This window comes from Anolis carolinensis, chromosome 1 (assembly GCF_035594765.1).
Source record: "Anolis carolinensis isolate JA03-04 chromosome 1, rAnoCar3.1.pri, whole genome shotgun sequence".
Lineage (NCBI taxonomy): Eukaryota > Metazoa > Chordata > Lepidosauria > Squamata > Dactyloidae > Anolis > Anolis carolinensis.
The window spans coordinates 350668988-350813166 of NC_085841.1; the positions used below are offsets into that span (position 1 = coordinate 350668988).

General features: G+C 41.2%; 2 protein-coding genes and 1 long non-coding RNA gene across 7 annotated transcripts; 1 reads left to right on the plus strand and 2 right to left on the minus strand.

The window, feature by feature from the left end:
• Nucleotides 1-13281: 13281 nt before the first annotated feature.
• On the minus strand, nt 13282-32186 carry ckb (creatine kinase B). 2 transcript variants are annotated; one of them, XM_003224054.4, is made up of 8 exons: nt 32029-32186; nt 29742-29957; nt 25467-25621; nt 23140-23272; nt 21953-22124; nt 17812-17935; nt 16141-16330; nt 13282-13692 (listed from the first exon to the last, which is right to left on the minus strand). In XM_003224054.4, the coding sequence occupies exons 1-8, from the start codon at nt 32174-32176 to the stop codon at nt 13514-13516; spliced, it is 1317 nt and encodes a 438-aa protein (XP_003224102.4). In that variant the 5' UTR covers nt 32177-32186; the 3' UTR covers nt 13282-13513. The 2 variants fall into 2 exon arrangements, with proteins under 2 accessions (XP_003224102.4, XP_008113938.2); XM_008115731.2 differs by lacking the exon at nt 29742-29957 and adding an exon at nt 28519-28706 and having other exon boundaries at nt 32029-32168.
• An 834-nt stretch (nt 32187-33020) lies between these two features.
• On the plus strand, nt 33021-113319 carry trmt61a (tRNA methyltransferase 61A). 4 transcript variants are annotated; one of them, XM_062968540.1, is made up of 4 exons: nt 33021-33334; nt 59004-59368; nt 78565-78831; nt 112520-113319. In XM_062968540.1, exons 2-4 carry the CDS (start codon nt 59038-59040, stop codon nt 112843-112845), a joined length of 924 nt encoding a protein of 307 aa, XP_062824610.1. In that variant the 5' UTR covers nt 33021-33334; nt 59004-59037; the 3' UTR covers nt 112846-113319. The 4 variants fall into 4 exon arrangements, with proteins under 4 accessions (XP_062824610.1, XP_008113936.1, XP_008113935.1 ...); XM_008115729.3 differs by lacking the exon at nt 33021-33334 and adding an exon at nt 34214-34452; XM_008115728.2 differs by lacking the exon at nt 33021-33334 and adding an exon at nt 41808-41895.
• Nucleotides 113320-132827: 19508 nt separating this feature from the next.
• LOC134295576 (uncharacterized) lies at nt 132828-136902 on the minus strand. The gene is made up of 2 exons (XR_010002205.1): nt 136378-136902; nt 132828-135310 (listed from the first exon to the last, which is right to left on the minus strand). It is a non-coding gene; the product is annotated as an uncharacterized LOC134295576 (long non-coding RNA).
• Nucleotides 136903-144179: the final 7277 nt, after the last annotated feature.

The following is a 144179-nucleotide window of genomic DNA, read 5'->3' on the forward strand; positions in this document are numbered from 1 at the left end:
AGGCAACAAATTGTAAAGGGCTATCTTATACTGTTGTCAGCATTGCCAGTAGAAAAAGAGCATAACTTCTTAAAGCAGCATAAAGTAACAGTTATCTCTACCCACAATCAGTAAAAGGAAGAACCATCTAATACTGTTTCCATTGTTGCCCAAGTCATGCAAATAAGCTTACACATAAACGCTAAAGAAATATAGGGCAAGATGTTTAGGGAGTTAGTCTTGGTGTGAATCACTATGGTTTTATTGAGAGTCTCAGTCATAAAAGGTTGAGGAGCCGCCTTGGATACTGAGCAACAAAGATAGAAGTGGTTCAAGTATTGGACTATGGACCCATCTGTAATCCAGTTTCTGAATCCAGTTTATCTGCTTTGAACTGGATTGTACGACAGTGTAGACCAGGCATGGGCAAACTTCGGCCCTCCAGGTGCTTTGGACTTCAACTCCTATAATTCCTTACAGGCTGTTGGGAATTGTGGGAGTTGAAGTCCAAAGCACCTGGAGGACCGAAGTTTGTCCATGCCTGGTATGGACTCAAACAATCCCGTTCAAAGCACATAATCTGGATTCAGAAACTGTATTATATGGCAGTGTAGATCCAGCCTATGACTTTGGAATCCAGGGTTCAAATTCCTGCTTAGCCATGAAACCCATTGGGTGACCTTGGACAAGTCACACTCTCTTAACCTCAGCGGAAGACCATGGCAAACGTACTGAAAACAATTCTTACAAAGAATAGTCCTGTAATAGGTTCACCATAGGTAGGAAACAACTTGAAGGCACACAGCAACAATATTGATTTTGTGTTGTTGGAGGCTTTCATGGCCGGAATCACTGGGTTGCTGTGAGTTCTCCGGGCTGTATGGCCATGGTCCAGAAGCATTCTCTCCTGATGTTTCACCCACATCTATGGCAGGCATCCTCAGAGAGTGTGAGGTCTGTTGTCAATTTTTTCCCAGTCCTGGGTATTCAGCTTTTGGCTGGTGTTCATATGGAGGTAAAACAGTTCCTTGTCTGTGTTTCCAAGTTCTTTACAGATGGTGTGAATTCTTTTTTGTAACAGGCAGCGTTCCAGTCGGTCGTGAATATGGTGAGCTTGTAGTGTTTTGAAAGTCCATTTGGCTGTGATAAATTGTAGGATAGTATCTGTTTTCCTGCAGCATAGACGGAAGGTTAGGGAGCACATTAGATGTGCTTTCCTAAACCATAGTTTTTCCAATCTCCATATGTCTTAGAACAATTTCTCCCCACAGAGATGTTCAATGTGCTGTCAAAGGCTTTCATGGCTGGAATCATAACCTCTGAGGATGCTTGCCGTAGATGTGGGCGAAACGTCAGGTGAGAATGCTTCTGGAACATGGCCATACAGCCCGGAAAACTCACAGCAACCCAATATTGATTTTAATGTAGGCATTATTAACTTTAAACGTCAACAAATACATTTTCGCCTCAGTGAGCACAAGACAAGAAGGAACATGTTGAGAACTAGCAAGCTGAGAATTATAAGCCGGGATCACAAGGTAGAGACAGCTCAATTATCCTCCCTTTCTTACTCAATCTCTTTCTTTGGCACAAAAAGAAAGAACAACTTTCTCTTGTGCTAAGCATCCCATATCTCTGACGCAAGAGACAGTAAAGATTTAAGCATGCTTTGAAAGTTACATAAACTGGGCAAAAATAGTATTTTTCCTTCCAGACTGGAATGCATCTTATCTTATTCTAGGCAATAATTTATTTCATGAAATAAACACTCTTCTAATACACATGTTATTCAGTGTAGAATTTTTGTTTCAGGCAGTCAACAAACATTATTTATCACTGGGGAAAAACCAACAACATAATTCCCATTTTATGTGTGCATACTCACTAACATTTTACACAAACCCAGGACATATGTTTGCAACATTAAAATGTGGTGAAGATGACAAAGGTTATTAATGAGGAAGGCCACACAAACTAGAAGAACTGCAACAATTTGTTTTTGCCTGAACTCTTTGGGAAGGGAAGGATTGTGCCCTCACTTTTCATTCTTGTTGAATTAATTGAGTGCAAGCTACTTTTGCACTTAGTTTGCAGCAGTTGAAGTTGAAGATAAGGATGAAGGTGGGAAGTGGAAAGAGAAGAGATATTTTTTTAATTTTAAAAAGCTGAAAAAATGTGGGAGAACAGTGGATTAACTAGGACTGTTCCTGCCAAACTGGGACAGTCACAGTATGTGAGTGTGTGCATATGCCACTGTGTAAACATCTAATTCTGACTAGAAGGCCTCAAGATCCTAAAATAAAGAGTAGACCAGTGTGTGCGAAACCTGACCAATACAGGTTGAAATCATACAGCAATACATTGCTCTCTGGTTTTTTTGTTTGTTTGCTTGTTTGTTTTTTGGTGTCAGGAGCGACTTGAGAAATTGCAAGCCACTTCTGGTGTGAGAGAATTGGCCGTCTGCAAGGACGTTGCCCAGGGGACACCCAGATGTTTTGATGTTTTACCATCTTTGTGGGAGGTTTCTCTCATGTCCCCTCATGGAGCTGGAGCTGATAGAGGGAGCTCATCCGCACTCTCCCCAAGTTGGATTCGAACTGGCAACCTTCAGGTCAGCAACCCAACCTTCAAGTCAGCAGTCCTTGCCAGCACAAGGGTTTAACCCACTGCACCACCGGGGGCTCCGTATTGCTATCTGGTGTCTCTCTGTGTGTCTATGTACTTTCAAGTTGCCTGTAGACTTGTGGCAACTGCATAAATTTCATAGGGTATTCTCCCTGCATACACATATATATGCTATTTTAGTTTTCCTTTTATTTTTTATTTAATAGTTATATTTGCCTCCTTTTTCAAAGCTGGAAATGTTTCTAAAAAAGTATTAAGGAACAGTGGTAGTGCAAGTAGGCAGTGTTATTAGGGTATGAGGAAGCATGATTGCAGGAAGCATGAACTGATGAATCAACACAATTTCACAATTGACAAGAAGTGAAATATCAAAAGTACAGCTCAATTTCACAATTGAAGAATGTGCAATCTCAAAGATACTCAACCCCATGTATATCCACTATCAATGATAGTGCGGCTGTAGTGGTGGGGTTTGTGCAATAAAGTTATGTCTCTTTCTTGGCAGTTGTGAGATAGAAAGGTCAGGAAGGGCGTGGTTAAAAAAAAGGAAAGGTAAGGAGGTTACAAAGTAAGAGAGAGAGAGTCTGAGAAAGATTGGCTCCATCCAGTTTTGACCATGGCAACCACTGATTTGGATTTCAACAATTGCCAACACATAGTGCCTGACAGTCTCCAAATGAGAAAATGTGCCTCTCAACCAAAAAACAAAAGGTTTTTCACCCATGGAATACACAATGTGGAAGATTTTCTAATATGGTAAGAATGTGCAGTAAGAATTATTCAGTTGTAGCTATCACCATGTTCTTTTCTGTCGTGTGCTTAATTCTTTCATTGTTATTTATTGCTTCCTTCTGATCTTCAGCTTAGTCTCCTCTTAGAAGGCATATGTAGTCAACCCTCCATATCCATGGATGCTTTACCCACAGATTGAACAATGCAGTGCTTGAAAATATCTCACCTCATCCAAAGCAAAGCTTGTTTTTACCATTATATATAAGGGACACTATTTTACTACATCATTGTATATAATGAGGTTTGAGCATCCACAGATTTTGGTATATACGAGAAGTCCTGGAACTAAACCTCAGCGGATACTAAGCACCTGATGTATATTGACACATATGCAAAGAGATATACAAACCTGTCTAAATCAATTTGGAGTCCATAGCTGCTTCCTCATAAGGCAAATTCATGCCTCTCATGGAATATATACCATTTCAATATACGTACCCCCTTTTGTGAAAGTAATGAAGGGCTGAGACATATTTGGCATTCCATCTACCGAAGCATAAGGATTTCTTTCTTAACAAGCAAGTTAAGTCTCATTTCTTGGTGATGTGCTCTGAGCAATTGCAATATCTACCACATGCTTCCCAAACACTGCATGGAATATATTCTTGTTTTAAAGGCATCCAGGAGTTGAGATTCAAGACAAACAAGTAATCTGGCAATGAAAACGTTCCTGATGAAAATAATAGGTAAGGCACCGTGTAACGGAGCTCTTCCCCATGGAGAGATTTTAAAAACTCCCTGTACCTCAGAAATGAACACATTACAGATGGGAGAATTTGAAAACATTCCTCTGATATCTCTTCCTCTCAGTGTTCAGTGTATTTTAGGAGATTTTTCTGCCTGAAGCAAAAAAAAGAAAAGAAAAGATGTCACCATGCCTCCCATTCTATCTTTAAAAAGCTGACTGGTAGTTGAATCTTTATTGGATAGCATCTTCTCCTGTACTGGGAGGCCAGAGGCTAACTGAAGCATTTGGTCCCATCATTTTTAGGACCAGTGGTCGAAATACAATGTGCAAAAGGAAATGAACATCCAAGCCTTGTGGCAAAGAATATCATAAATCACTGTTGAGCTGCCAGTGGAAATTATCATGTCTGTCCAAAGGTTGTGAGTGTTATCTGTCTTCACAAAAGACTGCTAGGCGCTATAGGCTATAGTTCAGAGGAAGAAACTGGAAAAGTCAGCTGAGTATTTCTCGCCTGAGAAAACCCATCAAAACCTATGGTGTTGCTTGCTCACTATGGCAATGCAACGAATTCCATATAATTTTGAGGAATACTCAGAGGTGGTTGTGCCAGTCCCTTCCTCTGAAATGTAGGATTGTTCTGTGCCTACAAGTCATTTCCAACTTAAGCAGACTTTAACGCAAACCTATAACTGGGTTTTCCTGGCAGGATTTGATCAGAGTGGGTTTCGTTTGCTTTCATCCGAGGCTGAGTGAGTTTGACATAGCTAAAGTTATCCAGTGGTTTCCATGTCCAAACGGATTCAAACCCTGATCTCCAGAGTTGCAGTCCAATGCTCAAATTGGCTCATTCAAATGCTAATTTAATGTGTTGGCTATGGAGAGAGATTCTTCTTATTCATGGCACATGAGAAGTTTCCATAAGCATATCTAGAATTTGGAACATTATTTTTTCACATACATTTGTTCCCATGAGTCACAGCACTGTGCAAAGATTAAATCCTTATCATCACGTGACAGCTAAATAATGGGCATGATGTAATAATGTGCATCTTAGAGTCAGGGTCTGGGAGACCAAGGTTCAGATCTTTGCTCAGCTGTGGAAGCCCAATGGGTTCTTTGCCAAGTCACACAAAAAAGCAATTGCAAACTTCCTCTGAATAAATCTTGCCAATGAAACCCTAGGCTAGGATTAACTTAAGTCAACATTGACATGACAGAATGCAACAACAACACTTTGTAGTAGAGACTAGAAAGAAGATTCAGGCTTAGCTGGTGTGATGTAGTGTTGCCAGTGTTGGACTCGACTCAGGGAGACTAGGGTTCGAATTCCCACTCCACCATGGAAACCCGAAGAGAGGGACCTTAGGCAACTCCCACTCCCACATCCTCAGTGGAAGACAATTACAGACTCCCTCTATACAAATCTTGCCAAGCAAATCCTAAGATAGGGTCACCATAAATCATAGCTAACTTGAAGGCCCCTAACAACAACATTGCTTGTTACCATGTGAGTAATTAACTTTCTCCATTACAGCATGTTGCTTTTTTACTTTTTATACTACTTTTAAAAATGTAGGCTTGACAAAAGAATGACAGAAAGTGTGGGAAAAAGTCAACTCGAAATTACAGTCCTCTGTAAAACAGTTAGAAAAAAACAAGTGGAAGATGTTATACACAAATTATAAATTCAAGATGGCATTGTTTTGATTCATTGCATTATTATTACTGAAATGTAACTTCATTGCAGCGTTGTTACTCATGACCAAGATAAATAAAAGCACAAACCTGAGTGCCCTCTCCTTCAGCAATTGTCCAGCTGTTAGGATTGCTCTTCTGTGGGTACCCTATGACCTGACCCACATGACCCACCATCTTCATGGATGGTGTCTAGGAGTTATTCAGTTGGCCCTTCACATTTGCGAATTTAACTTCTGTAGATTTTATTTTTCATGGATTTGATTAATATGGTCTCTTTAGAAATCTCTAAGTCCTCTAGAGACCTCTGTTTTGATTAAATTCTGATGGAAGTTGACTAAAGAGTCTGGCAGAAGCTGAACATGGAGTCACAGTGGAGGATCTAGACATTCCTAGAACAATGTTCTCTCAGGTAAAAAAAAGTCTACTATTTTTGAATTCACATTTTTCCAGTCTTGTGGAGACCCTGCACTCAACCCCAGCAAAGGACTGATTATGATGAGTTGTGACTGATGACTTCTATATGATTGGGCTATTAAATCTGCTCTGTCTGAATATTAAAAGATGTGCTGAATCCTAACCACAAAATACCTGGAATGCATTGATTCCCAATTACCATGGAAGTCCTAAGCACTGGTTTTAGTCATTCATGAAGGGCCCACAGCCAAAGACTAAGCATTGAATTCTCTATTTTTAAGGAGAGTGAATTACAAATGCTATAAGTGGGAGTTACTCTATCCCTTTGAAGATTGGTCCTCCCAAACCCAGTATTCCTGGTTTTTTTTTATACCTCCAGTGTCCTCTAACCATTGGCCATGGGGTTGAAGGTGGAAGAAATTGCACCTGTGACTGAATTCCTCCAGGCTCACTGCAAAGGTGCTTTGGTTTTCTGCTTGGCTCTAAACTAGATTGCTGATGCCACATGAGGGATAGGATTCTTTCTTGAGGGTCTTTCAGTAGGATCTTGTGGCCATTCCCCCAGAGTGATTTTTATGACAAAAGGTGCACTAGGAGGGCTGCAGAAGCAAGGCCAAGAACCTCTATGCACCATGCAACAATACACTGAGTTGAGCATTTTTCTCAATAAGCATTTAATACTAAACACTTGACAGCTAGGACACAATACTCCTTTGGATTAAATGTGAAGGCTTGCTTCATGACTCATATTTTCTTCTCAGAACAATGCACAGGCATCCACCCACTGCCAGCTGGGATGCAGCCTAGTTCCTGGGACTCCATCCTTTTGCAAAGACTGTGAGATAGGACTCCAGCATGGAGTTATGCTTTCGAAGCATGGTGTGTTCCCTTGTGACTATCGGCACGTTCTGCACCAGGGAATCTCACAGCCCGACTTTCCCTTACGCCTGTCAATCTGTGAACTCGCCATGCTCAGAAGGAAAATACTACTGAATGTCAGTCACGCTGGCGAATAATGATGTACAAAGGGGAACTAGGACATGTTTTCCCCTCTTCCTCAACCCACCTTTTAGGCTCCCCAAGTTCCTCCAACATCAGCATGCATTGGCTGCTCAAGAGTAGGGAGGGGTCAATGGCATAGCAACCAGCTGTGTTCCTATAGTGACAGGCATCCTCCAGGATCTCCTTATGGTCCTCTGTGTTGGAAGTGAAGAAGCATCAACACCTGTATTTAGAGCAACTAGGGGCACAGGGAATCTTGTGGCACATGTCAGCTGTTTTCTGTTTCTTAGATCTATGTAACTCAAGTTATTTTGCTTCCTTCCTGCATGTACCCTTTGTTTGAGAAGAAAACATAATGAGGCTTCTCTGTCAAGATGCCTTACAGACTGACATAGAGTCAGCATTAGGGGCACTTCTAGAAAAATTAGGTAACTTTCTTTTGTCTGACTACTTATTTTTCCTAGATGCACAGTATTCCCTTGAATAATAAATGTAAGTGTTTACCTTTTAAAATCTTATCAGAGAGAGCATCCTGTGTATTTTCTCTCCTGATTCCTACCTTAAGGTCATATATAGCACTGGCTAAGCCACATTTTATTCTGCTTTAGATACCAAATATTTCTACAGGTTATGGGCCCAGCACATTTCTGTTGTGCTCTACTGTGCTCTGCCAAATATTCTTACTCTCCAGAGGTTGCAGAGGATGATATCATTACTGTATGTCCAGATACAGGACCATAGATAAGTACTTCATCCCACTCTCCACTGGTCAGTATATTGCTACGTTCAGATGGAAGACTTCATCAGGTAAAAGGTGGGGTTTGAGAGCGAGAGTTTGCTTATTGCAAGAGGTCAATAAAAATTCTGACCTCTGCAATGAACCAAAAAGTGAGTTATAGAGATGCAAGGAAGACTCATACCTTTGCAAATCATAACATGAAGCCAATTACAGGATCTCAAGAGTTGCAAGGAACCACAAGATCCTGTTATTCCAGCTCATGCAATGCAGAAAGATACAATTAAAGCACTCATGAAAGATGCCCACCCAACCTCTGTTTAAAGAGACCTCCCAAGATGGAATCTCTTCTCTTGTAATTTGAATCCATTGGTCTGGGTTCAGATCTCTGGAGCAAAAAAAAAGCAAGCTTGCCTCATTTTCCACATGTCATCTCTTCAGATATTTAAAGGTAGCTATCATGTCATCCCTTCTTGGTCTTCCCTTCTCCAAACTTAACATACTCAACTTCTTACATTGTTCCTCATAAGACCTTTCCAGACCTTTGATGAAGTCATTCTTTGTGGCGAGGGTGAAGCATGATTACTGTTGTTGTTGAAAGTATAGGTATGACATGGAATAGGACAAAAGCAAGGCAGGTCATCCCACATATTGGGGTGAATAACTTGTGACCATTCAAATGTTTCTGGACAACACCTCTCAAAGGAACTATCCAGCACAGCTAAATAGTTTATATGGGAGCTGAAGTTCAACAACCGCTAGTGAGCAAAATGTTGCCCATTCCTGTTTTTAAATTTTGATAGGCCTGGGAAAGTAGCAAGATACACTTCTGGGATGCTATATTGGGGTACTTCTACATTCATTCTGCTTGGGGAATTATTGTATGGAAATAGAGCTCTCACAGCTTTCCTTATGCAGCATTTGAACAGCACACTGTATACACACTGTATACAGATTTGAAGCAGGAGTGGGCAGAAGGTAGATTAGGCTCTTCTGGTAGAGCTCTAGAGCAGGGGTCCTCAAACTTTTAAAGCCGAGGGCCGGTCCACAATCCTTCAGACTGTTGAGGGGCCAAATTATCATTTGGAGAAAAAAACCGAACAAATTCCTGTGCACACTGCACATATCTTATTTGTAGTGCAAAACAACAACAATAACAATGAAAGAACAATACAATATTTAAAAAATGAAAATAATTTTACCCAACATAAACCTATCAGGATTTCAATAGGAAATGTGAGCCTGCTTCTGGCCAATGAGATAGTCAGGTTAATTAGGATTGTTGTTGTTGTTGTTGTTGTGTGTCTTCAAGTCGTTTCAGATTTTGGGCGAGCCTAAGTCCAAAATTATTTATTTATTCATTTATTACATTTATTTATTACATTTATATCCCACCCTTCTCACCCCAAAGGGAACTCAGAGCAGCTATATGTACATACAATATATTATATTATTAGCATAGCACAATATTAGCATTATATATTACTATATTGAACTATACCACTATACTATTATATAATATGTAATATATAACATACTAGCTGTGCCTGGCCACGCGTTGCTGTGGCAAAGTATGGTGGTATGAGAAATAAAGTATTGAGGAATTGGTGGTAGTTAAGGTAAAGGGTCCCCTGGGCTGAGTGGGTTGCTAGGAGACCAAGTGAGCGGAGCTTACCCTTCTAACTAGCTGCAATTGGATTAAAACAATTATTCCTCTCCCTCTAATTAGGACTTTTTCTTTTCTTTTTGTTGTATCAACCTAGAGGCATGGATGAGGGGTTGTGCTGTCAATTTTCGAGGTTGTGGGGTGTTTACTTTTGTTGTTTTGTCCGCTGCCGTGATGCCATCACTCTTTTATATATATAATAACATATAATTAATATTATTATATGGTATTATTATTATTAGTAATATATTGTATAACATAATATTATTATCAATATTATATGTATATACAATATATTATATTATTTAAAATGATATAAAATGTTATATTATAAAACTGAGGGCGGGGGCCAGGTCAATGACCTTGGAGGGCCGCATCCGGCCCCCGGGCCTTAGTTTGGGGACCCCTGCTCTAGAGGATTTGCAGATCAGCAAGGGTTCCTGGCTCCTAACTTTCTAACAATAGCAACAACTGAAAAGCTGTTGTGCCAGTTAAGTCATCTTCTTATGTGTGTCTGTGGAGGACAAAGTTTATAGTTCCTTTACGTTGGGGGATCAGTGGGCCGCACCTGATTAGAGACCTGTGTGTTTAATTGCCTGTAGGAAAAAAATCCATCTACTTGCTATGCATTTGATGCAGCATCTGTTTCATCCTCGTCCTGACTCATGTCTTCTAAACTCACCAGGTGCAGATAAAATGCTTGTGTATATAAGGTTAATATGGTGATTTCAAGGCTGTGGCGCTGGCTGTTGAGCAGCTGCAATAAATCATTCTGACCATGAGGTCATGAGTTCGAGGCCAGCCCGTGGTGGGGTGAGCACCCGTCAATTAAAAATTAAAAATAGCCCCTGCTCGTTGCTGACCTAGCAACCCGAAAGATAGTTGCATCTATCAAGTAGGAAATAAGGTACCACTTATAAAGTGGGGAGGCAAGTTTAACTAATTTATGACCTGGAATGAGGAAGTGCCATCAGAGTGGATGATGAAGCAGCTGCTCCCCCCTGTGGCCAGAATCAAACATCCCCTCAGGAGAAGGTTAAATTGCCTCTGCGTCTGTCTGTTTGATGTGTTTATGGGCATTGAATGTTTGCCCTATGTGTGTATAATGTGATCCGCCCTGAGTCCCCTTCGGGGTAAGAAGGGTGGAATATAAATACTGTAAATAAATAAACAAATAAATAAATAAATAAATAAATAAATAAATGTCCTTTCTTCCAAAAGATTGTCAAGGACATTTCTGAAATGAAGGATGACTGGATAGAGTCAATACCTTCCATGCAATATTTGCTTCTATGATGATAGCCCATGGTGACTGATGAAGAGGCAGAAGACCTGAGAAAAGGTGAGTTTTGCTCAGCCTCTAGATCAGGCTTGCACAATGTGTGGCCCTCCAGGTGTTTGAAACTCTTAACTCCCAGAAGCCCCACCCAGCTTGTCCAGTGGTTGGGAATTCTGGGAGCTGAAGTCCAAACCACCTGGAGGCCACACGTTGTGTAGGCCTGCTCTAGAGCAAGGAAGGAGCCAAGAAACCTCTCCTAGATGTTGTGGCACTGCAACCCCCAGTGTCCCTAGCCAGCAGTGGCAATGGTGAAGAATGCTAGGAGCTGCACTCTGGCAATATTTGGAGGGCTAGAAGAGGAGGAAAATAGATGGCAAAGGTGTGATAGCAGATGAAATATTGCTGTAGCTGTTGTAATAGCCAAGGAAAGGCAGCAAAACCTGTCCCCATTGGGCAATAAAGCTGCCTTGTTGCCTTCCAAGCTGTCCAGGAGTTGTCAGGGCAGCTTCATCTCTTGATGGGGCTAGCATTTGCAGTCCCTCTCCCATGCCATTACACTTAGTTCAAACACATGGTTTATGTTTGAGGAAATCGCCAACAGGATCCACAGCATTATGGCTTTTTCATTCCTCTGTTATTTAAAGATTTAATTCCTTACCACAAAAGCTGTAGGAGGAAGGGGTATGAGGATGCTGCCTCAGCCAAATAAGAGTTCTGCCACTTACATGAAATGTTCCTTCAGTTCCCAGATTTCTAGCATTGCATCCCTTAGCTGAGCATTTAGAAATACAGTTTAGGCACACAATTTGCCTAGGGAATGTGAACACAGCTAATAGAAGCATTCTTGGCATGAATGGTTTTTTTATGTCTCTCTCTGCAATGACAAAAATGTAAGGACTGGAGGAAAATTCCATGGGGATTAGAATTCATCATATATGAGGGGCAATATCCTGATTTTGTACCTCCCCCCCCCCCCCATAGCTACACCTCTGCCTCTGTTCAGTTTAAGGAGGCAACCAATATACCACACATACTGGATTTCTAAATAAGGAAGTACATATAACCAGTTCACCTGGGGCAGAGTAGAAGGCAGTGTGGTGACAAAGTTACAGCTCATTATCAAAGACTTGGGTGGTTTTGCAAGTTCTGTTTAGTTGGTAAGGATTTTGTTTTAATTGAAAAACTCATCTGCTTACTAAGGAAGAGATGTTTTTGCTTTGCCTGAGTGTAAGTGATTTGCTTTACAGTACCTGAGCTTATGCGCTTAGTAAGTACCTTGCAGCAGTTGTGTTTATTTACAGCACACTAAGTACCAGCTTCAGTAGCAGAAGGGAGTAAACATGCATTGATTCCTTTTAACCACCTTTGGGCTGGATCAGGCTGCTCTGGTTTTGTGAAAACCAAAATACTATTTCAGAAAGGGCTGAGATGAACAATTGAGATTGAATGTAATAAAGACTGACAATTAGCCTCCTTCCAAAATAGTTTAGCATTACATTCATGTTAAGATGATTGGAGAAGAGATCCATGTTCCATTGGGTGGGTGATTACTCTCTCCATGTAAACTACTTTACATACAGGACTGCTCTGAGTGAACCCTATATGTCACCATGAATTCCCTTAGTTGTAATAAAGAATTGTGGCTTTGTATCTCTTAACTGCTTGAACTTTGTGATAACCTCATTGGCTTTATGCTCCTAAATGCATAGTTGTGTTTGACCTGCATTGGCCCCAGATTAAGAGTTTGTATTCCACACAGCCCAGCTATGTCACAGAGATGTGGCTATGTCATTTCCTGGCCCAACACCGCAAACCTATTTTACCAGGCAGTAGCTATGCAAGAAATAGGTATCTGTTCAGCTGGTGACCAGGGCAGGGAACATTTGTGGACTCAGCCTTTGTGAATTTGATTATTCACTGATTTTATTAGTATGTTCTCTGTAGGGATAACTTCTGTGGATTTCATTAATATTTTATTTTGTGATCCTATGTCAACTTCCACCAGAAGTTGACTACAGGGTTGCCCTGGAGATCCCCGAGACTCATAAAAAGGACACTTCTCTGGTAAACTCTAGATCAGTGGTTCTCAACCTCTGGGTCCCCAGATGTTTTGGCCTTCAACTCCCAGAAATCCTAACAGCTGGTAAACTGTCTGGGATTTCTGGGAGTTGTAGGACAAAACACCTGGGGACTCACCAGTTGAGAACCACTGCTCTAGATCCTCCAACACAATCCTATGGTTAGCTTCCAATACTCTGGAGGATCTAGAACTTCCTAGATGAGTGTTCTCTCAGGTCATGGTTTTTCTCCTTCTGCAGAAGTCCTGCACTCCTAAATTTCACACTAGTAGAGGGTCTACTGTACATTTTTTAAAAAATGAAAAACAACAATCAAGGCATGTATCAGGCCAAACAATGGTTTTATTTCAGTTTCTCTGTGACATTTTAGCCATCAAAAAAATAAACTCTAACACATATGGATGGAAGACTTTCTACAAGTGTTACTAAGTGGGAATTTCTCTGTTGACTCCACGTTTTGATTGGAGCAGCTCATGGGTTTTTTTCCTCATTTGTTGTATTATTCATCCAATAAGTTAGGAAGAAGCATGGGGGTGCTGGGATGTTAAAGTGCTTTTCATTTCTGAGCGGGCATGAGATCGTCAATGGACTGCCCCTTCTCAAGGCTTTTCTCCATTTCGATCAGCAGTTTCACCCCGTCGACCACCATCTGTACCAGCTCCACCTCGGAGAATCCAAGACGGTCGGCGTTGGAGACATCAAACACTCCTCCCACAGCAGCTGTGTCCACACCACCTAAAAACCCACAAAGAAATTGAAGACGGGAATCAAGCTGAGAGGCAGAGGCTTCCACCAACACATTCATTGCTATGTTGTTTATTTATATCCTTCTTTTCCCCCAGTTAAAGATTTAAGGAGGTTAACTAAAAACTAAAAATACACAAAAGTTACAAAGATCATTAAACTATCAAAAAAAATTAAACTTGTTAAAAACATAAACCAACAGATGGACAACAGCAAATAGAACATGCAAGGCCCCTTCTCTTTAAGCAATCAGTCTAATTCCTGAGTGTTTTCCCTTAAAGCAGTGGTTCTCAACCTGTGGGTCCCTAGGTATTTTGGCGTACAACTCCCGGAGATCTCAGCCAGTTGACCAGCTGTTAGGATTTCTGGGAGTTGAAGGCCAAAACACCTGGGGACCCACAGGTTGAAAACCACTGCCTTACAGGGTAATACCATCTCAAGCTACCCATCTGGACAATTTCAGATTTTGGAGAATTTTGAAATTCCAAATGCAATTTTTTTTAATTAATAATGAAAACAAAATGTCTACTTAATTGAAATCTGGAGCCCAGTGGATCAAAACGTCCTCTCTAAGGACAAACACCTAGGAAAAAAACCTAAATCCAACTGCTACTCCTAATAAACTAGAGCCATTTGAATAAATGAGATTTAAGTGAGTCTTGATTTAAGATTAGGAAGAGTCAATTAATTTACTCCAGCTGGAACTAGAAATTGGATTTCAGTTAAGACAAAGCAGACTCTTGTGAAGCTTTCTGTATAGGGGAGCATTTGTGCATGCAGAGTCGGGGGATAGTTGAGAATTATCCATCTAGCCTGAGATTCTTAAATATAAGCAAGATATGCAGATGTAAACAAGTAAAATCCCAGGAGCATCCATCTACATAGGAAGCTTCTCGGTATGCCCTTTGTCAGTCACAGTTCTAGCCCTCCTTCCTCCAGACCTTACAGGAGTAGGAAACTATAAGGTGTCTATTGGCAGAGCAGCAACAAAATAGCCTTGCCACTGTGACAACTGCTTACATGTCCTCTTAAATCCTCTCTGGGGGCTTGCCTCTTTCCAATTAGATTCCTACGAAAAACTAGCAGATAGAGGCTGGAAAACCAGCATGGTGCAGTGGTTAGAGCATTTGAATGAGCATGAAACTCATTCAATGACTTTAAGTCACTGTCAGCCTGTATTGATACTGCATAGCTTCGAGCAGAAAGAGCCATGTTCATCACCTTGAACTCAGGTGGCCAAATGTTTTGGGATGGCCCTACAGTGAAAAGCCAAATGTTAACTGTGGTGGTAAACCTGCCTGGGCTATTTTAGGTCAGACTTAAGTTTAAAATATATCTCAGTTATTAAAGCCCGCAACAAAGGTTCTTTTTACACTATTCCCAACTTTTCCTCCATAGCCTCGTATCTCAGTGGTTCTCAACCTTTGAGTCCTCCAGGTGTTTTGGCCTACAACTCCCAGAAATCCAAGCTGTTGGGATTTCTGGGAGTTGAAGGCCAAAACATCTGGGAACCCACAGGTTGAGAACCACTGCTCCATCTAGTTCGAAAGTTTCCTAGCAGCATTGGTACTGGAAGGATAATAAAGGAGGGTTGGAGAAACATGGATTTTCAGTGTGGGGCTGTAGATGCTTGTTTGAAGTAAAAGGAGTAATAAAGCTTGAGCCCCCCCCCCTCCCAAATAGGATTCAACTTTAGCCATTCCTACTGTAACTGTGTGGATCTGCCTGCAACAGGCAAATAGTTTCTCACTGAAAATGTGTGACCACCAAAACAGAGAGAAATGTGGAAAGCAGATAAACCTGCCTCACTATCAGCGTAATTTTAAGCATAAACCTAAATAAGTTTAGCCACCAAAATGAAAACTGTAAGAAATGTGGTGGATGATGGAATAAAGTCATCCCTGGATGAATTTTGCGAGAAGTTTTTAAGTCCCTAGAAGGATCAAAATATTTTTGTTTAGTTATGCAAGACTATCTGTCCTGGTTGTTTCATTTCACAAGGGCATATTGTTTGTTTTTAATAAAAAATTTGCTGAAACATGCTCTACTCCTCTTTTATGTGTGGTCTAGAAACCCATCCTTATTCTTTCCATGTTATTCCTGCCTGTAGTATCAAATTTTATGTTAAAGTAGTAATGCCAGGGACCACATCTACTTCATTGACTGAGGCATACACATAGTTCAGTTTCAAGCTTTAAAAGGACTTTAGCCTTTTTAAAAAAAAGAACATCTTTTGGCACAAGCTTTCTGGTTTTTATTTGTTTTCATGCTAGGAACTATAAATGCCTGCAGACAGTAATGTTTTGTTGTAATGCCTTGTTTGTTTGGCATTGCTTCTGTGGTAGTTTTACTGGTCTTACTGTGTCCTGGCTAAAGAACAGACAGTCCATTTCAAGACAAGGAAGGAGTAAAATAAAGCCCCAAGTTTCATTTTCTTACCTGTGCCACGTTTCTGCAGCCTCAGCCTCTTGAGGATTTCACCAAATTTCTCATGCTTGCCAAGGTTGGGCAGCTTAATATGGACACCTGCACGGAGACCTGTGCCCAAGTTGGATGGGCAGGTCAAGATGTAGCCAAGGTGGGGATTCCACATAAATTCATAGTTTTTGGATTTGAAGAGTGTTTCAATCTAGAAGGAAAAAAACCAAATAACTATGAGGGAGTCTATTTGTAACAAAAGGCAAAACAACCTAGGGGACTCCCAGTTACATCTATCTTGAACAAGAAAGGCAGGTTAACTATGTCTGTCCCCAGAACTAATGCTAGATGTACATTTAGGAGAAGACTACATTTAGACTACATTTCCCAGAATTACCATGTTCAGCTTGGAGAAGAGAAGCTTAAGAAGTGATCTGATAGCTATGTTATAAATATCTGAAAGGATGTCATAATGAAGATGGTGCAAGCTTGTTTTCTGCTGTTCCAGAGACTAAGACACAGAACAACGGATTCTAACTACAGGAAGAGAGATTCAGCCTAAATATTAGGAAGAATTTCCTGAGAGCAAGAGCTGTTTGACAGTGGAATACACTGCTTCCGAGTGTGGTGGAGTCTCCTTCCCTGGAGGTTTTTAAACAGAGACTCAATAGACATATCAGAAGTGCTTTGATTGTATATTCGTGCACAGCAGGGGGTTGGACCAGATGGCCTTTGAGGTCTCTTCCAACTCCACAATTCTGTACTAACAGTCTCTCTCCCTTTCTATCTCTCTCTCACTCTCTGCATGCATGTGAGAGACTATTACAACATGCATGGCTTCTTCTAATACTTGACTGACCTTCTCCCATAATGCAAATTACAAGAAGAGACAATGCCCAAATGCCAGTGTGCTTATGCAAGATAACCACTGCAACATCTCTACTTGACTGTATTTGTTTATGTTACTGTGGAAGTAACATATCAGTAGAGTCTCACTTATCCAAGCCTCACTTATCCAAGCCTCTGGATAATCCAAGCCATTTTTTGTCATCAATGTTTTCAATATATCGTGATATTTTGGTGCTAAATTCGTAAATACAGTAATTACAACATAACATTACTGTGTATTGAACTACTTTTTCTGTCAAATTTGTTGTCTAACATGAAGTTTTGGTGCTTAATTTGTAACCTAACCTAATTTGATGTTTAAATGGCTTTTCCTTAATCCCTCATTATCCAAGATATTCGCTTATCCAAGCTTCTGCTGGCCCGTTTAGCTTGGATAAGTGAGACTCTACTGTACCTGCTAATCTTTTTACATGTGCCAGACTTACACGACAGCTGTTTTAAGAATACAAGGCTCTTAACATCCTGTTCGGAAATCTGAGATTCAAGGCTTTATTGGGCTAATAATGCTTGCAGATCTCTATTTCTCCAAGGCAAAAAGAAGACAGGCAGTCCAGTAAAGGTCTGGTGCCAGAAGGGAACTGCATTTCATCCTTCAAGCGCACTGCACCACAACCTCTGTCTGGACTGGGAATTCACAGCCCGGCCAACGCATGCCGCTGCATTTATTTTAGAGCCGACCCTTAAGTCAGCACTTTGAATTCAGCACTGCAATGCTGCAAGCCTGCACCAATCCCCTCCCTTTCTGGAAGCTTCTACTCAGATCTACCACCAATCATAATTTACCTGCGTTAGTCCTGTACAGAAGCGGTTGAAAACTTCCCTCATGTTCCCACCTTTCTGCATGGAAATAACTCTAAGGTGGTCCTCCTCGTTGACCCAGACAAGGAAGGTCTTGTTGTCATTATGCCTGAGGAGAGACAAACCCGGAAATTGGTTGAGTGAGCCACATTTTTGCCCAGAACTAATAAAGTGAGCTATATTTTCATTTGTTATCAGTGATTTTCAACATTATGTCCTCCAGACATCTGGGACTTCATCTCCCAGAAACTACAGCTAACATGGCCAATGATCAGCTTCCAGGAACTGAAGTTCAAACCATCCTGAGGATGAAAGAGGAAATCACTGACCTATATCATAATTGTGCAATAAACACAAGTTTTACCTTTTGAAATCGCCTATCTATGCTGGTGGAACTCACAAAATAGTTATTTTCCAGAACTCCTAGAAAGTGAAAATTTCTAACAGGAAGGAAATCAATTTATTTCAAATATTGTATTGGAGAAGAGTCCTATGGACACCACCAACTTCTAAAAAGACAAACGAATTGGATTGAAAACAAAGCAAGCCTCAATTCTACCAAAATGCCAAGATGACCAAACTTTGAATGTATTTTGAGATGATGCGACCCACTGGGGAAAATAATAATGTTTGGGAAAGTGGATGACATCAGAGTGAAAGAAAAAAGAGAAAGAGTGCATTATAGGTGGATTGATTCATTCATGGAAACCATAGCCCTGAATTTGCAAGACCTGATCAGGGCAATTGATGACCAGGGATCTCATAGGATCTCATTTCATAGGATCATCCTAAGTCAAAACTGACTTGACAGCAATACCAACAAAATCCTACACAGTGCTCCCATGCCAATTCAAATTTTACTATTATACGTGTCTACCACTTAAGATAGCAAGAAATCTATGTTGCTATTTTTATGTGACTTGGAGTCAACTCCATAACAACCCTTCCCTGGCTTTTCTTGGTCAGATGTCTTCAGAGAGGGGTTTTCCATAGCCTTCCTCTGAGGATGAGAGGGTGTGATTGCCAAGGATTACTAAGTGGGTTTGCATGGCTGAGCTAGGACTTGGACCCCCGTCTCCAGAACTCTTTACCCAACATTCAAAACACTACACCTCACACCAGAAGCGACTTGCAGTTTCTCAAGTCGCTCCTGACATGAAAAAGAAACCCTCACTAACTCTCATTAAAGAAAAATATCTATAGGCACTTTTTATTTTCTTACCAAGAAACTATGAGGAAGATTGCATTCCTTCACCCAGGAGAGTCTGAAGAAACTGCCTGACAAACTAAGCCCAGCATCTAGCCTATCTCTCCTTTCAGATTTTAAAATGTAGTTCGTTATTGTACTAAAATTGTTTCATGGAGATTGATGTTATTAATAGGAAACAGACAATAGAGGGGGAAGAGATGTGGGTTGTTATGATGCCAAGGCTTAGCAATTGCAGCAAGTCAAAGCCCAAAACACTTGGATTTTTAAACTACTCCTACAATACCCTCAGCTACCATGACTAACAGTCATGCTGGTTGAGACGTCTGAAAACTAATTATTTCCATCCCCGCTGCAAGTACAATCAAGGGTTGCTCTGTTTATTATTTTATTACATATGTATTACATCATTCTTCCATCACGGAACTCATGGAATTCCACTGTGGGCTGGTGGCTTTCACCTCAAGGGTGCAACAAATGCATGATGGGTTTTTATAGGGCCTAGCCAAAGTGCTGAATCTATTTGGGAGAGAGATTCCTAGGCAGCCTCTCATCCAGAGACGGAGTAGGCAGGTCCTTGCTTTGTTCCAGCAAAGTAGGTGCATCATGCGCTCAAGAAGCCAAGGACATTTGAGATCTCCTTGGTTACAACTCAAGTACAATAGCACTACGTAGGAAGGCAACCATTTTGAGTCAGACGCTTTACAAATTTCCACCTGCCATGTCCTTAGAACCTCCAAGCAGACATATTGCTGCATATCTGCACAAAGCAGCCACTGTTTAGATAAGGAAGGTCATTTACAGAGTTCTGCTGAAGTCAGCTTCTCTATATATATTCCTGACTGACAGCTACCATGGACAGCAGTTGTGCTGGTCCTTGAGGTAGTCATATTAGGGGAGTGGGGTTTAAACTCCATGCCAGAGAGTTTAAGATAGGAGATCTATTGGATGGTTAAATTAATAAAACCTTCAGAAATGTACAGTTTAAAAACATACAGGGACTTGGTATGTGCTGAGTTTAATGCTGGGACCCCCATGGATAACATTATCTGTTCCGTTATATACAATGAAATAGTGTCCCTTATATAAAATGGCAAAATCAAGATTTACTGTCTCAATTTTTAAGGGGGGGGGGTGTTTTCAAGCCTTGAATAGTTGAATATGTAGATGCAGAATCTGCAAAAATGAAAGACTGAGTGTTCCCTGGAAGTTTGCATCCAGATCCAAACTGGGTGGTCAAAATGGTTCTTCTCCTTAACCAATATTGTTGAAAGTGTGTTAGAAATCTATAGTTATCGCGCAGGGGTAGGCAATCTAGTGACTTTCATACATTTTGGATCACAGGTCATATAATATCCATTAGCCATGTTGATTATGGTAGTTATAATCCCCAAACATCAAAGGACACCAAATTGTAAACTCTGCTATAGTAAAAACCTCTGTGGATATGTCCGTCTGTTGTACTTTCCAACCTTTGGTGAAAATAAACTCTGTGGAAAGTTAATAAAGCTAAAGGTAAAGGTTTTCCCCTGACATTAAGATTAGCCGTATCCGACTCTGGGGGTTGGTGCTCATCTCCATTTCTAAGCCGAAGAGCCAGCGTTGTCCATAGACACCTCCACGGTCATGTCATAACTGCATGGAGCGTTCTGCTATAGCTCTTAGGAAACCAGACCCCGTGTCTAATTCCTTGAATGGAGATTACTATTGGAAGAGAATGTCAAAAACACCTTCCAAATAACTGTAAAGACTGACAATGTGAATTTGTGAGTAGCTTGCATAGCTTCAACAGAACTGAAATGCTGGACATTAATGTTGGCATCCTTTTGGTGTTCTGCACATTTGCTTAAATCTGAAGTTGTATTTTTTTGGCCAAGATGTAATGTCCATATTCAGTTCACAGTTATGTAATGGAGTGCAACTGTTACACATGCAATCATACAGTACATAACTATCTCTTCATGCTGCATTATTCACTAGGATTGGGAAACAGCAAACACCTTCACAGAATTGCAATTGGCTGCATAAAGTCAGCATTCAGGAGAAACGGTATAGCACACCCACCACTTAATTACTGAAGCATAGATTCACACATGATGTAGACGATCAGCCAAGTTTTGGATTTCCAATGCAAAATATGCACCCTAACTGCTCTTTAGAGCTTTGGTTGATTTGCATTGCTGTTGTGGATACTGTAGTTCTACAAATTCTAGACAAAGCAAACCCACAAACCCTTGAGAAGGGGAATCCCATGGATGAACTGGCAAATACGTTGTGATATGTTGGATGAGTCATCAGTCTGCACTTCAACTGAACTTTGGTTTTGCTGAGGTCAAGTTAAGCTCCAGCCATTATATCAAGTCCAACCCAATTTATTGGAATCATGGTTTTTTCCCCCCGGCAGTTGCTTGGAAGGGATGTAACATACGTGGTGAATCACACTGGGAAACAATTCCAATGGGAGAGTCTCATGTTTCATATTATTCTGGAAAGATTTAGTATGAGATAGTTTCAAATTCTTTATTTGATGTATTTGAGCAGGCCCAGATACAAGGCAGCTCTTCTGTCTTAACGATGGTAGTTGGACTAGACAGGCTGTGCCAAGTTGTCATTATGTCCACAAAATATATTTAAGACATGCAGTATTCTCTCAACCAAAATATCAGGGTACAGTAACTTTTAAAAGCAGGACACTACTTGACAGCTGATGCCTTAAGACCATTTTCCTCATGAAGAGATTACATTACAGCCATATTTTTAAAAAGGCTTTGACCGCATGCCTGCTGAACCCACTCGCTATGCCAAATGGAGAATTCTGGGAGCTGTGCTGCCCAAAAAGTCACATTATTGAAGTTATAATGTGTCCTTTGGGAAGCCTGCCACATCAGTTCAAAGGCATTATATTTCCACTAGACTTACCAAATGCCCCGGCCATCGGGCCAGTCCCGTGCCATTCCAGAGGCCAAGAGCAAAGGAGAGACAGGCTTGTCAAACAAAAAGTGATCGTCAATGAGTTGCTGCTGCTCGGCATCTGTCATGTTTTTCAGCGCATAGTACTTCCCATTGAGGTCCCCTTCCAGGCTAGCCAAAGCTGAAAAGACAAGACAAGAGGCTTACAGGATTTCTCATGCCTTGAAAGAATTAAACATGCAGTTCAGGGAGTAGAGGAAAACCAAGTTCTTATTCTGCCTTGCTGCCAGATCTTCTAAACCAATTACACAAAAGCAGTTCCCACAACTACTAAGAAGTATTTCCCTTCAAAGCTCTTTTACTTCGTATGTCAATTTGGTGTCAAAATTAAGGTGAGCTAGCCATCCCAAGAGGACTCGAACCTTTAAAAAACTTTCCCAACTGGGCAATTAATTGTTATTTCCAAGGAAGCTGGGAGGGCTACAAAGAAAGCAAATTAATTAATTTGTTCTCTCTCAGATGATTGTTTTCTTTTTCTTTCCTATATCAACCTGCCATAATCACAGCCTGTTAAATAGGGATTGTCTATTGCCAGGGACTTGCATTCTAGTTGTGGGATGAGATTATTGTTGCCATACTAAGACTAATTCAAGCATGTAAAAGATTTAACAGATTACAACCCAACTTTTGGTTTAAAATGTGGCTTGCCTACCTCTATTTGACCTCAGAGTTTTACCTTTTTACACTGTGTTGAAATAATGCTGACCTTTCCCAAAGATGTTTTGCGCCACTGGATCTCAAACTCTGATCCTTTCAGAAGTTTTGTACACCAAATTCCTGACCATTGACCCTGTTGACTGAAACTTCTGGAGGGCTAAAGGCTGAGACCTTGGTCTACACATGTACTAAATTCTAGCTCCCCAGCTGATACCAAGGACATTGGTCAGTCCCATTAATTGCCCCAACTAGAATAAATGTTTAGATTGGTGAATGGTAGGACAACACTTGGGTAAATTTCATTGATTCAAAGAACCTACTTTTGTGGTTCTATCAACTGGATTCAGACCCTAATCTCCTGGGATAAGACTAACAACTCATCCCTTCCAATGACACTACTGAGTGATTGTCAAAACTACAGCCAGATTTAGTTCATTTGGGCCACTGGCTTGCAAGCTGCAAGTTCTGCTCAACCATACCTTCCACAGAAAGCTTTTCAATAGCACGTCTCTCTCCTCTGCTACAATGAGGGGGGAGGCAGAAGCCACGAATGCTCCTACCAGTTCGGACACGGGAACTTAGAACGTAGTTGGGGTCCAGATCGTCACCACCCTGCAGGACAGGAGAAAAACATCTTAAGTAAGTAGCCTCTCCGCAAGAGCACATGATCCACTGTCAAGTCTTGCCTTGAATCACCTGCCCATGTAATGCTCACCATTTAATGAGGGCAAGTGAGTATTATTTGGCATTAGCACAAGACATCCCATTAAGATTTTGTGCTGAAGTCTTAGCAGCTTTTCCCCCACAGCCCATTAATTATAAAACACTTGGCATCCAGTTCCTAGCCAGCAGTTCTCAGCTTCTCAGATGCTTGTAGCCAAAAAGCTATTGGTTCGTTCCAACAAAAGCACTCCTAGTTAATCAACTAACTACAGATGAATCTGTAGGTAAATCCCCTTGATCCAATGCACCTTCTCTAGGTGGACTCACAGTAGTAGACTTCTATCTGCTACAGCCCTTTAGGAGAGCTGGCCTAGTCCATTTAACCTCTGCTAGCAGAGGTCAATGCTGTATTATCCTTTCGCTCCAAATGCTTTAAACAAGGCCAGCTCAAAGCTTGAAGAGCTGTGTTTTGAGTCTGACAGAAGGAAGCACTTTAAAGCAATTTGTGGTCAAAATCTCGTAGATCAATGAATGAGAGGAAGGCATATTTTATGGCTCACCTCCATACAAGGAAGGCAAGATGTGCTATACAACACAAAGAGTGCTCTTAGGCTTGTCTTGTTTAAGTCTTACTTATATTTCTCTCCTGTCTTTTATGATGCAATTTCAGTAGTCTGCATAGTTTAATTTCTTCTGATTTGTGTGAATCTGGTCCTGGTTTCATAGTTTTGCTGAGGATTTGAATCTAAGTCTCTCACCTTTCAGTCCAATGATGGCTGGATGGGCTTAATATGTCAGCAAGCAACCCTGGAGAGATACTACAACTTTACTTATATACTATTTTTTTTTTACTTTGGCTGGAATCCTGTTATCAGTCCCAGCTAGAAGAGACCCATTGTATCAATTACTGAACAGTGAGGCACTACGTAAGTAAATCCAGTTGGTCCAATGGGTCTACCATGCTCAGAATAACAGGATTTATTTATTTTATATCCCACTTTTCTCCCCAATGGGAATTAGGCTATTATCTGAATAATATCAAAAAGCGAGAGAATCTATTATCCTTCTCTCGTTGTGCAACTTGGATCGCTAAACATGCATTGATTTTCCTTGGGATGGGATAAGGCACTGGTTGAAGCAACCCCAGCTAGTTTAATGAGACTGTTCAAGAGTATTGCTCATTATTTCAATCTTCAAGACTATTGTTTGTAACAAGAGTCACAATGCAGATGACAGGAGAATACGCTAAGGTTGTAGTAACAGTACTGCAGGAAATGGGAGGAGAAAGGTAATATTTACTAGCACAAGATGTCTATTTAAAGAGGAATTAACTAGGATCTGCTCAAAATGCAATACTCAGAGAAAGTCTCACCAGGAAATAGATTGCAATAATTCAGTTACTTTTTGGACTACAGTTCCCAGAATCCCCTAGCCAGCATTGCCAGTGGCCATCCTGGGTGGGGAATCCTGGGTGCTCTACTCCAAAAAAAGGATTATCCCCAAATTCTAGACCAGGTATGGGCAAACTTTGGCCTTCCAGGTGTTTTGGACTTCAACTCACACAATTCCTAACAGCCTACTGGCTGTTAGGAATTGTGGGAGTTGTAGTCCAAAACACCTGGAAGACCAAAGTTTGTGCCTATCCACACTCTAGACATTTGAAATAACAACCCCAATGGCCAAACCTAAACAAATCTGAACATTTATATCCATCTGCACATGCAGCGCTGCTACCAATATTATGACTTCCTAAAACACGATAGGGGAACAAGACTTCTGTGACATACAGTGCAAAAACATTTGAAGGAGTGCAAGATTCCCACCCCTGTCTTAAAGTCAACTTTTTAAAGGCTTGGTCTTGAAGGTCTGGGAATTGGAAAAACCAATGCAGACCACAAAGGGAAAGATCCAGAAGAAACCTGTGGCTGAAAATAGTATGACTTGCCTGTGGCTGAAGAAGCAAGCTATCAAGCTTGCGTAGGAGGCAAAAGAATCACTATTTTTTTTCTCCCTCTGTTCACAGCCTGTGCAATATTGCCTCCAACTCAATCGATTCTAGAGAGCAAGACCATTTGGCATACACATATATGATCGCAACATGCTTTTCTGTGAAATATCCCCCGATCTTCAATGGCGTCTCTACCTGCAAGTTATCAGGATTCAAGTCCGTCTTGTGCTGATCTGTAGGCTTGTAGCCTCCATGTCGGTCCTCAATAATGGGATCGAATAGTTCAGGAAACACATCATAAGACTCCTCATCACCAGCTACGCATCCAACTGTCATAATGTAGGGGTGACCTACAGAGACGAACAAGCCAGAATAATATTAATTGGTGCTCAAGCACAAGATACCAGCAGCTTGCATTCCCAATTCAAAATCACCAGCAAGGCAAGAATTACAGATTTTGTATCTCATTGGGCTTTTCTAAAAAGAGGGCTAAACAAGCCTTGTTTTACTACGATGTGAGAACTCAAATCATTAAGACTTTTTCATTTGCACACAATTTGCATGACCATCTGGTACACTGCCTAATTAAAATGCTTACTAACCGCTTAAAAAAATGTAGGGCTTAAAAAAGGATTAAGTATAGTACAGGTTGAGTATTTCTTATCTGGAATTCCAAAATTGTCCACATGGGTACATTTACATTGAAGAACGAATGCAATTTGACACCACTTTAACAGCCATAGCTCAATGCTATGGAATCGTGGAGTTGTAGTTTTACAAGGTCTTTAGCCTTCTCTGCCAAAATGTGCTGGTGCCTCAGCAAACTACAAAACCCTAGATTCCATAGCACTGAACCATGGTGTCAAACTGCATTAATTCTACATTATAGTGACACATTTACTATCAGATGGGTCAACGTACAAAAACACAAACATCATTCATAAAATTGTATTCAGGCTGTGTGTGTAAAAAAACATAAATGAATTTCCTGTTTAGACTTGGGTCCCGATCTATAAGATGTGTCATTGTGTATTTACAAGTATCCCAAATTCTGGGGGGGAAACAAAAATCTGGAACTCTTCTAGTCCTAAGGATTTCAGATAAGTGATGCTCAACCTGGAGAAGAGTCGGCATGTCTGATTAATTCAAAATTATGCCATCAGAAAAAAACTAAGTCCTCCAGTCACAATTAATTGGTTTTGTTTATTCAAGTTATAATGAGTTAGGAGCTTTGGGATGCAATTTCACCGGAGGTCACTGGAAAAGCTGTAATACTGAACAGGAGACATGAATTGATATTCTCCCTTCCGAACCCCACAAAGGCATCTAATGTTGCTACTACTTGTATACAAGGCAATACATCTTTCATGCCCACATTAAAATTCTACATGCAAGACAATACAAATTCTGCAATTATGCAAACTGAGGCGATTATATCTGCATACATATACTTTTACGTAATTTAATCCTAGGAGAACAAACAGAGCCCTGAAAATAGAAATTAAACCTTTGAAATCGTATGCAGGCATCTCAATCTTTAGAGGTGTCCGGAGATGTAACAGTAATGGACAAAAAACTTTTTTTTAACCCAGCCATTTTTCTCAGGAAATCATACTTTGCAATCACAGTACTCCTCATACACACCAGCCATTCCTTCATGCCACAATTTTTTGTTTGCTGGGAGATTTTTTTAATGCATGATAGAATTTGAAGTTTTTTCCTGTATTCTGAAACACAGTACAGTTCATTCCGTCTGCTCTGAACTCTTATCTCCTTATTCTGCATGCTGTAAAGACCTTTTATTTAAACCAGGAATAGGATTAACACAGCCCCGCAGATGTGGCTGGACTGCAGCACCCAGCATTCCTCATCATTGACCAGGCTAAGGTTGTTAGGATTTGAAGTTTATTACATTGAAGTTCATTGTATGAATCCTGTCGCAGTGTATAAGGAATTTCTTTCCCTTGGATTTAAAGAGTCCAAAGCTTATACACAATTCTAAGGAGCAGCCCAAAGGCTGAGAAAATATTTTGAAAACAATGCAGTCACTGTCAAAGCATAAATGTCCACAGAGAAGTGTGGGATAAAAGACATATATTTCCATAGTGCAAGGCTGGATAAAATGTAGTCACTGTTGCAGATTCTAATGTGCAGTAATCTACTGGCCAGTAGTGAGGGATGATGGGAACTGCAGTTGAACAACATCCAAAGGACCACATTTTTCCCAACCCTGTAATAGAAGGCCATCTCATTATCACTTTAAAAGCCATTGCCATCAGCATCCACTCTCCCAATTGTGCTATTTTTGATGCCACCGGGAAACCTACAAGCAGGACATCTGGATGGCAATTTGGAAGATTTAAGTACAACCCCCAGAATCCTTGGTCAGCACGGGAGCTGAATCAAAGGCAGTTAACTCTTCTCTAACATTATTGATGCATTGGATCTCAGCTCCTAAAAGGTGAGATCCAAAGTTAGTAGTCCTAACAGCTGAAGTCCAAAATATCCGAAGGACAAAACAGCAAAAACTGGCTAAATTCTTCCCAAAATGGCAGTCACAATTGAGTTTGTTGTTGGGTGCACCTTCAAGTCATTACTGAATTATGTTGACCCTAAGGCAAACCTATTACAGGGTTTTCTTGGCAAGATTTATTCCTTCTTCTGAGGCTGAGAGAGTGTGACTTTCCCAAGGTCACCCAAAGGGTTTCCATAGCGGAGCGGGGATCCAAATCCTGGCCTCTACAGCAGTAGTCCAACATTCATACCACACTATAGTCCAGGGTATTATTCCCAAGTGGGAGTAATAGAAGAAAATAAATTTCCATCATATATGATATACCAGGCATGGGCAAACGTTGTCCCTCCAGGTGTTTTGGACTTCAACTCCCACCATTCCTAACAGCCTCAGGCCCTTTCCTTTTCCCCCTCAGCCGCTTAGCGGCTGAGGGGGAAAAGGAAGGGGCCTGAGGCTGTTAGGAATGATGGGAGTTGAAGTCCAAAACACCTGGAGGGACGTTTGCCCATGCCTCCTCTAAACTCAAGTAATAGCCATTTCCTTTGATCGACACCTTTTGTTTCAGCCATTTGGCATTTCCAGAGCTACGGTTGTGTTCCTTCTCCTTCTCTCTCAAACACACACATATACACACACACAAGGTCAGCCTAAGCAACAAGCCATGGTTACATCAGCCGGGTGGACAGAGAAGACTTGCAAAGCTTTGGGGAGTGTTTGGTTTTGTTTTTTTACCCGGATTATCAACCCCAGTCTGAATGATATCATCCAAGCAGAAGCCACTGGGGGTTACTCTGTCTCTCAGTTTCTGGTACAATTCCAGGGTTAGGACTTTGGCCATGTGGTTGTTGTGGGTGCTCAGGTCCGGGTATTCCTCATCAGGAGGCAGTTTCTGGTTATTAAAGGGGGCCATTTTGCTCTTGCTAGAAGGTGATAAAAACACACAAAATACTGCAGGGTTAAAGACAAAGACAGCATAACATCACCAAGATCTGCTCCCCCTTGATCGATCAAAGAAGTGCCACAGAGGGTAACCAAGTTTCCATAGGAAGGGATTTTTGAAAAATTAAACTACCTCAAATTTTATTTTTGTTACCGTGTCAGAAGCAACTTGAGAACATACTGCAAGTCGCTTCTGGTGTGAGAAAATGGGCTGTCTACGGAGACGTTGCCCTGGGGACTCCCGGATGTGTTGCTGGGAGGCTTCTCTCATATCCCCACAAGCTAGAGCTGACATACGGGAGCTCACCCCATCTTGCAGATTTGAACCAGCAACCTTCAGGTCAGCAACCCAACCTTCAGGTCAGCAGTCCACCGCAGCTCCCCTCAAATTTAATGAGTATTCAGCTTTCAAGGTTTTGCCAATAGAGAGAAAAAAGAAAGAAGATGCTGTATGCCTCTTACTGCGCATCAAACTTGAGTACCTAGCAGAGAATTTGCACAGGAATTTGGAATATACAGTAGAGTCTCACTTATCCAACGTTCTTGTAGTCAAAGTTTTCAATATATCATGATATTTTGGTGCTAAATTCATAAATACAGTAATTACTACGTAGCATTACTGCATATTGAACTACTTTTTCAGCCAGATTTGTTGTATAACATGTTTTGGTGCTTAATTTGTAAAATCATAACTTAATTTGATGTTTAATAGGCTTTTCCATAATGCCTCCTTATTATCCAGCATATTCGCTTATCCAACGTTCTGCCGGCCCGTTTATGTTGGATAAGTGAGACTCTATTGTAATTGTTTTCGTAGATCAGCTACTTGCACCATCCGTTTGCATCCCTCAACATTTAAACCTTCAGGCAAATGCCAAAGGGTACTATTAAGCAGCTAGGCCACTTGAAGGTTGTATCAGGAGGTCTTTTGAGATGCCATTTTCAAAGCAGCACTTCCTCACTTAATGAAGGGAGAACAGATCCGGATCAAAGAAGGGCTGCCCTGCGTCCTTTACCTGGGTTGTCCACCCCAGTCTGAATCACATCGTCCACACAAAATCCGCTGGGAGTCTTTCTATCCCGCAACTTGGCATACAGCTCCTTGGTCAGCACTTTAGCCATGTGGTTGTTGTGGGCACTCAGATCGGGGTACTCATCCTCGGCGGAGTAGTTCTTCTTCAAGAGGTTGTGGCTGTTTGAGAATGGCATGGCGGCCCCCTGACTGCAAGGAGCTAAGGGAGAAGAAGAGGAGAGGGGAAAGCTTAGCCATGGGTGGAAGCTGGGCCTTGCAGCAAGGTCACCTTGTCACCGTTGCTGCGACCTGCCCAGGCAAGCACTCTCCCCGCCTGGCACCTGAGGATTGCCAGGCACTGGGCCAACATTCGACTTCCACCTCCTCTTCCTCTTGGCACCAGGAAGGGCCACTCAGCAGGGACCAGAAGCCCTGCTAAGAGATCTGCTCAAGGTCAAGGGCCTGAGAGAGAAGGAGAGGATGCCAGGAACAGAAAGAGACAGAGCTCTGTGTCTCTTAAGTTAGCCTTGCCCCACTTCCTCCTCCCTCCCTTGGTCCCAAAGGGTCACCTTCAAAGCAAGGGAGCAGACATGTTTTTTTTTTTTTTTTTAAAAAAGGATGGATGACTTGAGAATCCCTTTTTTCTGGATGAGAGTTGGAGGCTGGATTCCTCGCTCTCTCTTTGTCCTGAGTCCTCTCCTTCCTGGCCAGATGATGCCAAGGGAGAAAGAGAGGACTCGCCCCGCTCTGCCAGCCTCCAAGCCCAGCCTCGCCTCTCCAAGCCGGGCTCCCCTTTTGCAAGAGTGGAGAAGCCGGTTGGGGCTAAATTGGCAGCAAGCGACGCCAGGAATGTGCCAAGGAGGAGGGCAGGAGACTCTAGAAATGCCTTCTCTCTCTACCCGATTTCTCCTTGGAACAGGTGGATCTAACATCCCAACAAACAGCCCAAGGGAAGGGCGAGGGTGGAGGAGACTCTCCCATTGCCTTTTGCTCTCCAAGAGTGCACGGCTAGCTTCTCCATCCCCTCCTTCCCTTTCCCTTCATAATTTGAAGCAGCTGAGTGGAATCCTGGAGGCTCAGAGGCACAGGTGAGGTTGTCATTTGGACAAACAACCCAAAGGGAAAGCAAGGGAGGGAGATGCCTGTCTTTCTCGCCAAGAGTGCACAGCTGGAGGCTCCTTTTGGCTCATGGGTTAACACAGGCATGGGTAAACTTGGGTGTTTTGGACTGCAACTCCCACCATTCCTCACAGCCTCAGGCCCTTTCCTTTTCCCCCTCGGCCGCTTAAGCGGCCGAGGGGGAAAAGGAAGGGGCCTGAGGCTGTGAGGAATGGTGGGAGTTGCAGTCCAAAACACCTGGAAAGCACAACTTTGCCCATGCCAGGGTTAAGCCCTTGTGCTGGCAGGACAGTTGACTGACAGGTCGGTGGTTCGAATCCGGGAAGAGTGGGTTGAGCTCCCTCTGTCACCTCCAGCTCCCCATGCTGGGACATCCAGGCGCCCCTTGGACATCATCCTAGCACACCAGAAGCGACTTGCAGTTTCTCAAGTCGCTCCTGACGCGAGGAAAAAACCCAAGCTGGAGACGACCCCAGATATGATGGGGAGGGAAGTGGGAATAAATTCCCTGCAAGGCACAGCTTCTCTAGGGGAGGACTGGGATTAAAAAGTCCTTGTGGAAAGGAGGCCAAGGCATGGAGAGGGGTCCAAAGCAAGCCTCGCTTTGCACCCATCCTGGGTAAGACCGATGGGTGAAGAGAGGGGATGGGGTCAAGCCTGGGGAAGACGGAAGGGTCCCATTCCCTCTCTCCAAGCCTCCAGGAGGAAGGAACGAGGGGAAAACGCAAGGGCGCCCTCCGTTATGTAACGAACTCCTCTCTGCTTTGCGCGCTGAGAGGATCATGCCAATCTCCTACTAAATGCCAATTTAAGGCCCAGCGGGTTGGAGAGGAAGCCCTGCAAGGCGGGAGAAGCGAGCCAAAACAATAAAATGCCTCCAAAGGTGGAAGTGGGCTTGCTGAGTTTTCTCCCCGCCAAGGAAGTCAAGGGCGGCAGCATCTTCTTTCTCCCAACTTCGCCTTGGTTACTCTCGCGCATCCTTCCTCTCCCTCCCTTTTCCAAACCCATTTGGAATAAATGAGACAAAATTAAGACTTATTTGCTTCCTCCCCAAGGGAAAAATACTAAACAAAAAGAGGATTGGTTTCAGTTTCTTTCTATCCGAGATGATTTGCCGCGCTAGCCCGACAAATGCATCTTGGCTCGGCTACGCGTTGCCTCCCAGGACTTACCGAGAGTTTCAGAGCAAGACAAAAGCGTCGCACTTGAGCCTGGAGTGGAAGGAACCTGCCTGCTGCTCTTCCAGACAGACCTGCCTCGACTGGAGCCGTACCCCCGCCCTCCCGCCGCCTTTATACCCAGCCAAAGCCAGGCGCCCATTGGCCGCTATTTATATTCCATTCATTCCATTGGAGGCTTGCTCCCAAGCAGGGGGGTCGAGGGTCCAGTCGCTCCCAGTTTGCAGCCAGGCCTCCCAGTCAGGTGGAGGGGGTGGAAGAAAGAAAGAAAGGGGGTTCCTGCTTCCCCAGAATGTAACTCAGCCTCTGTGGGTCCCAATTCTGAAGGGAAAAAACAAAGAGGAGGCAGTGGATCCTCCTCCTCCATTAAAGTGAGATGACGAAATAGCCAAGCCTTGCAAAGGGAGAGAGATGCTGCATCCCAGGGAAAAGGAAAACAAGGGGGGGTCCGAGGCTGACAGGTGCTCTGGGCACAATCCCAAGCGAGTGAAATTGCCATAGATAGGATCACACCAATGTCAAGCCAGGAAAGACATTCCCCATTGGCCTCCCTCCCTCCCTGCTTCCCAAATCCTTGGACAGAATTTGAATCAGGGATGGTCCAAAACTCCAGGCAGTCACACCTAGAAGCTGTGAAATGGCTGTGATTGAAATAATAACATACAGGACTCTTGTATCCACAGAAGATGCATTTCCAGACTGCGTGGATATGCAAAAAATATGGATAATATCCAATTCTATTGAAATGAAGGACTTCTGGCCCAAGAATACCACACAGCCATGCTGGATTGAAATAATAACATACAGGACTCTTGTATCCACAGAAGATGCATTTCCAGACTGTGTGGATATGCAAATCATATGGATAATATCCAATTCTATTGAAATGAAGGACTTCTGGCCCAGCTGTAGGAGGGAATACCACACAGTATTCGGTCCGCAAGTTCAGCAGCTCAGCGCTTTAACACACTGAAATGGTGATGATGATTTAAATAATAACATACAGGACTCTTGCATCCACAGATGATGCATTTCCAGACTGCGTGGATATGCAAAAAATATATGGAGAATATCCAATTCTATTGAAATGAAGAACTTCTGGCCCAAGAATACCACACAATCATGCTGGAGGAGGACTTAGAAAATGCCTAGAGAGGATGTGTTTTGTTGGATCTGGATCATTAAAACCATGGATACTGATCCTGCGGAAACAGGAGGTTGCGCTTTAATATCATTTCCCTCAGTCAAAGACCATCTGTCAGAGAGGAATTACTTGGAAGGATTGACAGAATTGTGGAAGGTATGTTGCAGCCCTAGATCAACTGTATTAGAGAGGGCACAGTCTGTGCATTACTGTGCGTTACTTAGACAATGTGTTACTTTGTCTAAGGCTTCAATGGCCAGAATCACTGGGTTGCTGTGAGTTCGCCATGTTCCAGAAGCATTCTCTCCTGATGTTTCACCCACATCTATGGCAGGCATTCTCAGAGGTTGTGAGGTCTGTTAGAAACCTCACAAGAGAAGTTTATATATCTGTGGAAGGTCCAGGGTAAGAAAAAGAACTCTTGTCTGTTTGAGACAAGAGTGAATGTTTCAATTAATCACCTTGATTAGCATTAAATGGTCTTACAGTTTCAAGGCCTGGCTGATTCCTGCCTGGGGGAATCCTTTCGTTGGGAGGTGATTAGCTGGCCCTGATTGCTTCGTGTCTGGAATTCCCCTGTTTTCAGAGTGTTGTTCTTTATTTACTGTCCTAATTTTAGAGTTTATTTTTTTAAAATACTGGTAGCTAAATAATAGTTTTTTCTCCCACCCTGGACTTTCCACAGATATATAAACCCCCCTTGCCTGGTTTCCAGTATACCTCACAACCCCTGAGGATGCTTGCCATAGATGTGGGCAAAACGTCAGGAGAGAATGCTTCTGAAACATGGCCATACAGCCTGGAAAACTCACAGCAACCCAATGTATTACTTGTGTGCAATGTAGTGGGGTTTACTTATGAGTAAACATGCCAACCTCACCAAGCTTTTCCTGCATAGCAGGAGGTTGCACTAGATGACCCATGTGATTTCTTCCAACTCCATGATTCCAAGCGCCACACATACATTTTATTCATATCGACTAATCTTGTATCATATTTTTCACAGCCCAAGTTTGTCTCATCTTGGACTCCTTCTTCTGGCTCTATTGAGATTGCAATGATGATTATTAATTGAAAAGAAAGATCTGGGCTGAAATGCAAATAAGAGCTTTAAGGGATTGGGGCTAGCTGGACATAAGCGTCATGTGAGTGATTAACTGCCTCTCTGTATAAACTTCACAGAAAATATCCACGCTCTGGGGGAACTGCCATTTCTCTAAGATCTAACCTCTGCTTGACATTTGCAGGCCAAGCCTGGGAATGTTTACTTGGGGGTAAGTAGTACTGATGGTTTCAGTGGGACGTTGTATTCCAAGGTCAATATGCTTGTATTGCAATTGGGCTACAGATTTTATTTCACAAAAAAAGATTCCTTTTCAGTACAGCTGCCAGCAAGGATTACGACCCCAGTGACAGAGGGTGATGGGAATTGTAGTCTAGCAAAGGAACTCCCCCCATGTCAAAAGAGTGCAGGGAGTGCAGCTTCAAAACCAGCCAGGCTTTGAAGCTGCAAAGCCATGTAATGCTAATCAAGGTGGCCAATTGCAACATTCACACTTGCCTCAAGCAAACCAGAGTTCTTTCTCCCACACTAGACATTCCACAGATACAGTAGAGTCTCACTTATCCAAGCTAAATGGGCCGGCAGAAGCTTGGATAAGCGAATATCTTGGATAATGAGGAGGGATTAAGGAAAAGCCTATTAAACATCAAATTAGGTTATGATTTTACAAATTAAGCAACAAAACATCATCTTTTACAACAAATTTGACAGAAAACGTAGTTCAATACGCAGTAATGTTACGTTGTAATTACTGTATATACGAATTTAGCACCAAAATGTCATGATATATTGAAAACATTGACTACAAAAGTGGCTTGGATAAGCGAGGCTTGGATAAGTGAGACTCTACTGTATATAAACCCCACTTGTTTAGTTTCCAACAGACCTCACAACCTCCAAGGATGCTTGCCATAGTTGTGGCATTTAGCCAACTTGATTAGCATTGAATGGCCTTTCAGCTTCAAAGCCTGGCTGCTTCTTGCTTCAAACAGACAAGAATTCTTTCTCCCACCCTGGACATTCCACAGATACTTCAAACAGACAAGAGTTCTTTCTCCCACCATGGACCTTCCACAGATACATAAATCCCACTTGCCTAGTTTCCAACAGACCTCACAACCTCTGAGGATGCCTGCCATAGATGTGGGTGAAATGTCAGGAGAGAATGCTTCTGGAACATGGCTATACAGCCCGGAAAAACTCACAGCAACCCATTGATTCTGGTCATGAAAGCCTTCAGCAACACAGTGCCAGGAAAGCTTGACATTGTGCAAGTAGTAATGCTTTCAAAAAGCAGCAGAAATAACATTTTCCGGGTGCTCTTTTCCAGCTGATGAGATTGCCTGTGTCATTGTACAGAAAGGGAATTTCCAGCCCAGTGTGGCGAGATGCAATAGAGGAAGAGGTTGCCATAGAGGTTGTATAGAGGAAGTATTTGCAGACGGAGGGGAGGACAGGGATGGGACTTCCTTAACAGAGTCTACCCTGAAGAGCCAGCAAGGACTCATATATTAGACTCTCTCTACTCATAGCTGGAGATGTAGATCACAAATCTACAGAGTGTTTGAAAAAGAACTCCCTATTCACCATTTAAATTAAATGGTGAATAGGGAGTTCTTTTTCAAACACCCTGTATTTTAACCCTTTCCATACTGCTGGGCCCAAGTCCCCCTTGTCCTGGTGTTTGGATTTTTTTTTCCCTGTTTACATCAGGTATGATGAGCCAAAGTAGCTCTGGATCTACAGAGATGATAGGTCTTTGTATGATTGCTAGAACAACAACAAGGATTTCAATCACTGAAGAGCAGCATCAAAATAAATCAGGGCAAGCTAACACCTCCCAACAAAGGATTCCCCAGGCAGGATTCAGACAGGCTTTGAAGCTGCAAGGCTTTTCATTGCTAATCAATGTGATTAATTGCAACATTCACACTCGCCTCAAACAGACAAGAGTTCTTTCTCCCACCATGGACCTTCCACAGATACATAAATCCCACTTGCCTAGTTTCCAGTATATCTCACAACCTCTGAGGATGCCTGCCATAGATGTGGGCAAAACATCAGGAGAGAATGCTTCTGGAACATGCCATACAGCCCGGAAAACTCACAGCAACCCAGTGATTCTGGCCATGAAAGCCTTCAACAACACATTGAGCATCAAAATAGTTCTTCACTGTACCTTTAATTAAACTATGGAGATTAAGACTGCTTAAAGCAGCCATGAATCCAAATATCAGGACTACAACGCCCAGTACTCTTCCAAAGGTTCTGGAAGCTGCCATTAAAAACAGCATGTTTTGAAAGCTCTGCCAAGCCTGGATCTTTTTTTTTTCATGCAGAAGGGCTTTGAATGCCATCCAGTTCTGATACTCAAAAGACATTCCTTGACACAGAATTATGTAATTCTAATCCACTTAATGGATGTTGATGTTCCAGTGAAAAGCCCGAGTTCTGGAAAATGCCTCCCTCCCCCCACTCCCCTTGGCATGATGAAAGAGGAAACGGATTTTTGAAGATGCAATCTGTTTCTTGTTAATTGCCATCAAGTTAGCTTAGATTTATAGTGACCCGATGAATGATAGGCCTCCAAGTCACCCTGTTCTCAATAGCTTTCAGACGCAGGGCCGTGGCTTCCTTGATTGGGAATAACTATTGTATAAAAATAACAATAAATTCCTTAAAACTGGAGAAAACGGCAGGAGACCTACATCCAGATGTTGCTGGACTGCGTCAGCGATTCTCAAGATGCTTTGGATTTCAGATCCCATAATCATGAACATCAGCCAAGCTAAAACACCTGGAGGACCAAAGTTTTGGAATAGCTGCTGAAGGTGTTATCCTCTCCATCAGCTATGCTTGTTAGTGATATTGGAAATTGAAGTTCAACAACACCTGGAAGGCTACAGATTGCCCATCTCTGAGTACAATAACTTATAGAATTGCACCAAATCATTTAGTAAAGACTTTCCTAAAAGGGATCAGAAATTACATTTTTTTTTTTTTGGTTAGCATGCATTAGAGCACATAAATAATGATTCGGCAGGGAAGAGGAACCATGGATCTCGCTAGTTGGAGAATTCTGGATGCAACCACTGAAAGGTTCTGTTACAATAATGATTATGCACAGGAGAGAGCTTGTAGAATGAATGCAACCAGATAGAAAACCAGTATGACTGTGCCCTTAACCATTTGGCCCACAGGTGGTATGACCTCATGAGAAACAAGACAAGGATCCTATAACCTTAAATAATTGAAAAGAACAGGAAATTTCAACAGGCAGAGGCAGTACAAAGGGCTGCACCTTCTAAAAATTGCCTTTTAAGGAGAACTATTAAATATTTTAAGAGCCACACAACAGTTGGCAAGGGATTACAAAAGCATCTGGAACATTTGGCTGTATCCACACGGCAGAATTATAGGAGTTACATACCACATTAACTGCCATGGCTCAATGCTATGGAATTGTAAGTAAGTACAGTAGATTCTCCCTTATCGAAGCTAAACGGACCGGCAGAAGCTTGGAAAAGCGAATATCTTGGATAATAAGGAGGGATTAAGGAAAAGCCTATTAAACATCAAATTAGGTTATGATTTTGCAAATTAAGCACCAAAACATCATGTTATACAATAAATTTGACAGAAAAAGTAGTTCAATACGCAGTAATGTTATGTTGTAATTACTGTATTTCCAAATTTAGCACCAAAATATCACGATATATTGAAAACATTGACTACAAAAATGGCTTGGATAATCCAGAAGCTTGGATAAGTGAGACTCTACTGTAACTTTATTTTTCTATCCCGCCACCATATCCCGGCTGGGATTCGGGGCAGCTAACACAGGATAAAGGCCTGAAAATAATAACCAAAGTACAACAAATAAAACATTACAAAAAGTAAAAACACAATGAAACGACATTATACAGAACAATAATGTTGTGGGATTTATTGTTTTGTGGTTTTTCAACACAACCAATGGCGTACAAGAACAGCTGGAGGGCTACATGATTCAGGAAAATTGAAAGCAAGTAGGTAGGCTTGCCACTCCTCCATATGTGTTTTAATGGCTAAAGAAATTCAACAGCTTTCCTTCTCTGTTAGAGCTCTGGTGTCGTCACAAACTACAAATCCTAGGATTCCCAAGGATGGAGCCATGGCCATTAAAGGGGTATCAAACTGCTATAATTCTAAAGGTGTGAATAGTCTCTTTCACCTAAGAGGTGATGTTGATGGATGAGAAAAGGTAGCTAAAACCCCGGACTTGACGTATAGGGTAGAGTCAAAGTGGACGGAGTTTGCAAGATTGTATAGAGCTCACTGAAAACTACAGATTCCTTAACATGACAATAATGGAGTTGATGCTTGTTTCAGGTTTGCTTCTAGTGCACGAAATAATTAAATAAACAAAACAATGACTACAAATCCAGGAGAGGTTTCCATTGCTTTCTCACATAACAGAAATGAAATCGTAAACTAGGGCTGGGGAAAACATATTCCATTTCTGATGTCTGGCTTTTCATCACAACCAATGGCGTACAATTCTGGGAATAGTAGTCCAAGAACAACTGGGAGGCTACATGATTATGACTCCTGATTCAGGAAAATGGACAGTAAGTAGATAGATATGCCACTCCTCTATATGTGCTTTAATGGCTAAGGAAATTCACAGCTTTCCTCAATATTGCTTAGGAAAGGCATCACTAGGGTTGGTGTCACTTAGTGCAGTAATTCATGGTGTCATCGCCATAGATGGTACCATAATATTGTAACAGAAATAACAGAAATAACAGAAAATTTGACAAAATCAGCAATTATAAATATCAGCAGCAATGAAAACAACCGTATTTGCTTGTAGCGCATGCATTTATTGGGGGCATGTAATATAATGGGAAGAAGCCAAAACTACCCATGTAGTTAGTACCTTCCGTGAACAATGACTCCAGGCTTAACCACAGAGCTGAATTTCTTTGACCTGCCTGTAAAACAAGACTTTGTGCGCCACTCTCTGCAGAACATCGTGTTTCATAACATTGTGATGCACCATTAATTTAAATGGAGTAAGATATTGCTAAGTGTTTGTAGAACTGGTTCTTTGTTCAAGATTTACACGGGGCTGTTGCAATACGCTCTGTCAACGGCTCCAATTAATAATTTCCTACTTCAAGCTGCATCTAGTGTTACACGGAAATACAAACCTGGGTTTAATGAAACCGTAGGTAAGGAAGCGTGTGAGTTTCCACAAAATCGGGGCCAACAACACCATGGGTTATTCATGACCATCTCTACTTCATCTACCCCCAAAGTGTGTTGTGTGGGTGAAACAAGAGGATGGAGGAGAGACCTATATCCACCACCTTGGCCCCCTCAGAAGTAGAATGAGGTGTTTTAAAACTATAGAATTAATGCAGTCTGACACCACTTTAATTGCCATGGAGTAATGCTATGGAATCCTTGGAACTGTAGTAAAATTACAATGCCCATGATTCCGTAGCATTGAACCATGGTAGTTTGTTTTTTTTCATGTCAGGAGCGACTTGAGAAACTGCAAGTCTTTTCTGGTGTGAGAGAATTGGCTGTCTGCAAGGACATTGCTCAGGGAATGGCCAGATATTTTGATGTTTTTACCATCCTTGTAGGAGGCTTCTCTCATATCCCCGAATGGAGCTGTGTGATCGAGGTGACCACCCCCCCCCCCAGGACTTTGTAAAAGATAGTTCAAAAATCAAGACTTTATGTTCTATATTCCATATATTTATAGTAGAAGGTGATTGAGACTTTTTACTGGAGTTTACTGTGGTTTACTAAAACTCTCTGCACAAAAGGTGTTTGACCTTTTAGCCTGAGGCAAGAGATAACAACTTCATGAATTGTAAAATCATGCTGCTAAAACTCCACTTTTATGAATTTCCATGCTGGGTTCTCCAGATGTTATGAACTTCGTTCTTATCAAGTATTTTCAATTGTTTATATCATTCATGATTCCCCTTTATGCAATGTAACTCACTTTTATGAATTTTTCCCTTATTTCCATGAAATCTATCTATCTGCCTATATGTATCTGTACTCTTTGGGATCCCCGGAAAATATGTATTTTTCCCAGCATAGTTTATATTCCAACTTTATTTTATTTTTCATTTTATTTCATATAATTGTCAAATTATGAAATCAAATAAGAAATATTTTGAACTCAGCATGAACCGCGGAACTTATCCCATTTCCTATGACCCAGGCTTCCTTTCCCAAAAAAACAAAAGGATAATCTGCCACCGCTAGATCCAATCAAATTCAAATTGCATGGACAATATAGGGCTTGAGTCGTCGAATTCGGAGATTGCTGACCTAAAGGTGATTCGCCCCAAGGCAAACATTGTCATAGATCACCCAAAGAAATACCCAGGACACCTCAGGAAGGCGCCCTGCAGAGCCTGTCAATATGGCTCATCACCACCCATCTTTGCTTCCATCTCTGACACCCCAAGGCATATCTGAAATCTGTATACGTGACAGAAACCCGGACATCCTTGATTGCTGCCATTAATACAATAGCACCCTTTAGAAATCAGCCTAGCAGGACTTAATCCTCTGGTTCCTGTCCCCGTCACCTCATTGTTTCGCTAACTCCCGCCTTCTCTCTCCTGATTGGCCCGAGTGGAGACGTAAGGCAGCTTCCTATTGGGCTAACGGAGCGAGGCGGGAAACGAAAGCCCGCCTCGTTCAACCTTCTAGCCTATCAACGATCAGATGGGCGGGGAAGCAGGGCAGGAAATTCAAAGGGCTGTCAGACTGAAATTTTGTATAAATATGGCTTTATTTTGATTGTATGGGACTTCTAGTAAGTCGAATGATCGCTACTAGAGTCCTCTTCAGCTGAATTGCTCAATAAAGACTACTTGGCGGATTTTCCTTCAACTTTGGCGGACCTTCTTCATTTCGGCTTCAGGTTGTATTGCGGCTCGTATTTTCCTTTTGGCTCCGCCAAGGTCCGTTCTCTCAGGACCGGATCGGGTCTCTCCTCAAGGGCCCCGATCCCCTAAAACGCGGTCGACAACAGCTGGAGCTGATAGAGGGAGCTCATCCGAGCTCTCCCCAGGTTGGATTCGAACCGGTATCCTCCAGGTCAGCAACCCAACCTTCAAGTCATCAGTCCTACAGGCGCAAGGATTTAACCCACTGCGCCACCAGGGGCTCCTTACCATGGCAGTTAAAGTATCAAACTGCATTAATACAGTGTTGATCAGTGGTTCCCAACCTTTGGTTTTCCAGGTATTTTGGACTTCAACTCCCAGAAATCCCAACCATCTTACCAGCTGTTAGGAATTATGGGAGCTGAAATCCAAAACACCTGGAGGACCAAAGATTGGGAACTGTTCGTGTATATGAACCCCTATACAAAATGGTCCCAGTGTTGCATTTTGACATAACATACATGCAACAGCCAAAAAAACACATTCCGTTAGGGTGTCCACATACAAAAAGGGCTACTGCACCTTTAAGAGAAGGGATTTCAACAGGTGCAGCCTGTTCTGTGCTGCAATTCCCCTTTGGCACTATAGTTAAATGTTTAAGAGTCCTATCTCCTTTTGCATGTGACCATCCTCCCTTTCATTCAGAAAAACAGCCCAGCCCTTTCTTTCCCAGCGACAACATTCCTCAGGTCTGTAACAAGTTCAGAGAAGGCTCTGATTTCCTCCTGCTACTCCCATGCCATCAAAGGAGAGGCAAGCAGACCCACTGTCTCATTAGCAGGGCTCCAGCCGAGATAATTCCCCTTAATTCCATCCTGAAAGGTCCCACTGGGTTATCTCCTGCTTTGTTCGGCTTATTCTGGTCCACGGTGGGAAAATATGTGGCCTTCCGACTGTTGTTGAATTGCAATTCCTATCAGCATATAAGGGATAAGGAAAAATGGGAGGTGCACTTTCACAACAGGTGGAGAGCTATATGATTTAGAGAAATGGTTTGCAATCAGATATTTTGGGCATTAACTCCTAAAATAATAATAACTTTATTCTTGTATCCTGCCCCATCTCCCCAAAGGGACTCGGAGCAGCCCACATGGGAACCAAGCTGAGTAGTACACAATAAAATAAATCAACATAGGCACATTTAACTTATAAACGGAGCCTCCGATGGCATAGTGGGTTAAAGCCTTGTATCTTGAAGGTTGGGTTGCTGACCTGAAGGCTGCCAGGTTCGAATCCAACCCGGGGAGAGCGCGGATGAGCTCCCTCTATCAGCTCCAGCTCCATGCGGGGACATGAGAGAAGTCTCCCACAAGGATGCTAAAAACATCAAAACATCCGGGCGTCCCCTGGGCAATGTCCTTGCAGACAGCCAATTCTTTCACACCAGAAGCGACTTGCAGTTTCTCAAGTTGCTCCTGACATGAAAAAACAAACAAAAACAACTTATAAACGTATAAAATCATAAAAACATTCAATAAAATCAGATAAAAGCAACTCGACAATGATAGCCAGGTGCAGTGAGCGTATTCAAAAATTGGAAACCCACATTTATGTATGTGGTTTTATGCAAAAACCCACTGGCAGTATGGCCAATGGTCAGATATTTGAGGATCTGAAATACAAATCCAGAGTTGAACAGGGTCCTAGAATAAAATATCACAATGAAGGAAACTTTGGTCAAAGACCTTTCCTTGTCTACATTCATTTTGCATCTAGAGTGCATCTACACTATAGAATTAATGCAGTTTGAAACCACTTTAACTGCCCTGGTTCAATGCTATGGAGTCATGGGATTTGTAATTTGGTGAGGCACTGGCACTCTCTGACAGAGAAGGCTGAGCACTGAATAAAACTTATTGATTTATGACATTTCTACCCTGCCTTTCTCTACCCCGAAGGGGACTCAAAGCGAACCTCAACTCCCAGAATTCCCAAGAATTGGCAAAGCTAGCTGGGGCTTCTGGGAGTTGAACTCCTAAACACTTGGAGGACCACAGGTTAGGAATGGCTGAACTACAAGAACAAGGTAGAGGAGTAAGCAGTAAGAAAACTTGGTTTATTACCAATCAATCCCATGCCACATAATTTCAGTGGCTCAGTAAGGAAAGACAAAAACTATCTAAATAGCGTATTGAATAATTTACACCCATGTATATTTGGAGAATGTCCAAAGCAATGAGAAATTAAAAGGTTTGTCACTTGTATCAAAAAAACCCACCTAAAAGTATGTGCCAGACAAAAATGTTCTGGGCGGAGAGTACCATTGACCAGTTGTTTTCCCTTTCTCTTAACTGGTTGCCTTTTTTATATGGTGGGTAATCCTAATCAAGGGTTCTAAAAGAGGTTGCAATACAGTCACCATTTCACATTAGTAGTTTTGACTTTTGCTGATTTCATTACTCATTTTCGACTTGGGACATTTTGGTCTTAAAATGGCTCTTCCAATGGTTATATGGAGACTTCTCAGGATTATTGTATGTGTTTCCTTCATTTGTTTTCTACATTAAAGTCCCTTCTGAGTTGACAATTTTTCCTCATTCCATTGAATAGAATTCTGGATTTTTGTCCCAAAGTTCCCCTTTCTAGCACCACTGTGTTCACAACAAAGACTGGCGCAGCTTGGAGGAATTTCTTGGACTACAACACCTATAATTTCACAGCCGATGTGGCCAACTGGCTATACTGGCTTTAGGATTTTGGGAGTTGCAGCCCAAACAAGTGACTATATCCATCTCCTGACCTGGCAACCTTGATTACATGGGCAGAGGCATGATGCTTACCTGCTTCCTCTCACATCATCCCATCCCTGTGGGTTAATTATAATCTGGTGTATATTTGAAGTTCAGTGCTCTAAACCCAAAGTAATCTTGGCCACTTTGCTTGAGGCTTTTGTTGAGATGGGACACTTGTGTTTTCACCTTTCCCCCCTGCAGTCTGCTAATAATAGAAGGCTGCATTATGCATTGCCTTGACCAACTCTGTAAGCATCTTGTTGAATTATACAGCAGGTGATCTTGAATTATAGAGCAGCAGGCAAGTTTGCAACCAAATACCGAACCTTCAGGTAATTGCAACCAAGGTTTCCAACACATAGACGAAGGGAAGACTCATAGGAGAAAGTTACTCAAGGGCATGGTATTGGTTTCCCTGGTGGCTTAATTATAAATGTGAAGTAAATAAGTGCCGTCAGAAAACAACATTGGTTACACTTCCGAAATAGTTCAGGAGAACCTAATTCAGTGCTTCTCATCCTATCTGATGTGGGGAAACTTGCTATTTTTTCAGTGTGCTAGGGGCCAGGTTCATATTTGTGCCCATCGACTAAAACTGTTCCTTTTTTCTTGGAAATTTGTCAGGGACCAGTAGCCAACTGACCCAGGGATGACCACCTTGGCAGACAAAACATTTGGGGAATCAACAGAAGAATGGTGTATAGCATGGGGAATTAAATTACAAGACCGATGTATTAAACTGAAACTCATTGTTTTGTATTTTTAAAAAATCCAGATGATTACTCTTATCTAGGAGTCTAGGTTGTAGGAGTCCTAGCAGACCAGAAGATGAATACAGTAGAGTCTCACTTATCCAACACTCGCTTATCCAATGTTCTGGATTATCCAACGCATTTTTGTAGTCAATGTTTTCAATACATCGTGATATTTTGGTGCTAAATTGATAAATACAGTAATTACTACATAGTATTACTGTGTACTGAACTATTTTTTCTGTCAAATTTGTTGTATAACATAATGTCTTGGCGTTTAATTTGTAAAATCATAACTTAATTTGATGTTTTATAGGCTTTTCCTTAATCTCTCCTTATTATCCAACATATTCACTTATCCAATGTTCTGCCGGCCCGTTTATGTTGGATAAGCGAGACTCTACTGTATGAGTGAACAATGTGATGTGGCAGCTAAAAACTCCCAATGCGATCTTAGGCTGCATCAATAGGTATATAGTGTCGAGATTGAGGGACATCATAGTCCCACTCTATTATGCCCTGATCAGACCTCACCTGGAATATTGTGTCCAGTTCTGAACACCACAATTCAAAAAGGATATTGATGAGCTGAAACATGTCCAAATGATCAAAAGTTTGGATACCAAGCCCTATGAGGAGAAACTTGGGGAGCTGGAAATGGTTAGCCAGGAGAAGAGGGGTCATAATAACCATATTTAAATATTTGAAAGGATGTCACATTGAAGACAGAGCAAACTTGTTTTCTGCTGTTCTAGAAATTAGAATATGGAGCAATGAATTCAAACTACAAGAAAAAGATTCCACCTAAATTTTAGGAAGAACTTCCTGAGGGTAAGAGTTGTTTGGCAGTGGAATACACTGCATTGGGTTGCATCAAAAAGGGTATAGTGCCTAAACTGAGGGAAGTCATGATGCCTCTCTATTCTGCTTTGGTTAAACTTCTTTACCTGGAATACTGTGTTCAGTTCTGGGCATCACAATTTAAAAGAAATATTGACAAGCTGCAAGGTGTCCAGAGGAGGGCAACTAAAATGATCAAAGGTCTGGAGACCATGAATCCCTATGAGGAGCATCTTAAAGCGCTGGGTGTGTTTAGCCTGCAGAAGAGAAGGCTGAGAGGAGAGATGGCAGCCACGTACAAATATCTGAAAGGATGTTATAAGGAGGAGGGAGCAGGCTTGTTTTATGCTGCCCTGAAAACTAGGACTCTGAGCAATAGGTTCAAATTACAGGAAAGGAGATTCCACCTGAACATTAGGAAGGACTTCCTCACTGTAAGAGTTATTCAACAGTGGAACTCTCTGCCTCGGAGTGTGGTGGAAGCTCCTTTTTTGGAAGCTTTTAAACAGAAGCTAGATGGCCATCTGTTGGGGGTGCTTAGATTGTGCTTTTCCTGCATGGCAGGGGGTTGGACTAGATGGCCCATGTAGTCTTTTCCAACTGTATTTATTCTATGATTCTAGGTGTGCTTTCATTGTCTCTTGCTGCACGACTCCAATCACCTTTTGAATATTTTTCCCAACACTTACCTTGTTTATTTATGACAGTAAGGAGAACAATGGTTCTTAAAGAAAGTCATGCATTACTTGGAATAATGCAATATTTACATTCTGGATGAAATGCCTGAGCAAGCCCTGCGATGTCTAAACTAATCATACCCCCCTGACGCTGTGTCCTTTCCGTGAACCTTTCAGTCGGATTCTTATGGAAAATGATTGCCTTTTACTCATAAATGAAAGAACAGAGGTTGCTTTCCTCAATGTGGAGACTATTAGTCTCTCAAAGCCTCTAGGCTTAGAAAATAATGTAATTAGTGGCATCCTTCTTACTCATATTTTGTAGGGAGAATATTACACTATTAAATTGGAGAAAGGAAAAATATTTTTCACTCAGCTTAAAAGATGTGAAACCGGAACAGTGATGCGGACATATTTCTTGACCCACCTCTGTTTGGTTAGGAAATGTCAAGTAATATGGGCCTCTGTGCATCTGAACATTTTCCTTATTCTTCCTAATTTGCAAAAGTTTATGTAGCCAACTTTGAAGGCTGCTGATAGGAACTCATAGGCATAACCAAATGCAGCCATTTACATTTCATTGCCTCTCTCCTGACATACAAAAACTGAGAAGATAGAGCATTTTCTGGCACAAATAAAGAGCCAGAGAAGATTACATCTAATTATTTTTTGCATATCAGAAATGCATCACAAGAGTAGCTGCAATTAAAATAGACATTTTAAAAGGGCATCTTGAATTGCCATTTTTTTCCCCCAGTCTCTGTCAGTCTGCCTTTAGCAGCAGGTTGAGAGACAGAAACAAATGGATTCAGACAATGAAGATGTATCACTTATTAGTTGCCATGAACGATCCTGTTACAAAGTCTGGTTAAAAAGCTAGCAACACTCTTACTTACCTTAAATCTGTACTGTTTTGCTGTCTGGAATAAATGCCAATTTATAAATAAAGGAATACTTCTACTGGATCAGACCAAATGCATTCTGGTTTCACAGTGACCAACTAAATGAAAAGGAAAAACCCAGTAAGAGCACAGAAGGGAATTACAGTAATTCCCTCCATGTTCGTGTTTTTGACTTCTGTGTATTTGGTTATTCATAGGTTAAAACTATCTCTAGGAATCTCTAGGTCTTCCAGTGTGATTCTGCTGTCAAAAAATTGATCCCCACCCCCAATAAACTCAACACAAGTTCCAAAGTCAATATAAATGTTATTATATATTTTTTACATTACAGTATGTGAAACTTTACCATGTCTAAACAGTACCATTTCCCTGGTCCACCGTAGACTTTATTTCCAGCAGTCCAGCCAGGAAACTACACATTCCAGAAGGGATTACTTAACCGACTTCTGATCAATCAGGAGAGGGCGTGAGGACTTTGAATGTCTGTCAAAGAGAATAAAATCTCTTGTACTCTATTGCATGATTATGTCTAATCTTTTTGAGACTCTATATCAGACATCCTTTCAGACCTGAAAGTAATAAACCTCTGTTCCTTTTGCCTTCAAACCCAACCCCCTTCCACACAGCTGAATAAAATCCCACACTATCTGTTCTGAACTGGAATATATCAGTGTGGACAAATAACCCAGTTTAAAGAAGATATTGTGGGATTTTCTGCCTTGATATTCTGGGTTATATGGCTCTGTGGAAGTTCCCCCAGTCTGTGTGTTGATCTGGTCAAGATAGAGGAATACAATGGGCGCTGGAGACTCCCAGCCCATTCCTTTGATGAATTTCAGCTTCAATTCCAGTCATCTTCCAACATAAGGTGACCATAGTTGTGCTGAAATACCTAGAAACTCCTAGAGAGGTATTCTCTATGTTTATAAAAAGCATCAATTCTTTTATCTGCAGCTTTTCACTTTTACAGGGGTCTTGAGCCCCTAACTCTGCAAATATGGAGGGCTGACAGTATAGCCATAGGTAAGGCAAAGGTTTCCCCTGATGTTAGGTCCAGTAATGTCTGACTCTGGGGGTTGGTGCTCATCTCCATTTCTAAGTGGAAGAGCCAGCATTGTCCGTAGACACCTCCAAGGTCATGTGGCTGGCATGACTGCATGGAGCGCTGTTACCTTTCCGCCGGAGCGGTACCTATTGATCTACTCACATTGTCATGTTTTCAAACTACTAGGTTGGCAGAAGCTGGAGTTAACAGCGGAAGCTCACTCCGCTCCCGGGATTTGAACCTGGGACCTTTCGGTCTGCAAGTTCAGCAGCTCAGTGCTTTAACACACTTCGCCACCGGGTCTCCTAGTATAGCTATAGCCTCAATTAAATTAGTGGCCTAGGGGATAAAAGCCTTGTGACTTAAAGGTTGGTTTGCTGACCTGAAGCCTCCCAGGTTCGAATCCCACCCGGGGAGAGCGCGGATGAGCTCCCTCTATCAGCTCCAGCTCCATGCGGGGACATGAGAGAAGCCTCCCATAAGGATGGTAAAACATCAAAACCTCCGGGCGTCCCCTGGGCAATGTCCTTGCAGATGGCCAATTCTCTAATTCCAGAAGCAACTCAGGTTGCTCCTGACACGAAAAAAAAAATTAGTAAACTCCTTTACGGTCATCTAAGCTGGCAGCTATCACACTGTGGCAGAGTAGCCATCTGCTGAGTGATGAAGATATCCTGTTGTTGTTATGTGCCTTCAGGTCATTTCAGAGTTATGGTGACCCTATCACTGGGTTTTCATGGCACAATCTGTCCAAAGAAGGTTTGTCCTGGTCTTTCCCTGAGGCTGAGTGTGACTTGCCCAAGTACTTATCCATCTTTTCCCAATAGATGCATCTCCATTGTAGAATTAATGCAGTTTGACAACACTTTCACTGCCATGGCTCAATGCTATGGAATCATGGGGATTTTGTCCAGAGAAGGGAAAAGACGTAAATTGACAACTCCTATGATTCCATAACATGGAGTTAAAGTGGTGCCAAACTGCATTAATTCTAGTGTAGATCAGGCATGGGCAAACATGGGCCCTCCAGGTGTTTTGGATTTCAACTCCCACAATTCCTAACAGCCTACCGGCTGTTAGGAATTGTGGGAGTTGAAGTCCAAAACACCTGGAGGGCCCAAGTTTGCCCATGCCTGTGTAAATGCACCCCTAGGAAAAGATGCTGTGATCAAATTATTACTTTGTTCAAAAGGGTGCAGAAATCCCTTCCGCGAAATCTTTTGCTGTTTCCCATATTCGATGTGATTCCCAGTTGACTAGTGGTTTGTAAACTATGTTCTGGCAGAGTTATGAAAGTCAGCACGAAAAAATTAATTCAGCATTTGGAAATGGAACACACTGGTTTAATTGACCGGGATGCTCAGTTTAACCACATTAAACCCCAGTATGAGAAAAGCATCTGATATGATTATCTGCCTTGTGTGTATTTTTTTTAAAGCAGTTTAATTTTCATTTGTTCCCAGCCTCATATATTGCATCATTAAAATGGGATTGTGATCTCCTGTTCCAAGGGATGAAGCAACAGGAGAGAAAAAATCAAGTGAAATCTTCCACCCTAAAAGGGACAGTATTAATATTTTTAGAGGGGGAATTATTTCTATACAGTAGAGTCTCACTTATCCAACATCAGCGGGCCGGCAGAATGTTGGATAATAAGGAGGGATTAAGGAGAAGCCTATTAAAACATCAAATTAGGTTGTGATTTTACAAATTAAGCACCAAAACAGCATGTTATACAACAAATTTGACAGAAAAAGTAGTTCAATAGGCAGTAATGCTATGTAGTAATTACTGTATTTACGAATTTAGCACCAAAATATCACGATGTATTGAAAACATTGACTACAAAAATGTGTTGGATAATCCAGAATGTTGGATAAGCGACTGTTGGATAAGTGAGACTCTACTGTACTTCTTCCACATCTTCAATGCCTGGCTGCTTCCTATCTGGGGGAATCCTTTGTTGGGAGGTGTCAGCTGGCACTGATTGATTCATGCCTGGAATTCCTGTTATCTGAGTGTTGTTTTTTATTTACTGTCCTGATTTTAGAGTTTTTTAAATAGTGGTAGCCAGATTTTGTTCATTTTCATGGTTTCGTCCTTTCTGTTGAAATTGTCCACATGTTTGTGGATTTCAGTGGCTTCTCTGTGTAGCCTGACATGGTGGTTGTTGGAGTGCTCCAGCATTTCTGTGTTCTCCAATAATATGCTGTGTCCAGGTTGGTTCATCAAGTGTTCTTCTATGGTTGACTTCTCTGGTTGAGTTAGTCTGCAGTGCCTCTCATGTTCCTTGATTCGTATTTGGGCAATGCTGCATTTGGTGGTCCCTGTGTAGACTTGTCCACAGCTGCATGGTATACGGTAGACTCCTACAGAGGTCCCTCTTTCAGCAAAGGACAGAGCTCACAACTTCTAAGGATGCCTGCCATAAAGGTGGGTGAAACGTCAGGAGAGAGTGCTTCAGGAACATGGCCATACAGCCCGGAAAACTCACAGCAAGCCAATACTAATCATCATCACCATCAGATATTGCTCATCATTACAAGGCAGAGATACCTAGTTTCCTGAAAAAAGATGGAGGGTGGAATAGGAACATTGTAAATGAAGGAGGGGGGGACAATGTTCTATTTTTTAGAGAGAAAATGGGATTATAAATAAATATAATATAATAATTATTATAATTATAAAACTAATACATACCCATGAGTATTATTATTATTAATATCAATATTATTATTAAGAACAGGTTGGGCTTGTTTCTTAGACATCAATTTTGGCTAAGAAACATTTTGACCAAAATTAAGAAACTCCAATTAGTGGGTTGGAATAAATTAATAGCTGCACAACAGTTACTGTTTGTACAGCTAGGAGCATTTACTAAATTACTGAAATTAGTATGATTTACAATGGAGGAGTCACTCACAGGAAAGTAACCAGACACTCAAAAAACTATTGAAGAAAATGTAAATACAGACCTAGTTTTACTGAGTGTAAGAGTTTTGTCTTGTTTTGCATACTAGCGGTGGGGGCTCTCTGGTGTTCTGGGGATTGCATCTAGACTGTAAAATTAATGCAGTTTGAAACCATTTTAACTGCCACAGCTCAATTCTATGGTGTCATGGGAGTTGTAGTTTTGAAAGGTCTTTAGCGTTCTCTGCCAAATAGGTCTGGTGCCTCACCAAACTGCAATTCTCTATTTCTAAGCTGAAGAGCCGACATTGTCCGTAGACACCTCCAAGATCATGTGGCCAGCATGACTGCATGGAGTGCCATTACCTTCCTGCTAAAATGGTACCTATTGATCTACTCACGTTTGCATGTTTTTGAACTGCTAGGTTGGCAGAAGCTGGGGATAGCAGCGGGAGCTCACTCCGCTCCCCGGATTCGAAGCGCCAACCTTTCAGTCAGCAAATTCAGCAGCTCAGCGGTTTAACCCGCTGTGCCACTGGGGGGCTTTGTAAATAATTAGTATCACAAAAATCAAACCCATAAATGTGGAAGACCATTAATGGCATGACATCATGAATAATAATAATAATAATAATAATAATAATAATAATAATAATAATAATAATAATAAACTTTAATTTTTAACCTGCCCTTTCTCTTCAGAGGGATTCAGGGTGGTTTCCAAAAACAAAAAAATGGCAAACATTCAATGCCAACATCCAAATCCCTTAGAAGTCTGCTCAAAGCAGTGGTTTTCAACCTGTGGGTACCCAGGTGTTTTAGCCTGCAACTCCCAAAAATCCCAGCCAGTTTACCAGCTGTTAGGATTTCTGGGAGTTGAAGGCCAAAACATCTGGGGACCCACAGGTTGAGAACCACTGCCTTAGAGGTATGGCCCATTAATCTCAAAGGGCTTATTGCTAGGTAAATGTTTGCATTTACATTCTATTACTGTTGCATATAATCTTTGCACCATGTATTTCAATATATGTATTTTAATGTGTTTTAATAATGTATTTTGTTGTATGGCGGTGTCATTTTACTGTGTTGTGCCCCGCCTCAAGGAGAGGCAGGTAACAATTACAATTTACTATCACTGGGTTGTTGTGTGTTTTTCAGGCTTTATGGCAATGTTCCAGAAGCATTCTCTCCCGACGTTTCTGGAACATGGCCATCCAGCCCAGAAAACACACAGCAACCCTGTGATTCCAGCCATGAAAGCCTTCGACAACACATTTTACTGTTATTCATCATGATCATCATTATTCAATAGGCCATGAAGGAGACCTGCCCCCCAAAGATCCCTTTCCTATGTGCATTTGGCAACAATCATGACAAATATTAAGTTACATGGTCTACCAGGTACAGTAGAGTCTCACTTATCAAAGCCTCGCTTATCCAAGCCATTTTTGTAGTCAATGTTTTCAATATATTGTGATATTTTGGTGCTAAATTCGTGAATACAATAATTACAACGTAACATTACTGCGTATTTGTTATGGTTGAGCCTTATGGCTCTGATTCTGGGAGACGTGGTCGTAAGACTCCTCGGGAGTCAGACACTCTCAAGGAGCGAGAAAGGAAGCGGCTGCGGGACTTATTTGCAGAACCATCTGACGAGGACTCCTTTGAGGGTTTTACTGAGAGAATGGAGGAAGAGATGGTTAGCTCAGAGGAGGATGACATGGAATGGACTCGTGTGAGGGAGGATTTGGGTGCCACCGGCAATGATAGTATGGAAGGCGATTGGGGACCTTCAGGATTAGACCCGTGGACAAGCTGGAGGGATGGAACGGGATCCACAGCTGGGGATGCTGTGGGGCGTAGTCAAAGGTGTTTCAGCTCTGATGAGGAGGATGATGATGAGGCACCTGGAATTAGGGTAACAGCTGATAGCGATGAGGAGTTGTAAACTGGCATAAAATGGGGTTTAGAATCTAGGGCTAATTGCGTTGGGCAAGGTAATCTGGACGAACGCTTGGGCTCTTGCTGGGAATTTCCTGAAGACGGGTGTGTTTCGTTTGCTGAATACGTAAGTTACCAAGGACACTGGGCATAGGCGGAGGGAGGAACTGTGTGGGCTTTTGTTGTGCAACCTGTGTTTAATCTTAATAGCTTGGACCTCCGTCGTCTTCTTGACGGACGCCAATTGTTTACTCTGGACTGACTGACTGACTGACTGACTGACTTCGACCTCGGACTATCCTTCCTGTGGCTATCGTTGGAACTGGTGAACTACAAACATCTGTACCTGGCTGTCGACCTTCGGACCGGATTGGGACCTCGCTGACCGCTGCTGCCCCTGATTGATGTGTTTGAACCCGGAGATTGTTTGCTGCGTGGAGGAGTAACTTCTTAGTTACTAAAACACAGCTTTTGGTAGCAGAGAAGTATCTGCTGCCAGTTATTTGTGTTTCTTTGAACCTTTGTTCACCAGCTTTTGTTTGTTTAAAGTCCCAGGCTGAAGTAAGCATTTTTGGTTTAACCCGGATTAAACTCCGGTTTAATCCGGTTTATCTTTTGAACGTTTTTTAGTATCTTTTCACTTCAAAGGCCAATGGTTACCTAGCCCTTGTCTTTTACGGGCGTTTTTGGTTCTGTAACTCCAATAAACTTTGTTGAATCTTATCTGGTGGCGTTCTGTCCTTGACAGTATTGAACTGCTTTTTCTGTCAAATTTGTTGTAAAACATGATGTTTTGGTGCTTAATTTGTAAAATCATAACCTAATTTGATGTTTAATATGTTTTTCCTTAATCTCTCCTTATTATCCAACATATTCGCTTATCCAAGCTTCTGCCGGCCCGTTTAGCTTGTATAAGTGAGACTCAGACATGACTGGACTTAACGTCAGGGGAAACCTTTACCTTTTAAGTGAGACTCTACTGTATTACTAATTGGAAGTTTTGAACTATCAATGATTTGGGATCTATCTAATAATAAAAAGAAATATTGCATGATTGTAACTGTAGTATTATGACCTTTATCCATAGCCATTTTGTTCCATTTCTTTTATAAATCCATTAGAGTTCAATCGTTCTTTCCATCCCCGAAAGTGTTCAATCTCAATGTGTTGTCGAAGGCTTTCATGGTCATACAGCCCGGAAAATGCACGACAACCTATTGAATCTCAGCTTGCAACTCCCCATATTGCAACTCCCTTTTTTGTCTACACCAGGGTTCCCCAAACTTTTTAAGCAGACGGCCGGTCTACAATCCTTCAGACTGTTGAGGGGCCAAATTATCATTTGAAAAAAAAATACAAATTCCTATGCATACTGCACATGTCTTATTTGTAGTGCAACAACAACAACAACGAAAGAATACAATATTTAAAAATGAAAACAATTTTAACCAACATAAACCTATCAGGATTTCAATGGAAAGTGTGGGCCTGCTACTGGCCAATGAGATAGTCAAGTTAATTAGGATTGTTGTTGTTGTGTGCCCTCAAGTCATTTCAGACTTTGACCGAGCCCAAGTCTAAAATTAATTTATTTACTGCATTTATTTACTACATTTATATCCCACCCTTCTCACCCAGAAGGGGACTCAGAGCAGCTGTATGTACATACAATATATTATATTATTAGCATGGCACAATATTAGCATTATATATTACTATATTGAACTATACCACTATACTATTATATAATATGTAATATATAACATATAATTAATATTATTATATGGTATTATTATTAGTATTATATTGTATAACATAATATTATTATCAATATTATATGTATATACAATATATTATATTATTAAAACTGATATAAAAATATTATATTATAAAACTGAGGGCGGGGGCCACGCAAATGACTTTGGAGGGCCGCATCTGGCCCCCGGGCCTTAGTTTGGGGACCTCTGATCTACACCATAGAATTAACGCAGTTTAAAACCACTTTAACTCCCATGGCTCAGTGCTATAGAATCCTGAGAGTTGTAGCTTGGAGAGTACTCTTTTGGCCAGGAGTTGTAGCCAGGAAGGTGAAGAGTAGATGCACCCAATGACAGCGCAGCCAAGAAAAAGATTGAGAGAGAATCAGCAGAGCTGGGAAAGAGGCTTTTGCAAACAGACTGAGATTTACAGACTCTGCTTTGCAAGGAGGGCGGGGAAAGGCAGAGACGCGTCATCAGGCTGCGACGGAGAAAGCGAAAGGAAGGGGAAGATCCACGTGCTGAGTCCTGGTCCAATGCACCTCCCTGGGAAGCTCATAGGAACCTGGAAGGAAAGGTAAGAAGTGGGAGAGGCTTGCAATATCTACTAGGCGGGGAGGAAGCCCATTGGACAGAATGGGATTTACCTTGCAGGATGCATTGCCTATGGGTGCAGCATCTACACTGCAGAATTAATGTGCTTTAATTGCCATATTTCAAGCCTATGGAAACTTAGGAGCTGTAGCCTTCTCTGCCAAAGGTCCCTCGCCAAACTACAGCCCTTATGATCCCATAGCATTGAGCCTTGGCAGCTAAAGTAGTGTCAAACTGCATTAATTCTCCAGTGTAGATGCACACCTAGGATTATGTTAGGAAAAGAGGCTTTTTTAAAACTTAGCAGGAAAGGGAATGTGGCATCTATAGGTCTGGGCAAACTCTGGCCCCTCCAGGTGTTTTGGACTTCAACTCCCACAATTGTGGGAGTTGAAGTCCAAAACACCTGCCAAAGAATGCTGATGTTTCAGTAAACTACAACTCCCAGGATTCAATTGAGCATTGGGCCATGGCATTGAAAGTGGTGTCAGACTGCATTAATTTCTACAGTGTAGATGTATCCTATGAAAATGCCCATTAGGCCATTGTATTGTATGATGGAAATGTCAGGCACATGTGGGTAACTTTTGGGCATCCCCGCTGCCTCTCTTTGAATATTGACTTTGGAAACAGGAAATTATTTCGCAATCAATGCATTTGCTATAATGGTTTTAGAAAAGCTTCTATAGAAATTTTGAAGTCGTTGCTTTTTTGGACTACAGTTCTCTCAACATGATCACCAGTCATGTTTGCTGGAGAATCCTGGGAGCTGAAATCCAACAAAATAACTTTTCCAAGCTCCAGTTTCATGAAATAGACTTTGTTTAATTACACTCTAGAGATGTTTTATGTTTCTTTAAGGAGACAGGAATTCACACATTTAACATTGAAGTTGATGGGAGGTCTAAACACTTTGTGTTTGTGTTTGTATGTTTGTGTATCCTTCTACACTCCTACATTACCAGCAGTTTGGTACCCTAAAACTCGTAGGTAAAATCCTCAAATATATGCATTTGTTTCTGTGCCAGAATTTTTTTTCTTACTTTATTTTTTGTAATTAAGACCCCTTCCACACAGCTATATAAAATCCCACGTTATCTGCTTTGAACTGGATTATATGGCAATGTGGACTCAGATAACCCAGTTCGAAGCAGATATTGTGGATTATCTGCTTTGATATTTTGGGTTATACGGGTGTGTGGAAGGGCCTTATGTGACTCAAAGTGGCACAGGAGCCAAGGCATCAAAAAAGTTGGCAGCATTATCACATTCTACTCTGATATCTAATTAAAAGACATTTTTGCTGTGTGGGAGTGTTCTTGATTTTCTACATTTTTCCCCTCTCTTTATTTGATTGATTACCATTCATATTTAAATGGCAAATGGAAGTTAATCAGAGTGCGGATTCACAGCACTAAATTAACTGTTTGGAATTAACTCCACTTGGCTCTGAATTACATTCTAATAGAGCTTGTGTCAGGAATGCAGAATCTTTTTTAAAAAAAAGGAAAAGTAGTCCTCTGCTTGCAATCAAAGTTTAGATTGATTGCAAGCATAATCCAAAGATTATTAAAATAAGATCTGAATCCTGAGTGGTATTTTATGTGTTTATGGACTGTTTTCTTGTTCGGGTTTTCAGAAAAGATTTTTCTCAAAACACTAGGTACTATAACTAAACTGCAATCATGAAATAAGTATAACAATTACAGCCTATAACTTCCAGGCAGACTTAATGGCTCTGCAAATATCCAGGGACATATCTAATTTGGTTTAAAATAGATTCAAATAGCAGGAAAAGAGATTCCACCAAAACATTAGAAAGAACTTCCTGATGGTAAAAAGCTGTTCAATAGTGGAAGATGCTACCTGGGAGCATATGGAATCTCCTTCTCTGGAGGGTTTTCAAATAGAGGCTGGATGGCCATCTATCAGGGGTGCTTTGATTGTGTGTTCGTGCATGATAGGGGGTTGGACTTGATGGCCCTTGAGGTCTCTTTCAATCCTATGATCCTGAGGATCAATATGTCTCACTCTGCTAGGAGATAATGTGATGAAAGGTGCAGTTGCTCTCATAACTTGGTGATAGCTTCCCATGGAAAACTGAATGACCAGTGTGCCCCTCTGTAAACTGCAAATCCCAGGGTTCTATAAAATGCAATAAGTCATTGAAAATGAAATCATCGCACCATAATTGTGTAGTGTGAAAGGACCCGAAATCCATCGCATCTCTTCTTACGTTCTCAAGCTTCCCCATTCCTCCCAACTACAGACGACATCCCTATGGTGTTTGCTTTTTTGTCTGTACCTCTGTTCAGAAGATTTCACCTCACTTCCTGTCTCTGTGATAATTGGATTTCAAAAAACTTGGCATGTTGTGGAAACAAGGATTGGTGCTAAAGTTTCACTGGAGACACCTTTTCCACATGATAACCCTTCCAGGAGTGGATTCCCTTCCGAGGGATAGATTTCTCCCACTTCTTGTTGTCTCATCCCTATTCTTAACTATGAGTTGTTTGTAAGTCAGATGTTTGTAACTTTGTACAAAGAACTGGATTTTGGGTTCATTTAGATCTGCATCCGGAAATAGCGTTGACTTTCCCCAGATGATATATTTGTAGTCCAAGTGCTGTCTGCTGTGTCTGCCCAGTGACAAAATGCAGGTGAACAACTGAGCTCTCTAAAACTAAGAGCTCTCTAAGACTCTAAAACTACATAGAAAATAGACTCCTTGTGAATTGTTTTTTTGATAATGCTGTAAAATGCCTCTTTCGATATGTAAGCCCATAAGTGGTGAGTGGTTTAAATTTGAGTGGTAAGTGCTGAGAACCAGAACTAGGTCACAGAACAGAAGGCTTTCATTATTTTTTGGTAGTTTGCAGTAAAGGTGAACATGAGCAAAAGCAGCTGTTATTTAGGTGCTTCATTATTTTGTCTTTCTTCCATCATGGAATTCAAAATAATATATGTTGTGACCACTATATCCCCAAAACTAGTAACTCTGGTATCATATATCCATGTATGACAAAATGTGCCCTCCAGGCATTTTTAGGGATGTATCTACACTGCAGAATTAATGTGGTTTGACACCACTTAAATTGCCATGACTCATTGCTATGGAATCCTGGGAGCTGTAGTTTGGTGAGGCACCAGCATTCTTGGGCAAAGAAGTCTACAGACCTTATAAAACTCGGCTCCTGGATTCCATAGCACTGGGCTACAACTCTGGAGGCCGAGATTCAAACTAAAAACTCACGAGTATTTTTGGGAACGTCACACTCTCTCAGCCTCAGAGGAAGGCAGCAGCAAACTACTTCTTGATCAAATTGTGTCAAGAAATCTCCATGATAGGTTTGCCTTAGGGTTGCCATAAGCTAGAACCATTTGAAGGCACCCAACCACAATCCCCAAGACATGAATGGGGAATATGTAGTCCTCCATTTGCTGTTGGACTGTAGACCTCATCAGATGTCCTCATTGATTAAGATAAGACCGATGAATGCTCTAGTCCAATAAGATCTACAGAAATGCATGATTTTCTGTGAGATTAAAGATGAGCAGAAGTGATATGAGTCAATGTTTTCAGTAGAAAGAACATCCTAGAAAGATGAATGTTGTTTCTAAAGCATGTCCTCCTTTGTCTTTAGCCTCAACTAATTCATCCACTGCAAGATTATTGCAATGAGTTTTATTGAATATGGAGACACAATCAAAGAAGGGGACACAGCCGTTGTCTTCTTGGGCCATGAGTCCATGTTTCCGGTGAAGGTACAGAACGGTGGCAAAACGCAGACCAAGTATGGTGTCATAAGGCACTCAACGGACCTCATTGGCAAACCGTATGGCTCCAAGGTGACCTGCAGCAAAGGAGGATGGGTCTATATTCTTCACCCAACCCCTGAGCTATGGACTCTCAATCTCCCCCATCGGACTCAGATTCTGTATTCGACAGACATCTCTCTCATCACCATGATGCTGGAGCTGAAGCCGGGATCCATTGTGTGCGAATCAGGTAATGAATGTTTTGGGGTTTGTTTGTTTTTTGGGTTTTTGTTTTTTGTTGTAAGGCTGTTATGAAACAGGTTGAACATCCTGTATCTGGAGTTCCAAAATCCAAAGTACTCCAAAATCTGAAATTGTCCACAGTAACGGAAAGTTTGACAGCTTTGTTTTCTGATAAGTCAATGTACACAAATCTTGTTTCGTGCACAAAATAATTAAAATATTATGTATCAAATGGCCTTCCAGCAATTTGTATAAGTCAGTGGTTCTCAACCTTTGGTCCTCCAGTTTTGGAAGTTTTGGGCTTCATCTCCCACAATCCCCATCAGCTGGGATTTCTGGGAGAAGTCCAAAATACCTGGAGGACCAAAGGTTGGGAACCACTGGTATAAGGTGTCAGTGGTCCCCTCTGGCAGTATAGATGGGCCTGTGAAACATAAATGAACTTCAGGTGTGTACTAACAGTTTTAAGGTTCACCTAGCCCCAGGAATAATGTGAAAACCAGATTTATTGAAATATATGGATATCCAGTCTTATTAAGTTTCAGTTTCTCTTCCACCTTTCTCCTGCCATGGGATCCAAGGCATCTAAGAAAAACTAATTCTAGGCATGAGCCTAGATACTGTTTTGAGTTCCATCTAGATTAGACCCATTGTATCAATGAAACTTATAGAAGTGCTGACTTTTCTAGTTTCATTGGACTCTGATTGAGACTAAGAATTGGATTTAGTCCTGAGTCATTGGCAGGCCTGTTCTGGGAGGGATTTTCATAACTGGGGAGATGGACATACCTTTCCACATTCTTGCTGTTCCAAGTGCTGCTGTCCCAGCTCAGCCACTTGTTTACTGGCTCAGTGATAGAAGCTAATGTCTTTGGCTGTTGAATAAAAGCAAGATTGTTATGATTACGTAAGTTTTGGCAGCCTTTTGGCACGGCCCAGTCTTTCTTGGACTGCTGAAATGCCATCTGTCATCCTGTTTCCTTATTCAGCAGGATGTTTCTCCCCCTCTGTGTGGGAAATTTGTATTCCTGGTATACAATTCAGCCACTGAATAAATTTCGATGCTCTGAACTCAGAAATAGAGAATACGGTGAAATATTGTCATGCTGCAGTCCCATTAGCCACAAAAGATTATGAAAGAGATTGGTTTGGAAATTCAAAATGGTGGTTTCAATCTCAGATGTTTGTAAATACTTTTTTTGGTAGCTTGTAGTAAATACGATAGCCCTATGTAACACAGTTTTTGTTCCTGGGTTATAAATGTCATTTCCCAGTTGGTTCTATCATAAAAACATGGAAAGACTTTATTAAACTCCAAAAACTTTGATTTTGTGGGACATCCTGCAGCACATTTTGTATAGTTTTTTTAATAAATAGCTCATAGAGTCTCAAGAAATTCAACATAGTTTGTGGCAGCCACAAACACAAAGTTTCTGGAGTATAACAACTACTTTCAAAGTACCGCACAATTAAACAGGAAATTACACTTTCAAACCAGGAACAAAAAGTGTTTCAAATTTTGTTACATAGAGATAAAGAAAGAAATATTTGTGAATGGGATAAATTGGTTTCTTGTTTTCTGCTGGCCCAGAAATTACTCAGTATGTAGGATAATAAGATCTTAGTGTAAACCTATATATTTGATTTTGTTTGTGGAATAGTATAGATTTTCATTTAAACTTGTATATTTGGCTTTCCAGAAGAGGCTTGGTTAATCAGTTAGTTACAAATTTAACTGTGCAAAAATTTTGTTGTCTCTCCCTTTGTCTAAAATGTACAGGATTATTCTGTAATATTATATCTCACTCTTTTTTTTAAAAAAAAAAACAATGACTAGTAATACAAAATAACCAAATCTAAACCATAAAAAACATAAATTTTAATTACATTGTGTAACAAAATTTGAAATAGCCCAAAAGATTTAACATTCTTAAATAAAAGTCAAATATTTTTTAAAAAATTATTATTAGTGTTTGGCTTTCCCAAAAGTCATCTTGGACTTTATTTACCAAAATACGCTCCTGCTTTCTTCACAGCATCTTCATTTCAACCATATAATTTGGTGATGAGGCAAGAGGAACATTTTGTGATTCCTCTTGTAAAATGGTTGGGAATTGGAAACCTTTGCCATCTATATTGTCCATCATATAGAGATCTACCAGTAGTAACTTCTTTCTGCTCATTCTTGTATTTTATTAGTGACAAAGATATTTTTAAATACATGCCAATTAGAGTAAGGCAGTTTTGTAAGCAAATCTCATTGTGTTTGTGCCAGGAACTCAGGGTGTTGAATCTGACTGAATGATGAAACTAATAGTCAACATGATGAGTGTATTTCGTTGCGTCTTCTAGAACTTGTATTTTAATATTGTACTGCTCAGACTTGTTTTACTTACAGGTGCTTTTAATGTTGTAAGTTGCTCAGCAGCATACATATTGTGAGGTAGATGCAGGCAATTTGCTAGGTGCAAAGAACATTATTGGAAGTACTCGCACAATATGTGAGAAGTGTCTCATTTGCACATTTTTCAGTTGGATGTAGTATAATGCTCCTAATTATTTTGCATTTGTGATGAATGCCAAGCTACAGCTGGAAGGCATGAGATTGTTATTTTGTCTTGGCAAGTTGTTAACATTCTTTAAAGGAAACCCCTCACACATTTTGAGATGGTCACAGGAATTGTGGCTTTGGGATGGCCAAAAGGAAGGGGTCCCTGTACTTTTTGTAGTTATATAGAGTAGAAAATTTCAGTTTAACAAATGAATGTCGGTGAAATGTCTTCTTCCTCAGTAGTGAGTCTCCCAGATGTTTTCGACTTGACTTACAAAATCCCTTCCTATAGGCTGAAGTTTGTGGGAGTTGAAGTCCTGAACACTTGGAAGACAGCAATTGAGAATCAGAACCAGAACTGAAAGTATAAGTGATCTGTCTTCTTTTTGCCTCTGGTTACCTTGCACAAGGTGAATCCCATGTTTAGATTAGGATAAGAGTTATTGGTCGTGGCACTGTTCCATGAACCATTGAGCAACAACAAGCAGAAGATGTTACATGAGATACAGAGTCCTGTCCTAGCATGCGTCTTGAGAGCTTGAGAAAGGCCTTGTATAAGAGGGCCTTGACCACATAAGAGAGCAAAGATTTTACATTTTGAAAAGCTCTTTTTCATGAAGTCCTTGGGCTGAACCTAGACCTTCTGAAAGGGAAAAGGTTCAGATGTGGAGCTCCCAGAAGGCCATGTCTCTTTATTTAGGTGGCTTCCAGGTTTTGTTCATCTTCCTACATTCTAAAATACTGAAATACAATAGAGTCTCACTTATCCAACATAAACGGGCTGGCAGAACATTGGATAAGCGAATATGTTGGATAATAAGGAGGGATTAAGGAAAAGCCTATTAAACATCAAATTAGGTTATGATTTTACAAATTAAGCACCAAAACATCATGTTATACAACAAATTTGACAGAAAAAGTAGTTCAATATGCAGTAATGCTATGTAGTAATTACTGTATTTACGAATTTAGCACCAAAATATCATGATATATTGAAAACATTGACTACAGAAATGCGTTGGATAATCCAGAATGTTGGATAAGTGAGAGACTACTGTACATATTCTTAGTTATTACTGGCAACAAAAGCTCTAAGCCAGGGGTCCCCAAACTAAGGCCCGGGGGCCAGATGCGGCCCATCAAAGCTATTTATCCGGCCCCCACGGCACAAGGGCAGAAGGGGGTTGGACTAAATGACCCAAGGGATCTCTTCTTCTCTTACAACCCTTATTATTATTATTATTATTGACACAACAACATTGTATGACACAGCAAACAAGATAGATATGCTGGATTTCGTATAACAAAATCACAAGTCGAACACTTCCCAAGTGTCTAGGACTATATGATGCAATTATTATTATTATTATTATTATTATTATTATTATTATTATTAACATTGAGGCTGGGTGGCCATCTGTCAGGGGTGCTTTGCTTGTGCTTTTGGTGCACAGAGGCAGAAGGGGGTTGGACTAAATGGCCCAAGGGGTCTCTTCCAACCCTCTTTATTATTATTATTATTATTATTATTATTATTAATTATTATTATTAACATTGAGGCTGGGTGGCTTTGCTTGTGCCTTCGGTGTTATGATTGAGCCTCATGGCTCTGTTACTGACAGACGTGGGCGTAAGACTCCTCGAGAGTCAGATACTCTCGAGGAGCGAGAAAGAAAAAGACTGCGAGACATTTTTGCAGCACCATCTGACGAAGAGTCTTTTGAGGGGTTTACGGAGAGAATGGAGGAGGGGCTGGTTAGCTCGGAGGAGGATGAGATGGATTGGACTCGGGTAAGGGAGGAATTGGGTGCCACTGGTCATGATGGGATAGAAGATGAATGGGGACCTTCAGGATTAGACCCATGGCTTAGCTGGAGGGATGGGACGGGATCCACAGCTGGAGATGCTGTGGGGCGTAGTCAGAGGTGTTCCAGCTCTGATGAGGAAAGTGATGAGGAAACGCCCGGGTTAAGGAGGACAGCTGACAGTGATGAGGATTTGTAACTGGCATAAAATGGGGCTTGGGAGCAATTGCAAATTGCGTTGGGCAAGGTAATCTGGACGAACGCTTGGGATCTGTGTGGGACGCTTTCCTGAAGACTGGTGTGTTTTCCTGTGCTGAGACCTTGACCTTCCGTCGTCTTCTTGACGGACGCCATCTCCTGTTTTGAAAACTCGGACTGAACTGACCACGGCTTGTCTTCCCCCCTTCTTGGACTTGGAATCTACAAACGTCTGCTTCTGGCTTTGAACTACGGAAAGGAACTGGGTCTACTCTACTGCTACAATCCTTGGCTGATCTGTTCGTGTTGGAAATCCTGTCTGCTGTGTGTGTGGGAGCGACGCAAGTTACTCTAAGCACAGTGTTGGCAGCAGAGAGGAATCTGCTGCCAATTAGTTGCATTCTTTTGTATCTTTTGTTCCTCGGCTTTTGTTTTGTTTATCCCCAGGCTGAAGCAAGCAGTTTGTTTTTACCCGGATTAAACTCCGGTTTAATCCGGTTTATCTTTTGAACGTTTTTCCTTGCCCCTTTTTGCTCCTAAAGGCTAATACTGTGATGACTCATGGGCCTTGTAGTCCTGCTCATGACATTGTAATGCCTGATGAAGAAGAAAACTTGGGTTTTTTACCTTCCCAGTCAGAACTGGAATCTTCTCAGCCAGATCTTTCCCAGGCAGATCTGGGAACCTTGCACCTGCAAGAAAGTTGTGTCCCAGAAGTATGTCAAACAAACCCTGAGCCTACATCTCCCGTGTTCTCTCGCCATGAGTTTTGTAAACAACAGAGGGGTTTGGAAGCAGCTTCGCGCAGGAGTGCGAGAATAGCAGCTAAGAATGTACCCAATTAAGTCTGCTTTTCGTGAGAATCTTTAAGGAGTCAAACATCTGGTCTCAGAGTTTAACTTTCGTTTCTGGTTCCCAGAGAGCTGCTTCTGCGGGAAAGTTAGACTCTATATAGGTGTTTTACCCGCGTAGTAACTTCGCGGAGTCAATTCGTCAGCCTCCGGAGCGAGTTGTGTCTGGACAGCGCGCTCCGATTCAAGCCTCATTCCTGCTCAAGCCTTGCCTTGTTTCCAGCCTTCGCTCCTGTTTCCCAGCCTTTGTTTACCTACGGATCTTGCCTTGTTTCCCAGGACTAAACCTTGCCTTGTTTCACGGATTTTACCAAGTTATTCCACGGACCTTGTTCTTGTTCCTCGTTACTTTGTTCCACGTTTCAAGCCTTGTTTCAAGTATCAAGTTATTTCCTAGCCTTGCTCAAGTTCATGGACTAAAGGACCTTGTCATCTCCCCTCACTTTGCCTGGCAAAGTGAGTGTTTCGGTTATTGGATTACAACTTTGGACCTTAATATTTCATATTGGACATTATTTCTTTGGACTAATTTTGACCTTTCCTGAAAGGTCTGCTTCTGGACTAACTTTTACATTTGCTTTTACTAACTTTATATATTTCCTTAATAAAGTTATTAGATAGAATCTGGCCTCTGCGTATGGTTATTGGTGCTCTGTAGCCTGGGTCGTGACAAATACTGCCTGGCCCTTGTATTTTACGGGCATTTTTGAGTTCTGTAATCCAATAAACTCTGTTATCTTGAACCTTGTGGCGTTCTGTCCTTGACAGATTGCCCAACGCCCATAAAAAGTTTATTGCAGCAATAAACCCGTCAGGAAGACGATGGAGGAGTTAAGGGCCAAATTTGACCAATTGCAAACGGCTTTTACCGTCAGCCAAGCAGCTCATGCTGTGAAAGGACATGTTTTGACTCCTGAACGCTTTGACGGAACCAGGTGCAAGTTGCCAACCTTTTTGGCACAAGTGGAGCTTTATTTTTCCCAGCTCAGTGCTCATGCTTTTCCTACAGACACTAGCAAGGTGGCATTTATTTTGAGTTTGTTGACCGGTCCCGCAGGACAATGGGCCACTAATTTAATTTTGGGAAATGACCCAGTCAAGGACAATTTGAATAATTTCAAACAGTTATTAACTGACACTTTTGGGGATCCTCTCCGCACGGAGAATGCTGGGTGGGCTCTGTATCGGTTGAAACAGGGAAAGGGGACTGTTTTGGATTACTTAAATAAGTTTAACCTGTATCGCCACCAGCTGGATTGGGGGGAAAATGCATTCATGCTTTTATTTACTGCCGGGTTAAGTGATATGCTCCAGGATGAATTAGCACGCTTGGAGCCGGCTGAAAATTGGGACGCCTTAGTAGCTAAGGTGCTGCGTTTAGACGCAAGGTTCGAGGCTCGTAAACACTCGAAAGCAATGTGTGCGCCACCCATGCATATTACCAGGGCACCTGTGGTGATGGGGGAAGAGCCTATGGAGCTTGGGGTCTTTAAAAAGCTGTCTACAGAGGAAAAGAGCCGTAGGAGGCAGCTGGGGTTGTGTTTGTACTGTGGGAATGCGGGGCATTTTGCCAAAAACTGTAATGTGAAACCTTCTCAGCTTTCGGGAAAAGGCCAGCCCTAGTGCGACGTGAGTCCAACGCACTAGGGCTCCTCAAGCAGTCAACTGAGGGGAGGAAGCATGTTTTCGTACCCATTACATTATCTGTTGGGGGAAGGGAACTTGTTTCTACTTTGGCACTGCTGGACTCAGGGGCTACGGTCTCTTATGTAGATATTGAGTTTGCTAAGAAGCATGGCATTCCTAGAGTGCGCAAGGCATGCGACGTGTGGGTGGAAGGAGCAGATGGGAGACTGCTGGAGACTGGGGTGGTTAACCATGAAACCTCAGCAGTAATGTGGGAGGTGCAGGGAGTAACGGGAACGTTTGTGTGGGATATTACGAGCTTGCCTAGATATGATGTGATCCTGGGGATGGATTGGCTAGCTGTAGTAAACCCACAAGTAGATTGGGCGACACGTAAAGTGACCTTAAAGAGGCAGGATTGTTGCACTCTGAATGTTACTCAATCTGATATGGAGGGAGTGCCTGCTGAGTATGGGGAGTTCTCTGATGTATTTTGTAAAAGAGAAGCGGACAAATTACCACCGCATAGGCCATATGATTGCGCCATCAAGTTAGCAGAAGGTGCGAAATTGCCAGCAGGAAGGCTGTATGCCTTGACTGTACCGGAAAGGCAAGCTTTGAGGGAGTTTCTAGATGAAAATTTAGCCAAGGGGTTTATTCGCCCATCTAGCTCTCCAACTGCGGCACCAGTATTCTTTGTAGCCAAAAAGACTGGGGAACTTAGGCTGGTCTGCGACTATCGGATCCTAAACAAGTACACCATTCGGGATAGGTACCCGCTACCTTTAATCTCGGAACTATTGTCAAGGGTGCAAGGGGCTAAGGTTTTTACCAAGCTTGACCTGCGGGGGGCATATAACTTAATCCGTATACGGGAAGGGGATGAATGGAAGACGGCATTTAACACGTGTTTCGGATGCCACGAGTTCCGAGTCATGCCTTTCGGACTTTGCAACGCTCCTGCGGTCTTCCAGAGGTTCATGAACGATGTGTTCAGGGACCTAATTGACCAATTTTTAGTGATTTATTTGGATGATATCTTGATTTTTTCTAAGGACGAGAAAGAACATCGTCAACATGTCAAGCAGGTTCTGCACCGTCTGCGGGCTAATGGGCTTTTCGCCAAGGCTTCCAAGTGCGTCTTTCATGTGCCTGAAGTGGAGTTCCTAGGTCATGTAGTGTCAGGTAGGGAACTTAAAATGGATCCACATAAGGTCGACGCCGTTAACTCATGGCAGGAGCTAAAGACTAAGAAGGATGTACAAAGGTTCTTAGGTTTCGCTAATTACTACCGGGAGTTTATTCCGAATTTTGCAAAGCTCACGGTACCTTTGACGCAGCTCCTGCGTAAGAAACAGCCATTTGTGTGGGGGCGGGAAGCTCACGATGCGTTTCTACAACTTAAGTCTAGTTTTCAATCGGACAACATACTAACACATCCTGATGTTGACAAACCGTTCGTGGTAGAAGCGGACGCTTCTAGCTACGCGTTGGGGGCTGTATTGTCTCAGAAGGATTCCTCAGGGACCTTGCGTCCCTGTGGATTTTACTCGCGGCAACTAACACCCTTCGAGCAGAACTATACCATATGGGAGAAGGAGTTGTTGGCGATTAAGGTGGCGTTTGAGGTGTGGCGGCACTGGCTTGAAGGGGCACGGCACCAGATCGTGGTCAGATCTGATCACAAGAATTTAGAGCACTTACAAACAGCAAAGAAGTTAAACCAGCGTCAAATCCGATGGGCTTTGTTTTTCTCCAGGTTTAACTTCAAGGTGCAGTTCGTGGAGGGGAAGGCAAACTTGCGGGCCGATGCTTTATCCCGCAAGCCGGAGTTTAAGACCAATGAGCAGGTAGTATGTCAGACCATCTTGCCTACTGCCTCTCTATGTGTTGTAGATAATGAGCTTGGGTTACATGACCAGATCCTTGAGGCTCAGAGGGATGATGTGTGGACTCAGGAGCAACTGATGCTGCTATCAGCAGGTAACCGTACAATACTGCCGCATCTACAAGATCAAGACGGAATATTGGTACGCAGGGGGCAGGTCTACGTACCAGTGGGGGCCCTCAGGTTGGAGGTGATTAGAGCCCACCATGACGAACCCATGGCTGGGCACTTTGGCAGGTTCAAGACCGTACAGCTTATCACCAGGAGCTACTGGTGGCCAAAGATGCGGCAAGACATTCTGCGCTTTTGTGACAGCTGCGCTGTTTGCCAGCAGAGTAAGACGCCTGTTGGGCGCCCTAGAGGGTTGCTGTCGTCTCTACCTGTTCCGGAGAGGCCATGGCAAATCATTTCCATGGATTTTATTTCAGATTTGCCTAAGTCTGGGGGTTATACTTGTATTTGGGTGGTGGTGGATTTATTTAGCAAACTGGCTCATTTTATTCCTTGTTCAACCATTCCGGCGGCCCCTACGTTGGCCTTACTATTTACTAAGCACATCTATCGTTTGCACGGAGCACCCGAGGTGATTATTTCAGATAGGGCTCCGCAATTTGTGTCACGCTTTTGGAAACATTTCCATGAGTGCTTAGGGACTAAGTTAAACGTTTCTTCAGCCTTTCATCCGCAGACGGATGGACAGTCGGAACGGGTTAATGGGCTCTTAGAGCAGTATTTGCGTTGTTTTTGTTTAGATCAACCCACGGCTTGGGTGAAGTGGTTACCGGTGGCGGAGTTCGCTTACAATAATGCGGTGCACACGTCTAGTCAGCATACGCCATTTGAGCTAACTTATGGTTTTCACCCACGGGGAGGTGTGGCGCCGTCGACCAATGTGGTCTCTTCGGACCCTGTGTATCGCTCTTCGGAAATGGCTGCATTGCATGATGTTGCCCGTCGCTTACTGTTGGAAGCTAAGGCAACGCAAAAGACTCAGGCTGACCGCCACAGGCAGGCAGGGGAGGAGTTGGAAGAAGGGGATTTGGTGTGGTTGTCTTCCAAACATATTAAACAGGCTGGGGGAAAGTTTGCGCCGCGATATTTGGGTCCCTTTCCTATCGTTAAAAAGATTTCTTCCGTTGCGTTTCGTTTGCGTTTACCGTCTAGTTTAAAGGTCCATCCAGTCTTTCATCGTTCGCTGTTGAAACTAGATACCTCTAGTCGTCGTGGTGCTATAGCGGAGGGTATCACTGCCACTTCTCCACCATCGGGGGAGGAGGCCTTTGTGAGAGGGGATAGTGTTATGATTGAGCCTCATGGCTCTGTTACTGACAGACGTGGGCGTAAGACTCCTCGAGAGTCAGATACTCTCGAGGAGCGAGAAAGAAAAAGACTGCGAGACATTTTTGCAGCACCATCTGACGAAGAGTCTTTTGAGGGGTTTACGGAGAGAATGGAGGAGGGGCTGGTTAGCTCGGAGGAGGATGAGATGGATTGGACTCGGGTAAGGGAGGAATTGGGTGCCACTGGTCATGATGGGATAGAAGATGAATGGGGACCTTCAGGATTAGACCCATGGCTTAGCTGGAGGGATGGGACGGGATCCACAGCTGGAGATGCTGTGGGGCGTAGTCAGAGGTATTCCAGCTCTGATGAGGAAAGTGATGAGGAAACGCCCGGGTTAAGGAGGACAGCTGACAGTGATGAGGATTTGTAACTGGCATAAAATGGGGCTTGGGAGCAATTGCAAATTGCGTTGGGCAAGGTAATCTGGACGAACGCTTGGGATCTGTGTGGGACGCTTTCCTGAAGACTGGTGTGTTTTCCTGTGCTGAGACCTTGACCTTCCGTCGTCTTCTTGACGGACGCCATCTCCTGTTTTGAAAACTCGGACTGAACTGACCACGGCTTGTCTTCCCCCCTTCTTGGACTTGGAATCTACAAACGTCTGCTTCTGGCTTTGAACTACGGAAAGGAACTGGGTCTACTCTACTGCTACAATCCTTGGCTGATCTGTTCGTGTTGGAAATCCTGTCTGCTGTGTGTGTGGGAGCGACGCAAGTTACTCTAAGCACAGTGTTGGCAGCAGAGAGGAATCTGCTGCCAATTAGTTGCATTCTTTTGTATCTTTTGTTCCTCGGCTTTTGTTTTGTTTATCCCCAGGCTGAAGCAAGCAGTTTGTTTTTACCCGGATTAAACTCCGGTTTAATCCGGTTTATCTTTTGAACGTTTTTCCTTGCCCCTTTTTGCTCCTAAAGGCTAATACTGCCTGGCCCTTGTATTTTACGGGCATTTTTGAGTTCTGTAATCCAATAAACTCTGTTATCTTGAACCTTGTGGCGTTCTGTCCTTGACATTCGGTGCACAGAGGCAGAAGGGGGTTGGACTCAATGGCCCAAAGGGTCTCTTCCAACCCTCTTTATTATTATTATTATTATTAATTATTATTATTAACATTGAGGCTGGGTGGCTTTGCTTGTGCTTTCGGTGCACAGAGGCAGAAGGGGGTTGGACTCAATGGCCCAAAGGGTCTCTTCCAACCCTCTTTTTATTATTATTATTGTTATTAATTATTGTTGTTGTATGACACAGCAAACAAGATAGATATGCTGGATTTCGTTTCACAAAATCACAAATCGAACACTTCCCAAGTGTCTAGGACTGTGTGATGTATTTTCGGATGATGCGTGCAGATCCCAGCAGGGTGGCCTTTTGCAGTCGGCAGATCATAATTTTGTCAATGTCTATTGTTTCCAAATGCCAGCTGAGATCTTTTGGCATGGCACCCAGTGTGCCCATCACCACCGGGACCACCTGCACTGGTTTCTGCCAGTGGTTTATTATTATTATTATTAATGCTCAGTGGCCAACTATAGTCCGGCCCTCCAGTGGTCCGAAGGATAGTGAACTGGCCCCCTGTTTAAAAAGTTTGGGGACCCCTGCTCTAAGCGAAGAAATATGCTGGTACTTTTGGTTTCAGTTTTTGCTTTTGTCTCCACTCGTTCCAACGTGGCCATTGAGAATTTCTCAGAAATTGAATTATGTGCTTAGCTTGAAAGAGGTCCCTCAACCCTGGGAATATATTCCAGGGTAGATGTGCTGGTAAAATATATCAAAATATCAACCTTGAGTTTTAAGATATTTCAAATTTCCCGGTGAGGGAGACTTAACTTGTATAGTCTTTCCAAACGTCCTATGTGAGAAAGTGTGTGTGAGAGAGGTTGGAGAAAGGGAGAGGAGAGAGAATGAATGAATGAAAGAAAGATGGAGAGCTAGCCTGGAAAAGTTAGGGTTTGGGGTATGGATTCCAGAATCTGCCAGCCATCATGACCACCAGGCGCCTTTCTGATTGTGGGATTTTGGGAAATGTAATCCAAAAGGAAAGCCTGTGAGCAACTATTCAAGCCTGAAGGGTAGACACTGGTCTCTGGAGGCACGAGACAAGTAGGTTTGTGCAGGTGGAATCCCCCCAGCCCCTGGGGAAGGATGAGTCATGAATTTCAGAAAACAGTGATTTAATTTGCATGTGCATAACATTAAAGCCTTATTTAATATTTAATCTAGCTTGCTGTAGTGGTGTGGCTCGGGAACAGCAACTGTTGGTATAAGAGGATCTGAGTTGTGTGGTCTGCAGATGACATTTGTATGCATAGCTGACTCCTGGAGCAGCAACTGGGGCCGCTGAGACCAGCACTTTACAGCAACAGCAGAAAGCAACCTAGATTCTGCACTCATTCGTACACTGAGCACATGCATGATTGATGTGTTCTGGGAGAACTAAAGGGCAGACGTACAGTTTTAAAAAAGAGTTTCATCAGGGCAACTTGGGCAGGAATTGCTGGGTTACCTTGCTGTTTGGGGAAGAACACCTGGCATGCCATAGACTGGGAGAAAGGAGGCCTTGGAGTTTCAGCCAAGCTTTCACTGCAGTGGCAAGATCCCATCATGTCCCGATGATGGTTATTTTGGGGAAGAGGATATCTTGGTGTGTTGATGTGATCTGTATGTAAATTGAGAAGTTTCGTTTCCAGAAGTCAAGGGGAAGGAGTGTGTTATGCCCCATTTCTGTTCTCTTTTATGTGTGAATATGTTGTATGGGTAAGATTGATGAGTAAATGGATTTTTATTTACAGCCCTCCAACTATGATTTATGTTTGCAGCCACTTGGGAATGTAAGGACCTGTTCAACTCTAAATCTCACACATTAAGGTTTTTTTTTTTTTTTTAAAGGATGCCTGTTCAGATTTAGGCAGCAGTGGAAGAATACAAAGCTGGTGAAAGTTACTTTTGGACTACAACTTCCTTAACCCTCTGGTTAAAGTAAAACCTAGGAGATTCTGACAGCTGAAATTCAAAAAAGTAACTTTCCCCAGCTCTGGCTTGGAATTAATTAATAATTAATTGATGTGATACAGCTTGGATTGTTAGCCTAAGCTGTTGGAGGTTGTTGGTTTTCTTTCTCCAGCCCAAGAGATGAATGAAAAGACAAGTACATTGATATCTGCTGGGGTCTGGTTCCAGACCCCACCAAAATCTGGGGATGCTCAAAAGTCAAGTACAGTAGAGTCTCGCTTATCCAACCTTCACTTATCCAATGTTCTGTATTACCCAACACAGCCTGCCTTTTATTAGTCAGTGTTTTTGTAGTCAATGTTTTCAATACATTGCGATGTTTTGGTGCTAAATTCGTAAATGCAGTAATTACTACATAACATTACCGTATATTGAACTGCTTTTTCTGTCGATTTGTTGTAAAACATGATGTTTTGGTGCTTAATTTGTAAAATCATAACGCAATTTGACATTTAATTGGCTTTTTCTTAATCTCTCTGTATTATCCAACATTTTTGCTTATCCAGCGTTCTGCCCGCCCATTTATGTCGGATAAGCGAGACTACTGTAAAATGATGTCTCTAACATAAAATTTCAAAAGCAGGATTGCCTTTTGGATTTTTACAAAATAGTTTTAAATCGTGGATAATGGTATCTGTGTAAATGTATTGTGAGCTTTGTCTGACAGTGACTATCCAGGCGTTTGGTATAGTTTTCTGTTCTTTTTCTCTTCCATTTGGCTTTGTCTTCATTTTTGTCAGTGAGCATGAGACCTTTTACGTGCAAAGATAATGTTGTACAAGTGAGTTATGACCTCACCCAAACTGTGGAAGTGAGAAGGTAGTATATACACTCCTCTATGAAGGCCCCATTCTTTCCACCACCTGAAGGCAACGTGAAGGTTCAGGTTATTGCTTGAGGATACTAACTATTGCCAGTCTTGGTCCCTTTTTCCTAAACGTAGGCAAGACCTGGAAGTGGTAGGGAGCAAGCTATGACTGGGATCCCCATTGACTGGAGACAGTGAACACTTCCTTCAGGATGGCTTCTGGGGAACAAGGGTGGTCAAAGTGTGAGCCATATGTGACTCCGTCAGGGAGCCCCCAGAGCCCCTTACCTCAATTCACTACAAAGAGATACATAAATTATGTCCTTGCCAGATTTGCTATTTAATTGGTATATTTTGACATTGAAATCTAATTTATGTTCTGGATCTGCTGTGAACTATAAAAAAAATTTAAACATTGGAAAGAGGTGGGAAATCTGTGTTAAAAGTCCCAAATAACTTGGGGGGATTATATTTAAATTGCAAATTATAAAGCCCACACCATGATGAGATGTTTGAGAATGTGATTTGCCATTTTGGAAGCAACACCTTTTGGGGAGAACATTAGAGTCGAGCATAGGCACCAAGTATCTAGAGAAAATGTACTCTTGCCCTAAGGGTAGGGTTTAGGAGAGGGGAAGCCATTGCAAATTATCAGGGCTTGCCTACAGACCATAGTAGATGAGAAGAAGATCTTTCATTTGTCAAAGATTCTCCTTTGACAAATCTTGGGTACTATGACCAAGATGGGAAAATTGGTGGAGAGAAACATGGGCCCAGATGAAGGGCAGCAATGTTATACTCCTCCTGTTCAGCCAATACCTCTCCAAACAAACTCCTAGGAAGAACACAGGCATTACATACCATTCTCTCTCCTTTCTAGCAACTGTGTACTATTATGTAGCTTTTATATAGACATTTATAGGGCTGCCTCATAAATAGGGTCACTAAAGTTAATAGCTTGCAAAACATTTACTAGCTTGCTAGGGGCTGGAAGAGGTGGAATGGAGAGCTCCAACCTTCCTACAGGAACCCATTGCATTTCTGTGCTGGGTTTGAGGAAAGAGGCTTCCATCCTCCAGCAACTGTCTTGGATTTTTTTTCAATTGCCAGTTCAGAGAACTGTTTTAGGCTGGACTGCTGCCCTGGGGCCAATCACACAGGACAGATGCTATCTGGAAGTGAGTGTCTGCTCTTCTGTGTCCATACTTCGTCGTCCTTTGGATACACATTTCCAGTTCCTCTCTACAGAGAGAGCAGGTAAACATTCTCTCCAGCAGCATAACAAGTGAGATGGAAAGTCTCTGGGTGTATCTCAAATGTGGGTCAAAATAGACATTCTTCCCCTTGTGTTAACCCTTGCAATTGAGATAGGAAGGAACCTAGAAGGGAGAAATTTCTCTAGACCTATCACAGGACAGATTATGCCCATGGATATGTGTTTTTCCTCCCCTGCTGCAGTGGGTATCTTCATCTTCTTTCTCTGGATCTCCACATCAGTAAGCTGCTGCAACTTAGCTCTCCTCCAGCTTCAAACAGGATCTTAGCCAATGAGTTACAGGTTTTGTAATTGCTTGATGTAGTTATCTGTAATGAGCTGGGAGGCTTATAATATGTGTATATGGAAATTGTATGTAAAAATAACATCATAAGTAGGAACAACTTTATTGGTGAAGCAAGTATCATTTCTTCATTCGAAAGTCATTCTTCAAAGGGGTTTAATGGCATTTCTAGAAGAGTTTAGAATGAATTATTTCAATTGTTACTCCGTTGTCTTACAAATCAATCCTAAATCAATCCATGCTCCATAATGACAGAATGATGAGTAATGAAACAAGTTATATTCTGAACATCAAAATCAGTAAAGTTATGAAAAAATATAAATGAAAAGTTTTCATGGAATATGTTGTATCCCCATACATTTCATTTTTACAATTTATGTATGTGTCCGTATCTCTTAAAAGAGCTTAGTTTAACCTCTGGTGAATGTGAATTACTATTTTTTGGAATGATGCTTATCTAAAAAGTGTGTCACCAACATGAAATGCTTGGAAAGCTCTGATGTAAAGATTGAGTATCCCTTTTCCGAAAGTGTGGTGGATTTTGGATATTTTTGATTTTTCAAATGCTTTCCTGGACTTTGCATACAAAATCACAAATAATAGGAAATTCTCTTTGGGTCTTACTGTACGTAGATAATGAGATCTCTTGGAGATGGGATTCGAGTCTAAAATTGTTTTTGTTTCATATACACATAGTCTGAAAGTAATTTTATTTGATATTTTTAAATAATTTTGTGCACAAAATGAAGTTTGTGCACATTGTACCATCAGAAAGCAAAAGTGTTATTATCTCAACCACCCATGTCAACAACTTCGGATTTTGGAGTTTTTCAGATTTTGGAATTCTGGATTAGGCATGCTCAATCTGCCTATTTTAGAAGTGCCAAAATGTAATGCTTTTTGGACAGTCCTGCATCCTCAAAAAAACCCAAAGAATTTTGAATTAATTTCCTGGTGCAGCCTCAGATGGAGAAAGGGACATTCTAGTTTTTTAATCCTCTTGCAGCCTCCCATTTGTACACAAATAAAATTGGAGCCTAGAGAAAGTCATAACTGGATACAAAAGCTTATTTGAGTGTAAGCACAAGACAATATTAAGTTAGCTAATGGAGGGTTTGTCTGAGGAGTAGACAGAGAAGGAGATAGATGAACATGTGTTAAACTTCTTTATCTTGTGTGCTGTTCAGGGAATACTAATTTGTATAAGGGTATGCACTTCAAATGTTCCTGCTGTTATGAGAACAAAACATTGGCAAGAACAATAGCTGAAGATGGAGGCAGGGCTATCTGAAAAAGATCTACACCCGCCCCCAGCATTAGCGGCCTAAATCAAAACACTATAACTTGTATTCTGCATTTTTGCAGGTATGAGATAGTATAGAAAATCTTTCACTAGTGCAGTGTTAGAAAAAATCAGAAGAATAATAGGACTTGGAAAGACAGCTCTGAAAAAAAACTAGACAAGATCCTCAGCTTACCCACATTTGTGTAACTCATAAATCCTGCAATTTATATTGCCCCCATCAGTGTGAAAAAGTAATAAACAACTCCCAATTTTTCTTGAGTTTCATCAAAGATTTATCCTTGATCAGTATAGTCAGTCACTGACTGTGATTATACTATTGGCTAGCAAAAGTAACAAATAAACGGGCCAAATCAAGCCTGATGTCTCAGAAGCCATGATCACGGAACCAAGACGATCATACTTTGGACATATTGTGAAAAGACCAGACAATAGAAAAGCCAATAATGCTTGGTCAGGTGGATCCCGCTTGGCGTATATGGTTTGAACATTGGATTATGACTCTGGAGACTGGGGTTTGAATCTTCAGTTGGCCATGGAAACCTAGTGAGACCTTGGGCACATCAAGCAATGAATGGCAAGCCACCTCTAAACAAATATTGCAAAGAAAATAATGTGATAGGGCCATCTTGGTGTCACCATAAGTTGGAAATGACTTGAAGGCACGTTACAACAGAAAACAGTAAATATAGGATGACTGAATTACAAGTGGATAGACAATCAAGAAAGCCACAACTCCAAGCTTGCAGGACTTGAGCAAGGTTGTTTATTACAGAGACTTGGAGGTCTTTTGGTTGCTGTAACTCAAAAGTGCATTTGACATACTCCACTGACACTTCTTGAGCTTCTAACAAACATTTCTTATCAATCTGTTCCCATTTTCTTTCCCCTATTAATGTCTACTATGTTAGCAATTCCTGGCATTCTGAGAAGTTCATAAACTTTCTGTAGCCTAACAATTGAAGCCATAGTATTGACAGCAAAAGCTCATTCTGTCTCCAGAAGCCAAAGAGCTCTTGGTGACCACTTGTAGAGCTAGCTGGATCCTTTCTTACGTTTTTAGCTATGCTATAATCTATATTTGCAATGCACCTTCTTGATGGCAGTTTAGCAAGTTGCCTCCTGCTCTCATAAGAGTTTGTCCTGTTGGTCAGAACCACAAGTGCCTGCCATTAAAATAAAATTTTAATTTAAAAGCACCATCAAGATTGCAGGCTTGGCAAATACACATGGTTTGTGATTAATCCCAAAGGCCAGGCAATGGGCCAAAACCTTTCTAATGGGGGTTCCTAGAAAGGAAAGAGAAGAACAGCCTCTTCCCTAGTGGTTTAGGAACAGATTTTCAAAGACAGATGATTAAAAATGTAGCAGAATATTGACGAGGGGGAAATGGCTATGAGTGCAAAGCTGTTGCCTTTGCTTCTCCCTGACCCTGCGGTGTTGATGCCCCTCTGGTTTGATTCTGGCAGGGAATAGGAACAGACCCAGAGTGAGAGCAAGTTAATCCTCTGGGAAGCAAGAAAAATCGGTACACTCCCTGGGATGCTAAAAGTCCCTAGTCACGCAACCGAGCCTTCTAATGAGATTCTTCTGCAGATTGAGCTGGTCTCATGAGCGGTTGCTGCTGTTATCATGCAACACGATCAATGGCTAATACTGTACTCAGCGAGTTGTGTGGGGTGAAGTTACAGAGGCCTTGTGGTTTCACTTGTGAAGCAGACGTGTATTTTGGGAGGGAGGCATAATTCAAGATGGGGAAATCTGTGCTTCATTTTCTCCATGTTTATATTTTTAAAAGTCAGATTCTTCCCATGATGATGGTTGGAAATTGGGGGACAATCTGCAAACAAATGAAATTGTTTTTCATCTGTACCGATCAAATTAAATTGACGTAGCTATTACTTGCATATAGTCAGGGCTGAGTTGCATGCTTTTTGAGATACCCTTTCTCAAAGACAAGAAAATCTGTGAATATTCTTTACATTTCTAGTGGCCACATCTGATAGCAATATACAAACTTCAAAGGGTTGCAGGGTTTGGAATCTGCCTCACCCTGTGACAGAGTTCCTCGCCCAAATGTTAAATAGAAAGTGCTCCCAATCTCTTGCCAGTGTTCAGAGATCTACTGATGTTCCTTCCCCAGGCTCTTGCTGTAGACTGGGGAATCGGGATCATATGTAGCTTCCATGTGTCCTCCTTTATTTGCACCCATGCATGTGTACTCAGAAAAAACATTCTTTCAGTGGCTGTTTTTTTCTTTCTAGGTACTGGAAGTGGTTCCCTATCGCATGCGATCATCCGGACAATTGCTCCAACGGGGCATCTGTATACAGTGGAGTTCCACCAACAGAGAGCTGAGAAGGCTATTGAGGAGTTTCGAGAACACAAGGTAGATCATTTGGTGACTGTGAAGAACCAGGATGTCTGCAAAAATGGGTTTGGTGTCACTGATGTCGCTGATGCTGTCTTCCTGGACATCCCATCGCCATGGGAAGCAATAGGCCATGCCAAATCTGCTCTAAAACATGAAGGTATGTGGTCTGCTCCGTGACTGATTTGGGGCTGTGATGGCCAAAATGAATCCCTAATACCTGTGAAGGGTGCTAGGAAGAGAAAGTCTAGTGTAGAGTCAAATTTGGGTTGATCTATATCAAAACTAGCCCTCTGAATTCATTAGTTGAAAAAAAAATCCAGGTACAATTGAGTATTCCTTATCTGAATTCTTTGGACCAGAAATAGCATGAGTTTTTCGATTTTGTTTTTTTTAATTTTGGAATGGTTGCATGTATTTAATCAAATATTATGAAATGGGATCCAAGTCTAAACTTGGAATTTATGTTATGTTTTGTAAACGCCTAATACACATTGCTGATGTTAGGGAAATGCAAGGATACGCTGTGGTCTTGTGTTTGTTTACTACTTTTATTTCTCTGGTGGTTTATGTGGTTATCTCCCAGTCTGCTTTGTCCTTACAATGACCTTATGAGATGGGTTAAGCTTAGAGAGGGTAAGCAGCCCAAGGAAGATCAAAAGTGCTGTGGCTAAGCAAAGATTTGACCCTAGCCACCTCTGCCTTAGGCTGCCACGCCAACCACAATATCACATTGACTCCCATGAAGGTTTGTAGGGAGCAGGGACAGTGGTTTTATGTCTCCAAAAACAATCCCCCTTTCTGTAGCTCTCCTTCCGGCTTTGTACTCTTAATATACCAACCAGGTGTGATTTGACTCATATATCCAGCCTTATCTTGTTACTATCCACTATATCTTAAAGAAATACTTTTTTTATGGTGAAAGGCTTCCACCTTACTATTGTTCTGGAATGCATGTTCTTTGCATCAAAATAACATAAACTAACAATAAAACAACTCTAAAGTAACAACTTTAACAACTTTGAAAAAATTAGTATCACTGGAAGTATGTAAAATTGTTCTCATTTTACTTCTTTATTGATTAAAATATATTTTTATCCCGTATGTGAGGATTTTAAAGGAGCATAACATCTAATCAATTTAAGACATCTTAAAACAATGACAATAATTTTAAAAGAGAAAACATATACATTAATTATGGTATAAGGGCTCAGCAGGACAATAATTTTGCATTCCCTGTCCACTTCAGTTATACTAAATAGCATCTTCACTGTCTAATACTGTATTTATTTGTTTCTGAGCTTTCATTGATGGTAAAGGTAAAGGTTTTCCCCTGTCATTAAGTCTAGTCGTGCCTGACTGTGGCAGTTGGTACTCATCTCCATTTCTAAGCCAAAGAGCCAGCATTGTCTATAGAGACCTCCAAGGTCATGTGGCTGGCATGAGTGCATAGAGCACCATTACCTTCCCATCGGAGCAGTACCTATTGAGCTACTCACATTTGCATATTTTCAAACTGCTAGGTTGGCAGAAGCTGGGGCTAACAGGTAAAGCTCACCCTGCTCCATGGATTCAAACCGTCGACCTTTTGGTCAGCAAGTTCAGCAGCTCAGGCTCCATTGATTTTAAAACACTTCCTAATTTCAGTATCAATAACAAAATTGTCTTGTGTGACACATTTTTATAAGGGAGGGAAAGAAGTGTCTTGGAATCAAAGTTTTTTCCTAGGCATCGTCCTCTCATTTCCATCGTTTCCTCCCCATAACATTAAGGACTAGAATTTTACTGTCTTAAATTGAATAAAAATGAATAAACTCCAAATTTAACAATCAATAGGAAATCTGTCATTAGGCAAGTATATGCCTATCTTCTTCAAGATGCCTATAGCAGTGATTTGCTCCCAACTGTCTGCAAAAGAGTTAAGTTAGAAAGTATGGAGAAAGACTTGATCTTTCTCCCTTTGCACGTTGTTTTTGTTTAGACTAAATTTCAAGCTGAAGTATGGTTAGTGTGATAGGTTCCCTTTAGGGTTGGCCCATGTTAGAAACAACATAAATGCATAATTAAATATCATTCAAGCCACAATAAAAAATAACAACTAAAATGGATGGAGAAAAACTTAGGAAAGTAAAATGGATTAAAGGTCTGATAGAACAAAAGTGTCCCAGAGCAAGCTGTTTGGAATTGAGTTCCATAGTTTGGATGCTACCACCAAAAAGGCACTATCCCATCTCTGTAGTGTTTGAACTTGCCTTGTTGGTAAATGGAAAGCAAGGTTTCTATAAATTCCTATAGTGAATGAGCAGGTTTATTCAAGAGGAGGGATGCAAGGCACTTGGGATACTGAAAAGCACCATACAAATGCTAAATATTATTGTTCTCTTTTATTTCATTGCCAAGCTGTTCACCAGGCAAATGTCAAACAGATTATTTTTTAAAATTTACTATTTTACCTCTGCCTCCATCTTTATTTGTCTAAAAAGTGATACTGTTGTATCTCTCAAGCTCTTACCTTTAAATTACATAGTTCGTGTAATCAAACACGAGGCTTGTTGCTAAGATTCTTTAAGACTGAAAAAGAAAGAGAGCTTCAGGGTTTGCAGCAAGAGCTCAGCAAGGAGAAAAACATTTTTCTCCCACTGTTTTTGTCTTTGATTGCCACTGTAGTTGGCATGTGCAGAATATAAAAAGCTGTTGAACTTCTGTCAGGCATATTCTATGAGTGTGTGGGAAGACGTAGTAACATAACTTGACGAAAGTAAATGCTCCCTGACATTTTGTTGGTAGGGGTGTGCATATGTGTAATAGATTTAACCTTTTTAAAAAGGGAGATCTGCCCTGCTAACGATACCAGAGGCTGAATGAAAGGTGAACCATCTCTTCTTGAACTTTTGACGTTAGCCAAAAGCAGTGCATGCAATCCCATAGTGGTGAAAGGGGTTGGGGACTTGTGACTCTCTTAGCTATTTCTGATCTGCATTTCCCATATTGCTGACCATGGGCCACGTGGTTGTTAATAGGAATAAGGGTCCAGCAACAGCGCAGAAATCCAACAGGAAGAAAATCGATTCCTTGGAAACGTAATGCTGGAGAAGACATATACACATATGTGTTGTCGAAGGCTTTCATGGCTGGAACCACAGGGTTGTTGTATGTTTTTCGGGCAGAGGTTGCCTGCCATAGATGTGGGTGAAACGTCAGGAGAGAATACTTCTAGAACATGGCCATACAGCCCGAAAAACACACAACAACCACATATATACATAGCATGGATGGTTAAATGTCAAATCTTCGAGGAAATCAAATAAATCTGAATTCTTATTAAAAGATGGCTATAGTCAGACTGTAATACTTTGGACTCATCATGAGAGGACATGACCCATCGGGAAAGATGATATGATTGGAAAAATGGAAGGCAGTAGGAAAAGAGGAACACTGTATTACAGATGGATTGATTCACTGTTCTCAGAAGGACAGTGTCTCTCATTTGAAGAATTGAACTCAAGTAACAAGAGCAATGTGTGGAAAGATGTCTATTCTTCAGTCATTTCTTGATAAGAGCTATATCCAAAAGGAAATGATTTGCATGTATGAATCCCCACTGAGCCTTGAAAACCTATGGAGTGACCCTGGGTAAGTCCCCCCACCTCCCAAAAAACCCTTTGATAGAGTCTCCATAAGTCAGCAATGACATGAAGGTACACATCAACAATGACGTAACACCACTTGTAGACCTTTCACTTGCCCTATCACCACCTACATCATGGACTCGATCCAAAGTTATTGTGAGTGGAAGGAAAATACCCCCTTGCTCTGTTTTCCAAAGAGGTTGTCCGTCAAGATGCTGAGCAACAAGTTGCAAAACAGATGGCACAAGAAGTTGCTCGATATAATTTTTCTCACACTGTGTTCTAAGATAAGATACCAAATGGCCTGCCCTTCGATGCAGTAGGAGGTGACTTTTGCCTGAAAGGGTAGGGCTCTTTTGGATCTAGTCCAGAGTTTTTCAGAAGAGTTTCCCCATGCAACTCTCTTAATGAAATATGGAGCAACAATATGATGCAGGTGTGTCACTTCCTCTGCCAGAAGATAGACTTGATTGTACCATACCAAACCGTGGGTAGTGATTTAGCACTATCTATTATCCAAGGATGAACCAACATAGTATGGTGGTTTGACTGTTAGACTAGGACTCTATGAGACCAGGTACAAATCTCACCATGCAAATCTACTGGTTGATCATGTTCTCTCAGCCTCAGAAGAAGGAAAGGGTGACCCTCCCCCACCTCCATAAATCTTGCCAAGAAAGTTGGCCTTATGATTGTCATAATTTGGAAACAATTTGAAGGCACACAACAACACAAAAAACTATCAAAAACTCCTAATACAAACCACATGTACATAAAGCATTGCTTCATGCTTAACTAATGCTTATGCAATCTTGTTCTCATTTTCCCGGAAGCCCATCCCCCTTGGATGGAGTAGGGCCACATCTACGCAGTCATGTAAAGGACAATGCTGCAGATACAATTGAATTCCTATAAAGTTTTCATGGTGAGTGTCATTTTGAGTCCTAGATTGTAGTTGCCGCTGTTCCCACGGCAAAGCTTGTGCCTTGTTTTGCCTTATGAACTGTATGTAGCCTTGCAAATTACATCAACCCTTTTAGTTGAAGCTATGTGGGCAGAAAGTAATGCTGCAAAGATTCTGGAGCTGTGGGAGAGCATTCCCATAATCTCAAGAGTACATCAGCATTAAATCTGATTAACACCCTTGAAATGCCTACATTTTCACTTAAGATTCCATAAAATGTATGTCTTAAATTTTACTGAAGGGACGGGCTATGGTGGTAGGCCTTACAAAATGCCAAAGTTACCAAAAGAAAAACAACTGGAAGGTGAGAAGTCCATTTGAAAAATAGGGGAAAAGAGTGTACACACACCTTCAAGTCACCTATCATCTTATGGTGATCCCATGATTTCTATAGGGTTTTCTTAGGGTTAAGAATACCCAGGAGGTGGATTGCCATTTCTTTCCTCTGAAATCCAGTCTGCAGTACCTTCATGGCCTCTCATCTAAGTACTAACCAGTCCTAATCCTGCTAAGCTTACAAAATCAGAGAATGTGGTGATTTCTGCATATTTCAACCCATATTGTTGTTGTTGTTGTGTGCCTTCAAGGGTTTTGACCTCCCTCCCAAGATGAAAGAGTAACTTGTCCAAGGCTACCCAAAAGGTTTCTATGGCTAGGTGAGATTATGAACTCTGGTCTTCTGGAATCCTAGTCCAATGCAGGTTCTCTTGGCCTAGTCTTCTTTTCCTTCATGGCCAGGGCAGTGACAGTTGGGACGAATGGGCACCTGTCATGTGTTACTAAGCCTTCTGAGAGGTGGCCATCCAGCCTCTGCTTAAAGATCTCCAAAAAAGGAGAGTCACTCATCCACCAAGAAACATTTTATTGTAAAACAGCACTTACAGTCAACTGTACCTGCCTCTTCTGTGGTGGCAAGGACATCACAGAGGTGCATTTCTAAAGCAAGATATGGAGAGGAGATGAAGTTACCCCATTGGGTAACTAGTAGCATTTTAAAAATTACAATTTGTAATGGCAACAAATGTCTTTCCAAAGACTTGAATAAATCTCCCTTAGGAAGTCACTTTCCAAGCACAGGTCTTTCCCCTTCAAACCTCCACTAACCACTATCACCATTTTGGTGGGAGTGTACAAGAATCACATAAGTGATCCCACCTACGGCATCTACTCCTATGAGTCATACAGATGTCCATATATCATGTGATTACATCCTAAGAAGGAAGTTCTCACACTGCTAGGAATAAGTAGGGGAGTCCTCTATTTGTAGGTGGTTGTGCAGTAGCTTTCCTATTGCCCAGTGGGCCAACAATCCATTCACACAATGCTCGGTGTGTCCCTCATTGCAATGTTCCAGCTCAATGCCTGTACTTCTTATGTCATTTCTCAGATGAGCACACTGTACTGAGCTGAATTATTCTAGGCTGAATAATTCAGTAGATCTAGGTGAGCATTTCTACAGCTTTCTGGTGGGTCTCTTGGGGGCGAGGGGGGGAGTAGAAAAAGCCCACTCTTTGTCAGGGAATTTGAGACGCACCGCATGAGAATCAGCAATGTGTTCTGACTACAAAACGCATTGTGGCAGACAAGGCACAAACTGCTTTGGCATGATTTCATCTGCATAGCATTTTTGTGTGGACTTGGAGGAGACCTCAGTACAACCGGGAAGCCTTTTGTGTTTATTTTGCCAAGCTAAATTGGATTAGACCCCATTTGTGCAATTAGCTGTAACGTGGGTGGCTTATTAAAAAGAAATAAATGACAAGCAGGTCCCTTCCCCCCATCACAAAATTGGATTGGATTGAGGGAATAAAACAGGAGTGATTTGTGTTGACAGCCCAGGTCCCCAACCATTGAAACCACCCCCACAAGCTGAAAATTTTATAGCCCTGTTTAATAAATGAATACTGTAATAAATACTGCAGTAGGTATTTTTAATAAATGTGCTTTTTGATTGCCTTTAATATTGCTAGTTTAATTATATTTCTTTTTTTTCTGTAATTATGTGAATTCTTATCTGTACCATTTTTAATTTTTGCAAGTGCCTTTCCTCTCAGGGTTGTGTGGAAAGGTGGGAAATGATTGTGATGAGTTCTCCTTTGGAGGTCTTAAGACAGAGGTTGGATGGATGTATTTAAGCACTGCTTTAATTGTGTGTTTCTGTGTGGCAGCTGCTTGAATTAGATGGCCCTTGTTATCCCTTTGACGATTCTATAACCCTATGATTCTGTTACTTTATAAAACACTAACATTACCTTTTCCTACAGATGATGGTGGTGGGAAATGTTGTCCAACCCTTCTAGAAAGAGTGTCAAGGTTTGGGCAGTTGCAATAGAATTATTGCAGGCAAGTGACCAGAATGTATAATGCAGTTGAATGACAGAATGCAGTGGATACCATGCCATTCTCTTGTTCGTCCACCTTTTTTCTGCTCTCCCCTTTAAATCACATAACAAATTATTTGAAGGCGGCTGTTAATTTTTAATTTACCCATTCCATGAATCCTTAACAAGGGGAAAGAGCATCCCGCCCACCCCTTGGCGTGACTCAATCCCCAGCTCTGAATAGCTGCACTTCATTACTTTAATAGGCTGAGCATTAATGGTCTGCTAGGCATACATCTTTCTCTGCTGCTCCTGCCCCAGATTGCTTTGACCTCCCTTTTTAGCAATATATTGCAAAGAGATGGGAGAAATAAAGAGAAAGGGGCTTTGGGGCTATGCCTGCTGAAAGGCCTTCTTTGCTACAGGATATTGGGTTGGACCACCAAGTTTTTTTTTATCCAGGAGCTTCTGCTGTGGCTGCTCTTTTCTAACAGCAGCAATTCTTGACTTATCTCGAAACTGCTGCACTGCAGATCTTGCTTCATCTTCAAAAACCCGCACAGGTTTCCAGTCTCTTCCCCCCCCCCCCTCCTCCTTTCTTTCTTCCATTTACAGCTTCTGTTAGTAAAATGCTATTTGCTGGAATGGTTGCATTACCCAATGTGTGACCTTGATGTTGACAGAATATTTTAGATAACTCCTTTAGGCTATTTATTTATTTATTTAAAAGATAAGGCTCATTGTGACTCGAGTATGTAGTTGAAAAAAAAAAACACTGTAAGAGTTCTGAATTCCCATGCAGTAATTTTCTCCAAAGCCTGCTCATGTACTAGGTTAAATGACAAGCTCTGAATTTGTTTCAACCTCTAATTATGTCCCACTTCCAATAAGTAAATGAGATGATGGAATGAATCACAAACTTGTTGAGATTTCCATGAGAGGTTAAGGGTTTTTTTCCATCCCTAGGAAAACAGTCGTGCTATTGTTATTTAGCAGATAAGAGTTCAGAGCGCCGTGTTATTTATAAATGGAGGACTGAAATTTTCTGAAAAGCACATTTTTGTTGTTGTTGTTTATTTGTTCAGTCGCTTCCGACCTCATGGACCAGCCCGCACCAGAACTCCCTGTCATCCGTTGCCGCTCCCAGTTCCTTCAAGGACAAGCCAGTCACTTCAAGGATACCATCCATCCATCTTGCTCTTGGTTGGTCCCTCTTCCCTTTTCCTTCCATTTTCCCCAGCATCATTCTCTTCTCCAAGCTTTCCTGTCTTCTCATTATGTGGCCAAAGTACTTCATCTTTGCCTCTAATATCCTTCCCTCCAGTGAGCAGTCGAGCTTTATTTCCTGGAATAAAGCGTTGGCTCTTCTTGTGGTCCAAGGCCCTCCCAGAATTTTCCTCCAACACCACAGGTCAAAAGCGTCTCTCTTCCTTTGCTCAGCCTTCCTTATGGTCCAGCTCTCACATCCATAGGTTACTACAGGGAATAATAATAATAATAATATATAATAATAACTTTACTTTTATACCCCGCCACCATCTCCCCGAAGGGACTCGGGGTGGCTTACATGGGGCTAAGCCCGAACATAACAAACATAGTAAAAACACATCAAATAAAACCAGTCAATAAAAACATATCAATAACAAATCAATAATGCCACTGCTTTAACTATGCAGACCGTTGCCAGTGTGATGTTTCTACTCTTCACTATTTTATCCAGGTTGGCCATTGCTCTCTTCCCAAGAAGTAAACATCTTCTGATTTCCTGACTGCAGTCTGCATCTGCAAGTAATCTTTGTGCCTAGAAATATAAAGTCTGTCACTGCCTCCATGTTTTCTCACTCTATTTGCCAGTTATCAATCAGTCTGGTTGCCATAATCTTGGTTTTCTTGATGTTTATCTGCAACCCAGCTTTGGCACTTTCTTCTTTCACCTTGTTTCTTCCAGCAAAAAAATAAAAAGCACATACGCACACACAAATCCCTCTTGGGACTACTAGACCATTTGTATCTCAGCATGCTTTACAGTAGGAGTGGGAATTATGTGGCCCACAGGTAACTCACATTTCACATGGGCCTTTTGGGCATTCCCCAGAGGCTCTCACAGTAAATATTTAGAAAAAAGGATAATAAAATGAGGATAGTTTTTCTGGTAGCATCCAAGTGTATGATTCTTGACTACAACTCATACCACTAAAACACCTTTTAACTCTGACCCTCTTGCAATTAAACCAGATCATTTCCTCTTTCCTAATATCCAGAAGTGTGTCCCTTGGGGCGGGAAATGTGGTAGGCATGCCTCCAGACCTTTGCAGGTTCCCATTCCAGTCTTACAAGAAAACTGTGCAGTAGATCAATGTCATCTCTTTATTAATGCAGATAGAAGGCCAAGGCTGACAAATATCTGATGTGCCAGAACAATGGCAGAAGTGAGATTTCCTCAGGATGCAAGTTGTGGGCTCAACAGATTGAATGTTCCCTGCATTAAAAAAAAGTCTGCCTGGAAAGCAAGTAGGGAAAAGCTGTAGCTCAGTGGTACAGTGCTTTGCATAAAAAAGATCTTTCTTTTGATCCCCTGTGTCCTGGTAAAGGCTTGGGAAGGTGACCATTTCTGTTCTAAAGATTGTTTTAAAGTGCAAAAGCTGGGTTGCAGTTGAACATCAAGAAAACCATGATTATGGATCATTCTATCACATGTGGTGGTCATTAAAAAACAAACAAACTAAAAGCTACTGGAAAGAAATACATGAAAAATGTCAAAAAAAATAATGGGGAAAAGGTTTCAAATGAAACCGGAACTGTATGTACTGTATTAGGAATGACAGATATAAAACTGGAAAAGAACGAGGAAGCAATATTGAACTACCTAACAATTGTGGCAAGAATGGTCTTTGCCAAAGTATGGAGACTTGAAGCACTCCTTCGAAGGAACATTAGATGGTAAAACTCTGGGAGATAAGAAATATGGCCAGGCTTACATATCTAATGAAAAAACATCAAGGAAAACCAATAAAAGAGACAGATTGGTCCAAAGTAGCAGAATATATGACGCAAAATAAGAAGAAGATTGTGATATAAAGAAGGATAATATTGAACACTGCTATGGCAGAGGTGAAGCGCGACTAGAATCAGTATCCACAAAAGAAGAGACAAGACTACTGCAAAGGCAACCAGAAGTGATATGTGTTTTACAGTCTGTTTGTGTTCACTTTCTCCTCTTTTGTTTTGATTTTGGGGTGGTTTTTTCCTGTTTCTTTTTCTCTTTTTTGCGTTTCCTTCGTTTACCCTATGTTTTACTTTTTATCTCTGTGGAAAATCTGTGTTCAATAAAAAGTATTTGAAAAGATTGGAAATATTGCTGCCTAGCTCTCTTCACTCCCCAGATTCCCCAAAGAGGCTTCTGAGGGAACCATATTGCCCTGCAGTGAAAAGAGAAGCACCAGAATTGAGCTTTAAATCATGAGTAAAAAGGAGAAGAGAAACATTAAAAGAGAAATAAAAGAGGAACAGGGCAACAAATGATGAGCCAACTCAGAAAGGAAATAGATGCTGTGAAAAACAAGATTACAGTTCTATCTGGACTAGGTATAAAGAAGTAAAGTATTTTCCTTCAAGTCGCATGCTGGCTTTCAGTGATGCTGTGAATTTCAAAAGATTTTCTTAGGCAAGGATTAGTCAGAGTTGGTTTTCCACTGCTTTCCTCCAAATTGATTCAAACTACCGTATGACCCTCTTATCCATGGATTTGATATCCACAGTTTCACATACCCATGCTCAAAAACATCTCAACTGAAAATGTTGGGAGCTGCGGTAGCACAGTGGGTTAAACCTTGTGCCAGCTGACCTGAAGATCTGAAGGTCGGCAGTTCGAATCCGCAAGACAGGGTGAGCTCTCGTCTGTCAGCTCCAGCTTCCCATGTGGGGACATGAGAGAAGCCTCCCACAGGATGGTAACACATCTGAGCATCCCTTTGGCAACGTCTCTGTAAACAGCTGATTCTCTCACATCAGAAGTGACTTGCAGTATAATCTCAATTCGCTTCTGACACAATAAAAAAAACCTAAAATGTTTGTGGGCCACTCGAGATCCTTCAGTGTGATTTTATGGCATGCTCTGGCCCAAGTATAGTCAAAATATAGGGGTTTTTTTTGTCATCCATAGTTTCAGGTATCTACAAGAGGTCCTGGACCATATCTCCTGTGGATAAGGGTATCTTGCCTGCCTTGGAGTGTGGTGGAGTCTCCTTCCTTGAAGGTTTTTATACAAGAGGCTATAGTGGGTTATAAAATAATAGAAAAATAGAATCATGAAATCTTAAGAATGGGATGGAACCCGGAAGTCCATCTAGTTCAACTTCTTGCCATGCAGGAATATACAAAGAAAGGGCTCCTGAAAACCTCTGTTTAAAGACCTGCAAAATGGGAGAATCCCCCACCCTCCAAGGAAATGTTTTATTATAAAACAGTTTTTACAGTTAAGAAGTTTTTCCTAAAAGATAAATGGAATCCATTGGCAGAAAACAAGCTTTCTCCATCTTCTACATGGCATCCCTTTAGATATTTTAACGTGAAGATCATATCACCTCTCAATATACTCTTATCCAAGTTAACCCTACCCAACCGCCTAAGATGTTCTTCAAAGGGCTTGCTTCCCAGGTCTTTTACCATCTGTGTTCCCTTCCTCTGAACATGTTTCACCTTAGGATTGCCCAGAAGGCAGAGCTCAGATATGGTCACCAGGCCTTTTAGCGTTTGCCAGCTGGGATAGTTGCCTTGCTGTCCCTCACAGTAAGATTCTGTTCTGTGCTTTTTTCTGAACATAGAGATGAACTCACAGTAACCTCTGAGTGATTTAAAGGAATCTTGAAGGGCATGCAAAAGAATACTGACTTTAATATATGTATCAGTGACAAATGTTTGCTCTTAATGTAAGCATTGGTTGGTTGTGTTGAGATAATATCTTTGAGGAGTGAATTTCCAAATTGTGATTGTATTAGAGCAGTCTAAACTAGATCTCATCTTCTGTTTTCCCTCTTGTTATAGATTCCTTCATGGTTCACGTTCTTTCACATTGTTGAGATAGTACAGAAGCCTATTGCTAGAATAGCATTTATCTCAAGGTTTTTAAATCCTCGTGTAATTATGTAGCTTTTGATTGATGTTTTGGGAGTGATAATTTGAGTTCTTACTGCTGTTAGAAAGAAGGAAACTCCTTGCTTACAGAATCAGCTTGCCTCTCTTTCTCTTTTCCTCTTTCAGTGTTAACCAGCCAGACAGCTACGTGACTGCAGTTTTGCCACAGAGCACTGGCGTTTACACTGTTCATTTTTTCAGCATCGATTTGTCAGCTAAGAAATCTGCTACAGAAACCCAGTACATTGCACAGCATTTTGGAGCAGTGTTTGCCAGGGGCTACTGTAGAACAGGGAGAAACAGAAGGTAGCTCTCGGGGTACTTTGAGCACATAGGCAAGGGTTTTCAATCCTCCTGCTTCATTAACAAGGAGAACAGAAAGCTCCCTGCCCTCACACTCCTAAATTAGATTGTTAAAATATAGAAAAATTATTGGAAGAAAACAAAATTGTGTGAACTGCAGATTGGGACCTGAGAACAAATTTCAGAGTAGAGCATTATGCTTAAAGGGACACCTTGATCCAAAGTTCTCCCATCTGTCTCCTTGAGATGCTATTATGTTCTTCATTATCCGTCAATGTTCCAGCACATGAGGGAGCAAAATGCAGCAATGTTCAGTACAATGTGCACCCAGTCAAAACTGACCTTTCAAGGACATTTTTGTGGCCCTTGAGCCTTCTATACTCACTGGACTTTCTATTTTCTGGCCCTCAAAAAGGACTGAAGAACATCCCCAGATTGACTCCCAGGTTTGCCACAGTTGTCCACTGCTTACTGCTGATACAGAGCAAGGAGACACCTCTGGGGGGAAAACCCTGAAACCCTCTGAATGGCAGCTTTCCCTGAGTGGGCACTTTCCAGATGTGTTGGATTACAACAGCCATCAGCCCGAGCCATAGCTTAGTAAAAGCTCTTCCGTTTCAATCCTGAAATTGCTATGCACTTTTCATTAGAAGTTGAGACTGAAAAGCCAGTTTAATGTTAGAATGTAAATCAGTAGTTCCCACCCTTTGGGCCTCCCAAGTGTGTTGGACTCCAATTCCCAGAAATCCCAACTTACCAGCTGTTAGGAAGTGTGGGAGCTGAAGTCCAAAACACCTAGAGACCCAAAGGTTGGGAACCTCCACTGTAAACATAGTGTAAAAGTAATGTGTACAAGCTTTTTCCGATCTAAGTTGTTTGGTGAATATATGTGATGCTGGTCAAGCTGTTTGGGCCTCGTCATCACCCCATATGAAGCAAGGTATGCAGCACAGAATATATTCAGTAATCTCCTATGAGTCTGAAGCCAAAAATCAGCAGGAAACCTCCAAATCTGGAGCCAAACATCAGCAGGCAACCTATATTGAGGAAATGTTGGTTGTCATTGCATATTTTCTTTGATGTGTCCCTTTCTTCCTTTCTGGGCAACAGCTTCCCAGACTTTAAATAGTCTCCTATCACAGAGCAGAAATGAAAGCAAAAGATGTTTATTGACTTGATGAAGAACCCTTATAGCGGTGATGGGCAAAAGCATGGGACTCAAGGACCTATTCTTTCACAGGTCTCCCCATCTGGTGGGCTATAATCCTCAAACTATCCATGCCCAAATGCCCATTTTCTTCTGCAGTGATTCCCAAAATGGCAATTTCTTGTTGCCATTTTGAGAGGCGAATTCTCTGCAGACTTTCTCAAAATGATGATGTATCCCTTCCTGTCTTTATTGTAGTGGTGGTGGATATTCCTGGATATTTTAATGCATTTGATGGCATTTCTGCATAATTTTAGGAAGAAGAAATTGCCAGAAAAAATTTTTTAACTAAGGGTTGTAGAGGGGGGGGGCGATTTGGGGGGGGGGGGGTGTCAGGATAATAGAGTTGGGACCTGGGGCTGCATTTTCCCCATTCCTGTCCTACAGACCAGATGTTCGCCATATTTTATCTTAAGAATGGGATGGAACAGTATACATCCTGCCTTAATTTCATCCAGAAACCCCAATACAGGATCTTGGACTCCCATCCAGATATGGATCCAACCAAGGCCCGTTGTTGCTTGATAATATGCCCTGAAACCATGTCCTAGAAGGCATCTTGGGGAACCGTTTTGTATAGCATTGGCACCTGAGTGCTGTGCCTCATGTGCGATTCAGTAGTTTGCAAGATGTATTAAGAACAGCAGAGTTGGGGTGAGGAGGAGACAATCCACAGTGATTTTTGTAATGTATTATGCATGCTCACACGCATACACACACACTTGCCATCTGTCTTCCATGGTAGGCTAGAGGCAAATTGTAGTGACCTTCAATTGCTCTTCCTTTCCTGGAAAGACCAACTTCTAGCTACTGCTGAGGACAATTGCCTTTCTTTTCTTGTTTGTTCTTGTCATAATGAGCATCCTGTATGGAAAAGTGAGGATTAAAAAAAATTAAGGAACACAAGATCAGAAAGCCAATACAATCCCTCCTTAATTCTGTGCTGGAGAAGCCCAGATGCCGTGCTTGGAATAAGCTGTGCAAAATTGCATTTGCATAATGTTCTCACTGTAGCATTTAAAGTGTAGAATATCCAGAAATAGGTTTGCACAGATGAGGAAGTCGGGGACAAAATGGGGAGGGAGGAAAGAATGACCAGGCAAAGCTCGGATGGGAACAGGCATGGTTGAGAAAGCATACTTTCTGATCTATAGGTTGTATTTTTGCTACAGATTTAAATTAATGTCATTGTCTTTTCCTCTCTCCAGATAACGCTTGGGTCAATAGTTTTGAGAGGAAGGCTAGAAACTATTTCATTCTCAGAACAATCCCAATGAGATAGGTTGGGATAAAAGAGAATAATTGGCCTAAGGTTATCCATATAGTTTTATGTCCAACTGAGAGATTAAATCTGATATTTCCGGTCCAGCATGCTAACCACTATGCAAGACTGCCTCTTACTAGCTTGTTTACAAAATCGTATGTATGTTTGCAGTGCAGATAAACCCCTATAAAGTGCCTGGTTCCTATGCATCATTTGTCCACATGTTGCTCACCGTTATTCAAATTTTTCAGGATTTTCCAACTCAGGATAATGAGCACTAGAAATGTGATCTTTGTTTCATTAAAGCAAAAGTCATTTAGAAAGGCAAATGCTTGCCAATTGGATTTGATTTGCACAAAATCTTAGAAAGGCCAAATTGTGTTTCAAATGAGGAGTTATTGCTTATAAGTGCCTAGTTGCAATTCTTGGCTGTTGAGGGAGTTTGATGTTATACATCAACCTTGTGTATAATGCTGTGATTTTTGTAGATCTCTCTCACACGCACACACGTACACACACGCTTGTAATGAATCAAAAGCTTTTCTTCTCAGAGGTGAACCCTCCTGGCTTCCTTGTCAGCAAAACGTCAGTATGCCCACGTGCTTGCTCATTTAAAGGACATTCTGTCCCCCTCTTTGCAAAGGCAATGTTTTTAGTGCGCTAGTAAGCATTGGGAGACTGCCAAGAAGATGCCGTTGTTGTCTCGGATGCTGCTGCTTCACTCCCACAAACCATCCGTGCCTCCCACCATAGTTGCTGCCACTGAGATACTGGTAATTCGCTGCTGCTGTTGTGACGCAGCAGTGGCATTGCTGAACACTGTAGTTTCTCCCCCTTGAAAATCTATAAAAACAAATAAAATTGCATTGCTTCTGTAATTTATCATGCCTTAAGTCATTATTAAGACAGTACAAGGGATGAGAGAATCTGATGTTCCAGAAAGCTAATGTTAAAAATAAAAGCTTTGGAACATGTGATGTTGCCTTGTTTGGTCCATCTTGCTGAAACATGTCTGAAGTGATCAGGCGGAGGTCCTTCCTAGCCCTTCTTGGCGATGGTTGGGATCTAACCTTGGATGTTGTGCATACAAAGTTATCTTCTATTGCCTTCTTAGGAGATCTAGCAATGAATATGTGTTCTTGTCCACCCAGATGCTTGTCTAGTTTTATGAGAAGTTGTGAGTGATGGACTTCCAGATGTTGCTAGATTGCACTTCCCGCCACCTACCACTGACTCGGATAAGCTGGAAAGGACTGTTAAGAATCCCTGTCCATCGACGTCTGGATAGCAACAGTTGCCCCACCCCTGTTTAGACATCTTTAGCAGCAGATCTTATTCTTCTTGAGAGTTTGCACCATTTTTCTGCTCTTTAAGCCAGTGATCATCTATTGACCTTTTAGACCAGCTATAGAAGCAATCATTATCCCATTAGGAGAAAAAACTACCTCTAGCATTGGAGTTTTGAATGTGTGGTTTTTAAGAAGGATGATTTTATCAAGACCCATGGAAGGGTTTATCTGTTTGTAATTCTTTATTGAAGACAGGGTGATAGGGTGGTAGGTAAACATGGCCAAGTTGGCAGGCAGCAGGGTGATTATCCATAAATTAAATGAATAATACTTTACTGTAGCAGCATGCATTATGTATTAACAAAAATGTGTAATTGTAATATATAACTGTATTTAATAAACCAAAAACTATTTAACTTACCTGCTTAGTGACTTCTTTGTTCATCCGTCAGTCGATTTCTTTTGTTGGTCTTGATATGATTTAACTTGTGTGGGGTGCCGTGAACTAAGATAAGTGTGGGGGAGGCAGAATTCTTTAACTAACCTGCCTATTAATGACTTCTTGTTGCTGAATTTCATTAGTTAATCTTCAATTGAAGGCTGGTATTTTGAAGCGCTACTAACTTCATCTGTCATCTGTTTCTTTTGTTGGTTTTGATATTATTTAACGCTGAGAATAAGGTCTCACAAAAGAATGTAGAGGGAAAAATTGAGAGTAAAGTCATTGCTATATTTTTCAGGGTGCTAAAAGTGTCTGGTAATCAGTTCCAGGCACTCCAAATTTCCTATTCGTAGTGGCACTCCTCTTGAATCACCTTTCCAGATTCTCAAGCTTTGACCTCAAATCGACAAACACTTGAGCCCAGATGCTGTCTTGAAATTCTGCAAGTTGCATCTCCATATCATCAATTTGCATCCATTGGAAACCATTTAATTCCAAACTACTGTAGACTACTTCATCAGGATACTTAATTATTTTCATGGTCTGTTTTAGGCTTCTAGAACTGTAGAATGGATGATGGTTGCTGTGATTATGTGGTTGCTGGTAATGGTGATCACAGGACCTCCAGAGATGAGTCCCCCGCATCATGCCATTGCTTCCTGCTTGCTGGGAGGAAGTGAGGTCAAAGATCCCCTAAAGGCCTAACTGGAACTATATGCTCTGTGCTGGAGTTTTGTTGCTTTGGCCTACAGACCTCCAGCACCAAGAGTCTACACTACACTATAGCAAATATTTTATCCTTGGCTACTGCACCTGGCCATGCAGGAGCCAAGGATGAAACTTCCTTCTTTGCATAAATGTCTAGGTGTGTCAGTGCTGACACGCATGTCATAGGTTCGCCATCACTGGTCTAGAGGCTTTTGTCTGTAGGCAAAGACCTTTTTAAAGAAATTATAACAAAATTTGATGATAAATTTGTGGCAGGGAATCATTTTTATAGGGATGGGGTATATTATATTTTAAACTTCATCATTGCCATGATCATGCCTCCCTGGTCTCTCAAGAGATTTCTGATTTAGCCTTTTTTTTTTTTTGCAAAACATACTGTTGCCCAACTCCTTAGCTCTCTTTTCGTGCTGAAAAGGCTCTTGGAAAGAGTTGACTCCATTTTTCTTCTTACTGGGCCAGATTCAATGCACTCAAATCAGCCATACTAGAGGGTAGATACAAAGGCACTAAATACGAACACAGAGCATGTCCTTGCGGGGAGGGTAATGTCGAAACTGTAATACATGTACTTTTTATTTGTACAATTTACAAAGATGATAGATTAAGGTTAATATCCCCTCTACTCACTAAATGGCCAGGAAGAACCCTAAATTGGTACCACAGTTATTTACTGTCTGATCTTGACAAAAGGGTAATGGAGCAGGTGGCTAAATTTCTCTTTTCAGCGGCAAAAAGCCGTAAGTGCTTCATGAAAAATCTGTAAGTGTTGAGAGTATAACAAAGAGTATCTAGGGGACGGTTTACTAATCTGTAATCAGTTTTTGTTTTAGATTATAAAGATAGTCAAATAACCAATAGAGATTGGATATGCTTGTTATTAACCATAAGCCAAATACAATGTCATAAATTACTCAAATGCTGTATTCCATCATTGTACTGTAACTTGATCCTAGCCAATGGTTTGTTGACCGAAATAAAGGCTACTGACTGACTGACTGATTTTTCTTCTTGCTTCTCATCTCCTTCCAGTCTATCTCTCCACCAGCACCTCTCATTTCTAATCTCTCCACCCTGAGCTGTGCTGTGACCTGTACCAACCCTGAATCTGTTCCTACTTACAGTGTCTGCTGGCCTTCCGCCTAACCTCTTCCCCTGGCCGATGCAACGGGGAGAGTCGACCTCTTGATAGGACCATTTAGGCAAGACCCTTTGGCCCCCTTTATTGAATGGATATGGGGTGGGAGAGTTTCTACAGACCCTCCCATTATTCCCTCTCACCTCCTCTGCCTCCGGAGTTTTGGATGCATTATACATGAGTGCATTCATTTTTGGAGACAGCTCTCCGCACCCTCCCCGGATCAAAGGGCTCACACAGCTTCCCAATGTGAGCAGGACTAATCTGGGATAATTACTGTATCAACTCAGGCTGACGCAGAGATCTCATTAAACAAATTGCGCAGGGGTAGCTTCTCTGAAAAATAGTAGGGAGCTGGGAGGCACTTGAAGGAACCACCTTGGGAATGGCGGGGCAGAGGTCGACATTCACGCAACACTTTTTTCTCATTAGGAGGTTGTCTCTATGAAAGGATTCCCTTGGGAAACTTTGTCGTCTCTTTATTTGCTTATTGTTCACTTCTTGCTCATTTTTTGGAGGGGGAGTTTTAGAGTTTTGTTATTATGATCATCCTTATCTATTATTAGAAAACAGTAATCTGTTGTTACTGTTGTAGTTTTAAAAACTTTTAGCCTGCATATTCATATACCTAGAAGTCTTACATGCAGAAGAGGAGAAAGACTTGTTGTTGTTGTATTCAAGTCACTTCAACCTATGGCTAAATCTGACTCATTCGGTTATAGGTGGTTGGATTTGTATGAAATATTTATTTGTTTGTTTGTTTATTTATGTGTGGATAAGACTGGGTCCCCCCTTGGAGAATTCATGTTGCTATTTATTCCTATTGAAACAGGGAGTTGTTCTGAACCATGTGTATGGTTGTTTTAATTGTATGTGGGTTTTTTAATTACTCCTTTTTAAAGAAAATGTATTTTTATATTTTTGTTAGTTGAACATTGCCATATCATCCTTGGCAGACTGAGGGATGGTATACAAAAATGTTAACAAATAAATGAGAAATAAATGCTTACAACAAGAAATTAAACCAGTTTACTGGGGAAGCAGTGTTTTCTCCCTTGTTGTCATTGTTCAATAAGATTTCAATAAGAAAAAGGAGACAAAGACACTGTGCTTCACATGTTGTGTGTTGTTAACTGCCTTCAAGTCAACTTTGACTTATGTTAACTGTATAAATGAAAGATTTTCAAATCACCTTATCTTCACTAGTCCTGCTTAGGTCTTTTAAACATCTGATTGAGTCAATTCATCTGAAAAGCAGTCTTCCTCTTTTTTTACTGCCTGGCACTTTACCAAGCCTTATTGCCTTTTCTCTTGAATCACATCTTCTCACAATATGGCCAAAGTATGACAGCCTCAGTTTAGTCACCTTGTCTAGGGTCCATTCATTTTTTTTAATAGTCTACAGTATCTGCAGAACCTTCTCCAGCACCAGATTTCAATTGAGTTGATTTTCTTCCTTTCAGCTTTCATAACTGTGCATAGAAACTGGAAGTATGTTGGCATGGACATTCAATGCTCTATCTTTACATTTCGGAATCTTATTTAGTGTAAGCCTCACATAGTTGCATGGAAGAGACACTTTCAGGTGATGCATGGCAATACAGCTCCCCATTCTGCATAACTTTTAAGGGTATAGGAATGATGTTTTCTTTTTCATGTGCCCATCCTAGTGTTCAGCAGCCTTTTGGAGATGTTAGAGTTTTGAATATCTTGCATTGGATATTGGATTCGGCAGCCTACAAGACCTTTTCCAACACTGTTTTCATTACAATTTTTAAAGACAGAAAAAAATCTGATGTCAATTATATAGGTCCTAGATTATCATCTAGATGGAGTCATGCCGGCCACGTAACCTAGGAAACACTGGCTCTTCAGCTTAGAAATAGAGATGAGACTTAATGTCAAGGGGAAACCTTTACCTTTACTTAGATTATCATCAGCACCCATTTAAATATGTTTTAAATGTAAATATTAAAGGTTTGTTGTCATGAAAGCCAATACTTGATCATCATTTAATCTTGTGCAATATAAAGGTTCACTATAAATGCAACCTGATTTAATAATCATACGACGTCTCTTGGGAATCCCTATGAAATGCAGCTAAGAGATTAAATTGGGGACCTTTTTTGGAGATGTCTTGACCAGCTTTTCCCAGAGTTTTTATAAGTTGGAGATCACAAATGGAGATGCTAAAACTGTAGCCAATAAAAAAAATCTACATGGATATGTTACAATGTTATGATGTCAGTGTGTTCATTATGTGAAGTTTTAATGATGGTTTGAAGTTGATATGTACAGTCAGGCCTCTATATCCACAGATTAAATCACCAATTGCTTAAAAGTATGAAAATAAAATCCCCAAAAGTAAGCCTTGATTTTGCCATTGTATATAATAGGACTTGAGAATCCATTTAGTTTGCTGTCTACAGTGGCTGATACAAAAAGCCCACTGTAATTTTATATTTCTAATTTCTTATGTTTTATTAAATATTTCAAAGTAAAATGCTGTCATCTGCCTTGCATCTTAACCTTAGAAGAAAAATATAACAAAAATTTAAAATTTGGATAACTCCCAAAAGCTAACCAAACGTTGTGATGGTAAAAGTTTGTATGTCTTTTTATAGCTTTAATTAGGATGTGAGTTTCAGCAGCCAGGAGTGTTTTCTTCTGTCTTGAGAGTATTAAACATTTGCCATTTAGGGAATATCTATTTTTCGTTTCTCTGGAACATCTGGCATCATAGAATTGTCAGTATATCAGTCTGTAGCTTATAGCATTCCAGTGTAAAGCACTACATACAAATGCTTTAAAAGCCTACCATGAACAATAGTGTAAGCTGCTCTTGTGTTTCCCAAGCACTTTCTCTGAGCACAAAGCATTGATTGTGACATGACATTTCACAGAGCTGAGATGCTCCCTCATTCCTAAAGGATGAGAATTAAAAGTTCTCTCTCCATCCTGTATATTTTTTTTCAAAACAGCCTTTACTTAAAAAGCAAAACGGAGAAACTTTAACTTGATGTTAAGACTCCTGAATAATTTTTCTCTTAGCTCTGATTTATTAATTAGACTCCCCACAGAGTTTCCCTTCTGCGCTGTTTTAAAAATGTACTTGGCATGGCAGAAATGCAAACAGTTTGCATTGGAAAGAAAGCTTTGCTCCAGATGTTCAGTACTTTAGATAAATCTCCCTTCCTTCCTTTCTTTCTTTCTATCACACTCTCTCTCTCTCATGCACAAACACATAATGTGTTTTATCTTGATTTCTGCATAAAATTTAAATAGCATCTTCTAGCATCCTATTGGAGCAAGTGATTGGGGTTTCTGATGTTTCACTGCTTGAGAAAGCTAAAAGAGTGGAATTTGGTTTCTAAGATATGTGATGAAAGTTCAGTCACCCGCAAGCAAAGCTAACTGAACTATTCTAAGGTTGTTTTTAATTTATTTGGGGGAGGTGTTTTCCAGCCTGCAGCAGGATTATCAAGCATGTCATTAGACATTCGTAATGAAAAGTACTTTGCCTGCCTGCTTGAACAGCAAATCTGTCTGAGATTTCTCTTATATATCCTCACAAGTCTCTGTTTACCAAGGATGAACTGTTTAGTGGGGTACCGCTTTCAGATTTGCCTTTTGAAATGGGCCAGTAAAACTTATCTGAATTTAAGCAGTTAAGTGTCTGTCTTGAGGTTTCATTTCCCCTCCAACAGAAGATTAGCCTCCTGAGTAGAAGGAACCAGGATCATGGGGTTTGTCTTGATGTCCTCTCCCTATCCATGAATTCTATAATCCACTGATTCAACCATCCATGACTCAAAAAAATCCCCAAAAGCAAGCATTGATTTTGCTATTTTATTTAGGGAAACCATACTGTGTATAATGGACCATGAGCATCCACCGATTTACATACATACATACATACATACATACATACATACATACATACATACATAATTTTATTATGGTCCATGGACCCACAGCTGTTAAGTGAATAACATACAAGAGTTTACAGAACAGTCAACCCGGGGAATTTGCTTAACAAACATCCACCGATTTTGATATCCATAAGGGGCCCTGGGACTAAACCCCAGTGGATACCAGACGTTTACTAGGTATTACAGTATTTTGTCTTGCAGGGTTTTATTTATTTCTTTATTTACAGTATTTATATTCCGCCCTTTTCACCGCGAAGGGGACCCAGGGCGGATCACATTGCACATATAAGGCAAACATTCAATGCCATAACATAGAACAGAGACAGAGACAGACGCAGGCACGGGCGGGCCTCAAACTCATGACCTCTTGGGCAGAGTGATTTGTTGCAGCTGGCTGCTAACCAGCCTGCTCCACAGCCCGGTTTCCTGGAATCTTTTGAATTCCATGAGAGGTTCCTAGAGGTTCTGCAAGAGATCTTGACTGAAATAATAAGTCTAAAGTTCTAGATATAATAATGTTTAGGTGGGGGTCCTTGAGACCTGAAAAGTATTTGGAGGCCTCCTCCACAGTACAACAGTCAGGAAAGCCTGATCTGTTGGATGGCAGCCATGTCCTATGCTGCATCTGATGGGTGTTGATTTTGTTTATCAATGCCTAGTGGGAGGAATCTAATAAAGTGGCAAGTAAACATAATTGGTTTTATAACCAGAGTAGAGGTTAGAACAGACTTCCCCAATCTGTCCTCCTTCAGATGTTGGACTGGTTGTCTAACCCATCCTGTTAGAGGAAGTTTCACTGTAATATTGGACAAGAACTGGGGAGACCTTGGTTCAAACTCTAACTCGGACAGCTAATGCAATTCACATGATTATGTTGGACCAACCATCCATTTCTCAACCTAAGATATGTGGGGTGGGTGGGATGATGTACCTCCTCCTGTTCACACAAAGTAGAAATGAGGACTCTCATCTGTGCTGCCTTAAGTTTATTGCGCAGGGGGGAGACAGGATAGAAATACACATTTTGAAAACAATTAGGAACCACTCATCTCTTTCCATGTGGATATCTAGCGTGGCAAGCAGATTGATCTTTCTTCCAATTAAGGATGCTTTCTGTTCGACTAATTGAAAAATATGGGTGCCTCTCCCATCCTTCGCATGTTTACTCAAACGTAGTTCAGCACCAGATTCCACTGCACCGTTATGTTTAATTTGTGAATTATATTGAATGATTGACACTTTGAAAGGGGGGAGTGTTAAATACAAAGCTTTTCTTTTAATAGGGAGAAATAGATAGTATGCTGTGATGTCCCCATTACCCTCTATTTTTAGCAGACAGGTTGCCTTGTTATCATGAATTACATAAGAGGCTTTTGTGGGGGTTGGTTTCATTAGAGGGCTGAGCAGCAAAGCAGAGCGATGGAGAAAAATGCAGAATAGTTCAGCCAAGCAATTAACTCCGTTCCAGTTATTATGATTTTTTCCCCTTTTCTTTCTTTCCCAACCGTTTGCATTCTCTACTAAAATCCACATTGTGCCAGGAAGCCTGCTTTATGGGGGACATTGCATCATGACCAAGACCACATGGCCCTTGGATTTCTGGCAGGCAACATCCTTTTTAATTCCTTGAGCTGATTTGGATGGATGGGTGGCTTTTCAGGGTAAATCTGAAACAGTCTATTCCCAGCCGCAAAGGTGACATTGTGGGGAGCGGAGAAAGGATGTCTTAAAAACGCTGGACTGGAAAGGCTGTTTTGTGGCAGCCTTTAATATAGGGCAATATCTCTCTAAATATGACCAGCTCATTGATGTGTCTGCCCTGTTTGGAAGGATTTTTCCTCTGCCGTCTTCTTGTCAAACTGATATGTTCAGGAGACGAGAGCTTTCTTGGCTGGGAAGCTAAAGCCTCCAGAGTTCTCCATCTAAGGAGTGGAGATTATTCTGTGTACACATACCATCCCTCTTAAATAAACCTCGCCAGCTTTCTCTCACTCCACCCCTCCTGCCATGTCCAATGCAAGACATTCAAACGTAGTGGAATGTAGCCAAACCACAATTTGAAAAACATTTAGTGTATGTGTCCGGGTGCACTTTGTGGGCCTTGGCTATGGCTCAAGATACATGAAGAATGCATCCAAACTGGAAATACTATCTAACTTTAAATGGCCAAACAATTTTGGGAAATGTACTTTGGTGAAGGGAGGCATATGCTCATTGAGGGATTCCTAGATCTTTTTTCTCTGCAAGATACTGAATGACTTTTGAACATGTTTATGTATAATTGATACTATATCAATGTATTGTTTTTATAACACAGCCCAACAAAAATGTCTTGGTGTCTTGTTTTAGGATTGTTCCTGGGGTTTATTTCAGGGGCTAATTCGGAAAATTGCATTGGATAGACTGCATCAGCTCTAGTTTCTTAGATATTGTTATCATGATTTTTCTTGCGCGAACAGATGAAGACTCATATGACAAATGTTCTGTATCTAAAAACTGGAACGGATAGGGGGAAATTGTTGCAATTTTTGGAATCAGGTGGTCAAACATGCCCAGAAAAAGGTCTAAAATTTCAGGCACCAAAATGTGTATTGGCCAGTGAGTCTATATATACCCTGTTTCCCCTAAAATAAGACATCCCCAGAAAATAAGACCTAGTAGAGGTTTTGCTGAATTGCTAAATATAAGGCCTCCCCCAAAAGTAAGACCTAGCAAAGTTTTTGTTTGGAAGCATGCCCACCGAACAGAACACCAGAGCATGCAGGATTATTAAATATACGTACCATAGAGTGTGGTACATGGAAATAATGGTAGTAACAAGAATTCTTGATAGGATTCACAGTTTGGCTGGTTATGCTGGTTTGTGATTTCCATCTTCATGGAAAAATAAGACATCCCCAGAAAATAAGACCTAGTAGAGGTTTTGCTGAATTGCTAAATATAAGGCCTCCCCCAAAAGTAAGACCTAGCAAAGTTTTTGTTTGGAAGCATGCCCACCGAACAGAACACCAGAGCATGCAGGATCATTAAATGTACGTACCATAGAGTGTGGTACATGGAAATAATGGTAGTAACAAGAATTCTTGATAGGATTCACAGTTTGGCTGGTTATGCTGGTTTGTGATTTCCATCTTCATGGAAAAATAAGACATCCCCTGAAAATAAGACCTAGAGCATCTTTGGAATCAAAAATTAACATAAGACACTGTCTTATTTTCGGGGAAACACGGTACTTGAAATAGAACCAGAATACTCAATTCGTTAATGTGTAGACGTTGTTTCGGTCCTTCAGCATGGCTCTGTGGTCAATTCCCACCAGAAATCTTTTCAATTGGGTTCACTATTATCTGCAATTTCATGTTTCCACTATTCATTGAACAACCTTTCCCCCACAAATATGGTGGGCCTTCAATATTTGGTGCAGAAACACAGTGAGGGATCCAGCCAAGCGTATTCCTTCCACAACCTGGTGCTAAGACCTTCTGGATGGAGCCACCGACTCCTCTTACTTCTCTCCAGCATTTGATGCTTCTCGTTCTGTTGTGTAGGAAAGAAACTGGTCTATATTTGGAAAGGCATCAAATCAAAAAATAGACTGGCATGTGAAAAGACAGAGCTTTTGTCTCCATCCAAGCAAACTTTCCATTTTTAGAAGTCTATGAAGGTTGCAGAAATGAAGGATCGGAAGAAACTAACTGCTGACAGTAACGGCTTAGAAAATGAGACCAAGAAAATGAGACAGAGTTTCAAGTACTGTAGCAGAATCAGTGCCTGGCATGTTGTGGGCGCTCCCCCCCTTTTTCCAAAAATGAGTGCTTTTTCTATAAATAATGCATTGAGAAAGAAACTTCAGGTGCATCTACATTGTAAAATTAATGCAGTTTGATGTCAATAACTGCCACAGCTCAGTGCTATGGAATCATGGAAGTAGTAGTTTTACAAGATCTGTAGCTTTCTTTGCCAAAGAGTGTTGATGCCTCGCTAAATTACAAATCCCAGTTTGTAATTCCATAGCATTAAACTATGGCAGTTAAAGTGTCAGGCTGCATTGATTCTACAAAAATTGTAGCTCCATACCCATTAATTTGAATTTGTATTAATCCAATTGGCACATTTGTAATCCTGTTTTTGAACAAGCTACAGTACACATAATGCATCTTACGTTCTTAAAGCAACAGGTAGGTACAGATAAGTTTTAAAAGTTTTAGAGTTTGTTCAGGGAGTTCTTTAAAAAAATACAGTGGAAAAACATGGCTTCATATCTCTCGAAGTTGGACATCTCTTTTAAAACAGTTTTGTATAGAATCAGTTGCACTGTGAAACCAAATACACACCAAAAGGATTTTGTATAAATTAGGTGTCACATATATATTTTAATGAGGGTACTCAACTAGAAAGTGGCCTTAGAAGAATTACACATTTCTTTAACAAGATATTAATATAATATATTTATCTTAGTTCATAAGGAATGCTTTCAGCTCCCCAGATAATCTGATTGTTCATATCCAATTCTGCATTTTCTTTTTGGAGTTGCATCAAGCTGGAATGTGCCCGACTGTCTCAGGCTGAATTCTTTCATGAGATTGGGGGCTTTTCATTGCATTTGCTTTAATGAGATCTGGTCCATGAGAGCTTACATTAAAAGAAATCTGGCATTTTAAAAGACCTGTCCTTTTTTCATCCCCCTCCGAGGGGCAGGGAGTGATCTATTGTACAACTTCTTTGTTTCTCTCCCCCTCCGTGGCCTTTTATGCCATCTGTTCTGCTGCTGCTTAAAGCCCAGAACATCCCATTGGCTTGTGCTACACCGATTCAAATACAAGGAAACCAGAAATTAAGAAAGCTTGCTGAAGAAGTGCTTTTGAAAGAGAAATTAGACAAATGCTTTTATGTTATATAGAATTAGGTGGCAGTGTTCTGAGCCTCTTATATGATGAACTATACCACTTCACACTGCAGATGGGGGGTTGTCTAGGTTTTAATGCTACACTGTATTAAAAAAGAAACAGCCTCCTTTAATTTTTTTTAAAAACCCTGTTGCATCAGGGAGGCCAGTAGTGATTTCTATTTGTAGAGAGACTTATATGCAAGGTGACATTTGATGATTAACCTGCTGATTAAAGTGAATTATTATTATTATTATTATTATTCGTAATAATAGTATTAATATTGTTATTATTATTTGAAACACAACAAGATGAGTCCACAGCAGACACTCGGCTGTCTGTTGTATTGGATCACACATCGGACACTTCCCAAGTGTCTAGGACTGTGTGATGTATCGGCGAATAATGCATGCAGATAAGGTGGCCTTCTGCAGCTGGCAGATGGTGTTTAAGTACAGACCAAGGTCTTTAGGCACTGCACCCAGTGTGCCGATCACCACTGGGACCACCTTGACTAGCTTGTGGCTGAGTCTTTGCAGTTCGATCTTTAAATCCTCATATTGTGTCAGCTTTTCCTGCTGCCACCTGGGATTGCTACATTGACTACTACTACTACTACTACTACTACTATTATTATTATTATTATTATTATTATTATTATTATTATTATTATTATTAGATCACGTTAAACTACAGGGTAATCAAACAAAATGTCATCTTGCATAAAATCTTTCTGCAAATAGAAAATCATTATTATTATCATTATTGGGAGCTGCGATGGCGCAATGGGTTAAATCATGTGCCGGCTGAACTGCTGACCTGAAAGCTGGGTTACTGACCAGAAGGTTGCCGTTCAAATCTGCGAGATGGGGTGAGCTTCCATCTCTCAGCTCTAGCTTGCGGGGACATGAGAGAAGCCTCCCAGCAGGATGGTCACATATCTGGGTGCCCCCTGAGCAAAGTCTCTGTAGACAGCCAATTCTCTCACACCAGAAGTAACTTGCAGTATGTTCTCAAGTCGCTTCTGACACAATAAAATTATTATTATTATTATTATTATTATTATTTATTACTCTCCTCTCCTCATAGTTCGAGGCACAGCACAATTGAAACACATTGCCCTAAAATATATATCATAATATTCAAACATTAATATACATATATTAAAATAAATAGTGCAAAGGTTAAAATGTAATAAAATCACCTATATTAAAATAAAAAGAGTGTACATTTAAAATCCACCATATAAAATTAATTCATTTTGTCCCCTTAGAACTTGTATCACCAGTAGCTGCTGCATTTCCCACCCTCGGCTTATACTCGAGTCAATAAGTTTTCCCAGTTTTTTGTGGTAAAATTAGGTGCCTCGGCTTATATTTGGGTCGGCTTATACTCGAGTATATACGGTAATCTGTCTTTAAGGACCTCATCTTTAGCAACTAGCATCCTAAGTTCTACTCTCTTACATTTCTACCTGAAACCTGACTTCTTTATACCTGCACTATCTTGGAGCCAAATTCAGCGTCAAAGCATCTGACTTTTTGATTAACAGGGATGATGATATTGTCAGTTGCAAATCCTTGTTCCCTTGGAGCTTAACTGTAATCCTGACATAAATGCTGAGCTGTGGGTGGGAATTTTCTCGCCCATATTACACTTTTATTACCTATCCTTGGTACAGTCTTCAGCTGCCTTTTTCTTGGATAGGAAATTCAGACCAAATAGCTTTTGAAATGATCATTTCATGGTCGAGAGACAAGAAAATTAGACTTGCCTTCTCCATACAAATGCATACTGTAAAAGTTCTGGGAATATATATATATTTGTATCAGGCCTGATCCTCCCTATTAACAAGGTTGGTTTTATAGCCCATAATCTATCTTCCAACACACCTGGACTAGCTTTTTTCTTGCATACAATGGATTAATTGTCTGTCTTTGAAACCTCCACAAGGAATTGTTCCTTTGGTTAGTTTACAGGACCTTACTACTATTGAAATGTAGTAACATTTGAAAATCTTTTCTGGCTACATTCAGTTTTGTTTTTCTCTTCCATTTTGGACAGTCTGTTGACCCCCTGGAACAGAAATGTGACCCACAATTTGCAAAAGCTGCCCAACCCTATGTTAAGTACCGTATATACTCGAGTATAAGCCGACCCAAATATAAGCCGAGGCACCTAATTTTACCACAAAAAACTGGGAAAACATTGACTCCAGTATAAGCCGAGAGTGGTAAATTTCAGAAATAAAAACAGATACCAATAAAATTACATTAATTGAGGCATCAGTAGGTTAAATGTTTTTGAATATTTACATAAAGCTCTAATTTAAGATAAGATTGTCCAACTCTGATTAAATCATTATTCTCCTTCAATGTAAATGTGCTTGTGTATCCTTTTAATAATAATAGAGTAAAATAATACATATAATAATAATAATAATAATAATAAACACAGGAGAATAATACATGTAGTAATAAATTGAGTATAATAATAAATATAATAAAAAGAAGAAGAAGAGTGAAATTATACATGTATTAATAATAATAAAAATAGAGTAAAATAAATGTAATAGCAACAATAATAGAAAAAATAATAAATGTAATAATACCAATAATAACAGAGAAAAATAATAAATGTACCATATATTCTCGAGTATAAGCTGACCCAAATATAAGCCAACCAGGACCCTCACCCGAGTATAAGCCAAGGGGGGCTTTTTCAGTCTTAAAAAAAGGGCTGAAAAACTAGGCTTATACTCGAGTATATACAGTAATAGAAATATTGAGCAAAAATGGGAAGACACCCGAGACTCGCAGTCAACTGTATTCCGTAGCTGTCCATACGAATGCTAAATGTTAACGGAAGCTGTTGTATCTCTGTAGTCCAGAAAGCATGCCAAGCCTTGTCCAGTTTTACTCAGCCCCAGAAATGATATTTCTGAATTTCCTGTACAAATGTGCTTCCTTTGGTTAGGGATGTAGGGTGCTGTTAGGGTTTGATTAAAATTCATGCTTTGGGGGTTTTTTTTAACCACCAGTGATGTTCTTTAACAAAAAAAAGAGGAGATATTCTGAGATACCCATAAAGGGCATTGAAGTCTCCAGAGTTTTGCAAGGTTAGAAAAGGTGATGCAATGCGCTGCTGCAAAGAAAAGGAAATCAAAAGGGATAACTGGTTCAATTTCTGTTCCGTTGCTCTTTAAAACTTATACTGTCCCATATCACCAATCATCTCTCAGCATTGTCTATCAGGTCTAGTGCTGATGGGAATACCATTCCAACATAATTTATTGTTTCCCTGGATTTAAAAATATGGATTTTCCCCACAAATTTACTCTTGTTTTTGGAGATGAAGACCTACTCAAGTCAATGTGTTGTCGAAGGCTTTAATGGCCGGGATCACAGGGTTGTTGTATGTATTCCAGGCTGTATGGCCATGTTCTAGAAGTATTCTCCTGACGTTTCACCCACATCTATGGCAGGCATCCTTAGAGGTTGTGAGGCATAGAGAAACTAGTTTCTCCATGCCTCACAACCTCTGAGGATGCCTGCCATAGATGTGGGCGAAACATCAGGAGAGAATACTTCTAGAACATGGCCATACAGCCCGGAATATATATAACAACCCTCTACTCAAGCCATGTTCGTCCATGGTTTGATGTTGCCTTGTAGCCTCATGTTGCATGTTGTCTTTCAACAACCCCATGAATTCCATAGTTTTCTTAGTCAAGAAATTATTCGTGGGTGTTTTTTGCCAGTTCCTTTCTTTGAAATATAGCCTACAAGACCAAATATTTGTTGGTGGACTCCCATCCAAGTGCTAGCCAGGATTGACCCTGCTTAGCTTACAAGATCAGATGGTATCTAGTGCTTTTATGGTATTTAGGCCCTATTTGTCTTGAAAATATCTTTCTTCTGTCCCAAGGTGGTTTACGTAGCCGTTAACCATTGTGAGTCAAAAATGCCGTTATCTGAAATGCCATCATTGTTTACACAACTACGACTTCAATAGCTCTTCCAAAAAATATGAAAGGCATTTATGAGAAAGCCAGTGGTTCTTTTAACGAAGTGCTAACATCTGTGTGAAGCATCTAGGAAGTGGAGCGTTAATCAGCGACAAGGCACATAGATCTGGTACATTCTGTTCCAGGAGCCTCTTTCTGTACAATGACGGTCCAGGAAAAACAAAGCTGGCATGGGAATACTTTCCCAATACAGTTGTATCTATGTCTGTTTGGAAGGAAGTTTCTCTTAAGCTCATTGGAGCTTACTTCCAGTATATCCAGTGCAACTTCTCTATCCATAGTGGAAAGAGGAAACCATTGATAATACTGAACTCTATTGAAATGAACGACTACTACTTCTACTAGAAGTTACCATAAAATCACATGGAAGACTTTAAACATTTCTATAGAGGACATTTGTCAAATATGTGATGGGTGGAATCATAGGTACTAGTCATGTCATAGTCAATATTGTATAGGGTTGCCTTAGATATTATTAAGCAGATATGATCACAGATGTTGGTAGCCTTCCTTGGGCAATTTTGGGTTAAAGTTACTTGGAACCTCTTTTACAATGGACTGTCTTAAGTTCTGTTTACGTAAGGATAGAAGGGAAAGTGTCTTCTGGGATTTCTACTATCAAGATGGGTTAGTATATAATAACTTGTCCGTTACACTCTGATCCATATAAGTTATGCTAAACCAGGCATGGGCAAACTTCAGCCCTCCAGGTGTTTTGGACTTTAACTCCCACAATTCCTAACAGCCGATAGGCTGTTAGGAATTGTGGGAGTTGAAGTCCAAAACACCTGGAGGGCCGAAGTTTGCCCATGCCTGTGCTAAACTAAGTCTACGAGACAATTCTGATTCAAAGATTTCAAGCAAATCTTTGCTGTGGAAGGAATGGATTGATTGTGGGATTTATACTTTGGATCAACCACTTTTTTGGCCATTTTCAATATTGCCATATAATTGTTGGTTACCCAGACATGGACTGCACCAGTATTTACAACTGAAACACTTTTTGTGTCTATATATGGACCATCAACTCAGAAATATTTATTATATCCTCGAAGAGACTGAAGTTTAGTTTTAAGACTAGTTTAGTTTGCAAACAAGTCTATTCATAAATATTTGTTGGAAAGCACTAAATTTAGCATTGATGAAATTAAAGGTGAGTAGAACAAAGAGTTGGATAGTCATGTGCAATAACTTCCCTAGCTTCAGTACCTAAAACCTCATTAGACCTGAAATTATATTTTGATATTTTTCAGTAGCATTAGATCTTTTTGGAGCCCCCAGTGGAACAGCAGGTTAAACCACTGATACTGAACTTGCTGACCAAAAGGTTGGCAGTTTAGATCTGGGGAAGTAGGGTGAGCTCCTGCTGTTAGCCCCAGCTTCTGCCAACCTAGCAGTTCGAAAACATGTAAATGTGAGTAGATCAATAGGTACCTTTCCGAAAGGAAAGTAACAGCGCGCCATGCAGTCATGCTGGCCACATAACCTTGAAGGTGTATACAGATAACGCCGGCTCTTCAGCTGAGAAATGGAGATGAGCACCAACCCCACAAATTCAGCCACAATTCTACTTAATGTCAGTGGAAAACCTTTCCCTTTACAGTGTTCCCTCACTTATTGCTAGGGTTAGGTTCCAGGACCACCCTCAATAAGTGAAAATCCGCGAAGTAGGGACACTATATTTATCTTAATATTTATACATTATACATTACCCTATAAGCCTTATGTATCACCTGTCACATCAGCACTTTTAATCCTGTACCCATTACTCTGGCCCAGCCCAATTCTATTGTGTTTTAGCGTATTGTTATTGCTTGTAGTTTATACTGTTTTAATTCCTTTAATTTGCTTTTGTTTTGTATTGTTATATTATGTGTTGAGGCCTTGGCCTTTGTAAGCCGCATCGAGTCCTTCGGGAGATGCTAGTGGGGTACAAATAAAGTTTAATAATAATAATAATAATAATAATAATAATAATAATAATAATAATAATACATTATTTTAGTAATTATACACTATTTTAAGTCTTTATCAACCAATCGTGTGTTGATAACTTGCCTCCTTTTCCTCCCATTGCCGCTTGGGCTCCTTTGGCTTCTCCTTCCTCCCTTCCTTAGGCTGTAAATTGTAATTTTTTATGATTTATAATAGTCTTTTAGAGTTTATTGAAAAACCGTGAAACAGCAAATCCGTGAAAAGTGAACCGCGAAGTAGTGAGGGAACACTGTACCTCTACTATATCTTTTTTTAGAAAAAATTGTTTTAACTAAATGTTAGTAATGTAACATCTTGAGAAATATGATACCAACATGTTCAGTGATTATTCCATTTATGATTGGCTGCATTACAACGTATTAACTTTGAAATAGAAAAATCTCTGGTATTTGTACATGCAATGTGATGTGGAATTTAACTGAGGCAAAGCTGCTTTAGAAATACAGTAAAGGATTCACAGAACCGAAGCTTAGATAACGTTACCAGGGAATTGAGTTTGGAAATGATGGTTGCAATTGGTGGGTCTTTTGTCATCCATCAGTTCGTTCATTCATTCATTCATTCCCTCTCTCCTCTCCTTCTCTTTCTTTAGGTGGGCGCATCTGTTCTTTCTCCCCCTGCATCGAGCAAGTTCAAAGGACCTGCCTGGCTTTGGAGGAACACGGCTTTACTGAAATTAATACTTCGGAGATCCTGCTCAGGGTGTACAACGTTCGGACAATTAGCTTGCAAATCCCTGACCTTGGAAAAGCAGCCGAGGATAATGCTAGCGCCACGGCATTTGACAGAGGCAGCCCATCAAATCAGGATGCGGCAAGTCCTCAGGCAGGGACCGTGCAATTCAAAAGCAGTGTACCGCTCAGGGAAATGGTGGGTCACACTGGCTATTTGACCTTTGCTACCAAAAGTCTATTTTAGTTACACACGGAGAGAAGAACAGCCTTGTCCTCGCCTCGCCCTCCTGACTGAGCTTCTCGGGCTTTTTCTTGCTCGCTGGGAAACTCCATATATAGTCAGATTGAGTAAGATTATGCTTTGTTTAAATAGTACGTAGGAGCACTAACCAGATCCGCCTTAGCGGCACATTGTCATTCTGGAACACTGCTTGGTTGGCTGTCAGGTGGGGAGATGGATTAGCAGCTAATAGCTGTGGGCTGGAGTTTGCAAAGTAAAAACCGCTTGCTGAGGTTGGGGAAGGGAATGGAGGCGTTTGGGGGATGTCAGCAAGGTCTCCTTGTCCTTTTTATAGTTTCTTATTCTCCTTTAAAACAGCCTGCCGTGGAAAAAGGCGTGTGTTTGTGTGTGTGCATTTACAAAACAGAGTGCTTACAAATAGGAACAATAGCTATTTTTAAAGAATTCACCAAATGTCCAATAAAGAATTTGAAAGAAGCTCAGAGTTGTTCAATTAATGGAATTGGAAACCATGTTGTGCCAAGTCCAATTTATCATCAGCTCCTTTAAGAATGCTTTTGTGGCTAATGACAGTTTGTTTGTTTGTTTGCTTGCTTGCTTGTTTTTTGTATGTTTACCCCGCTCTATCTCGGCCCCAGAGGGGACTCAGAGTGGCTTCCAAATTGGCAATAATTCAATGCCACAATAAACATCAACATACAAAATACAAAACACCTGGAGGGCCCAAGTTTGCCCATGCCTGTGTTAGAGTCATAGGCCTACATTTTGTATCAGATAGAATCCTAGAGTTGGAAGAGACCCCCAGAGCCATCCAACCCCATTCTGCCATGCAGGAACACACAGTTGAATCACTCCCAACAGATAGCCTTCCAGCCTGTTTAAAAAAATGTTTAGGGAAGAAGAGGCAATATCTGTTGTAGTTCAGTTGTTCTGGAGAGATCTCAATGCAGACGAATACCACTCCTTTCTTGACAGATAATAGAATTTCAATTTCATTAGCAACAGAAAAGTAACTTCTCTTGATGCTGTTTCCTCCCTTTTTGCAACTTGAAGTAATGCAGTTCAGAAGTATTTTTATCTCATCTGCTTAAAGAAGTCCATTTGGTCACAAATTAATGGCTAGATTCTCATCCTGTTGCATTTCTTGCGCCAATTGGTTTGATGCATCCTGCATGCAAGGCTGAGTTCACATTTTCAGAAATCTGTTACTGTAGATACTTAAAGCATAAATTCTCTCCCCGTTCTTTTCCGAAGCCTGCGCACTGAGCAGTCTTATCTCCGAACAATCTTATCCAAGCAATACTTGGATAAAACTGCAGCCCATGAATTATACTTTTTATCCACTGCAAGCACAAGCTCTTTAGTATATCTGCCAGCTCATGTGAACCCGATTTTGCCCTTTTCTTGACGAAAATAAACACAGCTGAGCTTTTAACAGGTTGCAGCCCCGGCGCTAATCCATAACAGTTTAGCAAATGTTCCGCCAATCCCACAACACGCGAAGACAGAACCGGCTGAGCAGATTAAAACTCAGGAAAGCAAAGCATCTGAGCTGAGGATGTTATGTAAGTGTTCCAGGGCTCCAGCTTTCCTCCTAGGAAGGATGTGAAAGTCTTGACTACACGCTGCTCTAAAGCACTTTTGAGGGAAAGCAGGGTGGAAGCTGCTGCATCATTAATGGACTGGCTGTAAATGCCCGCCCGCCCACAGAAATGAGGGAAAGAGTATTCGTAATGAGCAGAAGATTGGCTGAACGAAAACGTGCAGAAGCAGCTGGTTGAAACAACTCAAGTCAGCCCTTATTTTAAGTCAAATCGCAATAAATGTTCAAAGTGGTAAAAAGGAGCAAAAAAACAAAACTATGAATTGTAATCCAGGGTGAACTGACCACATTTATCTGGTCAAACTGAAAGATGTAAAAGTCTTACAGTTGCTGCTGAAAGTAAGTAAAAATGGGGAAACATTCACCTTGGAAAATACCTGCTTTCAGCTACAATTGGACCATTCACTATACATACATCTAATAATAATCATGATGATGATGATACTTTATTTTTCTATCCCGCCACCATCTCCCCGAAGGGACTTGGGGCGGCTAACATGCAGCCAAGCCCAAAACAGAAACAAAATATAACAAGATTAAAACCAATATCAGTAACTAAGAAACAATGATCACAGCAATCAAATAAAATAAACAGTTAAAACACAGCATACAATAAAACACATGGTGACATACAAAATGAGGTAATAATCATTTTGTAGAATGAACATTGTTTGGTACAACTTTAACTTCTGTGGCTCGATGCTATGTAAACCTAGGATTTGTAGTTTGGTGACATACCAGCATTCTTAGGACAGGCTTCTAAGGCCGGGCTTTAGCACAGCAGGTTAAACACCAGCTGCAGTAGATTTTGTCTATCAAAACGTTGACAGTTCAAAGCCTGGGTCAGGGTGAGCTCCTGGCCTTTAGCCCAGCTTCTGTCTACCTAGCAGTTCGAAAGTAAAATATAAGTAGATAAATACCACTTTAAAGTAGGGAGGTATTTTAATGGCTTCCATAGGAAATACTGGAAAAATGCCGGCAATTAGATCAAAGGGGACAGTTTACGAACAAAGGCAAGGAGATGGAGCGACAGCACCCACCCACCCTGAACTGAACTGAGCACAAGTCTCCAAGATGCCGAAAATGGGGAAAGCCTATATGTCATAGACAGAACGCCAGCAAGTAAAACAAAACTCAGTTTATTGAGGTTACAGAACTAAAAACGCCCGTAGGAAACAAAGAACAGGGCAAACACTTGACTTCAGTGGGATAAATAACAAAAAACAGCTCAGTTTGAGCTTAAATGGTTCAAAGGGATAAACCGGGTTAAACAGCAGTGTAATCCGGATTAAATCAAAGTGCTTGCTTCAGCTTGGCAAACAATGCAAACAAAAGAGGATCAACAGGAGTCAGAATGTAAACAAAAGACTGGTAGCAGATTCCTCTCTGCTACTCAGAAACAGCAGGGGAGTAAAACAGGCTTGTTTATTCCTCCCTGCAGCGAACGAAAGCGTGGTCGTAGTCAGGATTCAGGTTTAGGGTAACGGCAGTCAGCAGGGTCCCAATCCGGTCCAGAAGATCAATAGCCAAGCGTAGTCGTCAAGGAATCCAAAGGTCTCACCGATAGCCAGCAGCAGGGTTAATCCGGAATTGTAGTCAGTCAGTCCAGCGTCAATCCAGTGTAAGTAGGTATTGCCCGTCAAAAAGACGACGGAGGTTCAAGGTATCCAGTAGCAAATCACACCCGTCTTCAGGAAGTTCCCAAACAAAAGCCCAAGCGTCCGTCCAGATTACCTTGCCCAACGCAATTAGACATTGGTCCCAAACCCCATTTTATCCTAGTTCAAGCTCATCATCGCTGTCAGCTGCCACCCCAATTCCAGACGCCCCAACATCATCATCCTCATCAGAGCTTAAGCACCTTCGACTACGCCCCACAGCATCCCCAGCTGTGGATCCCGCTCCATCCCTCCAACCAGTCCATGGGTCTGATCCTGCAACCCGCCAATCACCTCCCACGCTTTCATTGCCTGTTTCCCCAACACCCAAATCCTCCCTCACACGAGTCCATTCCATGTCATCCTCCTCCGAGCTGACCATCTCTTCCTCCAAACCCTGAGAAAAACCCTCAAATGAGTCCTCATCTGTCGGCTCTGCAAACAAATCCCGGAGACGTTTTCTTTCACGCTCCTCGAGAGTGTCTGACTCTCGAGGAGTCTTACGACCCCTTCTTCCATTACCAGAGCCCGAAGGCTCAACCATAACACTATATACCTCTATCTATGTACAATTGTCTGTCTTGTTCTGTGTATAAATGGCATTGAATGCTTGCCATAGATGTATGTTCTGTGATTCGCCCTGAGTCTCCTTCGGGATGAGAAGGGCGGAATATAAATGCTGTAAATAAATAATAAATTATTGGGCAGAGAAAGCTAAATACCTTACAAAATTACAACTCCCATGATTTCACAGCATTGAGCCATTTAAGTTAAAGTGGTGTCAAACTGCATTAAATCTACAGTCTAGATGCACCCTCTGTAGGAACATGAAGCAGTCTCTGATGAGAGAACTCAAGCTGCCATAAAAGCAAAAGGAAAGTTCCATAGATTATAGCAGCAGCTATTCCTGCCGTGTTCATTTGGGAAAAAGCAGGGAAACCTGCCTGCTAAAACAGGAAAACTTCTGAATGACTAAATTAAATGTAGGACAAACTAAAATGAAATATTGGAAGGAACAGCAGCACATACTGTATATACTCGAATATAAGCCAACCCGAATATAAGCTGAGGCACCTAATTTTACCACAAAAAAAACTGGGAAAACATTGACTCAAGTATAAGCCGAGAGTGGTAAATTTCAGAAATAAAAAGAGATACCAATAAAATTACATTAATTGAGGCATCCGTAGGTTAAATGTTTTTGAATATTTACATAAAGCTCAAATTTAAGATAAGACTGTCCAACTCTGATCAAATCATTATTCTCATCTTTTTCAATGTAAATGTGCTTATGTATCCTTTTTAATAATAATAGAGTAAAATAATACATGTAATAATAATAATAAAAAACAGGAAAATAATACAAGTAATAATAATAGAGTAAAATAATAAGTGCAATAATAAGATCAGAGTGAAATAATAAATGTATTAATAATAAAAAATAGAGTAAAATAAATAGTAGCAACAATAATAGAGAAAAATAATAAATATAATACAATAGAGTATCACTTATCGCTAAACGGGCCAGCAGAAACTTGGATAAGCGAATATCTTGGATAATAAGGAGGGATTAAGGAAAAGCCTATTAAACATCAAATTAGGTTATGATTTTACAAATTAAGCACCAAAACATCATGTTATACAACAAATATGACAGAAAAAGTAGTTCAATACGCAGTAATGTTATGTTGTAATTACTGTATTTACGAATTTAGCACCAAAATATCATGATATATTGAAAATATTGACTACAAAAATGGCTTGGATAATCCAGAAGCTTGGATAAGAGAGGCTTGGATAAGTGAGACTCTACTGTAATACCAATAATAATAGAGAAAAATAAGAAATGTACCATATATTCTCGAGGATAAACTGACCCAAATATATGCCAACCAGGACCCTCACCCGAGTATAAGCTGAGCGGGGCTTTTTCAGTCTTAAAAAAGGGCTGAAAAACTAGGCTTATACTCGAGTATATACAGTATGTGGTTTAATTTGAGTTTAGTGTGGACGCAACCTGTGGAAGCACTGTATTCAGCTTGAAAATCCATCCCACTCCCAAGCAAGTATCTATCTGAGATTGTAGCCTTGGCTGACTATAAAATGCCTCCCTGGTTTGCTCATTTATTCACTGCACTGCGGTGAAATTAAGAAATGCTGGAATAGTGGGCTGTGTTGCTTTTACCGCAGGAAGGAACATAAAACATGGTGTTATTAAAAATGTCAAGTGGTTTTCTTCAGCAGTACAGGAAGAAAAGAGAGGACAGGAGAGGAGAGGAAAGAGATGTAGTCCTCTCTGGAGTACAGAAATATTGACGTCACTCCTGCAAAAATCCAAAAAATCCATCTTGTTTCTCCAAGCTACCTGTTTTCCCAACTGGAGAATCTCTCACATTGGAAATTTTCTCTATGAGAAAGAATGATGCAACATTCTACATGTCAGGCATGGGCAAACTTCGGCCCTCCAAGTGTTTTGGACTTCAACTCCCACAATTCCTAACAGCCAACCGGCTGTTAGGAATTGTGGGAGTTGAAGTCCAAAACACTTGGAGGGCCGAAGTTTGCTCATGCCTGATATATAGGGTTGCCATCTGAAACAAAAAAAGAAGACAAAGCTCCTGTACTTGTTGTGTGGAAGAGAGGAATTCAGCAAAAGTCATGCAAACAACACCTGTTTGAATTCTTTCTGCGGGACAACTATAAAAACTACAGAAGTGCTGCTACATTTATCATATGTCCAAAAAGGACTCTTAGTTGATACCGAGGGAATCAATTTGTATATTTTAAAACAGCTGTCAGAGGAATTCCCATACCAAGATCTCATGGCAAACCACCTAATGTCAAACCATTCTATTAAGGTCCATCTCAATAGAATTGTGTATTTAGAAGGGCCATCTGGTCTAATCCACCACTATGCAGATAGAGCCAGCTAAAGCATTCCCGAGAAATGGCAATCCAACCTCCATTTAAAGACGCTTGGAAAAGGAAAATCTAACAATGTGTTGTTGAAAGCTTTCATGGCTGGAATCACTGGGTGTCTCTGAGTTTTCTGGGCTGTATGACATTTTCCATACATGGCCATGCAGCTGTGGACAAGACAGGGACCACCAAACGCAGCATTGCCCAAATACGAATCAAGAAACATGAAAGGCACTGAGTTGTTGTGTGTTTTCCAGGCCATATGACCATGTTCCAGAAGCATTCTCTCCTGATGTTTCACCCACATCTATGGCAGATATCCTCAGAGACGTCAAGAGATAATGCTTCTGGAGCATAGCCCTACAGCCCAGAAAACACACAACAACCCTGTGATTTCAGCCATGAAAGCCTTCAACAACACAATGAAAGGCACTGCAGACTAATTCAACCAGAGAAGTCAACCATAGGAGAGCACTTGATGAACCAATGTGGACACAGCATATTATTTAAGAACACAGAAATTCTGGACCACTCTAACAACCACCATGTCAGATTACACAGAGAAGCCATTGAAATCTACAAGCAAGTGGACAATTTCAACAGAAAGGAGGAAACCATGAAAATGAACAAAATCTGGCTACCAGTATTAAAAAAAACTCTAAAATCAGGACAATAAATAAAGAACAACACTCTGAAAACAGAGAAATTCCAAACATGAAACAATCAGGGCCAGCTAACACCTCCCGACAAAGGATTCCCCCAGGCAAGAATTAGCCAGGCCTTGAGCTGCAAGGCCATTAAATACTAATTAAGGTAATTAATCACAACATTCACACTTGCCTCCAACAGACAAGAGTTCTTTCTCCCACCCTGGACCTTCCACAGATATATAAACCTCCCTTGCTTAGTTTCCAATATACCTCACAACCTCTGAGGATGCTTGAGTGAAACGTCAGGATAGAATGGAACATGGAACATGGCCACACAGCCCGGAAAACTCACAGCAACCAGGAAATCTAACACATTCCAAAGTATGTTCCACTATTGAAGAAGTCCTACCTAATGTTCAGTTGGGATCTGGTTTCTTGTCATTTAATCCATTAGTTGCTTCTCTAGGTAAAGATCATCATAACATCTACTTTAGACCCCTTGCTAGTTTGGTTCGGAGTTTCGGCCTAGACTGCTATCAATATGCAGATGACACCCAACTCCTTCTGTGCTTGGAGCCTGGAGCAACGTCAATACCAGACAATTTCACCTTATGTCTGGAGGCTCTGTCGAACTGGCTACGTGCTAGCAGACTGGAGGTGAACCCGGCAAAGACTGAGATTCTTTGGCATGGCCGCTCGACTGGTCTGACCCATTTGCTACCCACCTTTGATGGTGCTGCCCTATCTCCTTCGCCTACCACTAAGAGTTTGGGTGTCGTTTTGGATTCACAGCTGACAATGGAAGCTCAGGTCGCTGCTGCCAGCAAACAGGCCTTTTTCCACCTACGACAAGCGAGGCAACTGGCACCCTATCTATCTGATGAGGCTCTGGCAACAGTCATCTATGCCACGGTCACGTCTAGGCTGGACTATTGCAACGCCCTGTATGTTGGCCTTCCAATGTCCACGACCCGAAAGCTCCGTATTGTTCAGAATGCGGCAGCCAGGCTACTCACAAGAACACCCATGAAATGCCACATAACACCAGTGCTGCAGCATTTGCATTGGCTTCCAGTTGATTACCATGGTCTATATAAGATGCTAGTTCTGACCATCAAAACTCTTTACGGCCAGGGCCCATCGTACCTTAGGGACCGTCTCTCCTTCTCCCATCATCGGAGGTCGCAACGACCATCCCAATGAGACTTACTTTATGTACCGGGTCCTAGAGAAGTGCACTTGGAAAGGACCAGACGCAGAGCTTTTTCTATTTCTGCCCCTGCCTTATGGAATGCCTTGCCGCCCTATATGAGAGCCATGTGAGAGTTAGGGTCTTTTACCCTAGCACTTAAGACCTGGCTTTTTACTAGAGCTTTTAATCTATGTTAATTTTATCAATATTTATAAGTATGTATTTTTATCCTTTACAATTTAGCTTGTAAATTGCCTAGAGCATCTTGGATGGAGGTGCTTTGAATGTGATTTCCTGCTTCTTGGCAGGGGGTTGGACTATGAGGTCTCTTCCAACTCTACTATTCTATGATTCTATGATTCTATGGAGGGCGATTAATAAGTAATTAAATGATGATGATGATGATGATGATGATGATGATGATAAAGTCAAAGATCGCCTTGGTATCAGCTACCAGGGAATCATGGATAGATATTTGTTTTGCCCTCAGTAGTGGGATTTCCAAACATTGACTACTGTGGTAAATTATGTAAAACTAAATCAGGCTTGGGTAACAATGGCTTTTTAGCTGTTTATAGCAGTCCATAGTCCTTTGCAATTGGCTGTGCTGGGTAGGGTGCTTTGAGGTGGTTTGAGATTGTTTCCCAAAAGCATCTGGACTATTATTTATTTATTTCTATCCCGCTTTTCTCCCTGCAAGGTGACTCAAAGTGGTTTACAACAAGACTACAGGTGAACTAGACAAAATTGAATAAATTTCTATGTTGTGAGTGCTTCATTCAGTTCCATTGGCTTCATTTTAAGAAGGATAAAGACAAGTTGAAGAGTAACAAGAATGAGAAGTATGAAGAGCAAAATATATCAGGAAGAGTTGAAGGAGCTAAGCTTGTACAGCCTGGTGAAGGGAAGTCTGAAGAATTAAATGGTCATAATCCTTGAATATAGCCACATTGAATCCCTACATTGAGAGAAACATGGGATAAAAATTAAGTAAATAAATAAACATCTCAAGAGATGTCACAGAGAGAAAGGGGCAGGCATGTTCTCTGATCTCCCAGAGGGTTGGAACAGGCTTAATGGCTTGAAGTTATAGGAGAGTAGATTTGGATTGGACTTTAGAAGGAACTTCTTGGCAGTAAGAGTGGCTCAGCAATGGAGCCAAATGCCTAGCTGGCATTTCCTTCTTTGGACATTTTCAGGTCAGCTATCTCCTGAGGATGCTTTAGCTGGAGATCTTGCATGGAGCAAGGGTTGAGCTTGATGGCCCACGAGACCCCTTCCAGCTCTCTGATTTAATACTTCTATATAATGAAACAGATTATATGAGCCTACACCGCCATATAATCCACATTCTCTGTCTTGAACTGAAATAAATGAGCCTACCCTACCATATAATCCACATTGTCTTCTTTGACATGGAATATATGAGCCTACAACACTGAATAATCCACATTATCTGCTTTGAACTGGATTATATGAGGCCCCTTCTACACTGCCATACAATCCAGATGATCAAAGCAAATGATATACATTATCTGCTTTGAACTGGACATGTTGCACAGCATGTCATCTTTTATAAAGTTTTAGTTGTTCTTATTTAGTGTTAAATTTATTTTATTTATTACGTATATCCATATAGGTTATTTAAGTTCTTATTGCCAGTTATTTTGTTATTAAGTTTAGAGTCAGGCTGCTTTTATATTGGGTTGTTGTATGTTTTCCGGGCTGTATGGCCATGTGCTTTTATATTGTTTGATATTGGTTGTCCTGATGTAATTTGTTTGAATGTTTTTCCCTTTGACACTGAATGTTTGCCATACATATTGGAAACCGCCCTGAGTCCCCTCGGGGAGAAAGGGTGGTCTACAAATGAAGTTTATTGTTATTTATTATTTTTATTACTCCATATATGAAGCTCCATGTCCTCTAACTGTCTGGCCACTTGACAACTAGAAAAAACTCCTTTCTGGGAGCTTGTGTAATGGCTTTTTATCTAAAAGCCAAGAGATGAGTCCTTCTTCCTCTCAGAAACAAGTCTGCCTAGAAGAGAAATGAAGATTAATTTTTAATCCATTGTATCCCCATTCTGCATTCAGCTATGCAAAACTAAATATATTATGCTGTGCTTCTGCAAACTTTGGGTTTGTTCATTGTTGCCTAAATGGAACTGTTTTGGTAACATGGTGGACATTGTCTGAACATTTATAACTAATTAAGTTTGTATTTTTTGAAGTACAACCTTCAGAATCCCACAGCTCTGGCTGGAGGACTCTGAGGTATAATTTTTACCAAGCTCTGGTAATAGAGAGAACAATGTGACATATAATCTTAACATTGTCTTTTTTTTTTTTTTATTGTAACAGGTAAAGGTTTTCCCCTGACTTTAAGTCTCATCGTGTCTGACTCTGGGGTGTGTGGTGCTCATCTCCATTTCTAAGACAAAGAGCCGGCATTGTCCGTAGACACCTCCAAGGGCATGTGGCCAGCATGACTGCATGGAGCGCCAATACCTTCCTGTCGGAGCAGTACCTATTGATCTACCCATATTTGCATGTTTTTGAACTGCTAGGTGGCAGAAACTGCGGCTAACAGTGGGAGCTCAGCCCGCTAACCCGGATTCAAACCACTGACCTTTTGGTCAGCAAGTTCAACAGCTCAGTGGTTCAGCAGCTGTGCCATTGGGGGCTTGCTATAATAGCCATGTGCAAATCAAGCAATTTGAAGATCCATAGGGCTCTTGTTTTTGCCCTGTTCTGGGCCAGGGTTGCCAACTGATCAGACAAGGAAGAATGGGAAGCATAATGACTTTGCTCAACAACAGCCCAGCTTTTTGAGATTTACCTCATTTTTAATGTTTTGTGACTAAAAACTGCTTTATAAAATAAAAGGCCCTCAAATGCCACTGCCCTGGCCTTGAAACAGGAGAAGAAACAGTTTCTATTGCACTTTATCTGTGTCACCTTTTCCTTTCATTTCATGTCTTAATTAGAGGGCAGAACTTCTCTTGGGTTGCTGTGAGTTTTCCGGGCTGTATGGCCATGTTCCAGAAGCAGCCAGGTTTTGAAGCTGCAAGGCTATTAAATGCTAATCAAGGTGCAACATTCACACTTACCTCAAACAGACAAGAGTTCTTTCTCCCACCTGGGACATTCCACAGATATATAAACCTCACTTGCCTAGTTTCCAACACACATCACAACCTCTGAGGATCCCTGTCATAGATGTGGGTGAAACATCAGGAGAGACTGCTTCTGGAACATGGACATACAGCCCGGAAAACTCACAGCAACCCATGAAAGCCTTCGACAACACATAGAAACTATCTTGCTTGTAACATGGGGACTGTCTGTAGATGGTGATGATGATGATGATAATGATGACAGCAACAAACACAATGACACAGCTAATAGGTGGGCTGTCACGTTTCTTTGAAGAACTGAGGTCAGCTATTTTGCCTGTTAACATGTGCAGCTCAGGCTGCTGCGTTAAAAGCACATGAGCAGGGAGCAATTTTAAAAATTAATAACCTTGAAGCCAGATGCACTTCCAGAGAGATCAGAAATGTACTTTCTTTGCCTTACAACTCCCAGAATTCCCATGTTGGTTGGGAAATTCTTAGATAGAGCCAGAAAAGTAATCTTTTCATGCCTAAGCCTTCGTAGTTTTCTTCTGCTGATTACATTTATAGCACAGAGCCTCTCTCATGCCCTCCAGCATTTTACAGATGAAAATGGGACCAGTGTGGCCAAGCAACATCAGTACTGAGGTCAAGATGTTACAAATGAGTAAGTTACTGATGAATAAGAATAGACCGGAAGGGCGCTAGCCTTTTGATTTTGCCCACTCCTCTCTTTGCAACCCCATTAATTGAGTACAAACTACTTCTACACTTTGAACTCAGTTTGTAGCAACAGAAGGAAGCTGAGTACAAAGTGGAAAAGTGCAAGAAGAAGGAAGAAACTGGGACATTTTAAACCAGGGTTGACATATCCATTTCCATTGAGTCACATTATTCTTATGGTTGCCTTCAAAAGTTTGTTGAACCCATGGATGTTGGAAATAGCAACCTTTCAAGCCACGCACTATTTATTTGTTAATGTGTATATTTTGTAACCTGTCTTCTATATGTATATTGATTTGCCAGTTTAACTCTTAGGTGTGGGAGGAGTTATAGACATGTGATTAAGCTGAGCATGTGCAGACTCAAGACTCCATTCTGTGTTCAGTATCTGTTTAGACTTCAATGGAGAAGTATCTGTTTGGACTTCAATGAAAGCAGACCTTGCAACAGACCTCAGAGAAGTTGAATGCATACAAGTTGCTATTTGGTCTTCAGTCGAGAAGTCAGTTTAGAGACTTCAGTGTTTGCTTATGGACTGCAGTGAGTACAACTATACTCAGAGACTATGGATTATTGATTAAGACTGATACCCTGTCTTCTCAACACACAGAGAAAAACTATATCCTATCTGTAACTGAACTTTATTAAGAAATGTGCCTGTATGGTGAGTTGACTTCTAACAAGGTCATGCTTTTCTTGACTAGTGGTTTTCCAAAGGTGGTCTCTACATATTCATGGAGATTCACATTTGCCAAAAGAATATGTGCCCATAGACTGGGTGCAGTCATGTTCCAATAGCTTATGCAATAAGTCATGCTTTTCAATAGGTTATGGAATGTCCAATAATGGATGAAGAATCTGTGAGTAGAGGGCCAACTATATATTTTTTACATAGTGTTCAGTGCTCTTTAGTTTTTACCCAGTTTGTGTCGCCAGATGTTGTTGAATGACAACTTCCATTACTTTTGATTATATGCCATGTGGACTGGGAATAATGGGGATTGTTTCCCAAGAGCCTTTGTGGTTCTTAGTGTTGTAGCTCAGTCTGATTATGAAGGAGGGTTTGGGGTTTTGCAGTCTGAGAATGTTTTGCAGTCAGGAGAACATAGCAGAGGAGGGATTGAGTGATTTGCAGCTTACAGATCAGCCTGACCCTGACATGAGTGTGAGAGATTCACAGCTCTCAGAAAGGGATGTGGGAAATCAACAGATGCCAGGTGTTTCACTTTTAGATAGTGATAATGAGAAAGAGCAATTAGAGATGTTAGATTGCTCTTGAGAAATCAGCCTCCTAGACGTTCTCTGAGAATTCTGGCTAGAAGGCAGGGTGCTCAAGGTCACAGGAATGTGTTCATGTGTTGTCAGAATGGGTAAATAGAGAAGGTGTTTGAGTTAGAATCTCAGATCAAGCAACATCGCTTTTGGTGCAAAGTCTCCAGTCTTGTTCCTGTTCAGACCTCAAGTTTCTTGCTCAAGTTTTGCCTATGTCTTTGAGATGGATTTTGCCTTCTTGTTCCTGTATCGAATCATGTATCTTGGATTTTGCTTTGGAGTTCATGTTCATGTTTTAAGCCTTTGGATTTTGCCTGGGAGTTCATGTTCATAGGGATTTACCTGCTGTTTTCTGGAACTTTTGATCCTATTTTTATTATTGCATTTTTACCTTTTGTTACCTTTTTACCAATAAACTGTTTATACCAAGTCTGTCTCAGTGGTGTGTGTTGAGAGCAAGGTGGACCTCCGCTGGGGGGCAACACTGAGATTGGGAAAAATTAAAGGACATTTTAAAGCCAGACATCATATCCACAAGCCTGGTATCTACATTCAAACCCTACTCTCCTGACTAAACAGAAAAAAACTACATCCTTCCAGGTGTAACTGTATTCCAACTCCCATAAGCTCTAATCATGATGTTTAATGGTGAGGAATACAGGAGTTGTAGTCCAGCATCTGGAGGGCCTCGTAAAATGATATAGTGGGCTGGATTCGGTCCGCATGTGTTTAAAACACAATAGAAAAAGTGAAAAGTCCAAGGGTTAATTGGAACAACAGAGGGAATTCTTTCCTGGCTTTCCTTGGAGCCCACTAGTTAATAGTTGACATCTTTGCAGGTATGAAACTCAGGGGCCCTACTCCATTCCTGGTTTTCACATGAGAGCAATGTGTTCTTGCCTCGATCTGCATACCTCCAAGCAGGAGGTGGGGTTAGCAAGATGTCAATCCCTACACAAGTCTCCACATGCCCAATGGATTGCAGAGTGTGCTTTGGCATTTTCTGCCTCCAAAGCCAATGCTTGCTATGGGGAACCCCAGGCAGAGGCAACTGAGACTCAGCATCTTTGATCACTCAACAGACTGGCCAGAGGAATGTGAGATGGTTCTTCTTACGTTGAAGCAAAGTATGTTTGAATCTTTGAATGGGTTGGAGAAAAATTTAAGCTGTTCGCTCTTGGTCCTAAGAAGCAAAGCTGACTCTTGAAGCAAGAGACATAAACTGACACTTTTCATATTTTCCAAACAGACGTTAATCCAACCAGAGCTGAGAAGTAATGATGGCTGGAATCCTTTATCGTGGTTATGTTACATAACTTTACAGATCCTTTGCTATGTAACAGCAGGGAAGCTTAGAAAGCCTATTAATGAATTGCAAAGATGAATAATGCAACACTGTGCATCAATCCTATTCTGTTATTGTTCGCATTGCGCATTGATCCTGTTCTGTATTAATTCCAATGTGCCTCATTCACTTGTTGACTCTCCAATGTAGTAGCATAATAGCAGACTTTTATTGGATACAGACGTTACAGAACTGTCCATTTCTAATTCCTGCAGATGTAAGTCCACTTATAACAGGATTCTGACCAATATTATTAGCAACACATTACTTTTTAGGATAATGTGTGCATAGTGATTCATTTTTGTGAAGTAATATTTCTTTCTTATCAGTTTATGGCACTTGGGGCCACTCATCTGTGCGTATTAGTATAAAGAAAAAAGGTAACATGCCATATTGCTCTCTTTTAAAATACAAGACTCATGTTACTAGTCTTTTTAAAGTAATGCATTACTCATTGTTTCATGTGTTTTAAAAAACAAAACCAATGACTAACAGTACAATATGAATCGCTATGTGATTCAGCAGCCTATTGCTTCTGAACTGAAACATTTCAAACAGCAGTTGTGAGTAGGAGAATCTGTATTAACCTCCACAAATGTGTCTATTTCCTTTGGAACATCTAAACTAGGGTGTTTTTTTAAGACAGGAAGATAAATCTCCTTTTCACTCCTCTGCAGCCATATGGGATAAAGGAATTAATAATAAAAATAAAAATAATAATACCTTATTTATATCTCGCCCCCTCTCCATAAGGACTCAGGGTGGCTCACAACAAAATCAAATCACAATACACACATAAGCAAAAACCAAATGACAAGACACAATATGTAACCAATAATCATAAACAAAAATTAGAAAACAATATCACAATAAATAAATACATAGGTTTAATAAAATTAGAACCTTGGATGTTCAAACTTAATCCCAAAACAGATTCACCAACCCACTGAACTAGGATGTATCTACACTGTAGAGCAGTGGTTCTCAACCTGTGGATCCCCAGGTGTTTTGGCCTACAACTCCCAGAAATCCCATTCAGTTTACCAGCTGTTAGGATTTCTGAGAGTTGTAGACCAAAAACATCTGGGGACCCCAGGCTGAGAACCACTGCTGTAGAATTAGTATAGACATCACTTTAACTGCCATAGCTCAATGCTCAGGAAATATGAGAGAGTTGTACTATTTCCAGGTCTTTAGCCTTCTCTGTCAAAGAGTACTGATGCCTTACAATGCCCAGGACCCCATAGCATAGAGCCATGGCAGTTAAAGTGGCGTCAAACTGCATTAATTCTATGCTTTTAGATTTACCCAAGGAAGCCATCAACCACCACTGCATGTAGGCTGGGTGATACTGGGAGCTGTAGTTGAAAAGTTCTGTCCCAAATCTTCCTACTGCATGGATCAAAGCTTCAGTGAGGCCTGGCTTTAAAGTTTGGTTCTTGTAGCCGAGGAGAGGGGAAATAAAAAACAATGCATATAGCAAAAGGAAATCTCTCTTTGCTTACAGTCTTCATATGAAGGTCCCATTCTGTCCTTTCCAGACTTTGGGTATTGTAGTGATTTCAACTAGGACCGTGGATAGAGAGATCCGTGCCTGGTGAGCCTTTGCTAAACTAAATCAGCCAGGACAGAGTATAGGCACTCTGGGTTGAAGGCAAAGCTGCACAGATTTATTACGATTCAGCCAAAAAGGATGCAAATATCAACAATACACTTCAAAAGGCACAAGCAGAATTTCATAGAAAAATGCATGACCTTTTTTACAGTTCTAACAGCTGTTCAGACTTCCCTCTCCTTCCCCTGATTGGTTGAAAAGAGAAGCAAGCTAGGATTCATGCTGTCACAGCCTGCTTGAGGAGATTCCCATGGTGGTAAGAAAGACTGCAGGTACTTGGTCAGTTTGAAGGACCAATTCATTGGGAGGGCACAAATCAGGAGGAAATGGTGACATAGATATGCTGATAAGTCCCTGATTAACTCGAGTGTCCAGTTCCGTGAGAAACAAAGGGTGCAAGACCCAGAAAACAAAGGTGGTAATTTTAGACAATCAAGGGCTTGCCCATTAGAGAATTAATGAATTCATGTTCACTGAGCCCCCTCTTCTACAGGAGCAGTAGAATCTCAGTCTCAAATGAAATGGACAAACATCCTGAGCTCACCTTGATAACAAAGAGGATCATCTGTCTGCAAACACACACAAAGGTTTTGATATTTATCTGGCTTGGGACATAGCTGGAGGGACCCTGACCATGATCTCCTTTCCTAAGGGATTATGCAAACTGAGGCCAGGGAAAGGTGGCAGCCTTCAATATACATTTTGATACATTCATTTGGTACAGTTTATACATTTTATACTTTTAGGAATTGACACATTACATAAAGGATACAAGTTACACAATACCATAAAGTTGATACATTTCATTAAAGAGTTAGATTAGATAGAGTTTTTAGAGTAAAGCTGTTGTTAGGTCCATCCCAGAGCCTCGCTACTTCAACATTTTGCCGGGCTGTGGCGAAGGCTGGTTAGACGCCAGCTGTAACAAATCACTCTGACCACAAGGTCATGAGGCCAGCCCGTGCCTGCGTTTGTCTCTGTCTCTGTTCAATGTATGGCATTAAACGTTTGCCTTATATGTGTGCAGTGTGATTCGCCCTGAGTCCCCTTCGGGGTGAGAAGGGTGGAATATAAATACTGTAAATAAATAAAATAAATAAACTTTGGAACCACGGAAAATATTTAAAAAGAAAGAAAAAAACATAATTTGCTTGAAGTCTCTTCATTGTCTTTATTCTTTTGGGGAGGAGGTTCAATAACATACAGATACCTTTGGTACTACAATTCCCAGTTGGCATGTTGGACAAAGATGCTGGGAGTTGTAATCCAGATATAACTCCCAATTTCTGTTCCTTTCTTGCCTGGCTTTCTTAGTAGCTAAGCAACTAAGCTGAGAGCAGCTCACCAAATGAAAAATGGTTACTGACAGCCTTAGACCACATGCAAACAAGGGAGCAAACACAGAGAAGAAGAAATATGCTTTCCTAACCTCTCTTTTCCTCATTCTTATTTTCTCTTTAAGCAATGCCTTTTGCATTTAAATTGATTTATGAATAAGAAAATAAACTGATTTATTTTCTGGACTGTCAGTGCCTACCTAGGGAGAAAAAAACATGTTCTTTTAATTTAGTAAACTGATGCATGGGTCGGCAACAGCAACAGCTGACAATCCATGATTAAGCCCCTCTGGAACCTGGAGGATGGCAAGCAATTTTTTTTGTAAGTGGAATGATTTATACAAGAAGACAACTAATTGCCCCAGAGTGCCAAGCAGGGGAGTCTGGATCACCAAGCAGTTAAACGCTTCACAGATCAGGAGCACAAGCATTTGGATGAACATAGTGCTGTGACACTGGGCATAAACCCACCATAAGGATCTCAGGAAAGGATCACTAACAGCAGATCACGGGAAGCATCCTTTTTTGGCACAGCCACTCCCAGAATCTCCCAGCCACCATGAAAAGAAATATGCTTAAAGCAGTTGCTTTCCTTTTCCTTTTCCCCATGTTATGCTGGCAGCAATTCTGCGAGGTAGATCAGGTTGAGAGAGAATGACTGGAATAACACCATCTACTGAGCTTCGTAACAGTGGGAACGTGAACCTGCATTTTTGAGGTCTGTACTCCAAGCCCTTGAGAGCAACAGGTGTTTGAATAACAGAGCTGGAAGAGACCACAAGGGTCATCCAGTCCAACCCCTACCATGCAGGAACACACAATCAAAGCACACCTGACAATGGCCATCCAGCCTCTGTTTAAAAACCTCAAGAGAAGGAGACTCCATGGTGCTCTGAGGCAGCATATTCCACGGTTGAATCAGATCTTACCACCAGGAAGTTCTTCCTAATGTTTAGGTTGAACCTCCTTTCCTGCAATTTAGATCAACTGCTCCGTATCCATGACATCCTCTCAAATATTGAAACATGGCTAACATGTCCCCTCTTAACTTCTCTCCTTCAGGCTAAACATAGCCTGCTCCTCAGAGAGCATGGGGTTCCATACCTTCTTTTGGATACCTTTCTCGTAGATATAGGTATATGACACAGAAAAAGGGAGAGCAAGGTGTATCTGTTTCATGGCTCAGCAGAGTCTCCCAGGTCCCAATCCAACATTCCAACCACTAATTCTGAATCCTACTATATTTAGCCCTCCAAATTCTCTGGGGCCAGGGGTGCATGATCCCCATGAAAGTAAAAAAAATACAAATAAAGACGTTGTTGTTTTTTTAACTGAGTGAAAACATCTCTAGGAATGTCTATGTCCTGCAGCTTAATTCTATGAGCACTTTCTACTGGAAGATGGCCATAGATTCACCCAGGAGAACCTACAAATGCTTAGAGAAGTATTGTTTCTATGAATGTTGTGCCTCAAGAGCAATGGTTCTCAACCTGTGGGTCCCCAGATGTTTTGGCCTTCAGCTCCCAGAAATCCTGTCTGGGATTTCTGTGAGCTGAAGGCCAAAACATCTGGGGACCCACAGATTTAGAACCACCGCTCAAGAGCAATTCAGTGATCAACTTCCAGCTGGAGAACGTTGAGATTCTGAGAGAGAATATATTACTGGTACTAATAACTTCATATCCTCTGATCCACAAAAATATGACTTGAACATAGAGAGCTGTCTCCAACTGCAGTGGACCAAGGGTGAATCTACACTGTAGAATTAATGCAGTTTGATACCAGTTAATTGTCATGGCTGAATGCTATAGAATCCTGGGAGTTGAGGTTTGATGTAGCAGAGAAAACCAAAGATCTTGGAAAAATTGAACTCATTAAGCCATGCAGTTAAAGTGGTGCCAAAACTGCATTAATTCTGCAGATGCACCCAAGTCTCGGAGAGCAAGGGCATTGGCCAATCATTCGGTGAGGTGAAATCTCAAACCTCAAATTTGAGACCAAAATTTAAGAACCATTGTTCCACAGTGTCTCCCAGCCCCTTCAATGTGAAAGACATTTTTCTCATGGGGTCAAAAATAAGACTGACCTCTGTGATGCGATGTCACTGCCTGCTTTTCATAACGAATGCACAGGATGCTTTTCTCTTATTTATCTAGAGAGGGAAGAAAGAGAGTTTGCTTCCCCATCCCTTCTATCACTTGAAATGCTCCAGTAGATCAAAAGTCTCCCACTGATGGAAGGAGCCCTTTTGTCTACTCAATTCTTTTGCAAGATCCAAAATCTATTGGCTTCTGAATTGCCGCTTTTGTCCTCCCTTTTGCCATCTCTCTCCTCGAGGACTGCTTTGTCATCTTTTTGAGGAATATGTTATTATTTAATCATGTTGCATGCAGGCTGCTTAGAACCATGAGCGATAACAGAATTTTAAAATGGATTAACTAAATAAAAGGTTGCAATTTATTTTTAATGGGTTACATTAAAAGCATACTCTATCTCTGATGTATCTTAATAATATTTGAGGGCAGCAAGTATGAAATATGCAAGAGAGAGAAATGAAGGGGAAGAATGTATTTATTATATGGGTTTATTAGAGGCAAAAGCATCCTTTTGTGCTAAATGTTTCCTTAAATATAACTACTTTCCCTAAAGATAAAGGAGGGTTTTTCCCCCCAATACAGCATGACTCCCATAAACACAGGGAATACATTCCCAAATTTTGCATGGATTCACAAAACAATGGATAATAGCAAATGGACGTCTGGCATAGAGTCATGCTAGAGAACTTAGAAAATGCTCAGAGAGAACTTCTTTTGTTGGATGTGGATAAATGAATGCAGATACCAGATACCAGATATTAATAGTCTTGACATTAATAGTCTAGTCGAGTCTGACTCTGGGAGGTGCTGCTCATCTCCATTTCTAAGTCCAAGAGCCAGCATTGTCCATGGACACCTCCAAGATCATGTGGCCAGCATGACTGCATGGAACGCCGTTACCTTCCCACCGGAGCGGTACCTATTGATCTACTCACATTTGCATGTTTTCGAACTGCTAGGTTGGCAGAAGTGGGGACTAACAGTAGGAGCTCATGCCGCTCCCCGGATTCAAACCACCGACCTTTCAGTCAAGAAGTTCAGCAGCTCAGTGGTTTAATCTGCTGCACCACCGGGGGCTCATACAGCTGAGTCCATACTGCCATATAATCCAGTTCAATGTGGATTTTATACAGCTGTGTGGAAAGGGCCTTAGTCTCACTTGTCCCCGTTTCCATCTCTGACAAGTTGCAGGTTTTGAGGTTGCACTGATTATTACAAATAGTGCATAACTTCCCATGCAAATAGTCGATGGAACCCTGACGTAAGATCTTCACTTAAGCACAGTCATATAGTAATAAAGAAGGCAAATAAGGAACAAACCAAAGGGAGAGGAGACGTGGCCAAGAAAGGAACCTGGAAGACCTTGCAAATAAACATGTGATGCTTATATCTCCAAGGGCAAAGCAGACCAAGGGAAGTACAGTATAATAATAGGGCAAGGCATTTGGCAAAGCTTGGCTTAGATACACCCACATTCAGAAGAACTCTGAAAGTGCTGAAGGTCAATTGTTTGCTTCAGTGTACAAAAGGCTATATGCAAATAAAAGGCACACCTGTAATACGTTGCTATAGAGGCAAAGTTCACTTCCAAGCAGGCAACGGTTTGGTACAGATCTTATCAAGTGCTGCGACATATTGGCATTGTTCGCCCTTTGAGTATCATGTGCCAAGTCAGCACAAAGAGAAACCAGGAAAGATTTACAATAATGAAGTCAGAGTCAGGTGATGGGGAAATTAATATTTGTCCCAGATATGGTCCATATAGAATGTTGTGTTAAGCAATTGTTTGCTAAGTAGATCCATCATTGTATACGCTGCTGTACACTTAATTCCATGGCTCTAGAATCCTGAAACTGAGGTTGTATCCACACTCAGGCCTGTAGCAAGGGGGGGGGGGGTAGGGGTTCAACCCCCCCCCCCCGAAATTTTTCAAGTTATAAAAAAAATCTCGTTTACTCATGAATTTTAACTGGTTAACCAAATCCCCATGCTAAGTCTATGAGATGCAAAACATTAAGAGTCCCTCCAGGCACTATCTCAAGCAGATATTGACAGGTTTGTAGCGGGGAGGGGTATGTGCTAGGGGTTCAACCCCCCCCCCCCCGAAATTTTCAAAACCCCTCCCGAAATTTTTTTCTGGCTACGTTCCTGTCCACACTGCAGAAGTATAGAGGTTTGGCACCACATTAACTGTTATGGATCAGTGTTTTGGAACTCTGGGATTTGCAGCTTTGCAAGATGTTTTCCCTTCTCTGTCAAATTGCTTTGGTGCCACAACAAACTACAAAACGGAGGATTCCCTAGAATGAGGCTATAGTAGTTAAAGTGGTATCAAACTGCTATAATTCTGAAGTATAGCTGGAATCTGCATTGGGATGGCAGACAAGAATCCTAGAAAAACTTCTGATAAGAGAGCCGCCTGACTCTTTCATCTACTACTTTAGCTGCTGTGAATGAAAGCAGGGAAATGCTCAACATGATACCATTTGTGAGTCATGATGTGGGTGAAAGGGAGGACCAAAACATTGCAATACTTCTTTCAGAAGAAGATCTGTGTTGGATTTTACATATAGCATTTCCTGAAGATATTGACATGGATGTATGGCCATTTCAGATTTGGGAAATTTTATGCATAACTTCTAGAAGAAAAGGGATTTTTGGTGCGGGACTTGAAGCTATGTCACCAGCTTTTTCATTATCTCCCAGAAGCAAGGAAGCCACCCTTGAAGATAATAACATTTTAGACATCATGAATTGTGATGTTTCCAGTTGTCATAGGTGGAAAAACAGTGTGAGAAAGGATTTGTCACAGTTCCTGAGATACTAATTGTCACACTTGTCAGTCACGTTGACTATCATGCACCAGTTCTGAAGGGCTCCTGCTGTTCATGATAAATTTTCATTGCAGTCCAGGGCTTGAAATTGGTTTTCCTGACAGTACTGGAAAATAAAGAGAAGGGCATGTTGAAATTTCAAAAGAGATGGCTGATAAATCACTGGTAAATCTAATATGCTGTCTAGTGCAATTATAATAATAAATTAGCTCTATGAATTATTTAACCATATGTGATGGTGGCTAGACATTATTTGATATATTTGTATTCTTTGGAAACTCAGAATCTGGAACAATTACAATTATCTGGAGCTTATAGATACTTCTCAGCAGGAGAAGGTCAACAAAATGCCAAGCCAGGTGCAATCAGTCTGGCCCTCAATCATTCATACATTACACAAAGTAGATGATGGAAATATTGTGGGACTGGCAACAATTGACAGGTTAATTGTGAGGAGGAGGAGGGGCCGGGATATGCCACAGAGACCATCACCAATGCCTATTTGTCTCCCTTGTGCTATAAAGTCTATCAGTCAGAGCTTTCCAGACATTTCATGTTGGTGACATCCTTTTTAGACATGCATCATTTCACGATGCAGTAATTCAGTTTTACTAGTAAACTAGAAGTTGACCCGAACCCATATAAAAGTGATGGATACATATATAAATTGTAATAACGAAATGTATATATTTTAAAAATATATGATTTGTAATATAATAACATACATTTGCAAGATTTCTGTTGTTTCCTGTTACATTCACATAACACTCCTACACAATTCAGCCAACACGGTGTTGCAACACACAGTTTGAAAAGCTCTGCCATAGGGTCTCCATGACTGTCATAACAAATTAAATGGCTAATCAGTAGAGGAATTTTGTGACACCCAAAATCTGCTGTTATGGTTTCTCTCTGCCTCGTGCAAGCGAGTACTCAATTTTCTCCACATCTCTTCTCATCCTGCCTTATCTGCATGTGACCCTGCGACAGCAGCAGAAAAAGGACACACTGGCAATGTATAAAAAGGCTGAAAGAAATTATTACCCAAGGGAACATTACTGGGTGGAGATGGTACCTCCCTTGTTCTTGGAAATAGCACAGGAAAGAGATCAAGTTTAATCTTGTTATTGGCCAGACCAAAAATCCAGTGGCTTCAGGGAAGACAAAACTTACCTCTTCCTTCCAGAAGATAATGTAATGATAATACTCGCTGGTGACTCCAGAAACAGTAGAGGTGGCCATCTGCTTCTAACAATTGATCAGTCGCCTTTTTAAAAAAATTAAAAGCAATTTCAGATTTTAAACAGGCCTGAGGTGGCAAAATAACTCATGGATGACTTCTTATGCACCAGGATACAATAATTAACTACAACACATGAGGACTGTGAGGATTGAGCTCCACAAAGATTCTTGCAGACTTCATTTTACTCACCCCTGCCTTTAAAAAGTACGCAAATAGAACTCAGAATTTATTCAAATGGCTACTTATTTTGGTTTCTATATCTTCTAACTGTCCTGATTTGCCTTGAACAGTCCTGGATAATCCTTTGCTGTCTCACTTCCATCAACTGCTTTTCAAATGTCCCAGTTTCTTTCTCCTTCTTCCGCTTTCCTCCTTCATTCTTAGCTTTGACTTATTCCTGCCTATGCCACGAACAAGACACAAACCACAGGTCAAAGGATACTTATTGCCAATGTTTAGATATCCAAAGAAAGGAGACAGCAAAGTTACGCATAAGGGCACATAAAGGGAGCAAATATTAGCGTTCTATGTGTTGTCGAAGGCTTTCATGGCCAGGATCACAGGGTTGTTGTATGTTTTCTGGGCTGTATGGCCAAGTTCCAGAAGTATTATCTCCTGTCGTTTCGCCCACATCTATGGCAGGCATCCTCAGAGGTTGTGAGGTAACAACCTCTGAGGATGCCTGCCATAGATGTGGGCAAAACGTCAGGAGAGAATATGGCCATACAGCCTGGAAAACATACAACAACCCTATTCGCGTTCTAGTTGTGAACTATTTTCAATGTCATATTCTCTGCAATGCTGGAAATCTGAGGCTTGAAGGAAAATTTGATTGGAGGAGGCAGAATTCTTATACAAGAGGGTAATGTCCTCATTTTGCTACTGTCCCCCATAGCCACAGCACTGTGACGGTTCTATTCACATACGAACTTATTAATGAGAACAGCTTGGGTGGGTGAGGTATCTACATGCATTGAAACTAATTGGATCTTTTCCTTCCAAATTTATCGTTTTACTGCAAACAACAATATGATGCACCAATGAAGATTCTGCCACAAACTTAATAAGTTACATCTCCAACAGGAAGTCCAGCTTTAGGGCCACCGAGTGGCAAAATGGCATAGGGTTGCTGTGAATTTTACAAGCTGTATGGCCAAGTTCCAGAAGCATTATCTCCTGACGTTTCACCCACATCTATGGCAGGCGTCCTCAGAGGTTGTGAGGTTTATATATCTGGGGAATGTCGAGGGTGGGAGAAAGAACTCTTGTCTATTGGGGGCAAGTGTGAATGTTGCAATTAATCACCTTGATTAGCATTGAAAAGCCTTGCAACTTCAAAGCCTGGTTGATTCCTGCCTGAGGGAATCCTGTGGCATAGTTATGGCATCACACAGGCATGTGATATTGAGGGTGACCATCCCCATAAGGTGCCAGGATCGTTGATCACGTGAATGCAATGGAATGGCAGCTTTGTCCAATAATGTCCTTGTTCAGACTATAAACTAAACTAGTACACAGATAGTGTGTGGCTCCTGTTGTTTAAAACATGGATAGTTTATGGACCAGGTAAGAGGCCACTGCTCCTACTATTTGGATAGGGAGGGTAATACAAATCCCCTCTGTTACGATGTGTAAGAAATCAGTTAATGTGTGTGTGTGTCAGCTGCAAAATAAGATGCATGAAGCTGATTGGTTAAGCCATGTCTGGAGAGCTGTTAAGCCTGAGAGTTTTTGATACTGTTGTAATTTTGTTCAGGCTTGAGATAACCAGAAGCAAAAACAGTTGGAAGAGAGAAGCAGAGAAAGACACACACAGAGTCTGAAGTGTGTTCTTGCTTCATAAGCTGCTGAAAGGAATTCATCCACATGAACAAAGGAAAGACCATTTTAAATCTCTCAAAAAAGGACATTATGTGAGTTGGTGCAACTGAGTGCATTGTACATATGTAGTTCTGGGTTTAGGAAGATTAAACTAGCAGAGGCAGCAGGAGGACATTTTTGCTCCCTGGCTTCAGGTAGGATTTGGCTAAGATTTGGCTAAGATTTTAAACTGAGTGTGGGCTTGGCTCCTGTGGTCAAAGTCTAACTGTTGTGTGACTGTTGTGTTGAAAGAGAGCCAGGTACTTAAGTTGATTGACAGCAGGCATTGTCCCCTGTTAATTGAGTTTCTGGGAAAGCTTTATTTGCCAGTGTGAGTTTCTGCCAGAGCCTGATCCCAGAAGGGCAGTTGGTTCTCGCAGAAGCAGAGGCAGCAGGAGGACATTTTTGCTCCCTGGCTTCAGGTAGGATTTGGCTAAGATTTGAAACTGAGTGTGGGCTTGGCTCCTGTGGTCAAAGTCTAACTGTTGTGTGACTGTTGTGTTGAAAGAGAGCCAGGTACTTAAGTTGATTGACAGCATGCATTGTCCCCTGTTAATTGAGTTTCTGGGAAAGCTTTATTTGCCAGTGTGAGTTTCTGCCAGAGCCTGATCCCAGAAGGGCAGTTGGTTCTCGCAGAAGCAGAGGCAGCAGGAGGACATTTTTGGGGTGATGGCGACAGGGGACAGGGAAAAGGCAGAACTACTTAATGCCTTCTTTGCCTCGGTCTTCTCAGAAAAAGAAAGCCATCTTCAACCTCAGCAACACGGAATGGACGAAGGATTGGGGGAAATCCAACCCCAAATAGGGAAACAAGTTGTCCAGGAACACTTGGCCTCTCTAAACGAATTCAAGTCCCCAGGGCCAGATCAGCTACACCCAAGAGTACTGAAGGAACTAGCGGAAGTTATTTCAGAACCACTGGCAATTATCTTCGAGAGTTCTTGGAGAACGGGAGAAGTCCCAGCAGATTGGAGGAGGGCGAATGTGGTCCCTATCTTCAAGAAGGGAAAAAAGAACGACCCAAACAATTACCGTCCGGTCAGCCTCACATCAATACCAGGCAAAATTCTGGAAAAGATCATTAAGGAAGTGGTCTGCGAACACTTAGAAACAAATGCGGTCATTGCTAATAGTCAACACGGATTTACCAAAAACAAGTCATGCCAGACTAATCTGATCTCTTTTTTCGATAGAGTTACGAGTTGGGTCGATACAGGGAATGCTGTGGATGTAGCGTACCTGGATTTCAGTAAGGCCTTCGACAAAGTCCCCCACGACCTTCTGGCAAACAAACTAGTAAAATGTGGGCTAGACAAAACTACGGTTAGGTGGATCTGTAATTGGCTAAGCGAACGAACCCAAAGGGTGCTCACCAATGCGTCGTCTTCATCATGGAAAGAAGTGACAAGTGGAGTGCCGCAGGGCTCCGTCCTGGGCCCGGTTCTGTTCAACATCTTTATTAACGACTTAGACGAAGGTTTAGAAGGCACGATCATCAAGTTTGCAGATGACACAAAACTGGGAGGGATAGCCAACACTCCAGAAGACAGGAGCAGAATTCAAAACGATCTTGACAGACTAGAGAGATGGGCCAAAACTAACAAAATGAAGTTCAACAGGGACAAATGCAAGATACTTCACTTCGGCAGAAAAAATGGAAATCAAAGATACAGAATGGGGGACGCCTGGCTTGACAGCAGTGTGTGCGAAAAAGACCTTGGAGTCCTCGTGGACAACAAGTTAAACATGAGCCAACAATGTGATGCGGCTGCTAAAAAAGCCAATGGGATTCTGGCCTGCATCAATAGGGGAATAGCGTCTAGATCCAGGGAAGTTATGCTCCCCCTCTATTCTGCCTTGGTCAGACCACACCTGGAATACTGTGTCCAATTTTGGGCACCACAGTTGAAGGGAGATGTTGACAAGCTGGAAAGCGTCCAGAGGAGGGTGACTAAAATGATTAAGGGTCTGGAGAACAAGCCCTATGAGGAGCGGCTTAAAGAGCTGGGCATGTTTAGCCTGCAGAAGAGAAGGCTGAGAGGAGACATGATAGCCATGTACAAATATGTGAAGGGAAGTCATAGGGAAGAGGGAGCAAGCTTGTTTTCTGCTGCCCTGCAGACTAGGACACGGAACAATGGCTTCAAACTACAGGAAAGGAGATTCCACCTGAACATCAGGAAGAACTTCCTCACTGTGAGGGCTGTTAGGCAGTGGAACTCTCTCCCCGGGGCCGTGGTGGAGGCTCCTTCCTTGGAGGCTTTTAAGCAGAGGCTGGATGGCCATCTGTCGGGGGTGCTTTGAATGCGATTTCCTGCTTCTTAGCAGGGGGTTGGACTAGATGGCCCATGTGGTCTCTTCCAACTCTACTATTCTATGATTCTATGATTCTATGAAACTATTTGTTCTTTATTGTTCACCTGCATGACACATATCTTATTTCTCTGGCAAGGCAGTGCATGGACTACACATTTTGATTTTTCATTACGTCACGCCCTCTTCCACCCCATCCATAATTTGGCATGCAGTTGTTGTCATCTGTCCATTCCACATGTTCAAGCTTGTCTGTAGAGCGTACAATGCTTGTTTTGAACAGAAACGTGTCTCTATGTTTGCTTCTGCAACTGCCTGTCATGGAGAAAAAATATGTCACATTCCTACAAGTCCAATTGTTATAGGTATAATGAAAAATATAGTTCATTGTCTTCCTTCCACAAATTGCTTCTTCAGTGTTGTGTATTTTTGTTGAGCAATACTGAGATTCACATCCTCGGCTATTTTCCCATGATCTGTAGGCAATGACTGCATGTGGCTTTCCTCAGGGCTCATCCCACTTAGGGATCATGAGCTATCCTATGTCAAAATCTCACAGCCTTTCAGATGAACGATGGCAACCAGGTGCTTGAAGCAATAAAAGGCAGCTATATTCCATCACCCCTCAGGCCTGTTGTTTGGGCTCTTTCATACTATACAATTACAGTCAGTCCTCCACATTCGTGGGTTCAGCATTCATGGATTTGATTATTTGTAGTTTGCCATGCCCCGAAGCCTGTCGGTGTATTTGCTTTGCAGGGCAGTTGGCAAGTAGCAAAGAGCTTGCCAGCCCATCTGCCCCATAAAATTTATACACCAGTTTTGGGGAGAGTAGGGAAGCAGAGCAAAACTTCAGCTTCCATGATTCCATAGTACTGACCCATGGCAGTTAAATTTATTTATTTATTTACAGTATTTATATTCCACCCTCCTCACCCCGAAGGGGACTCAGGGCGGATTACAGTGCACATATACATGGCAAACATTCAATGCCATTAGATATACAACATATAGACAGACACAGAGGCATTTAAACATTTTTACAGCTTCTGGATTCTGAATTGAGGGTATGCTCAATTCCGGCCACAGGAGGAGCTGTCGCTTCATTGTCCACTTGTGACACTGAGTCCTTGATGGTAGTACTTCCTCATTCCTTTCCGCATACTGCTGGCAGTTTTATGGTCTCGTAAATTGGCCCCTGATGGCACTGTGTGTTAAAGCGCTGAGCTGCTGAACTTATGAACCAAAAGGTCCCAGGTTCAAATCCCAGGAGCGGAATGAGCACCTGCTGTTAGCCCCAGCTCCTGCCAACCTAGCAGTTCGAAAACATGCAAATGTGAGTAGATCAATAGGTACCGCTCCGGCAGGAAGGTAACGGCGCTCCATGCAGTCATGCCAGCCACATGACCTTGGAGGTGTCTATGGACAACGCCAGCTCTTCGGCTTAGAAATGGAGATGAGCACCAACCCCTAGAGTTGGTCACGACTGGACTTAACGTCAGGGGAAACCTTTACCTTTACTAAGTTGGTTAAATTAGCCTCCTCGCATAAAGTGGTGCCTAGAATTTTCTACTTGACAGATGCAACTGTTTTTCAAGCTGCTTAGATGGGCAGTAAGCTAGGCTATTAATGGTCGGGAGCTCAAATCAACCCAGGCTTCGATCCCATGACTTCTCGGTCAGTAGTGATTTATTGCAGCTGCCTACTAACCAGCTGCGCCACAGCCCGGCGTTGTCAAACTTCATGTATTCTATAGTATAGATGCAACCTTGGTCTCTGGACTGGGAAAAAAATAGCTTGCTCTGTCTCCAGTATAACTTCAGAATTTTGGATAAAGTTGGCAAGGAGCAGAGCGGTGGCATTGATTTTCCTTTCTCTGCCTTCAGTGTATTAACTTGCATCGAAAATGCCTTGCAATGAAATAAAGCATTAAATAAATGGAGGTGGGGATGAAAGGGAAAAACAGGTCGAGACAACAATTTATTTAGTATTTCTGCTTCATTAAATTTTAACTTGAAAGAAATTAAGTCTGAGACAGACACTTAGTAAACATGAATCACACCACTAACACCTCTAATTTATATCCCTGCTCTAGACTGATAGCGAGCAGCATTCAAAATAGGAGTTAGGTAGGGTAGAGTTGCTATTTCTACGAGGTCCTATAAGCATTATTTTTGTTATACAGTAGGAACATAATCAGGGGCACTTGGGATTTGAGTAAGAGGCTCCATTATCTGAAAGTCTAGTTCAGGCATGGGCAAACTTCGGCCCTCCAGGTGTTTTGGACTTCAACTGCCATAAGTCCTAACAGCCTCAGGCCCCTTCCTTTTCCCCCTCAGCCGCTTAAGCGGCTGAGGGGGGAAAGGAAAGGGCCTGAGACTGTTAGGACTTATGGGAGTTGAAGTCCAAAACACCTGGAGGGCCAAAGTTTGCCCATACCTGGTCTAGCTGAACAACTACTGTTCACACCAACACCATTTCAATATTCTTTTGATCCCAGGATGGTAGCTTGGATAGGATGATAGGTGCAAGCCCCCTGGTTTCAAGCAAAAGTAAACAAGCAGCTGATCATGCTGGATTAGCCCAAATGTCTATCTAATCCATTCTGTTCTTACAGCAGCTAACCATATGCCTATAGGAAGCCCACAAGCCAAATGAGAGCACAGCAATACCTTCTGGCTCATGTTCTCCAAAAAGCCTATTATTCAGAAGCATGCTGTTTCTGATTCTGCAGGTGATTGATATAGATAGATGATAGATAGATAGATAGATAGCTACTATGACCAGAAGCATTATTGATATTGAATTTTGCCTCAATCTCCTTTATAGCCATGTATGTGGAAGCAACTTTCACAATTTGATGCTCTACTGCTGGGGTCCCCAAACTAAGGCCCGGGGGCCGGATGCGGCCCTCTGAGATCATTTACCTGGCCCACGCCCTCAGTTTTATAATATAATATATTCTATATACATATAATATTGATAATAATATTATAATGTAATACAATATAACACTAATAATAATACCATATAATAATATTAATTATATATTCTATATTACATATAATATTACTAATAATATTACAGTATAGTGGTATAGTTCAATATAGTAATATATAATGCTAATATTGTGCTATGCTAATAATATAATATATTGTATGTACATATAATTTGTAAGCCACTCTGAGTCCCCTTTGGGGTGAGAAGGGTGTGATACAAATGTAGTAAATAAATGCAGTAAATAATTAATAAATAAATAAATTTTAGACTTGGGCTCACCCAAAGTCTGAAATGACTTGAAGGCACACAACAACAACAACAACAACAACAACAACAACAACAACCCTAATTAACTTGACTTTCTCATTGGCCAGAAGCAGGACCACACTTCCCATTGAAATCCTGATAAATGTTTGTTGGTTAAAATTGTTTTTATTTTTAAATATTGTATTGTTCTTTCGTTGTTGTTGTTGTTGTTGTTGTTGTTGTTGTTGTTTTTGCACTACAAATAAGACATATGCAGTGCGCATCGGAATTTGTTTGTATTTTTTTCAAATGA

Excerpts from the sequence above, each read along its gene's own strand:
- trmt61a (XM_062968540.1), top strand. The coding sequence starts at position 59,038 with ATGAGTTTTATTGAATATGGAGACACAATCAAAGAAGGGGACACAGCC. Across the intron at positions 59,369-78,564 it reads ATCCATTGTGTGCGAATCAG|GTACTGGAAGTGGTTCCCTA; the intron begins GTAATGAATGTT and ends TTTTCTTTCTAG. Across the intron at positions 78,832-112,519 it reads ATCTGCTCTAAAACATGAAG|GTGGGCGCATCTGTTCTTTC; the intron begins GTATGTGGTCTG and ends CTCTTTCTTTAG.
- ckb (XM_003224054.4), bottom strand. The coding sequence starts at position 32,176 with ATGGGCGCCTGGCTTTGGCTGGGTATAAAGGCGGCGGGAGGGCGGGGG. Across the intron at positions 29,958-32,028 it reads GTCTTGCTCTGAAACTCTCG|CTCCTTGCAGTCAGGGGGCC; the intron begins GTAAGTCCTGGG and ends CTTCTCCCTTAG. Across the intron at positions 13,693-16,140 it reads GCTGCAGAAACGTGGCACAG|GTGGTGTGGACACAGCTGCT; the intron begins GTAAGAAAATGA and ends GTGGGTTTTTAG.